This window comes from Arvicola amphibius, chromosome 8, assembly GCF_903992535.2.
Source record: "Arvicola amphibius chromosome 8, mArvAmp1.2, whole genome shotgun sequence".
In the NCBI taxonomy this organism is placed as follows: domain Eukaryota; kingdom Metazoa; phylum Chordata; class Mammalia; order Rodentia; family Cricetidae; genus Arvicola; species Arvicola amphibius.
Genome location: NC_052054.1, coordinates 105456229 through 105574812, shown reverse-complemented (window position 1 = coordinate 105574812; position 118584 = coordinate 105456229). Strand labels below are relative to the sequence as shown.

The 118584-nt window shown below is 46.0% G+C and overlaps 4 protein-coding genes and 1 non-coding gene across 6 annotated transcripts; 3 read left to right on the top strand and 2 right to left on the bottom strand.

Moving 5' to 3' along the window:
• The first annotated feature begins 9381 nt into the window (after positions 1 to 9381).
• On the top strand, positions 9382 to 13389 carry Ptma (prothymosin alpha). Its single transcript, XM_038339593.2, has 5 exons — positions 9382 to 9623; positions 11762 to 11833; positions 12060 to 12153; positions 12431 to 12504; positions 12649 to 13389. Exons 1-5 carry the CDS (start codon positions 9579 to 9581, stop codon positions 12694 to 12696), a joined length of 333 nt encoding a protein of 110 aa, XP_038195521.1. The 5' UTR covers positions 9382 to 9578; the 3' UTR covers positions 12697 to 13389.
• A 14520-nt stretch (positions 13390 to 27909) lies between these two features.
• On the bottom strand, positions 27910 to 77916 carry Pde6d (phosphodiesterase 6D). The gene is made up of 5 exons (XM_038339360.1): positions 77679 to 77916; positions 33541 to 33629; positions 32670 to 32795; positions 31701 to 31806; positions 27910 to 28456 (listed from the first exon to the last, which is right to left on the bottom strand). The coding sequence occupies exons 1-5, from the start codon at positions 77726 to 77728 to the stop codon at positions 28375 to 28377; spliced, it is 453 nt and encodes a 150-aa protein (XP_038195288.1). The 5' UTR covers positions 77729 to 77916; the 3' UTR covers positions 27910 to 28374.
• On the top strand, positions 40558 to 41134 carry LOC119820768 (ubiquitin-like protein 5). 2 transcript variants are annotated; one of them, XM_038339362.1, is made up of 2 exons: positions 40558 to 40798; positions 40969 to 41134. In XM_038339362.1, the coding sequence occupies exons 1-2, from the start codon at positions 40641 to 40643 to the stop codon at positions 41027 to 41029; spliced, it is 219 nt and encodes a 72-aa protein (XP_038195290.1). In that variant the 5' UTR covers positions 40558 to 40640; the 3' UTR covers positions 41030 to 41134. The 2 variants fall into 2 exon arrangements, with proteins under 2 accessions (XP_038195290.1, XP_038195289.1); XM_038339361.1 differs by having other exon boundaries at positions 40558 to 40780; positions 40971 to 41115.
• A 168-nt stretch (positions 77917 to 78084) lies between the features above and the next one.
• On the top strand, positions 78085 to 102859 carry Cops7b (COP9 signalosome subunit 7B). The gene is given in 9 exon segments (XM_042055549.1): positions 78085 to 78473; positions 82063 to 82293; positions 82296 to 82312; positions 84771 to 84948; positions 88000 to 88075; positions 92496 to 92584; positions 95297 to 95499; positions 97767 to 97872; positions 101183 to 102859. Coding segments are annotated over 9 exon segments (1119 nt in total). The 5' UTR covers positions 78085 to 78413; the 3' UTR covers positions 101342 to 102859.
• A 10687-nt stretch (positions 102860 to 113546) lies between these two features.
• Positions 113547 to 113676, bottom strand: LOC119822075. The gene has a single exon (XR_005286681.1). It is a non-coding gene; the product is annotated as a small nucleolar RNA SNORA44 (small nucleolar RNA).
• Between the last annotated feature and the right edge of the window lie 4908 nt (positions 113677 to 118584).

Here is a 118584-nt window from a genome sequence, read left to right as displayed (position 1 = left end):
GCTGGTCTAGCACTGGCTATGTAGCCTAGGCTAGCTTTGAACTTGTGATCCTATGCCCTCTATCTCCTGAGAGATGACATGATATGTATGTGCCAGCATTCCTGGATATTAGACTGTTTCTGGTATGCTTCTGGTGACAATTACAAAGCACCCTTACCTTGTATATCACTTAGTTCCTCTTTGAGAATCTTCCCTCTCAGGTGGAGTCTTCTTACCCTTCATCTCTCTCCTGAGGGTAATATTTTGGTTTGTGAGAACAAAACTTACCAAGCAATGGACAAAACCAGGAGATCCCATCTTTGGTAGGCAGGAGGAATAGGAACGAGGGCACTTCCTTGATCTTGGCAGGGCTGCTTGTGATAGAGGAACTCCCTTGCTGTAAGAGTCGAGGGCTGAGTCAGGCGTGCGCCTTTAATCCCAGCGCTTGGGAGACAGAGGCAGGCAGGTCTCTGTGAGCTCAAGAACAGCTGGTCCACAGAGTAAATTTCAGGACTGCCAGGGCTACACAGAGAAACCCTGTCTTAAACAAACAAATAAACAAACAAAAACCACAAGAGTTAAGGGCTGTGTCTGCATCTCCAGGTAACACAAAGCTCTGGAGCCAGGCTGCCAAGGATTCAAACCCCAGCTCTGCCACGTACTGACCAGACGGCTTTGGGCAATACCTGTGCCTTGGTTTCCCTCTCCTAAGGTGAAAATTGAAAAGGATAAATGTCTGATGAGATGGCTCAGCAGATGGGAAGGGCTGAGTTTTCTACCTGGGACCCACATAGTGGAAAGAGAATTGAAAATGTTTTCTGACTTTTTCTATTTTTAAATTGTTGTTTTCCAAGACTCTTTTTTAAAATTTTATTTATTATCTATATAATGTTCTGGGTACCAGATCTCATTATAGATGGGTGTGAGCCATCATGTGGTTGCTGGGAATTGAACTCAGGACCTCCAGAACAGCAGTCAGTTCTATTAAACTCTGAGCCATTTTTCTCCAGCCCAACTTTTTTCATGTCCTTTCCTCTCTCTCTCTCTCTCTCTCTCTCTCTCTCTCTCTCTCTCTCTCTCTCTCTCTCACACACACACACACACACACACAGACACACACACTCCCTCTCTCCCTCTCCCCCTCCCCCCTTTCTCTCTCTCTCTCTCTCTCTCTCACACACACACACACACACACACACACACACACACACACACACACACACAGAGACTCACAAATAACTCAGTGGAGAGCTGGGAAGAACCCATTGCCCCAGTGCCCCAGTAACCTTTTCTCTTTTACTGTTTTGTTTTTGAGACAGGATTCTCTGTGTAGCCCTGGCTGTCCTGAAACTCACTCTGTAGACCAGGCTGGCCTTGAACTCACAGAAATTTACCTGCCTCTGCATCCCGAGTGCTGGGATTAAAGGCATGAGCCACCACCGTCTGGCTTAAGAAAAAAAATTTAAACGTGTGGGGAGTTCAGCTGGACACTTGCCCCAGGTATCAGGACTACCAAGGGTCGGGGGAAAAGCCATCCTCCCACAGTTGACCCATTTTCCATGCCTTTGACAGGACACAGCTAGACCCTGTAGCACCATGGAAAGACATGTGGATATCTCCAGGGCTGCCCGACCCTCCTCTTGCTCTCTCCCTTCACATGATGCCCTCTGCCTTCAGGTTTGGTTAAGCCTTTTGCCGTGTGTACCAAGGAAGTACTCTTGGTCACTCAGGCCTGCTCTGTTCTCTTGTGTTTTCAGAGCTGGTGTCAACCACAGTCCCAGTCATTTAGAAGACAGTGTGGGGGACATGGTGACCTGCAATCAGGGCACCAGGCTCTGTTTCTTGCTCTTCTATTCCCTCCCCGCACCCAGCTCTTCCTCTCTCCTGCCCTCCCCTTGTTGCTGTGTTGCCCAGGCTGGCCTTGAACTTGTGGCGACCCTCGTTCTGTTTCCACAGTGCTAAGATTATAGATGGTGTGACATCACACTTATTAGGCCCCCATTCTCTGCCCAGACACTCTTTCCCATGCACCCCGATATAGAGACTCACTGCAGAATCGTAGGGTAGGGTTTTTCTAATTTTCCCTTTCATCTTATTTATTGTGTGTTCAAACAACGCACGTGTGATCAGAGGACACTTCGCAGGCATCAGTTCTCCTTCTACCATACGGGGCCGAGGGACCAGACTTAACTCGTTTGGTTTGGTGACAAGAGCCTTATCTGCTAAGCCATCTTAAAGGCCACAATATTTTCCTCTTATGGTTTTTCTCTTTTCTTACACTGCTTCGTAACACAGTCTCAGTGCCCTGGGAAAGGGTCTTACTGGAATCTCAAGCCAACTCATTTTTTATTAGTTTTATTCAGAGCACTATAACTATCCCCTCCTCCCTTTTTGAAACAGTCCCATCCTATAGCCCAGGCTGTCCTGGAATTTTAGAATTTACTTTGTAGTTCATGCTGGCATAGAAATATTGGTAATCCTCCCACCAGAGCCTCTTGAGTGCTAGAAATATAGGCATGAGCTACAGTGCTGGGCTAGAGGTTCTTATGCTGAGGGCAGCCCTAGGTATTTAACCCAGGCTCTATGCATGCCAGAGAGATGTTCTTTTTTTTTTTTTTTTTTTTTTTTTTTTTTTTTTTTTTTTTTTTTTTTGGTTTTTCGAGACAGGGTCTCTCTGTGGCTTTGGAGCCTGTCCTGGAACTAGCTCTTGTAGACCGGGCTGGTCTCGAACTCACAGAGATCCGCCTGCCTCTGCCTCCCGAGTGCTGGGATTAAAGGCGTGCGCCACCGCCGCCCAGCTCAGAGAGATGTTCTTACCATGGAGCTAAACTTTAAGTATGAACAACCACATCCTTTGTTTTTTGGGGTGTGTTCACAGGTGTATAAGTGCACAGGTGGGTATGGAGGCCAGAGGTCGTTATCCACTGTAGGAGGGAGGTAGGGTCTCTGGCTGGTCTAGCTAGCAGCTTGCTTCAGGCATCCCATCTCTGCCTCTCTAGAGCTGGGACTTCAGGCAGGCAGCCACCCCCACCCCACGTTTGCATGAGTGATGGAAATCTAACTCTGGTCCTCTGGGTTTGTCCAAACATTTTATATACGGAACCCAATCCCCCAACCTCCAATCCCCTGACCACAAAATGATTGTTTCTTATTGAAACTTAGCTGGAGTATGGGACAAAGTATCACACCAGGTGGGAAACACAAACAGACCGGTTCTCTGTCTCTGCCTCTGCCCAGGGAACTATGCCTACAGGTTGCTTAAGTGACTTCCGGTGCCCGGAGTCCCCTTTCTTTTCAGCAGGGAACCAGGTGGCAAAGAGCAGAGAGCTGCTTGGAGTCTTGGTCAATCAAGCCTGGAAAGGAGTCCTCCAGTCCCCCTGCTGGCCCAGTATGGAGGCACAAGAAGGAGGCTGAGTTTTCCAAGGAATGGAAAGCATTAAGTAACCTAAACTAGGGTTCTAAGATGAACCCCTACCCATCGCTCTCTGTGGTGTATTGTGCGTTTGTATACGTGCAAATGTATATGCACGGAGGCCCGAAGTCGACACTGGTGTCTTCTCTGATATTTATGAGATAGGGTCTTTCGCTGAATTTGGAACTCACTGATTAGGCCAGGCTGGCTGGCCAGTGAGCCCAAGGATCTGCCCATCTCTGTCTGGTACTGCCTTGCCCAGCTTCTGTGGGTGCTGGGCATCTGAATCTCGACTCCCTCTGCCTGCCGAGTGATGGCGTGCTGGGATTAAAAGCGTGCACCACCACCATGCAGCCAGGTTTTTCCTTTTTTTTTTTCTTCTTGAGACAAGGTTTCTCTGCAGTTTTGAGGCCTGTCCTAGAACTAGCGCTTGAAGACCAGGCTGCTAGTTTTTTCTTTTTAAAACCAGGATCTCACTATGTATTTCTGGATGACCTGCCACTTGTTAAGCAGTTCAGGCTGGCTTCAAACTCACAGAGATCCTCCTGCCTGTCCTGAGTGCTGAGATTAAAGGTGTGCACCACCATGCCTGGCTCATCCTTAAAATTTTAAATGAGGAGGTTGATTTTTAATACTTTGGGGATCTCAAAAAAATGTCTTGGTCAAAGATTTTGTGCCTCTGAGCAGAGGGGCTCCGTGAGCAGCCATCAGTCAGGACACCATGCTGTTCTCTCCCTAGGAAGTAGGTCATATTCTTCTGTGTAGCCAAGTATGGATTATGAGAATTTTCCAGAAGCCATGTGCATGGGAAGTATCTGTCAGTGTTTTTGAGGTAACCGTATATGTCACCTTAACAGAGTACCAAAACCAAAGTGAAAGCGGATGCAAGGGGCCAGCAAATGGTCACATTTCAGGGCCTAGTCACCCCAGCTTCTGAGAGCGCTTGAAGTAGCTGGGAGATGGCAGGGCAACCTGATTCAGATGTGAGAATAGCTCTTATCTTTTATTTTTCATGCATGTCACACACACTTCTATATAAAGGCGCCCACCAGGCCTTGCCCTCCCTGGCCAGGTTTAAGTTCGGTGAGGCCTGTCTGGTTTTGAGATGTTCCTAGAGAGATATTTACCTGACTCTTTTTCTCCCTGTGAAAATCACAGACCATGCCTGGATAGTCTGTTCTGGAAAGCAGCCTGAGCCATTCCCATGCTGGGACCTGCTCAGAGGCCCTGGCTGTTGCAGAAGCGTCTCATCTCCATGGCCCTAGCTCTTCTGTGTGACTTCAATAGGTCTCGTCTTGAGGCTTCTGCAGTGCTCCCAAGTTGGGTGGTGTAGCAGGAAGGCAGAGTGTGGAGAGTCTCCATTGAATTCAAGGTCCCACAGGGACCTCCTTTCTTGTCAGATGCAGTGGCTCACAGGCCTTCGAAGGTGGTTACCCAGGTGTGTGCCAGCTCATGCTCCTGCAGCCAGCATCTTCCTGTGCCATCCTGAGGTGAGGCTGGGCCCACCTACTCACCAACGTAACCAGAGTTTAAGAAAAAAAAACCACCCACAAGCTCAGCTATGCAAATAGTATACTAGGCGCTGCCGCTGCGATCCAGGGAAGGTGGCCAGGAAAAGGCACAGGCAGGCACAGCATTCCTGGAGTCTCTGCAGGGGGCACGTGCAGAGGAAGTCGGGCAGGACAGCACTCTCGTTCCTAGGGGCCATGACTACTGCTCTGCAGTCACCTCTTCCAGCCTCCTTACTTCACTTGGCTCCCGCCGGCAGGCACCCAGGCTCTGGCACTGGTTTTGAAAGCGGGTCTCAAATGTCAAAAGATTCCCCACCCTGTCCCTGCTGGTTAGGAGCCTCCCAGGGTGGCCAGACCTGTGAGTACCAGGAGTGGGGCCTCTAGCCCAGCTCCCCAGGGAGGACAGTGAGGGCGGGCAAGCCCAGGCCTGCTAGAGAGAGCAGCCATGGGGAGGGGGGGTGCTCTTACACAATCCTGCCGCTGGCAAGGCGGGAGAGTTGAAAGGCAGCTGGCAGCTCCCCAGGCCCTGACGCCTGAGCAAGGAAACCACAGCCTGAAACTCCAGGGGTTCTGAAGGGCGGGAAGGCGGGAGTTTTTGAGGCCTGTTCCACTGTGGCTACCTCCCAGACTCCATCATTCCTCGGAGGCCAAAGGCACTGCCAACCATGTTGGGCACTGAATGACAGGATTTAAAAACCCAGTGAAGACATCGTCCTCATTTGCCACTGAACACGAGAAAAATCTGCTGAGAATGTTGTTCCTTTTGCCAGAGTCCTGCAAACACCCTTAAACCAACACACTTACATGGACAGATGGGAGGCGGCATCCCGAGAGCATGTTTCCCTGAATGTGCTGGACACTTCTCAGCTTTTTGAATATCGAGTTATTCAGGTCCCAATGGAAACTGTTATGCCATGTCTAGAGGTGAGGAGGTGGTTCACCTGATTTTACACAACCAGCAAACAGCAAGACTGGGGCTGAATCCAAGCAGTTTTAATCCAAATATACATTTTGTTTTGTTTTGTTTTGTAGACAAGGTTTCTCTAGCTTTGGAGCCTGTTCTGGAATTAGCTCTGTAGACCAGGCTGGTCTCGAACTCACAGAGATCTGTCAGCCTCTGTCTCCTGAGTGCTGGGATTAAAGGCGTGTGCCACCACTGCCTAGCTCTAAATACATTTTAGTTTAAATAAATTACATGTATATAACTGGACATGGTGGCACACTCCTTTAATCCCAGTAGGATGAGGCAGAGGCATGTGGATCTCTGAATTCAAGGCTAGCCTGATCTACAGGGACAGGGCTGCAAGAGAAACCTTGTCTTGAAAAATCAAACCAACCAAACAAAAACTCCCATATATCTATTTATGTGAGGCGGGGAGCACACACGTGGAGATCAGTGGACATCTCATGGGAGCTAGTTCTCTCCTCCTCCTAAGTGGACCCTAGAGACTGAGCGAAAGTCCTTAGGCTTGGTAACATCTTTATCCTGGGTACCATTTTGGCAGTCCCAATTCTGAGTCAGCTTCGAAATATGTACTTTATGTCATTTTCTGGGTATCAGGCAGAATTTCGAGATAATCAATAAGGAATGCATATGGTGGAAATGGCTTTGGAGAAAGCCTAGGCTGCAGGCTATGCACCTCTAGGGCTAAATCGGTGGAAAATGAGTCAGGCCTGCTGGGGGAATGTATAAAGCAATGAGAGGTGTGCCCAGGAAAATTCCCTAAAAGAGGCGATCTGGGCCACCTACACAGACAGCTTTAAAGCAGGTCTGGAGCACCCCAGGTCTGTTTGAACTGACCTAGAGAAAGAAAGGTGGCATGCTAGAGCTCCCTAGCTTGTTTTGAGAGCTTTGGGCAACACCACGGCCATGCCTTACCTCCTCTGGAGCAGCCAAAGGCCCAAGATGCATGGATGAGTGGAAGTGTAGAGGAGAGAGGAAGAAAAGCTGGAGAGGTGGAACAGCAGTGACAGGAAAGGAAAAGGCTTTATAGCCTCTGTAAGGGCAGCAGCTCTGGCCCAGAGGTGACTTCTGTTCCGGGTCTTCTCAAGCACACTAGGACAGCCGGAGCTCTGACCATGTTCTCTTGGTGACTCTAAGTCCCTTTCTAGAACCTCTGGGTGTTTTTCTGATTGCATGAGTCCAACACTCACTGTCATGAATACAGAGTGGCTTCTGGAATCTGATGCTTGAGCCTCCCTCTCTCCCTTCTAGTAAGGTCTGGGGCACAAGACCAGACAAAGCAGTTCTTGGAGGGAAATTCATACTCCTCCAGCTTCTCACTGATTACCACCCCACCTCCCTCTGCTCCCCCAATCCAGAACCTGGTCTGCTCTTCAGCTGTGAACTCAGAAGCCACAACTGCTAAACCGTGGCAAAGGCCAAGCCCTTTGTGCCTCTGGGGTTGTAGATGGAACAATACCCTGGAGAGTAACAGGAGCATAATGGATAAGGCCCAGGCGGAAGGCGCTCTCCATTCTCTGTTTACCGTGAAGCACAATCTCTCCATATTTCCTTCAAAAGAGAGGACTTTGGCAGCTGCGGCTCAGAGGCCAGCTCTCAGTTTATGGAGCGTGGTTTCAAGTGCTCGCCACAGTAAAGGCAGCTGCCGGGCGGGGGTGGGGTAGAGTTCGGACTCGGGCTCAGCCTGTGGAACCTGGGGAGCTCAGGCAACCAACTTGGGGAGATGCCCATCTTCAGCCATCAGTGTGCTCCCAGAAGAGCGAGACCCTGCGAGCCTACACCACTCTGTGGCCGAGAGGCCCCCGGGACAGGAGCGACCGCTGGACAACGGGAGCGGGCCCAAGGGCGGCGGCGAGGCATTCTCCTTAAAGGAAAAGTCGCTCGCTCGCCGAGGCCCAAAAGGCTAGTGCGACTGGCACGTGGGCGCGGGGATGCGGGCCGGCCACGTGCGGCTGGTGGGGAGATCCCGGGTCCAACTGCGGCAGTTCCTCGACCCTGCACATTCCTCCGCTTTCCCGGAGCTCAGCTCGGTAAAGGGGCCTCCGGGTAGGGATAGGCCGAAGCGCCCGAGGGAACCGACAAGGGCAATTCAGTCTCCTCGCCTCGACCTCAAAGCTCTACGGAACTTGGCATCCCTCCGTCCTCCCGATTCCAAACTCCAGGTTTTCCTCACGCCCACTTCCTCGGTCTCCCCGGGAGAAAGACGGCAGGACCGGCCAATGGCAGGACGCAAAGCGTCAACTTTGTGTTCGCCCGCCACTCTCAGCCAGTGGGCGCCGGTTTCTCCCAAGTCCCGCCTTCCGTGTCGGGCGCCCCCTACTGGCCACACACAGTTGGACGCCGTCTGCCGCCATCTTGTGTGTGGCAAAGGTCGCGTCTCGGAACCCGTTTACAACTCCAGACTTTCTTCTCTCAGAACAAACTTCTTAGTTCGACAGTCAACTGCGATGGCGATTAAAACGGAGCAACCCAGAGTTCTAAAGTTGTTCGTGTGAGCTGGGTCGCCACGTCACGCCACGCTTGCCGTGTCCATCGCCATCTTGAGTGTGGCATACTTTTGGGTTTTCTTTGCTCCAAGCCCCGCGTGGTTCCTCGAGTGGCTCAAGTTTGAAGGAACCCCGCCAGGACTGTCCCCAATGGCCTAAGAGACTAGTTTCCCGCAGTCGCGACGTGTGCACATGCCTAAGGGAGCCCCTAAAGTGTGAGGGAAGGGGAACACTCGATGGTCAGAGGCCGTAGCGACAGCAGATGCGGGCCAGCGTCCCGAGGCGCAGACGCCGCTCTGCGCGTGAGGCCGACGGCCTGTCCCGCTCGAGGGCACAAAGTCGCACCGGACATCCAATCCCGCCACACATGAGTGCCTAAGTGTGTGCTTGGCGCGAGGCCCGCGCACCAGCCGGCCCTGGACGGCATCGAGCGAGGAGTCGGGAAAGGAGGACGGGGTGGGAAGCACGGGAGTCCCTGCGCCCGCCGCGCATCCACGCCCACTCGCACCGAAACAACTCTTGGTCGAAGGTGCGGGCCGCTCGTGGGCGCGGGAACCACGCGGGGCACCGCCCGGGGCAAGCGCCGCCCAGCACTCGCCTTCCCCTCCCCCTCGCGGGCAGCCCTCCTGCGCCCCCCCTCCTCTTCCCTCCCCCTCCTTCCCGAGCAGTCGTGAGGGAGGGGGAGGCGGGGGCTGGGCGGGAGGCTTTGCCGCGCTTTGGTCGTCTGCGTCAGAAGCCTTAGCAAAACAGCCGCGGGAGCGCGCGGCCGGGAGCGCGCGGGCACGAGTTCCCCCCCTTAACCCCCCCACTCCGCGGCCTCGCAGAGACCTAACAAATTCTAGACTCTGAATGACGGTGCGGCGGGGGACTGCGCAGCGCGCGCCGCGCGGAGGCACTGCCGCTTTAAGCTCACTTGCCCATTGTTCGGAATCGGGCCAATGAGAAAACGCCCGCTCCCTGTCGGCAGCCAATGGCGTGGGACCTAGGGTGGTGGAGCACCGCCCACTAATCTATATTAAAGCTCCTGGCGCCGCGTGAGTCCCCCACTGGCTGCTCTGAAAAGCCATCTTTGCATTGTTCCCGGTGCTGCTCCGCTCTTGCTGCAGCCGCCTTCGCCGCCCGCCTCCTCCTCCTCCTCCGCGGCGGACTCCGGCAGCTCTCTCGCCAGAGTCCTCGAACTCGATTCGTCTCGCCCTCGCTGCAGCGGATCACCGGCGTGCCCCACCATGTCAGACGCGGCCGTGGACACCAGCTCCGAGATCACCACCAAGGTGAGGCTGGACGCCGCCCGCCCCCTCGGGGTCCGCGCGCCGTCGCTCGTGCCGGGCTGGGCGCGTGGCGGCCGGCTCGAGCCGAGCCCGCCGTGACGGCTTCCCGGGGGCAATCTCGCCGCCCTGCAGGCGCGCGGTGGCCCCGGACACCCACTCTTTGTGTGCGGGGGAGGGGGCGCGACGCGGCGCGGGCATTCGTGCCGCCGTCGGTCGGGAGCGGGCCGATGGCTCGCGGGTCGACGCGGAACTGGGGGGGTGGGTTAGGCTGCCTGCCCTCGAAACTTGGCGCCGCGCTGCAGCGGCGGCGGGGAGGAGCGGGGCCGGGCTGGGGGTCGCGAAGCCGTGGCCCACGGGAAGAACTTTGAAACTCCGGCGCGTCGGAAGTGCGGGGGGCGCGTGTGCGGCGGCCGCGTTCCGCGCCGCTCTTTGTTCGGCGCCCGGGTTCGCGCCCTGCAGCGGGCGGCCCGGCGGCGGCTTATCCGGGGCGACCCGGGATGACGCGGCTGGGGCGGCGGCGCCGCCGGAGTCTTGGCCCTCGGCCCCGGGTGGTCGTGGGGTGGCCGTGGAGGGGGTTTGCTCTGGCGGGCGGAGACTCCGCGCCGGTGGCGGCCACCCCGCCGGCTGGGTGAGTGCGGGCTCGGGCGGCGTGCCCACGCGCCCGAGGGGGAGGAAACGGAAAGTGAAGCGGCCGCACGGCGGAGCGGCTGGGGGCGCCCTCCGCCGTTACCCTGCAGCGGCGGCCGGGAGCCCGCGCACACTCGCGCCCCTGGCCACGCTCGCCCAGGCGGGTGTCTCCGCCCTCGGGACGAGCCTGGCGTTCAAAATACTTGGGTGTTCGCGTCCGGCAGCGGCGGCCCGGCGCCGGTCACCTTGGTGTCACTTGAAAGTGCCGCCCCCCCATCTTGGTCTCAGCGGGCGACCCTGTACCGAGGGGACCCGGAGCGCTCTCTGCAGCGGTGCCCGGTGGCCCCTGCAGACTGACCTTCCAGCCGGGCTGCTGCCCTCCCCCAGACGGGCTCGGAGTTTTTCTGTGGTGAATTCCCTCGAGGCTCGACGTGTCGCCAGGGGTAGTGCGCCCCCGACGGGCTCGAGGCTCGGAGCTGAGAAGCTCCCAGTGCCCGCTGGCCTCCCGCGGGATTTTGCGCGCCAAAACTACAGGCGGAAGCCGCGTGTCGCCCCTCGCTCGCGGCAGCGCTCACAGGTGGCGTCACGTACGGGCGCTCCTGCGTGGAGCCCGCGCTCGCCCGGACCGCGGGTCTCCAGAGCCCGGGGCGCACTCGCTGCCCCGGGCCACGTGCTCTTTGCGCGCGGTGCGTGCCGAGGCTCGCGCGCGTAGTTCGCGGGGTGAGAGTTGTGCGCCTGCGCGCCGCTGCCACCCCGCCCCCACTCCCCCGGGCTTCTGCCGCCAGGGGGCGGGAGTGGGCGCCCTGGGGTCCTAGGCAGGCTTCTGGTGGGCGCGAACCCGCCGGCGCCCACAGGTGACCCACGCCGCGGTGCGGTCTAGCGGCGCCCTGTTCCTACGACCCGGGTGGGAGTTGGGTTCAGCCACGCGATTGGAAAAAGTTAGCGGCGTGGGCTCTCGGCTGCAGTTTGCAGAGCCTGTTCATGACTTCCCGTGCCCATGGAGGCCGGGACGTCTGCCGTGCAGAGCACGGGCTGCTGTGACTTGACGCTTGGCCAGGGCTTGGCCTGCAGCAGGCCCAGGCGCCTCCCGGTCCCCATCCGGATTCCCGTCCATCCCCGAGCGAGCGCTCAGCCATCAACAGGCTCCTCCCTCCACTACCTTATTTATTTATGGCACGGCACCCGGCCACCTCCTTCCAAGGAGGGTTTCTGAGGGGTGGAGCTCCCTCTAGCTGGAACGGGCGGCGAAGGGCGTGCAGGTTAGGGCGGCAGTTCCAGCTTGTCTGCCCGGCCTGTCAGGTTTGTGGCTGTGCCATATGGTGGCCGAGACGCAGTCGGTGCTTGAGTTTAGGAGATGGACCACATTTGATTATCTGCTGTGACTATCCTGACATTTCCCAAGGGGAGCCAGTGACTCCCAGCGGTAGTCATGATCAGCCTTGCCCAGTTATCAGCAGCACCTTAGCTGGCGTCGATTATTCTAAAGTCTAACGGGTTTCCTCTTCCTTCTGAAGGACTTGAAGGAGAAGAAGGAAGTTGTGGAGGAGGCAGAGAATGGAAGAGACGCACCTGCCAATGGCAATGCTGTGAGTGTACCCCCGGCTGGGGCTTCTGTTTCCAGTTTCTGCTCTTCGTTTTCAGCCTAGTTCAGGATGTGAATGGTGTTGGAGGATCAGGCAGGTTAAACCTTGTCAAACCGCCCAAAGTTTGGGAGGTGTGTGGTTAGCTGTACGGTGGGCATTCATCTTCTTGGTGAGGGGCGAGGTGCACTAGACTTGAGGTGGCTCATGTTAGGTATTTTCTGTCAAGCAGAATGAGGAAAATGGGGAGCAGGAGGCCGACAATGAGGTAGATGAAGAAGAGGAAGAAGGTGGGGAGGAAGAGGAGGAGGAGGAAGAAGGTGACGGTGAGTAGTCTTGTTTTCTTAGGTTCTTTCCTTGGCCTTTGCGAGAAGGGAGAGGTTGGTTCTGGGCAAGTGGACCACATCCAGCTATGGTGTGCCTACCCGTGCATTCGGCCTGTTGTACCTAGTGCTCCACCCTCTGCTGTTGGGCAGTTCTCTCATTAAGAGACTTGATCTGTTTTCTGGCCTGTCCACCTCGGCAGGTCTCAGACATCAGGGCCAATGATGGCTGTAATATGAGGACAATGGTTTTATGTGGTCCTTAATCCATTCTCTCCAGGTGAGGAAGAGGATGGAGATGAAGATGAGGAAGCTGAGGCTCCTACGGGCAAGCGGGTAGCTGAAGACGATGAGGTAGGCCTTGGTTTGGGATGTTGAGGGTGGTTGGTTCTAGCTTTGTAGATGCTGAGAGGGACTTCCTGTAAGGTGGGGAGGGGTCTGGGGTCTTGCTGTCTGTAGCCGACCTTCAGTGAAGGGCTGATGTCTCCTGTGCTGCAGGATGATGATGTTGACACCAAGAAGCAGAAGACTGACGAGGATGACTAGACAGCAAAGGAAAAGCTAAACTAAGGCCTCCGTGACCTGTTCACCCTCCACTTCCCGTCTCAGAATTTAAACGTGGTCACCTTCGAGTAGAGGAGCAGGCCCCGCCCGCCCACAGCGGGCAGTGCCACCCACAGATGACATGCGCTCTTTATCAACCCACCAAAACCACAACATGAATTTGCAACAGGGGAGGAAAAAACCAAAACTTCCAAGGCCCTGCTTTTTTTCTTAAAAATACTTTAAAAGGAAAATTTGTTTGTATTTTTTATTTACATTTTATATTTTTGTACATATTGTTAGGGGTCAGCCATTTTTGATGATGACGGGTGACCAGACCAGCCTTCAGAGCGTTCTCTGTCCTACTTCTGACCTTACTTGTGGTGTGACCATGTTCATTATAATCTCAAAGGAGAAAAAAACCTTGTAAAAAAAAAACACAAAAAACGATAACAAAAAAAAACAATCTTATTCCGAGCATTCCAGTAACTTTTTTTGTGTATGTACCTAGTTGTACTATAAGTAGTTGGTTTGTATGAGATGGTTAAAAAGGCCAAAGATAAAAGGTTTCGTTTTTTTTTTCCTTCCTTTTTTTGTCTATGAAGTTGCTGTTTATTTTTTTTTTGGCCTGTTTGATGTATGTGTGAAACAATGTCCAACAATAAACCGGAATTTTATTTTGCTGAGTTGTTCTAACAACGGTGTCTCAAGTCTCGTTTATTGTGTGTGCGCCTAGTTCTTTGAGTCGTATTTCCTGTCCCGTGAACCTCATATACCTGCACCTGAGTTGTGTGCTGCACGCAGTTTACCGCCTGTTTTCTGGGTGTAGGGTATAGTGTTGAGGTGAGGGACTGGAGTAGGACAGGTTAGATGTGGGAGGCCTTGATAAAGCTGCGGTTAAGAGCATATTGAAGTTCTTGGGTCAGTCCTTTCCTGCTGGGATGGTCACTGGGTGCCAGATGTGAGCTGGAAAAATGGTCTGGATGTGGAGCCGTTAGTGGCACAGGCCAAGTAAACCTGTGCTAAGTTCTTTCTGGGCTGCTGTCCTTGTAATACACTGCTTAGTGGTTCCCCCTAGTGGTGGCTCATGGTACTTGCTAAGCCTTTAGGTTCTTAAGCATCTTATGGAACTATAACTGGTGGATTTCACCTTGCCCTTGAGCATGTAGAGGAGACCTGGCAATTTGTTTTTTAGACTTGGATGAGAAGGACATCTTGTTAGGGAGGGCTATGCCAGGTTGTGCTTCAACCCAGAGTTGGGATATTGCTGTGTACTTGGAATATGGAACGCCTTAGCTCATAACTTCAAGGTGGGTAAAGGTTGGGCTGTACTTGATATGGGAGAACTTTCCAGTTGTGCAGTGGGGACTGGGGTGGGCACTGAATCCACTCTCAGGGACCTCAGGTGGTAGCTAGTTGAGAAAAGTCTGGACTCAAACCTCTGTTCCCCAAAGATAACACTTCAACTCGGGTATCCAGCTTCCAATGGGGGTTGTACCTTAAATATCCTCACCTGCACTTGCTCTTCAGGGATCCTCTCCATTTGCTCTAAGGAATCACCTGGTCAGGAAAAAAGCATTCAGAGGAGCAAAATAGTCAGGGCATTTAAAATTCCAGGCTGGGTGTGGTGGTTCACAACTTGGAGGCCAGCCTGGGTGTCCAAAAGCAAGTTCCAGGACAGCCAGGGCTGTTAGAACAGAAAAATCCTGTCTCAACCAAAGTTTTTAGTGTCGTGGATCCTGAACCCCAATAAGGACAGAGGAAACCGAGTCAGGGAGATAGGAAAATCTGGAGGTGAGAAAGCATTGCCCAGGAAGGGGAAAGAGTGGGAAGGTTGATCGGGTGATGCAGGGAGAGATGGGTAGACAAGCCAGCAAGAGAGACCAAACTCGAATCTAATCCTGTAGTAGATACTACTACAGTCTCCCCTTCCATCCTGATCTGGCTCATCTCTCCTTGGGCCCTGAGAACTTTGCTGTAGCCGTGGTTCTTCCTGCTCAGCATCATTCAGCCCTGATGTTGGGACCGTTTGGAGTCCTGGCCTCCAGCTGCTCTCCCCTGCTAGTGACCTTTATTTGGCCTGATTTGAGCTACTGAAAGCTGTGTTGCCTTGTCCTTGACTGAGGATCAGGGAGGTTTTCACCTGCTGGCCCACCGGTGTGTGTCTCTGTGCTCCAGATGCCACAATACAGGAGTAGTAACATCACGTAGTACAGGCGGACACTACACCCAAATATATATATCCCAGATCAGAGACTGGGGCTTTGGTAAAACCCTGTGTACCCAGTCTTCATTTCCGTGCTGGTTCCTCCAGGGAAGAAACCCAACCTCATCCCAGAACAGTTGGGTCACTCTTGGGATTTCACTAGACGCCAATCCAGGTAGGGGAGGCCTCTAAAGCAGGTGAAGGGCTATGTGTGCCACATGTTAGCAGCTGTGCGTTGAGCTGGGAGCTGCTGAACCTGTTCCTTGAGGCCTTAGCCAACACGTAGAACATATTGACCTGAGGGGAGCTATTGAGTGAGTCTTGCTGGCGGGGGTCAATCTTCTGGAAAATAGGGACAGTAATGTGAGGCTTGAACCAAGGCCCACTCCCTGTTGACTTCCTAGTTCTCTGATATACCCAGATGTACACTGAGCCTGCATCCCATTCCAGCAGGTAAGTTCTCATTTCTCTAGAGATTAGTCCTGGGAACTGCCGCCCTTCCATATATATATATACTTTCCCCTGGTCCCAAGTATAGCGCGCGTGCACAGACACACACAAGCCTGGGACCTTTCCAAATGGTTCAGGGTCACCAAGATACAGCTGCTGACCTCGCTTAGGAAAGTACTGGAAGATTCATGAACAACGGGCGCCCTCTGGTGGGCACATGGCTGCAGGGGCTCAAATGGTGTGTGAGGTCATGCCTAGCTAGGGGAAGAGCAGAAAGGGATTAAGCCCATCTGGCCCACTGCACTCGTAGACTGGGTGAATGGCCTGTAAGTGCAATGCTTGGAGAAAATGCTGTCAGCTGGTACTTGGTGGTGTGGATTCCATGATGTTCTTAGCATGGGCAAGGGACTCAGCTTGGGGCATACATGCCCAGAGCCTCTCCATCAAAGCTGCTCCCATAGTAACAAGTACCAGCTGGTCACTCGAGACTCTTGTATCCTCTAGTCTTGGTGATAACCGCCTGAAAGAGAGTGTTTCCTTTTCCTCCTGGAGAATATTCCTCATATAATTGTCAGGCCAGTCTGAGGTAGAACTTGCTGGTCCTGGCTGCACTGAGTGGCACATGACGCAAGATACCCAATCAGAGGGAGCCCTAGATTTTTTTTTTATAATTTAATTTATTTATTATGTATATGGCGTTCTGCCTGCATGTATTCCTGCAGGCCAGAAGAGGGCACCAAATCTCATTGCAGGTGGTTGTGAGCCACCATGTGGTTGTTGGGAATTGAACTCAGGACCTTTGGGAGAACAAGCAAAGCTCTTAGCCACTGAGCCATCTTTCCAGCCCCTAGATTTTTTTTTAATTTAAAAGTTTTTACATTATAGCTGGGCAGTGGTGGCACACGTCTTTAAACCCAGCACTTAGGAGACAGAGGTAGACGGAACTCTGAATTCAAGGCCAACCTGATCTACATATGGAGTTACAGGGCAGCCGGAGTTACACGGAGAAACTCTGTCCTAAAACAAAACAAAACAAATTACATTCTATCTATTTATTTACTTATTTTTATTTTTCAAGACAAGGTTTCTCTGTGTAGCCCTGGCTGTCCTGGAACTAGCTCTGTAGAACAGGTTAGCCTTGAACTCATAGAGCTGTGCCTGCCTCTGCCTCTGGTGTGAGTACTGGGATTAAAAGAATGAACCATCATCACCTGGACATCATATTTTTTAAATTAAAATATTATTTTTATATTAACGGGTGCATCATATTTTTAAATTTTTATTTTAAAATATTTAAAATATTATTTTATTATTTTTACATTAATAGGTGTTTTACCTACATATATGTACATGCACTATGTGTGTAGTACCCACAGAGGCTAGAAGAGGGCATCAGACACCCCAGAGCTGGAGTCACTGATGGTTGTGTGGGTGCTGGGCAAATCCTACCCTGCCCTCTGGAAGAGCAACCAGTGCTCTAGACCCCTGAGGCATCTCTCCAGACCCAATTTATTTATTTTTAAACAATTATTTTTTTCTTCTTTTAAAATATCTATTTTTACCTGGGTGGTGGTGGCACACACCTTTAATCCCAACACTCGGGAGGCAGAGGCAGGCAGATCTCTGTGAGTTCGAGGCCAGCCTGGTCTACAAGAACTAGCTCCAGGACAGGCTCCAAAACTACAGAGAAACCCTGTCTCGAAAAACCAAACAATACCTCAACCATAAAGGTGGGAGGGTGGTGCAGTGGTGAGGTGGTTCAATGGGTCATGGTGCCTGGTGCCAAGCCTGACAGTCTAAGTCTGACCTAAAGGGCCCTTGTAGTGGAGAGAGAAAACTGATTTCTGCAAGTTGTCCTTTGACTTCCTCGTGAACATGATGGCAGATAAGTGCCCATACCCATGCATGCACACATTAAACAAATAAGCAAATGTAATTGAAGAAGTAAAACAAGGGCGTGGAAAGATGGTTCAGTTATTTTTTTTTTAAATATATTTGTTTATTTATTATGTATACAATATTCTGTCTGTGTGTATGCCTGCTGGCCAGAAGAGGGCACCAGACCTCATTACAGATGGTTGTGAGCCACCATGTGGTTGCCGGGAATTGAACTCAGAACCTTTGGAAGAACAGGCAATGCTCTTAACCACTGAGACATCTCTCCAGCCCCCAAGATGGTTCAGTTATTAAAGTACAAGTACTTCCTGCTCTTCCACAGGACCCCAGTTTGATTCCCATGCACCCATATTAGGTGACTCATAACTGCCTAAAACTCTGATTTTAAACCAGGTTGATCTCGAACTCGCAGAGTTCCGCCTGCCTCTGCCTCCCCGGGTGGTGGAATTAAAGGCATGTGTCACCACCACCTGGCTCCCTCCTACCTTTTTGAGACAGAGTCTCACTAGCCCTTGCTGCCCTAGTACTCATTATGTAGACAAGACTGGGCCTGAACTCAGAAATCTGCCTGCTGATGCCTTCTGAGTGCTGGAATTGAAGGTATGTGCCACCACAGCCAGTGCATTCTATTTACTTATTTAGTTGGAAATTGTGTGCGGGGCCCTCATGTGCCATGGCATACACACACACACACACACACACACACACACACACACGAGGACAGCTTGTGAGTCAGTTCTTTCCTTCTGCCAAGAGAGTACCGAGGATCAAAACCAGGTTGGCAAGCTTAGCAGCTAGTGCCTTTGCCTGCTGAGCCGTTTTGCCAGCTTTTTTGTTTGTTGTTTTGTTTTCTGAAGCAGGGTTTCTCCACGTGAACAGCCTTGGCTATCCTGGAACTCCCGTGTGGACCAGGCTGGCCTGGAACTCACAGGGATCCACCTGCCTCTGCTTCCTGAGCCATCACTGCCTGACTAGCATGGATGTTTTGTATGTATGTATGTACACGTGCTATGTGTGTGCCTGGTGCCCACAAAGGCCAGAAGAGGGTGTTGAAACCCCTGAAACTGGAGTTATAGATAATTATGAGCCACCATACGAGTCGGTCTTGGGAACTGAACCCAGGTGCTCAGCAAGAACAACAGTTGCCTTAACCACCGAGCCATCGCTCTGAAGGCCAGCCTTAACGGGATCCTAATTTCCAGTCTTTTTCGACCGATGGGGTGTGGCCCAAGGCCGTCTGACTGGCTCGCCTCGCAGCCTCTGCCCAAAGCTTTTTTCCCTTTCTTCAGCCTCTGGTGTGTTCGGACTTCGCAGCTTTACTATTCTTGCTTTGTGTGTGTGTGTGGGGGGGGGGGGGGGGAGGGGCTGTCCTCACCCCTCAGCTAACTCAGTTGCTCGGACAGGCTCCAGATAAGGAGGAAGCCTCCCGCTCCTCCTGCCCCACCATGATCAGGCGGCTTGAAGTCAGCCAGAAGAAGGCATGCCTGAGAAGGGAGGGGAGAGCCATCTGTTTGTTGAAATGATAGGAAAAGGTTTTTTCCTTTGTCCTTGCAAAGGGCCCACTGGGCCTTTGGTGCACCCAAGAGTGCTGAGTCTCCCAGAAGGTTTACCGTGTAGTTCTCTAGATTTATTTGACCTGGATTTTTTTCAATAGAGCCTATTAACATACTGAAGGACACTGGCGTCTCAAAAAAGCTGATCTTGCAAAACACAGACTCTTGTCAGGGCTCAGGGAGTGTGTGCTGAACAAGTCAGGAGGTGGAATCCTCTGGGAATTGGTCCTCAGTCTAGCTTAGAACCCTCCTTAGGCTGCTTCTTTCTGGGGTCGCAGGCAGTCTGGGGTTGCGCTTGGCACTGAGAGGAGCCTGTGTGCCCTTGACCAAGGGATGTAACTGGTACAGGCGGGTTGAGGGGACAGCAGTGTTGAAACTGGTAGAGGCCTGTCTGGGAAGCATTCCCACTCTCTTAGGGTCTGAAAAAACACCCTGTGCATGATGTGTCATGACTGCAATCCACATTCAGGAGGTTGAAGCAGGAGGATTACTAGGAGTTTCAAACCATTCTGGGCCATTTGGTAATACCTAGTCTCAAAATAAAATAACAACAAAAGAGAAAAGACACACATAAAACAGCACACATTCTAAAATGTATTTTATGTATTTGTGTGTGGGCATGGATTCGGGTGCACACATGGAGGAATGCGTGCCAGGAATGCATGTGCAGTCAGAAGTTGGGTCTATGGACTGACTTTAGATCGTTGACTTGGCAGCAAGCACCTTTATCTACTAAGCCATCCTACGAGCCCCACATACGTACTCTTTACCAAGAAATTGCACTACCAGGAAACCATCTTAGGGACAGCAGAACTGTTGTGGCAGGTGCTAGACTCAAAGAGTCACCAGTTAAAAAAGGGCCGAATGCTGAACTGTCCATCAGGTGGAAGAGTATGAGAGATTGCTTTTTTTTTTTTTTTTTGCTTTGTATGACCTCAATCTTGGCTCAGTCCAGAAATAACATGGGAACTGGGTTGATTTGTTGGTTGGTTTTTTCCCCCCTCTCATTTCTTTTTCTCTTTTGTGAGACAGGGTTTCTCTGTATAAAGTCCTGCTGTCTTGGAACTCACTTTTGTAGATCAGGCTGGCCTCAAACCCACAGAGATTCACCTGCCTCTGCCTCCCGAGTGCTGGGATTAAAGGTGTGCGCCACCACTGCAAGACCACTGTATGCTTTATGTGGCTTTTCATGCTTTTATTCTTTTTTTTTCTTTTAAGTGTACAAATGTTTTTCTTGCCATGGATGTCTGGGTACCATGTGCGTGTAATACCCTCAGGGGCTGGAAGAGGGAGTTGGATCCTCTGGAACTGGGAGTTAGAGAAGATTGTGTAGGTGCTGAGAATCAAGCCTGAGCCCTCTGGAAGAGCAGCCAGTGTTCTTAGCCACGGAGCTACCTTTTCAGACTTGGTTGATTTGTTTTTTGAGACAGTGTTTCTTGTGTTCCAGGCTGGATTTGAACTGGATTCCCCTGCCTTCATCTCCTGGGTGCTGGGATTATAGGCGTGAGACATCATCCACCTGACAAGAAACTGTCAATGTGAGACATGTGCCCACCTTTCTTTTTTCTTTTCTTTTCTTTCTTTCCCCCAGAGACAGGGCTTTCTTGTGTAGCCTTGGCTGTCCTGGAATTCCCTCTGTAGAACAGGTTGGCCTCAAACTCACAGAGATCTACATGCCTTTACTACAAGATTGAGTGCTGGGATTAAAGGTGTGTGCCACCACTGTCAGCCAAGCAGAGTACCCTTCTTTCTAGTACTACACATAAGTTTGTTTGGTTTTGAAAAGTTTTTAGATTTATTTTATTTATGTGTGTGCTTTTGCCTGAATGTGTGTTTGTGTAGCACATGCAGGCCTGGTACCTGCAGAGACCAGAAGAAGGTATCATATCCCCTGGAACTTGAGTTAGGGACAGTTGTGAGTCCCCACGTAGGTGATGGGAACTGAACCCAAGTCCTCTGTAAGAGCAAGTGCTCTTAACTACTGAGCCCTCTCTCCAGCCCCAGTACAAATAGTTTTGAACAAGGCAGGGGGAAGCTCATTTTAACATATGAAGAGAAATGGTGGAATGGTGCACACCTTTAACCCCAGCACTCAGGAGACCAGAGGCAGGCGGAGCTCTGTGAGTTTGCGGCCAGCCTGGTCTACACGGTGAGTTTCTGAACAGCCAGGGCTACATAGAGAAATCCTGTCTCAAAAATAAATAAATAAAATTAAATAAAAAAGTCAAGAGAAAAGTTGATACAAAATTGTGTATGTAATATAATCCAGCTGGAGAGATGGCTCAGAGGTTAAGAGCATTGGTTGCTTTTCTAGAGGTCCTGAGCTCAATTCCCAGCAACTACATGGTGGCTCACAGTCATCTATAGTGAGATCTGGTGCCCTCTTCTGGCCTGCTGGAGTACATACAAGCAGAACACTGTATACATAATAAAAAGTCTTTAAAATTTTGTATATTATTAATAATATAATCCGATAAAATAAGACCTGGTGGGTTGGGGGTATAGTTCAGTAGTACATTGCTTGTATAGATATGCAAGGGCCTGGGTCTGAACCCCAGCACCACAGAGCTAAAGGAAACACAGAAGCAAAGGGGCTGAAGAGGCGGCTCAGTGGTTAAGGCATCTGTACTCGCTGCTCTTACAGAGGTCTAGGGTTCAGTGCCCAGTGCCCATGTGGTGACTACCAACCATCCATACTCCTTTAGTAGATCCACCAACAGCTTCTGACCCCTGTGGGCACCAGGCATGCATGCCGTGCACATATGTCTACGTAGGCAAAACACTCATACATATAAAACAAAAGAAGGAAATAGCTAAAGCTAAAGAATTTTTCTTTACAGTGAGAATATGAACTTTTTCATTGAAAAGAAAGGGAGAATGCTATTGAGTGATCAATTGGAGCGGGGGAGAGGAAGGGAAAGAGAAACAGATGAAATAAAAGGCAAGGTGGTAAGTTCATAGATCCACGAGGACCCCCAGTCTTGTGTCTCTGCCTCCTTGGTGTAGGTCCAGCAGCTCACCCGGACTCCAGCTCAGCCTGGAGGGCGGCCAGGGTAACTAAAGGTTTTGTGTGGCGACTGAGCAATTAGCGAGGGGACAGAGGGCAAGGTAAGGGTGCTTTGTGTGTAACAGATGTGCTGGTGGCGCCAGCGCTGGGCACTGACTGTGTTTGGGGGTGCTTGACTCCTATGCCTTGCTGTTGTGTCCAGCAGGGTGCAAATGACGAAGATATTTGCTGAGGTTTCTCTTTCTTGTAAAAATAGTTAACGTTTATTCTTTTCTGAAAAAAATCTGGGAGGACTGGAGAGATGGCTCAGTGGTTAAGAGCGCTGGCTGCTCTTCCAGAGGTCCTGAGTTCAATTCCCAGCAACCACATTGTGGCTCACAACTATCTGTAATGAGATCTGGCGCCCTCTTCTGGCCTGAAGGCACACATGGAGGAAGAATGTTGTATACGTAATAAATAAATAAATCTTAAAAAAAAAAAAAAAACACTGGGCTGGAGAGATGGCTCAGAGGTTAAGAGCATTGCCTGCTCTTCCAAAGGTCCTGAGTTCAGTTCCCAGCAACCACATGGTGGCTCACAACCATCTGTAATGGGGTCTGGTGCCCCCTTCTGGCCTACAGGCATACACACATATACAGAATATTGTATACATAATAAATAAATAAATATTTATAAAGAAAAACACTGGAGGAAGTTTTAAAAAAAATCTGGGGGCTGGCGAGAGAGGTTGGCTCGGGGTTAGAAGTTCTTGCTGCTCTAGCATAGCAGGACTGGAGTTTATTTCCAGTACTCAAGTTAGGTGGCTTACAGCCAGGAAATCCAACATCCTCTGCTGGCCTCTGCAGGCACTCACAAATCACACCCGCCCCTCTCCATGCATGCTCTCTCTCTCTCTCACACACACACATACAAATTGTAATTTTTTTTTTTTTTGAGACAGGGTCACATACTCTGTAGCTCTGGCTGGCCTGGAACTTGTTATGTAGACTGTAGACTAGGATAGCCTCAGATTCAGAGATAACTTGCCTCTGCATCCCTAGTGCTGGGATTAAAGGTGTGTATCATGTCCCCCAGAAAAGAACATTTTTGAGACAAGAGTCTCACTTAGGTAGCCTAGGCAGGTTTTCCTGCCTCAGACTCCATGTTATCCCACCGCACCTGACTCTGTGTTTTGAGAACTTTGAACAGCCACTAGGTCGCTAGCAAGCGCTTCCAGGCTAAGGCCACAGGAAGGTGTCCTAGAAGGGACTGGTGATCACTTTCTGCATCTAGGATATTCCTTCTGGCTATCACCTGCAGAGTAAACGGGAACAGGAAGGACCAGCCGGTGCCTGGTCCCCAGTTGGCTAGGGGGGACCAAAGGAAGGGCTCAGGGGATGTTTATAGAGCAAAGTCAATGCCCTTGAGTCTACTGGAAACAGCTGCTCTCGAAGCCCCACCCCATCCACGGAGAGGTGTCCGTCCATCCTCCCATCTGAGTCTGTGCGAAGGCAAAGCCCTTTCAGGACGTCCTCTGCCAACTGCCTCCTTTTCCCTTCGGCCTGGTTGCGGCTGCTCTATACCACAACCAAGCTCTCCCTGGTCCAGAGGCAAGTGGGTAGAGACACTCTTGCTGCTGCTTACCACAGCAAAGGAAATGGAGGAAAAGCTGGCTTTCCCGTCTGTTGGCTGCTGGGGACCCATCAATCCTACGGGTGTGGTCTGCCGCTGCTACAGCGTTCCGTTTCCTAAGTGTGTGACTCAGAACTCCAAGTGACATCTTGGCTTCCTGTCTCTCCCACCCTGGCATCTACCGGGAGGTGAGGGGCTCACTTCTTCCAGCAAGGCAGTGCCACAGTTCTGTGCCTGCTGCCTGAAGATGTGAGATGTGCTCGCAGCTGACAGGAGTCAAAGTTTAGGGTTTAATGAATTGGCACACAGTATGTTCTGGATCCACAATAGTTTAAAACAGGACAGCTTGGTCAAGGGAACAGCAAGAAAATGGAAAACTGCGTGTGTGTATGTTCGCACATTCGAGTGCATGTGTGTATGAGATTGTCAAAGAATTAACTCACTGAAGGAAAAAAATATTGTCAAGGAGCAAGGAGCAGTGTGCCTAGACAGGGATTCTTGAAACATAAAAGATTGTCAAGGGAGGCAAAGGGTCTGGTGCAGTCTAGAAGTAAGAAGTCTGGGAGGAGCCACTAGGGGGAGACAGAGGGGAGGCAGTGGCTTTGGAGTAAGGAGGGCAAGGAGGGGTGAGTAAGAACTTCCAGAAGAAAGTCTGAAATATAGCGGAGGGGCAGGAGTGGAGTAATGCAAAGCTTAAAGGCTCCCTCCCTCCCTCCCTCCCTCCCTCCCTCCCTCCCTCCCTCCCTCCCTCCCTCCCTCCCTCCTTCCCTCCCTCTTTCTCTTCTTTAGAAAAAAAATCTCCATATGAGTATCTTGCTTGCATGTTTGCATGAGCTCTACGTGTGGTCTGGTACTTGTGGAAGCTGGAAGTGGAGGTCTCATTCCCTGGAATTGGAATTAGAGACGGTTGCGAGCTGCCCTACGGATGATGCGAACTGAATCTTAACGTCTGAGCCATCACTCCAGCCACATCTTTTCTTTATTTTTAGACTGATTTGTTCTAATATGTATGAATGCTTGCCTGTATATGTGTACGTGTCCCATGTCCTTGCCTGGTGCTTGTGGAGGTCAGAAGAAGGTGTGGGATCCCCTGGAACGTGTTGATGCTGGGAACCAAACTGGGGTCCTTTGCAAGAGCAAAAACAAAACCAACCAACCAACAGCTGACCAATATGGTAGGCTGAGTGAAAGGCTTCCTGGATCTGTTTGTCCTCAGGGACATCTCTTTCTACAAGTCCCCATCTTATGAAAACCGTTTGTCATATCTCTTCCTACTGATGGATTTAGTCAGCACAAGCCTGCACAGAACACAGCCTCTTACTGATATTAACAAGGGTCTCCGAGTGTGGCCCAAGTGTGGCATTCCCCACACAGAGCCCTCAAAGGCGCTTGCTGCCAAGTATAACAACGTTAAGTTCAATCCCTAGAACCCACAGGGTGGAAGGAGCTACCCAGCTCACTCAAGCCATCTTCTGACCTCCATGCTTGGAATGCGCGCGTGCGTGCACACACACACACACAATAAATATTCAAAACCTAAAAAGAACACTGTTCAGCTGGTGTGGTGGCCACACCTATAATTCCAGTAGGAGAAAGGCAGAGTTAGGAGAATGGTGAGTTTGAGGCCAGCCTGGTCTACACATTAAGACTCCAAGACACTGCTGTACAAACAAAACACAAAAACAATACCCCTGAAATTTAAAGGGCTCAAAATATTGGCAAGTAACTTAACAGGGAGAAAGGCGAGAGGGCTTATTGCATGGCACATAGCAAAGCTGTGCCAATTTCCTCTGACGAGATCTGTTCTCCCACTCACATTTGCCCAAGGCTGTGTGGTCTGAGATGGCTAATCCTTCCCCTCAGTTTGCACAGGACAGAAGTGGGTATGCCTCTGGCCTCTGGCCAGGAGTACACTGCAGAGACCTGAGCCAGCCTGGGGGCTGTCCTCATGTACTGTGTGTCTCCATCAGTTCGATGGCTGTACTAGCGTGTCCCACAGTAGTCTATGGCTCCCACACCAGTCACCAGTGTCTTTCTTTCTCCTGCAGTGCTGGGCATCGAACCCTTGACCTCCACCACTAACCACAGCTCCAGCCTGTGGGTGTTTCTGTGTGCAAGGCAATCAGGCTCTCTGCAGACCTGAGAAAGTACCTACCAGTTTTTGAAAACCAGTGGCCACATTCTGTGCCAGGCTCTGTCCACATGTTACTTCCAACAAAGCTCCAGAGGTTTCAGAGGATCCAGAAAAAACTCAGGCCTTCAGGCAACTGGGTATCAATTCCAACCTCAGTCTTCACTTACCCTACAAAAGCTAACCTGGGAGCCGGGCAGTGGTGGCGCACGCCTTTAATCCCAGCACTCCGGAGGCAGAGGCAGGTGGATCTTTTTGAGTTTGAAGCCAGTCTGGGCTACAAGAGCTAGTTCCAGGACAGGCTCCAAAGCTACAGAGAAACCCTGTCTCAAAAAACCAAACCAAAACAAAAAAAGCTGACCTGAGGGCTGGTGAAGAGGCTTCCTGGGTTAAGAATTCTGTTAAACCGGTGGTGGTGGCGCACATCTTTAATCTCAGCCCTTGGAAGGCAGAGGCAGGTAGATCTCTGTGAGTTCGAGGCCAGTCTGGGCTACAGAGCCAGTTCCAGGACAGGCTTCGAAGCTACAGAGAAACCCAGTCTTGAAAAACAAAAACAAACAAACAAACAACAAACAAACAAAAACCCAGGTTCTGTTGTAGAGATCTGGGTTCCATTCCCAGTGTCCATATCAGGCCAGTAATTCTAGCTCTAGGGGGATCTAGCACTTCTGGTCTGCCTGTCCTGTGTTAACCCCTTCCTCTCCTCCAAGCCCTCAGCATCCTGCTGTCCTGTTGGCTCAAACCTCATGGCATGGCTGTGTTCCCCATTGCTGTTTCAGGATACTGTTTCTTGAACATATGCCGTCTACCCTAGAGAGACAGGTGGCTTCAAAGGATAACTAGGATGTAATTCTTTTTCTGTTTTTTCTCAGAGAAGCTAGCAAAGAATTCAATCTGAATGTTTGGCTGGATGAGAGAAGGGAGAGGCGTCTCTTTTGACTCAGGGTCTCATGTGGACCATAGCCTCCGATTTGCTATGTAACTGAGCATGATCTTGACCCGATCTCTGCCTTCCCCTCCCATGTGCTAGGTGAGCTATCATGCCAGCCCTGGGGATGCACCAGCCAGGTATGACTCTCTCCATGGCCATGTGTCCAGCACTGGTAAACGTTCCTTGGGGGAATTCTGGGGAGCACATATGGATCAGGAAAACAGAAGAGATGGGGTTTCAGGAAGACAAAAGGAAGCCTTCATTCAGTTTCACCTGTTTCCACCGTGCGTGTGTGTGCGTGTATGTGTGTATGTGTGTGTGGTAGGGGGCAGGTCTCACATACCTGGGCAGTTTTAAACACTCTGTGGCTATAGCTGGCCTTGAACACCTGTTCTTCCTGCCCCCCTCCCTTCCCCTTTTGGAGTGCTGGAATTACAGGTATGTCCACCACACCCAGCTACATCCCTAGCCCCTCACCTTGTTTTTTTTTCTAATTTAGTTTTGGATATTAAAAAGATAGTTCTTGGGGCTGGAAAGATGGTTCAGCAGTTGGGGGCGCTGACTGCTTTCCCAAAGGACCCAGGTTCAAATCCTAGCACCCACATGACAGCTCATAACTGTCTAAGATCTGACACTCTCAGACAGACTTACCTGCAGGCAGAACACGAAGGCATATAAAATAAAATAAGCTTTAAAGAAGTTGGCACAGTGCTTGTTTAGTATGCACAAAGCCTGGATTCGAACCCCAGCAGCTCTGAAACTGTGCGTGCTGTCACTGTAATCCAGCACAGAGAAGGTAGTCCAAGGTCATCCTTGAAGCTATAGTCAGCTTGAGGCCAGCATGGTGCTACTTGGGACCTTGCTTAAAAAAAAAAAAAAGCAAAAAACAAAAAACAAGCTTTCCAAGATAATACGAGAAAAGAAGGCTGGTGCTGGCTTGCTCGGAATGTATGGTTCTCCTCCTCACCCAGAGACACAGGCTGGGAAGGAAGGTGGGAGCCAAAGGGCCAGGTAGTACCCTCTGGTCTCAGGTCTACCATTCTGGTTGCCAGATGACTTGAAATTGTTGATATTTTGTAAAGGACAGTGAGTGCTACTGTAGCTCGGAGCGGAGTCCCTATCAAAGAACTCCTTTTGATTTTTTTATGTCAGACCCCAGAGCACTGCAGGAGGGATTATGTTCCTCCTACGCTGGCTTCCTCTGATGTCATCTTAAGCCTCTCAGCCTTGCCCCAGCCCCGTGTTTCCCCATCATTGTCTTCTGATGTCCACTTTTAGAAGCAGCAGTGGAGGCATTTGGGAATGAGAGCTAACCATCTATTTCTGGAGCGAAAGAGTTTGTAATCCTACAATGTGATAAATCTCTGTTTTCCTTCATGAAGACAGATTCACAGTCCAGAAAAGAAGAGAAACAAGCAGCGCCATGCTAAAGACTGTAGGAATATCTGAATGCTTTAATTACATCATGTAATAATAATATCATAGTCTATTTTACAAGTTAAAGGTATGAGACTGTATGAAATAGAAGTGGTAAGGGAGAAAAACCTAAATGGGTCAGGAAGGTAAATTTTTTCAAAACCAGAGGCCAAGGAAGTGGGGCAGGGACAGACGCAGTGTGGTTCCCGGTATGGGTTTGCTCCCATGCTTGCACCAGGAAAGAGTTGAGGCTTGTCCCCTGCCCTTGGTTGGGGTTGGGAGTTTAGTCTTGTCAGTGAAGATGGAGGTTTTGGGAGAAGAGGCCAACTGGCTACCTATACAGAGCTGGTTTCCTGGTGCCACAGGTGGGTCTGCGTTGGAGGAATCAGCTGGAGTATCAAAAATCAAACATGTGGAGGAGCAAAGCAAAGCTTCCTCCTGCCCCGTTCCAAATTCTTGGAGCGCACACACGTTCTTCTCTCAGACGTAGAAAAGCCTCACTCTGGACGTGCTGACAAGAAGGTCGTCATCAAAGAACTTTGTCTCTATGATGACATTGCCCCTGTGGGAGAATCGAGAGGGCAAAGACAGTGAGTGCCACAGGCCACGGCACCACTTCCACAGATGGTGTCCATTTGGGTTCTCCAGGCCGGGTACATGTACCACCTAGAGCCTTAGTTTGAGCATCACAATCCTTGTTCAGAGTCAGGTGTGGTGGTGCATACCTGTAATTCCAGTACCCACAGGGCTGAGACAGGAGGAGGAGTTCAAGGTTAGTCTGGCCCATCTAGTGAGATTCTCTCTCAGAATGAGAACAAAGCCAGGCATGGTGGTGCACACCTTTAATACCAGCACTAGAGAGGAAAAGGCAGGGGGATCTCTGTGAGTTCCAGGTCAACCTGGTCTATACGGTAAGTTCTAGGCCAGCCAGGGTTGCAAAGTGAGACCTTGTCTCAAAACAAAAACAAAGCAAAGCAAGCTAGGAGATGGTGGCTCAAGCCTTTAATTCCAGCACTCGAGAGGTAGAGGCAGGGGGATCTCTGTGAGTTCAAGGCCAGCTTGGTTTACAAGAGCTAGTTCCAGGACAGGCTCCAAAGCTACAGAGAAACCCTGTCTTGAAAAAACCAAAAGACCAAAGCCAAAACAAACAAACAAAAAACCAAAAAACAAAGCAAAGCAAACAAAATTAAAAAATGTTGTCTGCATGGGTTAGATTCTTACAGGGTGTTTAACTTATGTGACGAGAGTTTGTTCCAGTCAAGTGCAGAAGTCGGAACTCAGAGTATGCCTTTCGTCTTGGCACACTGATGTCTTCGCTGAGTGCTCTGCACCCAGATCTCACCGACACCTCTGGCTGGATTACTCCGGCTGCAGATCCTGGCCAACCTCAGGGAGGCACTTTTCCTATAATACTAACTAAAGCGGACAGCTAGGGTTCCGTGCCCTGCAGTTCTCTCCTGACTTTGGGTAGTAGCACCCTGCTCTTCCTTTGTGGACAATCTGCTCTTCTAGTCTCTGGGTCAGCTGAGTGACCCCTCTCTCACCTTGCAAAGGGGGTCACAGCATTCTGTTCATGCCAGTCAGATTCCTTCGCCTGAGTAGCCCTTCCTCAGCTACCTCTTAGGAAGACAGCACAGCTTCTGGCCCTTGTCTCTTCTCAGCTGCGAGGGCTCTGCTTGGTCTAACTCAGGTCTATTAGCCAGGGTTTGTTTCTGTGGTTTGTGACCAAAGAACGTTAAACGAGGTACTGGACTATGAGGATGAGGTCAGATGGCCATCCCAGTGGCCCATTCTGTTTGCGTCTTCTTTTCCTGGCTGGACCAGAGAGTGATCCTAGAGTCTTGTGCATGCCAGGAAAGAACATTCCCACTGAGTCACAAATGGCAGTGCTCCTATTTATAAAATGGAATATTACTGCCATACCAAATTACCTTTGAGTTTTTTTTTAATATTTTATTTTTAAAAATTGTTATTTTAAGACTGCGTGTGGTAGCACATGCCCTTAATCCAGAACTCAGAAGGCAGAGTAGGGAGATCTCTGTGAGTTCGAGGCCAACCTGGTCTACATAGCAAGTTCCAGGGCAGCCAGAGCTAAATAGAGAGACCTTGTTTCAAAGAAAAACATTTTTATTTTATGTGCATGGATGTTTTGCTTGCATGTAAATCTGTGTAACATACATGTGCCTGGTGCCTGTGGAGACTATATGAGGGTATCAGACCACATGGAATTGGAGCTACAGAGAACTAAGAGTTGTCAAGTGGCTGCCTGGACTCAAGCTTGGGTCCTATGGAGACAGCTAGTACTCTGAACTGCTAAGCCATCTCTTTAGCGCCTCTGTATCTCTTCTACATTTGGTGTGGCTTTCATGAAGGATCTCCTGGCAGAGGATCTAGGGTTACACAATCATTCGTGGGTCTAAACTTAGACAACACTACCACTGACACTCCTTTCTGGTGGTGCCAGGCGTAGAACTCCCTTATGTTAAACAAATTCTCTATCACTGAGATGCATCCCCAGGCCTACTGAGATATTTGAAAGAATCTCCTCCCACGAGAAAATTATAAGTGGGCAGTTACTGACAGTGTTTTTACATCTTTATTTTATTATTACTGTGTATCTGTGTATGATCTGTGTGTCGCTGCAGGAGCAAGTGGTGTACACGTTACACTTGTACCATAGCACAACACATGTCAAAGGACAACTTTCAGAGACCTTTCTCTTCTAGCCTGGGCTCCAGGGACCAAACTCAGACCACTGGGTCTGTAGCGCTAAGCACTTTTACCAGCTGAGGCATCTTGCTGGCCATGGACAGTGTTTTTTTTTTTTTTTTAAAGATTTATTTATTTATTACATATACAGTGTTTTGGTTGCATGTATACTTGCAGGCCAGGGCAGGGCACCAGATCTCATTACAGATGGTTGTGAGCCACCATGTGGTTGCTGGGAATTGAACTCAGGACCTCTGAAAGAGCGGTCAGTGCTCTTAACCTCTGAGCCATCTCTCCAGCCCTGGACAGTGGTTTTTGACAATACAAATGAACTGTTCTTTGATCAGGAAGTAATTACTGAATTCTAGGCCAGTCTCTGGAAGCCTCGGCCCAAATGTTACCCTCTACGATGGAGCCCTCTGGAGGATGTGTTAGGGGATCCAGAGAGCATACAGAGACACAATGAGAGAGTGAACCGCTGGATTTGACATCAAATTTGTGCTGCTTTCTTTCAACGCTGTCTCAGTTTTCACCCTCACTGTGTCTGTGAAAGCAAAACTCAGCAAGATTGGACATTACTCAGTAGGGCGATGGTAGCACATGCCTTTAATCCCAACACGCAGGGGGCAGAGGCAGGGGAGCTCTCTGAGTTTGAGGCCAGCCTGTTTTGCAAAGCGAGTTTCAGAACAGTCAGGGCTACACAGAGAAACTCTGTCTCAAACAACAACAACAACAACAAAACCCAAAAAACAAAACACATTATCACCCAAAGATAAGTTGTCAGGGTGAACTGGAAATTTAAAATGTGGTCTAAAGATTTTGTCCTGTTATTTTTCACAGCACAAAAGTCAGTTATCTTGATACAGCCCTGGGTACTCTTCTGAGTGAGTAACCTTGACACAGCCCTGGGTACTCTTCTGAGTGAATAACCTTGATACAGCCCTGGGTACTCTTCTGAGTGAGTAACCTTGACACAGCCCTGGGTGCTCTTCTGCTCTTGTCTCTCTAGATCTCTGCCTGTGAACAGGACCAGGAGTCCCAATTGCCTCGAAGCCTGTTTTGAGACACACTTTGAAATTCCCTGAAACCTCACTCACGTTAGGACGCTGGCGGGCATCATCTGGGACTCGGGTGCTGCTTCTATCAAGGACTGCCAGGTATTTGTGGAGTTAGGGATCACAAAGCCAAACTCGAAGAACCACTCTGAAGGAAGAAGGAAAAGCCAGTGAGCAGGTGCTATCTGTGGGTATGGGGAACTATAGGCTATTTGTCCCTCTTCTTTAGAGTGGACTCTTCCTACCCAGAACCATGAAAGGAACCTATCAGATATCTCCTACACCAGAGGCACATGAAAGGAACCTATCAGATATCTCCTACACCAGAGGCACATGAAAGGAACCTATCAGATATCTCCTACACCAGAGGCACATGAAAGGAACCTATCGAGGCACACGAAAGGAACCTATCGGATACCTCCTACACCAGAGGCACTCAAAGGACACAGAGCCTGCGCACTTTTTTTTCATTTGTGTCACAGACGACTTCTTTTTTTTCTCTTCAAGACAGGGTTTCTCTGTGTGTGTAGCCCTGGATATTCAGGAACTCGCTCTGTAGACCAGGCTGGCCTCAAACTCAGAGATCCACCTGCCTCTGCCTCCTGAGTACTGGGATTCAAGGCGTGCATCAGCACAGCCCAGCTAAGCAGTATTTTCTTAGGAGTAGGAAGATGTGCACTAAAATAAAGGTAGAAAGGCCTTTGGAATTTTAGTTTTACGGTGCCTACATGTTTTCTTACGTTTTGCCAGCTCATTCAGGGAGTCCCTACTAGTTATAGCTTATGATGTGTAGGTACAGTCCTATACTATCATAGCCGCTTCTTCTAAGACCACACCCAGGCACAGGCACCAGGCTTCCAGGGTGTGTCTAGCCTTGTTTTGTCTCCACTCGGGTCCTCAGTGCAGGATGTCGGATTCCACTGGTTATAAAACTAGTATTTTCAAAGCACTGCTATGCTTTTTGCCCTGTCCTCCCACACCCTAGCTCCAGGCACACAGACAGCAGAATACCTTCTAGGCATTGCCCTTTGAAGTAAACTTTTTGCTCCAGGCGGAATTTTTCCATTTGCTCTGCAGAAGAAAAGTTCAGTTCTCGAGACACTGCCTTGCACTTGAGGATTTTCTTGGGCACACGGGCTGATGAGAGAGAGAGAGAGGTTGGTACCCTTCTAAATGAGAGCCACAGGACTATGATGCTATAGGTTCCCGTGAGTTCCTTTGGCTGCCTTAGAGAACACGTTATGCTTATTAAATTTCATTAAGTGCCTTGGTAGCTGTATTTCATTCCAGCTGAAGGCAGAGATCTAATGGGTCAACACATGTGACATGTTACCAAGGAACACAAGACCTGGTGTCTCCATAGGCCTCACCTAGCTGCTCTTGGCAGGCTCAGGCTGGGAACGTCCTTCCTCTATGCAGGCTGCATGGTACCTTCTCTATATTCTGATTCTTTGAAATGCTTCACCTTTTCTCTTTTCCTCCAGAGAGATAAAAATGAAAATTTTGTTTTGGAAAAAGTTGAAACCTGAGCTTATAGCTTTTTTTTTTTTTTTTTTTTTTTGAGACAGGGTCACAAGTGGTTCAAGATTGGCTTTGAATTAACTATATAGCTGAGGCTGGCCCTGAACTCTTGATCTTCCTGCCTCAATCTGCAAAGTTCTGGGATTACAGGTATGAGCCATCACATCCTAGATCTAGGTATGGTCCGATGCTAAAGTGGATCTGGGGAAGTGAGAGAAAGAAATGTAAAAGTGGAACAAGACATGTTCTGTTTGTCGGCAGGGCTCACCTGTCTACTGGCTGTGTGTTTACTTAGCTCCCTGGTGCCAGGGTCTGTGCTGGCACTGGGCATAGCTTGTGCATTCAAGGGTCTGCAAAGTACCTTCATGCTCCACACCAGGGACAGACAGGTCTTCTGTTCCTTGCCAGAGTATCTTTCCTGTCTCGGCATCCCGAAGATTCATCCAATTTCTGATTAAACATGATTAAGGAAAAGTAAGGTCCCCAGAGTGACTCCTACCGTGCAGTGGAGGGTCTCACTTTGCCATCCCATCTACTCTGTTAGTTTGTGTCAAGTCTGCCAAACTTCCCATGAAAGCAGGTGAGTATATGTAGGAGAGTCCAAAAGATACCTAAAGGAAGAGGCGGAGACCACCAGAGAGATTTTTATCTACATCATCTTACATAAGAATTCAGAGACAAAGTCTGTGATGTAGCTCAGTGGTAGAGAACTTGTTTAGCATTTTCAGGGTCCTGGTTCAATCCCCAGTATTGGGAAGAAAAAAAAACAACTCAAAGATAGCAACTTCTATATGCTGTGAATATGCTTTATTACCAATGGTTAATGAAAAGGCTGATTTGGCCAACTGTCAGGAAGAATAGAGCCAGACAGGAAATCCAAGCAAAGATACATGGAAAAAGAAGGCAGAGTCTGGTAGATGTCAGCAGTCGCTGAAGGAGTAAGATGCCAGAGCATTGCCAATAAGTCACAGGGCACATGGCGACACACAGATGATCAGAAATGGGTTAATTTACATGTAGAGCTAGTCAGTTAGAAGCCTGAGCCATTGGTCAAATAGTTGTAATTAATATTAAGCCTCAGAGTGGTTATTCGGGAACTGGCAGGCAGGAGAGAGAAACCTCCAGTTATAAAAATTGTAAGCGAGGGCTAGAAAAATGAATAGTGAAAAAAAATCTAAATGTGTCAAAGGAATCTTATCAGCCAAAACAGTAAAAGACACAGGAGGTCAGGTATCCGGGGTACTGCCAAGGCACTGAGTCACACAGACAATCCCATCATGGGGATCACATCCTGTAAGCCTCGTTCACTAGCATGGAGCTACCAAATAGCCTTTAGTGTCCTGCTTTTAAATGTGAGTAGACAGCCAAGGAATGGCAAAATGGTTCAGCGGGTACAAGCGCTTGTTTCACAAGCCTGACAACTTGAGTTTGATCTCTGGATTTCATGGTGGAAGTGCATAACAGATTCCCAAAATTTGTTCTCTGACCTCTCCAAAAGTGTTGTGGTATACATGCATGCATGCATGCATGCACGTGAAAACACACACAAACACACACATGTGCAAACACATGTATCAGTCAAGAATCACCAGAAATCAAGAAGATATTTACTATGAAAGACAACCCCAAACAAAAGAAAAAGGGGATTACAGATGAAGATACAAACTTAAAAAAAATTACAAAAATAATAGACAGCACTAGACAATGGCTCAGGGTTAAGAGTGGCTGTTACTTAGGGCTGGAGAGACAGCTCAGCACTGGCTGCTCTTACAGAGGACCCGGGTTCAACTCCCAGCACCCATATGGAAGCTCACAACTGCCTGTAATTCCAGTTTCAGGGACCTGAAATTTGCCATGGTAAAACACTAATGCACATTAAGAGAGAGAGAGAGAGAGAGAGAGAGAGAGAGCGCTACTTTAAAAATTTTTTTGCTTGCTTATTCTCTCTCCCCTTCCCCACCCCTCAAGACAGGGATTCTTTGGGTAGCCCTGGCAATCCTGGAACTTACTCTGTAGACCAGGCTGGCCTTAAAGTCACAGAGATTTGCCTGCTTTTGCCTTCTGAGTGCTGGGATTAACGGCTCGAGATTTTGTGTTTCTGCCCCCATCTTCAGGTGATGAGGATTGAACCTAGGGCTTTGCGTTTCCAGGCAAGTGCTCTACCACTGAGAGAAACCCTAATCTGCTTGCTACTTGTTGCAGAGGATCAGAGTTCAGTTTCCGGAACCCACATGGTATGGCTCACAATCGCCAGTAACTCCAGCTCCAGGGGATCTAATGCTCTCTTCTGGCCTCCTTGGGTGCCAAAGTTATACACAGATACCCACAGGTGCACACAAAATATACATAAGCAATCTTTAAAAATGAAAGACATGGGGGCAGGGCGGTGGTGACGCACGCCTTTAATCCCAGCACTCGGGAGGCAGAGGCAGGCGGATCTCTGAGTTCGAGGTTAGCCTGGTCTGCAAGTGCTAGTTCCAGGACAGGCTCTAGAAACTACAGGGAAACCCTGTCTCGAAAAACCAAAAAAAAAAAAAAAAAAAAAGACATGATATAACCCCAACGACCAATGTTTTATATTACAGGTATCTACTTTAGGTGATGTTCTGTGGTTCATAGCTGCTACAATTCATAGGCTAGTTAACTAATAATCTCCTTAGCCAAAAATATCTTAATATCTAATTTAAGTATCTACGTTCTGTGTTTGATACAATAAGTGAGGTCGTAATAACACATCTGGAGAACAACAGCAGCAACAAAAAGACCACTAGAAAAACAGGTTTTGGTGCCAGAGTCAAGAATACTAATGTCTAAAGGTTGGAAGAAAAACTGAAGAAAACTATTAAGGAAAATTAAAAAAAAATAAAATAGGTGAATAAGAACAGAAAAAGGGGTCTGGTGAGATGGCTCAGTGGGTAAAGGTGCTTGCAAGCCTAATAACCTAGCTTCAGTCCCTAGGACACAGGGTAGACTCCTGACTGCCCCACCTGTGCAGCGGCACCAGCGCATTCCCCACCCCCACACAGACACAATGTGTAAATAAATGGAATTAAAAGAGACGGGAGAAGTAGAGACTCATCTAAGAGGTCTACTATCTAATGACAAGAATGACAGAACAGAGGCCAGACATGGTGGGACCGTGCTTATGAGGGAAGTCAGAGGTCCAAGATCATCCTTGTGACCTTGTGTGAGGACAGCTACACTGTGAGCTGGAGGCCGGTCTTTTATCTTTCTCAAACAAAACAAAACGCAAACAAAAATATGAAAACTCACTGAAAATCTTTTTTCTTTTAAAAGTAGTGAACAGGGCTGGAGAGATGACTCAGTGGTTAAGAGCCTGTTCTTCCAAAGATCCTGAGTTCAATTCCCAGCAACCACATGGTGGCTCACAACCATCTGTAATGAGATCTGGTGCCCTCTTTTGGCCTGCAGGCATACATGTAGGCAGAACACTGTATACATAATAAATAAATAAATCTTAAAAAAAAAGTATTCGCGATAATCATCAGCGTGATAGTGGGGCAAGGACAGTTCAGGTACTCTCTCCTCTGCTGTCCAAAGACCTAGCTGGGGACATCCCCATGGACACCTGGGATCCCCTCTAGAGCCAAGTCTCTTGCCAACCCTAAAATGGATCCCTTAATGTAGGTATCTTCTTCCCTGCTCTTATATCTGCCCTTCCTCCATCTCCACCCTCCCACTCCCCCAAGCTGTTGCCAGTCCTTCCCTTCTCCCTTCCCTCTCCAACTCTCCCCTTTCCCCCAACCTCACTCCCACCCCTGCCCCCACTCCCATGTTCACAAAATCACCATAGAATCTTCGTCCCGAGGGATGGAGACAGAGATAGAGACCCTCATCAGAGGAACGGACTGAGCTCCCAAGGTCCAGTTGAAAGACAGAAGGAGGGAGAAGACGAGCAAAGAAGTCAGGACCGCAAGGGTTTGGTCCACCAACTGAGGCAGTGTACCTGTTCTAATGGGAGCTCACCAAATCCAGCTGGACCGGGTCTGAATGAGCATGTGATCATACTGGACTCTCTGATTGTGGCTGACAATGGGGGCTGAAGGAGACGCCATTGATAAAGGCACTTGTTTTTACAGGCGTGTTCTGGCTTTTTGGGACCTTAGTCTATATGGATGCACAGCTCCCTAGACCTGGATGTAGGGGGGAGGGCCTTGGACTTCCCACAGGGCTGGGTTCCCTGCCCTCTCTCAGGGTGGGAGAGGGAGGAGGGGGTGTGGGGGAGCGGGAGGGGACTGGGAGGAGGGAAGGAAGTGTAAATAATTGAATGGAAAAAAAAAAGTAGTAGACAAAGAAAATTTAGTGCTGCTGTTACCAAGCAAAGAAACGGAGCCTGTAAGGCTGTCAGGAGCACTGGAGAGGGCTGAGCAGCTGAGGGAGTTTACATGTGCTTTTTTTCTGTTAGCAAGGACACCATGCCACCACCCTCCTCTGGGAGGCAGGGGCTGTGCTGAGCCTCAGCAGCTAGCAGATGCAGCTTTTCTTTTCCCAGGCCTTGGACAGCTGGGGCAAGCACACGGCCGAAGCTCGGACACTGGAGACCTCAGTTCAGAGGTCCTGAAAATGGCACTGGACAAGAATCTGAGAATACTCTGTGTGGGCCTGCATGGACAAACCGACTGTCTCTTTCCTGCTGTGGGGCCTTCTGGTGCAGGACCCGCTACCTCCCCGCCCCGCAGATCTTTGCTGCACTCTCCCCTTGTCTGACTAGCTGTCACCTGAGAGCCCTGCACAGAAGAGCCGCTGTGCATCACAGGGGTGGTATGCATGTACCTGCAGAAGGCCTATGTTTTGCTCTGATACAGAGACACACAGCTTGGGTAGTCCAGAAGCCCAGGGTTACTGAGTAATTAGGCCAGGAGCCAGGGTAATGTATGCCTTCTTCTTTGGTGTGTTCTCCCAAGTGCTTCTGGCCACTGAGCTCTTCTTTACCTACTGGGTTCACTTCCTCTGCTCCACATTTCAAATGAGTTAACTAATCTATTGTGCTGGAGATGGAATCCAGGGCTTTCCACATGCTAAGCGAACACTCTGCAGTTAAGTTAAACTCTTACTCTTTAAGTAACTGAATTTAAATGAACCTTCAGAGTATATATATATATATATATATATATATATATATATATATATATGTCTACTCAAGTCATAGCTTACAATTTTAAGTACTAAAAACCTGCCTGCCTATCCCTGCATCTGTAGAGAAAGGTTCTCCATTCTAAGACGGAAACAACTGGAACTGTCACCCTGTCCCGCCATTCTGTGCTCGGATTTGGCCCACACACCTTAAGCCCCAGGTTTTCAGAAGACGCTGTCTTTACTTGACTTGCTCTGCAGAGGCCACAGAAGTGTTCTATATGCCCACTACACTAAATGCACATCAGACCATCTGGAAATTAAAAAACAACCTCAAACACAAATAGCAGTTATCACCAAAATTTTTGGTTCACAGGCAGAAAAGATATTCTTAGCAAAAAGCTACAGCCGGAAAAGCCTTAAAGAATTGATCTCAGTTCAAGTTGCATCTGATGAGAAAATGCCCCTGTTCCATGTCAGCAAGAAAAAGATTTATTTCTATTATTTAGAGATTGTGTGTGTGTGTGTATGTGTGTGTGTGTATAAGATTAAGAAAAAAAGAGGTAGCCGGGCGGTGGTGGCGCACGCCTTTAATCCCAGCACTCGGGAGGCAGAGGCAGGCGGATCTCTGTGAGTTCGAGACCAGCCTGGTCTACAAGAGCTAGCTCCAGGACAGGCTCTAAAGCTGCAGAGAAACCCTGTCTCGAAAAACCAAAAAAAAAAAAAAAAAAAAAAAAAAAAAAAAAAAAAAAAAAAGAAAAAAAGAGGTGTACTTCAGAGGCAGAGGCAGGTGAATCTCTGTGCGTTCAAGGCCAGCTTGGTCTACAGAGCAAGTTCCAGGACAGGACAGCCAGGGCTGTTACACAGAAAAACCCTGTCTCAGCACCCCCGACCCCCCAAACAAAAAAGAAAAAAGAAAAAAAAAAGAAAAGAAAAAGAGGCCATGCATTTGAAAGAGAGCAAGCAGGAAGGTATATGGCAGGGTTTGGAGGAAAGTGAAGGGGAACATGATATAATTATATTATAATGTCAAAAAATAAAGTCATGTGTCTGTGTATCTGTATGGGCATCCATACAGGCCAGCGGTATCCCCCCTGGGGTCAGAGGTAAAGGTGGTTGTGATCTTCCTGACGTGATGCTAGGAACTGAACTCAGGTCATCTGGAGGATGCAGCCTGTGCTCTTAATGGCTGAGTTAATTCTCCTACACCTGATTTTAATTAGGTATTTGTATATGTGCTTCTGTGTGGGTTTGTGTACACAAGTGCAGGTGTCCAGACAGGCCAGAAGGCACTGGCTCTCTTAAAACTGGAGTTACAGGTGGCTCACAACTGCCTGTACTCCAGTTCCAGGGAATCTGGCACTCTTTTCTGGCCTCCAGAGGCACTGCACACATATTGTACACATACATACATACATGCAGGCAAACACTCAAGCACATAAAAAAAGTTTCTTGGTTAACTCAACAATTTTTATTACTTTCATGTACCCTAATCTGAAAACTGCTAATGTCTAGATCAAGTGCTTCATTCCACAGGCATATAAACTTGTTAGACTGTGTCTACTATAAACAATATGAAACTAGAGAATCACAAAAGAGAGTTTTATCCAAAGTGGGTGGAGTGAAAGTAACTAAGGCTCCTCCAAGTTCTATGGCTTTAGGAATGAAAAGGAAGGCTGATCCTCTGGTGGGCTAGCTTCTCAGGGTCCTGGGTTCCTTGGGCTCATTCTCAGAATTGAGGGACACACACACACACACACACACACACACACACACACAGACAGGAACAGAATACCCAACAAGCAAACAAACTGATCCACAGGCTTATAATCTTAGTATGCAGGAGGCTAAAGCAGGATTGCGTATGAGAGAGGCTTTGTCTCAAACAAGCTAAAATAAACACCAACCAAATAAAAATTTCCCAAACAATGAGAACAGCTGACTTTCAAAAGTGAAAACAAATCTGATGCCTGATCATCTGGCTGGAAACCTTTTGCTCTGGGGCTGGAGAGATGCTGGGCAGTTAGGAGCACCTGCAGTTCTTCCACAGTTCTCAGGTTTAATTCCCAACACCCATATGGCAGTTCAAAACTGTCTCTAATTCCAGCTCCAGGGATCCAATGCCCTCTTCTGACTTCAGTGAGTTCTGCATTTAAGTGCTATGCAGACATACATGTGTACAAAACACCCATACATATAAAATTTTAAAATAAAAATAAAACATTTTTGCTTCAACAAAAGTTTGTTAAGCAGAATTTTCAGAGAAAAAATGTTCCAAGTTTCTAGCCTTAAATCGGGCCAGAGCTCGGCGTTTGAGCTAGGAGTTGTGTCGTCGATAAATTCGAGGGGTTTAGAGGTCCAGCCACAATGATTGAGGTGGTTTGCAACGACCGTCTAGGAAAGAAAGTTCGTGTCAAGTGCAACACCGATGACACCATCGGGCACTTGAAGAAACTGATAGCGGCCCAAACTGGCACCCGCTGGAATAAGATCGTTCTTAAAAAGTGGTACACGAGTGCCGGGCGGTGGTGGCGCACGCCTTTAATCCCAGCCCTCGGGAGGCAGAGGCAGGCGGATCTCTGTGAGTTCGAGGCCAGCCTGGTCTACAAGAGCTAGTTCCAGGACAGGCTCTAAAAAAGCTACAGAGAAACCCTGTTTCGAAAAACCAAAAAAAGAAAAAAGAAAAAAAAAAAAGTGGTACACGATTTTTAAGGACCATGTGTCTCTGGGAGATTATGAAATCCATGATGGGATGAACCTGGAGCTTTATTACCAATAGACGGGAATTCCTTCTCCTTGCCTACCCTGCCTTCCTCTCCCACCCTCATTTGACACTGGTATAGATGCCCATTTTTTAACAATTCACATGAATAAAAACTTCAGTGCTGCTTTGTTGCTGTCAAAAAAACAAACAAAACAAACAAAAAAAAGTCCCAAGTTTTAAGGCTCAAAGGTCAAGTCACTTCCAATTTAGAGAGAGGATTAGGGAGACAGGCTTTACAGGAGAGGGTGCTGGGCACTATTTATAAACACCATCCTCTGGGTCAGCCAGGTCACCTCTTTTAAAGGCTCCCTGGGGTTCCTAAGGAGGATGAGCAGAGGAACATTTCTCTGCTACTGGAAGCCTCCCCTTAGGGGAGAACATGTCTTGGTACTAGGACTCCCTTATTTAGAACCAGGCCAAATACAATGTTCTCACATGTAAAAGCACCAACAGCTTTAGAGTTAAGTTTCAGGGCTGGTGAAGGTGCTCTCCACCAGGCCTGAGCCCCTGAGTGCAATCACTGGGTACCCACACGGTGGAAGGAGAGAAGCCATGCCCATCACATGTAAGTTGTGGCATTCACATGCACACATATACATATACACATAAATAAAAACATAAAAAATTAATTTAAGTTTTAGAGTAAATGATAAATTTCAGAGTAAAATCAAAGCTTGCAAAGTATTGAGCGTCTGGAAAGATAAGAAAGCAAACAGCATCAAAGACTGGGAGGCTTTTAGCTTAAAGGGAAAGTTTTTTTTTTTGTGTGTGTGTGTGTTAAGGAATCTATGTGGGGGCTGGGCAGGTAGCTCTGTGGTTAGGTAAGAGAGCTTCCTGCTCTTGCTGGGGGCTCAGGCTCACAAACAAAGTCAGTTCCAGATGACCCAAGGCACTCTTCTGGCTCCATAGGCACTGGACACATGCAGTACACATACACACATGCGGGAACAACACTCATGCATAAAACAAAAAAGAATTTAGATGAGCTAGCACAGGAGTTGGAGCCAGAAGCGAAATGTGGAAGGCAGTGACAGAGGAAGGTGGCGGAGTGGAAGGTGAGAGCCTGGGGACTGGGAGAACCAGAGAAACCAGGCGGAGGACTGGAGGACCAGGGCCATTTCTTAGAGAGATGAGAATGAAGAAATGAGCTAAAATACCATGTAGCAACCACTTAGAGGCATTGGGGATAAACACATTGGTTCTAGGAGTCTTAGTTTTAAACGGAAATGGTCAATATCAATTTCTCAATATAAACAGATTGATTGTATATGGCAGAACCTCACTGGCCAGTTGAAGAAGGAAGAGTGAGAAATTAGGAAGAGGGAAGAGAGTAGAGAGAAAGTAGAGAATCAGAGAAGGAAAAGAGAAAAGAGGCACACTACACACAAGGGAGCAAGAACGATGTAATGGAAGGGGGAGCGGGGTGTGAGGGTTGGAAGATGCATGTAGATAGCCTGTCTATAACTCAGATGGAGAGACAGGGCCAGGACAGAAGACAAAAAAACGGAAGTCTTGGGAAGTCTGAGACGAGATTCTATATTTCTTGTTTATTTTTATGCTAGTTAAGTATTATATGATTGTCTTGGTAGATAAGATTCTTGGAATGGGCAGAGGAGGACTGTAAAACTCCCCAGAAAACCTTAACTGGCAGATATTCACAATTTCATGTAATTTATCAGTAAATTGTGCCACTTTTTATTTTATCCTTGCTAGGTACACCAGGCTGGCCTCAAACTTAACAATGATCCTCCTACCTGTCTCCAGGGTGCTGGGATTATAGGTATGGATAACACCCAGCTATAATTTCAATTGTAAGCAATCTCCTTAAAAGCATTTGAAATAGCCAGACGGTGGTGGTGCAAGCCTTCATCCCTAGCACTTGGGAGGCAGAGACAAGTGGATCTCTGTGAGTTTAAGGCCAGCCTGGCTTACAGAGTGAGTTCCCAGACAGTGAGAGCTTCACAGAGAAACCAAAACAAACAAGAAAAGTATTTGAAACAGTAGGGAGGAGATATGGCTCAGAGGGAACACTGGTTGTTCTTCCAGAACTGGGGTTCAATTCCAAGCACCCACTTGGTTGCCACATTTCTCTATAACTCCAGTTCCAGGGGATTGAATACCTTTTTCTGGCCTCTGTGGGCATCTGGCATGCAAAACAGTACACAGACATACATGTAGTCAAAACACCTATACATGTATAATTAAAAACAAAAAGAGGAACTATCTATATAAAGAGTCTCAGGCCTGTATTTGGGTTGGGAAGGGACAGATGGAGACCACAGGACACACTTCTGCAGTCACAGGGGAAAGCCAAGACTGAAATACAAGTGCACTAGAGCAGAACACCTGCCACACAGCAGCGATGGGATCTCCAACTCGGCCTAGTTTTGTGTACTTACCAAACACTGAATTTCAAACACACTATCTTAGTGCATTTTGTATTTAGTTGTAAATTAAGCAACAGATAAAACTAGGGTCTTAAGGTTGGGACGAGAGTACATGAAATGCTTAAAAAAGCATTTATATATTATAGAACATGATGCGAGTGTGAGATACTATAATTATTTAGAATTAAAAACTCCCCAAAGAAGTCACCAAGCATGACAGGCCTTGTCTTTAGTCCCAGCAGAAGTAGATGGATCTCTGTGAGTTAGGCTAGCCTGGTCTACATAACAAGTTCTAGGATAACCAGAGTTATGTAAGAGGAGACTCTCTCAAGTCTGTCTGTGTTATCAGCTCCAGGCGGTCTAACAGGCAGTGGGACTAGAGTGCGTGCGTGCGCACACACAAACTAAAAACAAGCAAACTCAACCAACCAACCAAACCCCAAGAGGGTAACATCAATTATCGTCAAATTCTCTAAATATCATACATTATCTTATTCTGTCTTCCTGGTTTTTAATTTATTGGGAGCAAAGGGAGTAGAGAATGACAGACACTTGCTCTGCAGTCCTGATTAGCACAGAATAAGGTAGGCCAGGCTAGCCTTGAACTTGTGACAACTGTCCTGACTCTGCCTCATGAGTGCTGAGGTAATAAGTCTGTACCAACATACCTGCTTTTTCTCTAGCTTTAATAAAAGTAACTGAAAAGTGATTTTAGTTTTTGGTTTTAAGCACTTAGTCCCTTGCAATTCCCAGAAAACCTACTGTGGTCCTCTATGTTGCTCATCTATCAGTTTTCATCCTGCCTCTCGTTCTCATCTACTGAAGAGTACAGATAAGAACTAATTCTACGCCAGGCAGTAGTGGTGCACGTCTTTAATTCCAGTACTAGGGAGGCAGAGGTGGGTGGATCTCTGTCACTTCAAGGCCAGTCTGATCTACAGAACTAGTTTCCAGGACAGGCTCCAAAGCTCCACAGAGAAACTCTATCCTGAAAAAACAAACAAACAAACAAACAAACAAAAACAAAAAACAAACAACAACAATAAAACAAAAAAAGAATCCCAGATGTTGGAATTATTTACACTGTTGGAGTTGGGTTTGCTTTGTTCAAATTGTGACTGTGCCCTGGTTCTTCTCTCTTGGAATAGGAAAGTATTTAACTTATTTTTGATTTTATAGGAGCCCACAGTTGAGAGATTTTGAACTTTTAGAGAGACTTTATCTTTAGAGAGATTTTTGAATATTTTAAAGAGACTTTGGACTTTTAAGTGTTTGAATTTTTAAAAAGCTGAAATGTTTTCTATTGTGATGTTGACATCAGTAGATCCTGGGGACAGGAAAAGGAAAGAGTGTGTCTTAATAAGTGGTGTGTTTATGTGCTAAGCTAGTTTTTATGTCAACTTGACTGAAGCTAGAGGTATCTGAGAGGAGGAACTTTAGTTGAGAAATGCCCCCATAAGATAGGCTGTAGGCAAGCTGGAGGCATGTTCTTTGTTTTTATGTGTACAAGTGTTTTGCCTGGATGTATGTATGTGTATTATATGTGTGTCTAGTACCACAGAGGTCAAAAGAAGGTATCAGATTTCCTGGACCAGATGGTTGTGAAGCACCGTATTTGTGCTGGGAATTGAACCAGGGCCCTCTGCAAAAGCAACAAGTGCTCTCAACCTTTGAACCACTGAGCCAATTCTAGTCCTGTAGGGCATTTTCTTAATTAGTGATTGATTTGGGAGGGGCCCTCCCACTGTGGGTGGGTACACTCTTGGGCAGGTGGTCCTGGGTTCTATAAGGAAGCAGGTTGGGCAAGCCATGAGGAGCAAGCCACTCCTTCCTGGCCTCTCTGCATTAGGTTCTGCCTCCAGGTCTGCTCAAGTTCCTGCCTGCCTTCCTTCAATGATGAACTGTGACCCAAAGTGTAGGTCAAATAAATCCTTTCCTCCCCAAATCCCCAAATGGCTTTTGGTCCTTTTTTTTTTCTTTCTTCAAGACAGGGTTCCTCTGTGTAGCCTTGGCTGTCCTGGAACTCTCTTTGTAGACTAGGTTGGTCTCAAATTTAGAGATCCACCTGCCACTGCCTCCCAATTGCACTGGGCTCCTCAGCCCAAATGACCTCCTCAAAGGTACGCACTTCTTTTGCGGGGGTGGTGTTTCAAGACAAGGTTTCTCTGTGCAGCACAGGCTGTCCTGGAACTCTCTCTGTAGACCAGATTGTCCTTGAACTCAGAGAACTGCCTGTCTCTGCCTCCCGAGTGCTGGGATTAAAGGTGTGTGCCACCACCACCTAGTCTTTTCATTCCACACTTATTTATTTTTCCTTATCTGATCTCTTCAACAAATAGCATTTTCCCTGTTTAAAGCAACAGAATCTAAATTTTATCATGGCTTACAGAGTGACTTTTATGATAAACATAATGCTACTCTCAGTACCTCCTCATGCAGCAAGGAAAAGCTATCTTTATCTCAAACTCCTTCCAGGATAACACCATCCTTATGACCAAAAGAACCCACAGTTCTATGGTAACTTAATGATGTGGCCTCTGTCAATTTGTCGCCATTATTTTCCTCTGCCCTGAGTCAGAGCCACAGGGGATGGCTACGGAGCTGGTTGCTTTTGATTGGTAACAACAGCAGAGGCTGTGGATTCCCTCCCCTGCTCGTCCCCTGGAAACAGCAAGGCAAATAGCAGAGTAACCCAAGCAATCCGATACGCCCTGAAACTGGTGGTTGCTACTTGGCAAACATGGAAGTATCATTAAGAGAAAGGGAAGAAGGAAACTCTGTAGATTTGACTTTGGCAGGGAAGTCTACAGAGTTCCTTTCACATTATCTTTGTTCAACTTCTATTTCCCTCTCTCCTCACTTAATACTCCTTCACTTAGAAGATCTTATGGAAGCCAGGTCTGAGTCTTCAAGTCTGTGACCTTCAGTCACCCAATGCACTTGTGGGACAATTAGAGGGCACATATTATCCTGGTAAAACAGTAGTTATTTATTTTTCCTTTAAGCTAGGCATGGTTGGAGCACGCTTTTAATTCCAGCACTTGGGAGGCAAAGGCAGGTTGATTTCTGAGTTTGAGGCCAGTTCGGTCTACAGATCAAATTTCAGGGCAGTCAGGGCTATACAGGGAAATCCTGTATGGGGGGGGGGAGTCTCCTCTCTCTCTCTCTCTCTCTCTCTCTCTCTCTCTCTCTCTCTCTCTCTCTCTCTCTCTCTCTCTCTCTCTCTTTCTCTCTCTCTCTGTGTGTGTGTGTTGCTGGATGTTGTAACATATAACCTTTAAGTCTCAGCTCTGGAGAGTATAAGGCAGAAGTAGGACATGTTCTAGACCAGCCTATGTTACATAAGGAGATTATGTCTCAAAATATACCAAAACCTGGCATCTGAGAGTACAGGAAGTTTACGGCAAGAGTAGTGATGATCATTTAGACTGTTGTCAAGGTGCCCAGTCTGCTAAATCAGAGTAAAATTATTTTGGTGCCTAACCTGCTCTTTGTAACTGTCTCTCTGACTGTGGCATGTCCTCCCTGTGGTTTTCCTTCCTAGACAGTATCCCAGGTCCTGATATTTCTTTTCTTTTTCTTTTTGGAGACAGGGTTTCTCTGTAGCTTTGGTGCCTGTCCAGGAACTCGCTATATAGACCAGGCTAGGTTTGAACTCACAGAGAGATCCACCTGTCTCTGCCTCCTCAGTGCTGGGATTAAAGGCATCACTCCTGGGTTTTTCCAAGAACTTCCTAACTGCCTTTGTTCCTTCACTCTTTCCCTCTATAATTCAACTCAGTGCCACCATAATATTTTTTTCTTTGAAACAGGGTTTCTTGGTGTTGCCCTGTCTGTCCTGGAACTCTCTCTGTAGACCAAGATGGCCTCGAACTCACAGAGATCTACCTGCCTTTGCTGGGATTAAAGGCATGATGAGCCAGCATCGCCCACTCAGAATAGCCTTCCTTAATTATCACCTGTCTAGTTGGGCGGTGGTAGCGCATGCCTTTAATCCCAGCATTTGGGAGGCAGAGGTGGTCTACGGAGCGAGTTTCAGAACTTTTGAAAAACAAAACAAAAGAAAAAACCCATCTGTCTAATGCCAGTTGCTGTTCAGAACCTTCCAGTGCGTCCCTGCCCTTCTCTAGATCAGGTCCAGATTCCACAGGTCAATGACCTTACCTCAGCTCAAAAACCATCTGCTCTAGCCAGAGGGCTAATCACTGACCAATCTCTCTCCATGTGAGCTCCCTAGTCCTTTTTATACTTTCCTAGTGGTGATTTCTCACTCTTTCTGTTCTCTTTTTCTATTCCATTCCAGCATCCTTTCACGTCCAGCTCTACTTCTTCTCTTCCATCAGATAGAGCAAAATGTGGAGTCTTAGCTTTGGGTACAATCATGGCTCTGTCATTTAAGAGACTTTTGTTTTTTTTTTAAATTAAAAGTATTACTGTGTGTGAGTTTATTGTATGTATCTGGGGACCAGAGGACAACTTCACAGAGTTCTCTCTGTCCACCTGTGTGAGGGTTATAGTGACAGAACTCTGGTTGTCAGACTTTTTTTTTTTTTTTCATTTTTAGAGACAGGGTTTCTCTGTAGCTTTTGGAGCCTGTCCTAGAACTCTCTGTAGAGCTGCAGACCAGGTTGGCCTCGAACTAACAGAGAGCCAGCTGTCTCTGCCTCCCAAGTGCTGGGATTAAAGGCGTGTGCCACCACTGCCCGGTTTGTTGTCTTTATGCACTGGGTATCTCGCCAGCTCCACGGTTTAACTTATTTAACTTTTTTTATAAAGATTTTATGTGCATGAGTGTTCTACATGCATGTGTCTTTGTACCACACATGTGCCTGGTGAGAAGAATGTATGGGATCTCCTGGAACTGGAGTTAGGGATGGTTGCTGAGCTACCCCGTGAGTGCTGAGACAAGAGCAACACATGCACCTAGCCACACTTAACCACTGAGCCAGCCCCTGACTTTTTGATACTTAGTTTTCCTAAACTCTAAAATGTAATAAATACTTACACGACTTCTGTAAAAATTAAACAAGATTCAATAAAAGCACCAGGTCGTGGTTGCGCATGTCTTTAATCCCAGCACTCGGGAGGTAGAGACAGGCAGATCTCTGTGAGTTTGAGGCCAGCCTGGTCTACGAGAGCTAGTTTCAGGATAGGCTCCAAAGCTACGGAGAAACCTTGTCTTGAAACAAACAAACAAACAAACAAAAACCCAAACAAACAAAAACAACAACAACAATGAAAAACCAAACTAATGAAAGTCTGGGGATGTAGCTAAGTGATAGAGAACTTGCTCAGTCTACGCAAGTTCCTGAGTCCCAGCCCCAGAACTGCACTATACAAACCAAAAACTGAGTAACTGGAGCACAGGAAGCACTCGCTCACACTGTACTGACACAAAGCCTGCCTGATTAGCTTGTACAGTTACTTTCCTCTAATACTTAAATCTTAACATCTATATTCTAGATCTTGTTTCATATGTTACCCTTTATCTCTTTAACAGATGCTGTCCCAAAACCTACATTAGATGAATTACAAAAATCTTTTAGGTTTTATTAGCTTTAGTTTTAATTTTTGAACAAGAAAATTAAGTTTTGGAGATATAAAAACTTTAGTTACCACTAAAAGTCTAGTGAGAGAAGATGAAGGTGATACTTTGGGTTGGTTTGTTTTTAAGGTTGAAAGTGTCTTAGGATTTCTATGAATTAGTATCAGGTAACCCTCATGGGCCAGTTCCCTTCCAAGATTTCCCCACGGAGAGCTGAGCACCGTCACCAGCTCTGGCTCCAACATTACTCCCCAGACAGCCAGAACCAGGTTTCCCTCCAGGGAGTGCCACTAGCCTCTGACTTTCAGAAAGACAGCATCCTGGAAGCCCTGCGTTTTGTTCTGAGAAAGATCAGTTCAGGGTCAGAAATGCCACTGGGCAACAAGGATGAAACCCAAGTTTCTATCAGCAAAGAGTCCTCTTTATCCTTTCAGTTTTTTGAGGCAAAAGGGGTAAGCTCTTGCTAGAGCCAAGCCTCCTGAGGACAGACGAGACCAGCGTTCCCCAAAGTAACATTTAAAAGAACAAACCTCCAGAATCGGGAGGCAAACCTTAAAGGGCACGGGAAGGGCAGTCTTCACTCTAGTCTTGATCTCAGCTGGTACAGATGTAACTACATGTACCTAATTTTTTTTTCTGAAATGGAAGGAACATGAAACTAAACTGTTAGATAATTTATCTATGTTCATAAACTGATTTCCAACCAGAAATCAATATACAGGACATATAGATCCTCTCTCTCTCTCTGTCTATATCTACCTACTTCTCTACCTTAGCCAGGTCTTACCATGTAACTCTGGCTGGGAACTCGTTATGTACAACAGCAGGCTGGCCTTGAATGTACAGAGATCTGCCTGCCTCTGCCTCTTCAGTGTTGGGATGATACACACACACCATCACACCCAATTTAGATGCTTGTAAATTTCCAAGCTTTGAGAAAAGTTTGGAAAACCATGGTTTCTGAGCTAAAGCAATTAAGAATTTAAAGTCTGAAGAACCAAGAGAAAACAGTCAACCAAGACAAAACCAACCACCATAAGACAAAACAGCAATACAAAAGTAAATTTCTCCTACTGAGGAAAACAGAATGTTTCAGTGTTATCAGACAACAGGTTCAAGTACTTGGGAATTAAATAAACCTGGCTTTGATGTCCTGTGTTTCTTTTCTTTCAGTTTATTTGAGACAAGGTCTTTCTACAAAGCCCTGACTGTCCTAGAACTCACAGAGATCCACCTGCCTCTGCCTCGGGAGTGGTAGGATTAAAGATGGGCCACCATCGCCCAGCAATACCTGTTTAAAAGAAAACCCAAACAACAAGCAGGGTGTGTGCTGTACATCTTTAATCCCAGCACTTGGGAGGCAGAGACAGACAGAACTCTGAGTTTGAGGCCAGCCTGGTCTACAGAGGAGTTCCAGGACAGCCATGGCTACACAGAGAAACCCTGTCCCAATAAACAGAATCTCAAAGTTTTAACAGAATTTTAAAGTTCATAAATTTCTTCCATTTTTTCTCTTGAACTTCTGAATACTTGCCTACTTTACAGTTGTTAAGCCCTTACTGTTATAAAATAATAATTGGTAAAAAAAAAGGTAGTATTACTCCTGATCTGAAACTGACCAAGCCACATCGTTAAAGGTTATGGGGCATTTCATTCACCTAGTATTCACTAAACAATGATGGATGTTGTGCTCAGGGTGAAGACAGACCATAATCATTAAGGAATGATCTGCTATGGAGTCCCCTTAAGGTAGAGAAGAAACCACCAGGGAAGAGAATAAGGACAAAGTGACGTGAGAAGCCTGCTCTATAAAAGAGGCTTCAACAAAGTACCATCTTTGGCTTGCTGTGAGGAGGCTTTGTGAGATAAGATAACCATCAGTGTCTAAAACACGCCTCTGAGACTCAGGCTCCTCTCACTAGCTCCTATCGCCTTTCAGGCCTGTGCCCTACCCAGCTGTCCCCTCTCTTCCCAATTTGCATACCCAGACAAGATAATCAAGCTGATAGGGCTACAGTTTCAGGTAAAGACAAACTCAGCCCAAACACTGTTTAAGCTCACACCTTGCCCATGTGTATGCAACAGGTACAGCTCCAGAAGTCTTTGCACTGAAATGTATAATCTCTCTTAAAGAAAAAAACCAGGCATGGCGGGTCATGTCTGTAATTCCAGCACTTGGGAGGCCGGGGCAAAAGGACTGTAGTGAATATTGTGGTTTTTTTTTTCCCCTCTCAAAACAGGGTTTCTCTGTGTAATGGCTCTGGCTGTCTCCTATAACTCGTCCTGTAGACTAGTCCACCTGCCTCTGCCTCCTGAGTGCTGGGATTAAAGGCGTGCACCACCACTGCCTGGGGAGGACTGTTGGAATTTAAGGCCAGTTTGGATAATGAGATCTGGGCCAGTCTGGGCTACACAGTGGGAACATGTTCAAACGCACTTTTACCCTTCCCCCAACCCCTGAATAAGTGAAGGTGGACCATACACTCAGGAGGCCAATGCAGGAGGATCATAAATGTTTTGCAGGGGAGTTGGTGAGACAGATCAGCGGGTGAAGATGACTGCTGCCTAAGTCTGATGACCTCAGTTTGATTCCAAGAACCCATGTGAAAAGACATGAGAACTGACTGTCGCAAGTGTGCTGTGGCATGTCCCTACAAGACATATAATGCACACTTAAGAACACACTAAAATGAATTTTCTAGAACTGTTCATTTCTATTTTTTAAAGATCTATTTATTCTGCATACAGTGTTCTACCTGCATATACGCCTGCACTCCAGAAAAGGGCACCAGATCTCATTCCCAACATGTGGTTGCTGGGAATTGAACTCAGAACCTCTCCAGCCTAGAACTATGCATTTCCGAGAAGTGTAGAACCAGGGCCTTAGATATACTCTACCACTGAGCTACATGCTCATCTCAGAATCACCTTATAAATAGATCACTGTTTCCTTTCTTTCTATTTTGGCTTTTCAATACAAGGTTTCTCTGCGTAGCCCCCAATGTCCTAGAACTTGATTTTTAGATCAGACTAGCCTCAAATTCAGAGATCTGCCTCCCTCTGCCTTCTGAGTGCTGGGATCAAAGGTGTGTGTCACCACACTTGGCAGTAAGTAGATCAATGTTTTTAAAGTTGACACTTATTTCCAAAGGGTGGCCAAAGAGGATATCCTTAATTCTTTTTTTTTCAGTGCCAGAGCCCTCTGCAAGCTGGGCAAGCACTCTATCACTGAACTGCTTTGATGTTTGAGGATAACCACACAGTTCAGCCAACCACAAACTGTCAAGGTTTTCAAGATGTTTAGCTTGGAATTTTCTAGCTTTCTATGTTAGAACTAAATTGTGAAATATTTCTGGTCTTGAACACAATTCCAACTAAACTAAGGACCTGGAAGGGAAAATTAGAAACATAATCCTCCCTAATGACACACAGGTGAAAATCTAAAGGTCACTAACAACACATGGGCTGGGGATATAGCTCATGGGTATAGCTGTACTTGTCTAGGGCATGTGAAGCACCAAGTTCAATCCCTAGTACTACAAACAGCAACAAAATGAAAGAAAACCTTCCAAACTAAACACCATTGTTGGACGAATAGCGAGTTTATAATCCCAGCAATTGAGGCCGAAATCTGGAGTACAAGAACGTCCCTGGCTACACAGCAAGTCTGAGGCCAGCCTGGGTCACGAGACTTGTTTAAAAATTTTGATGAATATCCATGGTTCAACCCTTGGCTGCTTGTTACAACCAGAACTTTCAAACTCCCACTCAAACCAAACAAATTACAATCTCTGGAGGCAGAACTCAGGCATCAGTGGTTTTCAAGATTTGCCGTGTAGAGGTTGGAGATTCAGCTCAGTGGCTGAGTACTTACTGTTCTTGCAGAGGACCTTGGTTGATGCCTCTATTGACCTCAACAGGTTCTTGCACTTACGTGGTGTATGTGTACACATCTTCAGGCACATACACATACAATAAAAAACAAGGATTAGCTGGGTGGTAGTGTACACATGCCTTTAACCCCAGCACTGGAGTCACAGGTAGGCAGATCCCTGAGTTCAAGGCCAGCCTGGTCTACAGAATGAGTTCAGTATAGCCAGGGCTACACAGAGAAACCCTATCTCAAAACCCAAAGCCATATCTCTATCTATAGATATAGATATGATTCCCCATGCGATTCCAATGGAAGCCAGGTGGGGAACTATTAGTTGACAGGATTTTTTCTCTCTCTGAGCAAAGGTGATTTCCAATAAGGCTGTACTGGGGACTGAGCTTAGGGTCTCCAGTATGCTTGGCAGGCATTCTACCATTACCCATTCTTTATCCTTAACCATACTTTATTTTGAGACAGGGATCTCCCTAAGTTGTTCAGGAAGGCTTGAACTTGTTATTCTCCGGCCTCAGCCTTCTCAGCAGCAGCAGGTGTGTTACTGGGCTCAGCTAGGGCTGGCTTTCTTAAATTCTCATGCTCATGCAAATCACCAGTTTCAGTGGGTCTGAATTAGGAACTGTGATCCTGTAGTTCTAACCAGCTCCCAAGTGAGGCTAAAGCTAATAGCTCAGAAGCTAAATTCTGAGTAGCTGTGTGATTCTGAAAGAAAAATTATCGTAAAGAACAGAAAGAAAGCCAGGTGGTGGTGGTGCACACCTTTAATCCCAGCACTCAGGAGGCAGAGACAGGTAGAACTGTGAGTTCAAGGCCAGCTTGGTCTTTAGAGTTCCAGAACAGGCTCCAAAGCTACATAGAAAACCCTGTCTCAAACAAACAAACAGAACAGAAAGAAAAAATATTACAGTCACTGAAATCCATACCACCAGTCAGGGAGGGAGGTCAAGGTGGATGAACAGAGTGGGGCTATGGAATAAAAGATGTTTCTAGGAAGGAAGATTTTAAGGGATCAGAAAAATATCCATATTGTCACTGTGGGTTTTGCATTTATGTGTATAAAGGGCACGCTGGCATGTGGAAGAAGAGAGATGGGCGGTGAGGAAAAATGATTAAACATCTAAAAATAAAGAAAAAAGCAAGCCCTTGGCTATAAAGTTGGCAAGGTACAGAGGAATACTAGTAGGAGGACTGCAGGACCCTATTCCCTGTCATAAATGTATCTGGAAGCCAGTCAAGTTAGTTAATGATCTGAGGAAAGGCTAGACTAACAGCCATCTTCATCACTCCCTCCTGAGGACACAGAGACCCAGGAGTATAAATCTCCCCTGTCAGTGCTTTGGGAACCAACAACAAACTGAACTACTTCTTTTTCATGTGCAGAGAGAACACCCAGAAGTTAAAAAGTGGGGTGCCTTGGCGGCTTCCAGGCAACACTCTTCTGTGTTTCTAAACACAGAATTTCTAAACTTCTAGATATACTTCACCAGATTATATCAAACTAAAAGAAAAATGCTCATTCCTTAGGCTTTTCCATGGAAATCAGAAATGCTTAGCATAAAGAATAATAGTATAAAAATGCTCACAAATACCAGAAGGTATTTATTCCTTTAATTTCTTCTCCTTTTTTCTTTTTCCCGAGACAGGGTTTCTATGTGTAGCCCTGGCTGTCCTGAACTCACTCTGTATACCACCAGGCTGGCCTCAAATTCAGAGCCACCTGTCTTTGTCTCCAAGTGCTGGAATTAAAGACGTGTGCCACCACTGCCCGGTTTCCTCTAATTTCTAAAACAATTAAGAAAGCTTTCCTGAAAAAATATCCAGAGAAATTACATGACATAATTAGCACATTATTAAATAGTCCTGATCAAATGGGCCACATTTGAGTAAATTTCTGGGTTTTTTGTTTGTTTTGTTTTTTGTTTTCTCAAGACAGGATTTCTCTGTGTAGCTTTGGAGCCTATCCTGGAACTAGCTCTTGTAGACCAGGCTGGTCTTGAACTCACAGAGATCCGCCTGCCTCTGCCTCCTGAGTGCTAGTAGTAAAGGCATGTGCCACCATCGCCCAGTTTGTTTTTGTTTCTGGAGACAGGGTTTCTCTGTGTAACTGCCCTGGCTGTCCTGGAACTCCATGTGTAGATTAGGCTGTTCTCAAACTCGCCTGTCTCTGCCTCCCGAGTGCTGGGAGTAGAGATGTGCACCACCACTGTGCAATGCAAATTTCTGTCTTAATGAACAGAAAAAACCGAAAAAGAGAAGGAATTCTGCTATCAGGTGATCCATCCTTGGCAGAAACAGACATCTTTCAAATTTCTATTCACTATATAATGATGGCTAACAGGCACTTTCTCTGTGCCAGCTAAAATGCTACACGCTTTATCTATCTTTATAAGAATCCTCCCAATCCTATGAAATAGGCATTATTATTGTGATCAACTATTTTTTGATCTATTTTTATGACCAACTTTGGGATTCAGGATGAAAGTTCAAAGGTTTCAACACTGGTAAGTGGTAAAGTTTTACTTAATTATTCTTTGGTGACAGAGTCTTATGAATCTTAAGCTGGCTTTGAATTTCTGGTCCTATTGCCTCTACCTCCTAAGTGCTTAGATTATAGGCATTAACCACTCCCCCCAGTTTTATGTGGTGCTGGTAACTGGCCCAGGGCTTCATTCATGCTAGGTAAACACTCTATTAAGTAGCTTATTAGGTGCTTAGCTCTAAAGCTGGCTTTTCACTGCCTGATTCCAATGGCTATGCATTTAGCATTTACAACATTACCAGCCATTTGTCCCAGAGAGAAACTAGAGTACAGAATCTACTGCAGCTGAAAAACAGCACAGGGGGCACTTAGACAAACAAGTCTGTCCACACTGAGTACCCCAGAGAAGAAAGTGCAGCTGCAGGGTCCTGGGTCCCTTGGTGAAGACAGACCACCACAGCCAGAAAAACTGATGAAGGTGAGAAATGCAAGCAGACCCCTACATATACTGTGGGAACGGTCCTTTGATCCTTCCTAAGGTCATTCTCTTAGGACATGCTTAGCAGAGAATAATATGAAATTACTGAAGCTGTACAGACTTACACAGGTAACAAAATTCTACTCATGGCAACAAAAATTTTCTTTTTATAAGCTGTACTTAAATATTTGAGTTTAAATATTTCAAAATAATGACCCCCCGAGTACTACTGTTTGATGTTTAAAGAGTAGTTTTCTCGCTGTTCTAACACTGAATAAGACCATGAATTTATCGCATTTTAAGGGATACAAGAGCTTACAATTTCATTTTTAAACTCAAGTTTTAGTGTTGTAAAGCAACCTGAAATTACTTTAGTTGACATAGAGATTTGCTTGTAACAAAGATTTTGGTAAAAAAGACCTCCTACTCTGTTAGGATAATGCTATGAGAAGATAGAGATCAGAAAATGTCAGAAGGAAAGCACCTGGCAGAATGGTTCATCTTACACATGGAGAGGTGTACTGGCTCTAAGAGGGGTCAATACCTGAAGCCAAGCCTGGACAACCATCGGTCTGCTCTGGAGAGCTAGTTCAGAAAAGCAAGTAGGCTCTTTCCGCACTCGCAGTACTGCAAAACCAAAATTATTTCTCAGGAACCCATAAAGGGATAGACTTATGTATCTGTCTCGCTAGGAGAGTCAAAGGATGATGTTAAGAGTGACGCGAAGGGGCTGCAGAGATGGCTCAGAGGTTAAGAACACTGGCTGCTCTTCCAGAGGTCCTGAGTTCAAATACCAGCAATTACATGGTGGCTCCAACCATCTATAATGAGATCTGGTGCCCTCTTCTAGCCTGCAGGCAGACACACAGACAGAATACTGTATGAAGAATAAACACATCTTAAAAAGAATGACGAGAAAGTTTCCCGTGGGACAGCAGTCTGCAGCCTTTACCTTCTCAATCACTTCCCTCCGAGTCCACATTTTCCATTGTTCTACTGATCTACAGTAGATGTACTGTGATCAGATAGTGATGTTACTGTGTACGAGGTGCAAACTGTCTATTCCATAGCTGTACATCAGAATGTAGTTGGTAGACTGTCCTGGTCTGTGAATTCATTTGCCACAAATTTATGATGTGTTGATTTTTAGTTTTTTTTTGGATTTAGAGTCTCATTATGTGTACCTAGTAGGCATGAAATCTGCTGTCGACCAGTCTGACCTTGAATTCACTACAATCCTCTGCTGTTGCATCTTGAGTGCTAGGATTACAGACAAGGCAAATATTTAAAATTTTTACTGGAGGAGCTAGAGATGGCTCAGCGCTTAAGAGCACAAGCTGCTCTTGCAGAGCAACCAAATTTGGTTCCCCAGTACTCACATCAAGTGGCTTAAAATTATCTGTAACTCCAGCTCCAGGGGATCCAATGTACTCTTCAAGCCTCCACAGTTACCACACACATGCGCATAGACCCACACTCAGACACACATGTACATATAACTGAAAATAAAAATATATCTTTAAAAAAATTTAAAAACTGGGTGTTGGAGAAATGGTTTAATGGTTAAGAGCATAGGCTTCTTTTCTAGAAGATTCCTAACACCCACAGGGTGGCTTACAATCATCTGTATCTCCATGAAGTTAAACAAGTTCTCAGGGTCAATGGAATACTGGAACAGGCAGTAATTTGGATGGAGTAGATGACAGAGCCTGGGCTCAGTGGCTTTCTCCAGAAGGCTCACTCCATTATCCAGAGTGCTGTTTGTTCCAGTGCTCTGCTAACCCTGGCCATTTATTTGTTCTTACTGCATTCTAACTCTTTGGGATCTGATGTCTTCTGGCCTCTGTAGGTATCAGGCATGTGCACGGTTCAGACACACATGCAGGCAAAAACCCATACACATAAAAATAGTAATTTCAAAAATTAATGGAGCAGGGCGGTAGTGGCACACGCCCTTAATCCTAGTATTAGAGAGGCAGAGGCAGGAGGATCTCTGTGAGTTGGAGGCCAGGCTGGTTTACAGAGGGAGTTCCAGGACAGCCAAGGTTACACAGAAAAACCCCTGTCTTGAAAAACCAAGAAAAACAATTAATGGAGACTTTGCAGATTGATTGGAAATTCTAAAAACTCTTTCACCTTTATTTTGTATGTTACCTTTCTAATAATTTATTTGACAAAAACATCAGCTTGTGAAGGATAAGAAATAAAAAAATCAGATTCTTCTCTAGAAATATAGTTTAAATAGCACTGTTCTAGGCAATAGAAAAAACAAGACTTTTCTGCTTTTGACAAGGTCAGTCTAGTCTATGTCAATATCTAAGGAACACACAGAGTTCAGGCTTTGTAAGCAGGTTGAGAGTATTAATTAAAAACATTTATTTGTGTGTGTATGTGGATATATGTGGAGATTAGAGGGAAATCTACAAAACTCAGTTCTCTCCCTTCACTGTGCAGGTTCCAGGGACTGAACTTAGGTTGTCAGACTTGGTAGCAGTTACTTTTACCTGCTGACAACCATGCTGGCCATAAAAGAGATTTTATTTCTTTGAAACAAGTTTCTCTATGCAGCCTTGGCTGTCCTGGAACTTACTATGTAGACTAGGCTAAAAAAGAGGACAGTTTGGCAGTTTGGTGTGGAAGAGAAAACCACAGGCAACAGGAGGGTAGCAGGTTAACAAGCTGCTCTATGCCAGGGGTGGAGAAGTCAAGGTAGAAAATGAAGGCTTACTGGAGAAAACCAGAGAGCCCGGCTCTGCCGTACATTCCATTCTCCAGAGTGCTGTCTGTTCCATTGATCTGCTGACCCTGCCAATTGTTTTACTGCACTGTAGTAAGTTTCAATGTGTTGTGTATACCCAAGTTTATAAATCATATTGCACCTAGGTTTATTGATCATCTTCTCAGTACTCAACACAATATCACTCAAATATGGGCTGAGCCACACATGAACATCAGAGAGCAAGTAAGAGGGTTGATGGGAATTCTCCTTCAGGTTAACAACCAGAAAGCAAGGCTTACTAGGAGTGTCTAAGAAGCAGACTGGGGGCGGGGCAGTGGGCTCCCTCAGTGAAAAGCAAGTTATAGAAGGGGAAAATAAGACTAGTGTGTCACAAAAAACTAACTGAGGAGGGGTGGGAGAGACGATTTAGCAGTTAATAGTGCATACTGTTTAGCCGGGCAGTGGTGGCTCACACCTTTAATCCCAGTACTTGGGAGGCAGAGTCACGTAGATCTCTGTGAGTCTGAGGTCTACAAAGTTAGTCCCAAGACAGCCAGGGCCACACGGAGAAACCCTATCTTGAAAAAGAGTGCATACTGCTTTGTAGAAGAGAGTTCATTTGCAATCACCTACATCAGGAGGCTGACAACTGCCTGTGACTCTAGTTCTAAGGAGCCCTTGACCTTTGTGAGTACCTGCACACACATGTGCACGCACATACAAACACACATATACACAATTGAAAAAAACCCAAAAAACCATAAGCACTCTAAATAAGTCAGCTGAATTGTAGGTAACACATCAGAACTTAAAAGCCTTTTCTGCATTAGGCCTGAATTCATGACTTGGCAGAGTACTTGTAAATTATATATGGGCATGTGGTTCTGAGTAATTTCAAGGTAAGTAGATTTTTTTCCCAGGCAAAATGGCTGACTAAGCATATAATGATATATGCTAATGCCTACCACTGCAGACCAAAGCAGTATGAGGCAAATCTTCCATACCAAGGTCACTGGCATGAAGAAAACATTTCTGCTTTTCCTTGGGGTGGAAGCAGCTGCAGTGCCTGGCAGTGAATAAAGAGGCTTCTATGCGGCAGCATCCTGAGCATTTTCATTACAGGAATGCTTTTCCTAGCTCTGGTGGTGATGTTTTCTCCACCCGAACTTTGTTTTCAAACTTACTGTCAGCGCCCTCTTACTGCTTCTGCCCTAGGGTTGCTACATAGGGCAGGCCCTTTAGTAAATCCTTTTAGGATTTTTTATTTATTTATTTTTCTCATGGTTTATTTTTTTTTATATTTAAAAATTTCCATCTCCTTCCCTCCTCCTTCCCCCCTTTTAGGATTTTTTAAAATTATTATTTTATTCTATGTTAGTGGTATTTAATTGCATGTATGTCTAAGCACCATATGCATGCCTGGTGTGACGCCTAAGGAAGACGGAAAATGGGTCAGATGATCTGGAACTGGAGGTACAGATATAGTGGCAAAGCCACCATGTGGAAACTGGGAATTGAACCTGGGTCCTCTAGCAGAGCAGCCATTACTCTTAACCACTCAGCCATCTCTCTAGGCCTCAGCCCCGCTTCCCCAAAAATTTAAAAGTTATATATTCATTCATTTATTTATTGTGTGCACACATGCATGCATGCACACAACATATATGAAGTTGCAGGACAACTGCGGGTCCCGGGGACCAGTCAGATGATTAGGCTTGGTAACAATGCTTTAAACTATGAGCTATCTTGCTGGTCACCTTCCATTTAGTACATACATTCTTAAAAAATCAATTCTAATTGACATATTTATTTAGATCTTTTGAGACAGGGTTTCTTTGTGTAGCAGCCCTGGCTGTCCTAGAATCCGATTTGTAGAACAAGCTGGCCTGGAACTCACAGGAATCCACCTGCCTCTGCCTTCCAAGTGCTGGGAGTAAAGGTGTGCGCCACTGCCACCATACCCAGCTAATTGACACATATCTAAACCAATTTTTCTAAATAATTTTTCAGCAGTGTTCCCATTTATAGGAGACATGGTGAGAAAGTATAAACACATCCCTGAGAAACCAGGCTTCAGCATCCTTGAAACTTAATATTCAGGAACAAGTGGTGATATCTCTGTGAAATAATACTCTCCCTCTGGCAACGTTTCTCTGCTTGGAAAAGAGACAATCAAAATCCACACTGGCCTGGGAAACAGTGCAGGTAAGTAATTTAGTAATGAGAAAGAGATCACTACTTGAAACATAACACAGTCTTCTCACCAGCAAAGCCAAACAAAGAAACAAGCCTTTCTTTTTCTAGAGCCCATGAATCTACTGATCTGAAGCTGGTCTCAGACAAGCCAGAAGAGACACATATGAAAGGTTTTCAGAGGCTAGCTTTGCCTTGCTTGCATCCCAGCACCTCCTGATGGAAGAGATGACAGTGGACCCCCTTTCAGGGGCATACTCCCCAGAGGCTACCATTCTTTCACCTTATTTGGAAGCATAGAAATAAGTTATTGAATTCTATCAAAATCTACATTCAGGGATTCTTGAACTTCACCTAATTTTTTTTTAAAGCTACAGTACTGAGAGGGGAATCAATTTCCTTAAATTATAACCCTTAAGATAAAAAAGATAAAAGATAAAAGGAGGGGCTGGAGAGATGGCTCAGTGGTTAAGAACATTGGCTGCTCTACCAAAGATCCAGGTTCAATTCCCAGACCCATAAGGCAGCTCACAATCATCTGTAACTCCAGTTCCAGGGGATCTGACACCAACGTACCAATAATAAACAAACAAACAAACAAACAAATAATCTTTTTGAGACAGGGTTTCCCAGTAGCTATGGAGTCAGTCCTGGAACTAGCTCTTGTAGACCAGGCTGGCCTCAAACTCACAGAGATCCACTTGCCTCTGCCTCCTGAGTGCTGGGATTATAAGCATGCACCACCGCTGCCTGGCTAATAAATCTTTAAAAAACAGATAAAAGGAGAGCTGGTGTGGCGGCTCATAATTGTAATAAACACTTGGGAGGCTGAGGCAGAAGGATGCTGTTAGGTCTAGGCCAGCCTTGTTCACCCCTCAAATAAATAAAGGAATACAGAAAAGGAAAGTGAAAGATGATTTTGTGGTTCCTGCTTCCCGAATTGATGAACAGAAGCTATCAGAAGTGTAAGAAATGTAAAAGAGAATCATTGAGTCTCTGGCTTTTTTGGCATCCTAAAACAGGAAACTTAAAAATTTGCAAAAGCAACTCTAAACTTTAAAGCAAAGTTGAATAAATGATTCACATGACAACAGTAAGCACAATACATTTGAAGCTACGGTTTTTAAAATGGGGAGACATAATTTCAAAATATTCCTGCAAGTCAAATGGAGCAAGCATAATCTGCTCGCAGATAATAAATGACGAACACACACTGGACAGCTGGGAAAGTGCTTTTCACTACTTAACTGAATCCTCTTGATCTCTTCAGCGGAGAGAATCTCTGGCTTCATGCATGCTAGTCGAGTGCTCTACCACTGAACTTCACACATATTCATCCACTAGTCATGATAGCTTTATTCAAGTTTATTATTAAACTTGGTTTCTGTCACCAGATTTCTTGAATAACATATTTTTTGCTGATTTATTTTCTCTATTATCCATCTTCTAATATTGGCAGATTAAAATCTTGTTTCTTTAGATATTACTCTTAGGATCACTACTGATGTATAAGCTGTCAGACAAATATTCACGGGATGAAATTTCCAGCACCCCAAGGACGTTTGCTTCTTATGCTCCCTTGCTCGACTCCCACTCTCCATGCCATCAGTTTGCTGCTACTCCGCAGTACCTAAAAGATTTAACACCTACTCGATCTTTCAAGATTTTACTTAATGACAACTCTGAAGCCTTCCACACGCCCAGAAGTACGCATTCTTCTGAGATTCTACTGCACTTTACTCACGCTGTTCTCTAGTTGCTATTCTTTCCACCTCCCTCACACAAGTCTTGAGGAGGTCAGAGGTTGATGTTAAGTATATTTTTCTCAATCACTTCACCTTATTTTATTTATTTATTTATTTTTTTTTTGGTTTTTCGAGACAGGGTTTCTCTGTAGCTTTGGAGCCTGTCCTGGAACTAGCTCTTGTAGACCAGGCTGGTCTCGAACTCACAGAGATCCGCCTGCCTCTGCCTCCCGAGTGCTGGGATTAAAGGCGTGCACCACCACCGCCCGGCTTTTCACCTTATTTTTTGAGATAGAATTTTTCCATGTAGCCCTGGCTGTCCTGGAATTCTCTACATAAATAAGGCTGGTATTGAACTCACAGAAATCTACCTCTGCCTCCCAAGTGCTGAGATCAAAGGAGCGTCCCACTTTGCTTAGCTAATTCGCCTCATTTTTAAAGACGGCCTCTTTCTGAACCTTCTGGAGCTCACGAACTAGCCAGACTGGCTGGCCAGTAAACCTGAGGATTCCTCCTGGTCTTTGCGTCCTCAGAGTAGGGAATACAGCTCTGTCCTGCTGCACCTGATTTTTATATGGGCACTGGGAGCTGAATTTAGGTTTTCTAACACGCTTGCAGGAAAAGCACTTTACCACTGAGCCATCTCTCTAGCCCGGAGGTAATTTTTTTTTGTTTGCTTTGTTCTGAGACAGAGTCTTAATTATGTAAAAGTTCTGGATAGCCCAGAACTTGTTATACAGACCAGGCTGGCCTCAGACTTGTGGCAACCCTTTATCTCTACCTTCAGAGTGCTGATATCACATTAAGTGCACACCACACCCAGTTAAGAAAGCCTTGGACATGAAGAATTTGTTGAGGATTCTTGCATTTCTTGGGTTTAGTGGACAACATTCCACTTACAACTGTTGTAAGCAAATGGAGCAGGAGTCAAGAAGTAGCGACCCAGAGACCTTCTCCACTGACTGTGCAGATGACAGCTCGAGAGCAATTAAGGCTTAACTCTCACGCCTAGTTCCATGGCAGCGCTCAGACTCCTTTCCCTTAACCTTTCACAGGGTAGTGACAAGAACCCACTTCCCAAACTGAATCACCTGATATCTACCACATTAAAAATACATACCTCTTTATTTTATGAGTATTTCATTTGCATGCACGTATGTGACCACACGTGTTGCCTGGTGCCTTTGGAGGTCAGAAGGTGTCAATTTCTAGGAATTGGAGTTACAGATGGTTGTGAGCCACCACGTGGGTGTTGGGAACTGAACCCAGGTCCTCTCCAAGAGCAGTTAAGTACTTTTAACCACTGAGCTAACATTCTAGTCCTTACCATATTAAAAAAATCAGATTATAGAAAAGGTAGGTGTGGTAGCACATGCTTTTAATCTCAGTACTCAAGCTGATCTCTGAATCTGAGTCCAACCTGGTCTATACAGTAAGTTCCAGGCCAGCCGGGCTACAGAGTGAGACCTTATTGCAGGGAAACAAAAGGTTATGGTCTGTTATATTCTTATCTCAATCTATACTTAAAGAATAGTTTTTGAGTTTTTTTTTTTTTTTTTTTTTTTGAGTCAGGGCTTCTCTATGCAGCCCTGGCAGTACTGGAGCTAGCTCTGTAGACCAGGCTACCCTCTAATTCAGAGATCCACTTGCCTCTGCCTCCTGAATGCTGGGTTAAGGTGTGCCACACCATGACCACACACAAGACAGTTTTTATCTGATATTTTTCACAGATATTTAAAGACAAGATTCCAGAGTGGAGTGGAGATAACTGGAACTATGTACAAGACGGTCTTCTAAATATGACCACTACACACTCATCTGTTTGTGCTGAGGTCCAGGAGATCAGGTGAGGCATTCTTCTTTCCCATTAATAAGATGGTCTGGATTGCTCATCTGTAGACTATTTCCTTGTGGGATACATTTTGTGAGTAACACTGCTGTAAACCTTAATGGCCCATAATGCTGTGCTCATTAGATGTGAGTAGCAGCCTGTGTAGGGCATCATGACCAAAGCTGCTAGCTGTATTCCTGTGAGCAGCCATTTACTGAATACAAAATGTTAAAAATGTAAAAAAAAAAAGTGAAATCAAGAATATTCCCATGCCAGGTGGTGGCTCAAGCCTTTCTTTAATCCTAGCACTTGGGAGGCAGATGCAGGAAGATCTCTGTGAGTTTGAGCCCGGCCTGGTCTACAATGTGAGTTCTAGGACAGCCAGGACTACACACAGAGGAACCCTATCCTGAAAAACCAAAGAACCAAAACCAACCAACCAAACCCCAACCCATCTGGGCCTGAAGAAATGGCTCAGTGACTAAGAGTGCTTACTGCTCTTTCAGAGAACGATGGTTCAAGTCTCAGCATTCAGATGGTAGATCACAGTTGCTTGTAATTCCAGTTCCAGGGGATCTGACATCCTCTTCTGACCTCCACAGACCCTATATTTAGGTATACTTACACATACACCCAGGCATGTATACGTGCGTGTGTGTGTGTGTGTGTGTGTGTGTGTATGTGTGTGTGTGTGTGTGTGTGTGTGCACCCTCCCACCTTCTGGGAAGTATCTTTTTTTCCCCCTTTCAGGTAACTAATTGTTAAAAAATTCTTTCTTACCCAGGCTGAACTCTGCTCACTGAATTTGGGAGCTGAGAAAAACCTAAAACCATATAGAGGACATAAGTACAACAGAAAAGAATAATTCCCAAATGAAATACGCATCTGGGGACTGGAGGCATGGCCTGGCAGTTAAGAACACTGCTGCTCTTGCAGAGGACCCAGGCTTAGTACCTAGCACCAACATCAAGTGGCTCACAACTGCCTCCAACTCCAATTCTAGGGGACTGGACATCCTCTTCTGGCCTCTGAGGTTACCTGTCTGCACATGGTGCACGTATATATACATGAGGTCACTCAAACATATACATAAAATATAAATAATCTTAAAAGACAAAAATCAAATTCTGAGGGATGGGAGATAGCTCAGTTGGTAAATTGCTTGCCAGGAAAGCATGTAAGAACCAAGTTTGGAGCTGGATGGTGGTGGCACATGCCTTTAATCCCAGCACTTGGGAAGCAGAGACAGGTGGATCTCTGTGAGTTTAAGGCAAGTCTGGTCTACAAGAGCTAGTTCCAGGATAGCCAGGGCTGTTACACAGAGAAACCCTGTTTCAAAACAAACAAACAAAAAATAAAGAAAGAAAAAAACAAGTTTGATTCTGCAATCCACACAAAAAAAAGCTGGGCATGTTGGCATAGGCTTGCAATCCAAGTGCTGGGAAGAAGGAAAACAGGTAGCTGTAGTGATATTTTGTTTGTGCTTTAACAAATAAAACTTGCCTGAAGATCAGAGTGCAGAGCTAAGCCACTACAGGCCAGGCAGTGGTGGCACACACCTTTATCCTAAGACTTGGGAGACACAGGCAGACAGATCCGTTAGTTCAAGGCCACCCTGGGCTACAGGAAACTAAAAGAGAAGCAGAGCTCACACAAAGACGATCCCAGCACTTGGGATCACACACCTTTAATCCCAGCACTAGGGAGGTGGAGACAGGATGGGATATGGCTGGGCCGTGAGAGGACTGTAAGACGGGAGGAGACAGGAACTCAGATGCAGTCTGAGGATGCAGTCTGAACAGTCAGTCTGAGGACATAGTGTGAGGATGCAGTCTGAACAGTCAGTCTGAGGATGCAGTGTGAGGATGCAGTCTGAACAGTCAGTCTGAGGATGCAGTGTGAGGATGCAGTCTGAACAGTCAGTCTGAGGATGCAGTGTGAGGATGCAGTCTGAACAGTCAGTCTGAGGATGCAGTGTGAGAATGCAGTCTGAGGAGGCAGTCTGAACAGTCAGTCTGTGTAATGTATAGTTAAGAAATATAGGTTGTTAATGGATAATCATCGATAATAGTAAAGCTTATAGTCATGTTAGTTAGATTTTCTAGATATATAGAGATATATTTCAGTTAGATAGACATTCTTCATATCTTTCAAAGACTACAGAATATTCCACTTAAATGTTTTAATAACTTAAGGCTTTTCATGACAATGAGACATGTCTGCTCCTGGCAGCACCAATCTACTTCAAGAAGATGATGGGCATCGAAGAGGATCCTTATGGAGTTTGGTAGCAATTTGGGCAAGAAACTGCTCTTGCCTGGACTGTTGCAGAAACTGGACACAAAGAACCCACAGAGAGAGGACTGCTGAACTTGCCTAAAGGTGAGATGATTCTTTGGGGTTCCTGACTCATGAAAGAGTCTGCGAGACATTCTGCAGGACACAGCAGATACTGACTGAACTGCCTTTGAAATTTCCTGCTTCATGGAAACGTCTGCTGGAAACTATGGGCCTGTAGGCCGAAGATGGATGCCCCAACGGTACAGAGGAACTTTGGGTGACTGTCCAAGCAGCGAGATGTCTCTGTGATTTCTAGAGTTTTGGAAGTAGCTTACTTCTTGTTCACCTAGGTAATATTATATCCTTCTGGAGTCTTTGATGGAGTTGAAGAATGGATATATAGTTATAGTTTTCCTTAGTTATGATAAAAGATAAAGTAGATATAAATATTGTAACTATAATTCTTGCTTGATAACTGTTTTGTTATATGTAATTTTGCTATGTTAAAGTTAAAGCCTTCTTTTTATTGTTTAAACAGAAAAAGGGGAAATGATGTGGGAGAGTCTTCTGTTTGAGTTGATTTCATTGGCTAATAAAGAAACTGCCTGGCCCATTTGATTGGCCAGTCCTTAGGTGGGTGGAGTAGACAGAACAGGAAGAAGGAAGTGAGGTAGATGGCTCAGTCAGATGCTATGCCTCTCCTAAGTTAGACAGACTGCCATGCCTCTGCTGAGAGAGAGAGACGCGATGAAGCTCCAGCCCAAGGTGGACGTACGCTAGAATCTACCTGGTAAGGCACCACTTTGTGGTGCTACACAGTTTATTAGATATGGGTTAGACAAGATGTGAGTAAGAGGCTGAAAATAATGGGCCAGGCAGTATTTAAAAGAATACAATTTGTGTGTTGTTATTTTGGGGCATAAGCTAGTCAGGAGGCTGAAAGCAGGGTGGCGGGAACCCAGCCCACAGCTCCACACTACAAGTCTGAGGATGCAGTGTGAGGAGGCAGTCTGAACAGTCAGTCTGAGGATGTAGTGTGAGGAGGCAGTCTGAGGACATAGTGTGAGGATGCAGTCTGAACAGTCAGTCTGAGGATGCAGTGTGAGGAGGCAGTCTGAGGACAGGATCGCCCCCTTTGGTCTGAGCACTGGTAGTGGATGGCCGCTCTGCTTCTCTGATCCTTCAGCTTTCACCCCCTGAGAGCTGACTCCAAGTTTTTATTATGAAGAACAATTAGAATTTGTGTTACAGGTGGCTCCTGGCCACCTAACCTAGGCCAACTGCTAAGTTCCAGATCCTGGAACTTAAACAAAATAAACAAAAGGTGGACTAAGCCCGAGAATCAGCTCCTTAGAGTGGACTCTACCTGTATTCACACACATGTGCACCTGCACACTTGAACACACATGCACAGTCTTAAGTAATACAATCAAGAGAATTACCTTCCACTCAGCATGACCAACAATTTCTCAGCGTCCATGCCTGCCTCACTAGTTTTATGTCAACTTGACACAAGCTGGAGTCATGGAGAAGGGAACAGCATAGGATCAAGCTGTAGGCAAGCCTGTGGAGCATTTAAGTGCAACTGATGTGAGGCAGGTCCAGCCCATTGTGGGTGGCGCCATCCCTGGGCTGGTGGTCCTGGTTTCTATAAGAACGCAGGCTGAGCAAGCCACGAGGAGCAAGCCTGTAAGCAGCACCCCTCTATGACCGCTGCATCAGCTCCTGCCTCCAGGTCCCGCTCCCCCCCTACCTTCTTTCAATAAGGAAGTGTGAGTGAAACAAATCTGTCCTCGCCAAATTGCTTTTGGTCACAGAGTTTCATTATAGCAGCAGAGAGTCTAATTAATACAGCGTCTGGGGAAGTAAGCTACCCTTCATAATCTAAAGAGAACCATGATAAGACAATCTGCTCAGTGCTCATTTGTTGTATGGGAGGTACGTTTTTGGTTGCTCTCCAAGAATTTGATAGGTTAAAAAAATTGTTTAAGGAAATCATGAACCTCCAATATCATCTCTAAAGCCCAGACAAGGCAATTATTATAGGCAACACTGATATGGGCAATATTAACATTAAAGAGAAATTAAATGTCCTATCTTTCTTTTCTTTTTGAGATAGGGTCTCTCCATGCAATCCTAGAATCCTGGAACTTGCCATGCAGGCCATGCTGGCCTTGAACTAACAAGATTCTCCTGCCTCTGCCTCTGAGTGCTGGAACTAAAGGTGCGCGTCACTATGCCTGGCTTTTATTTTTATTTTTTTTTTTTGTTTTTTCAAGACAGGGTTTCTCTATTGAAGGAGGATGCTTAAAAGAAATCCTGCGTCGAACTCACAGAGATCTGTCTGCCTCTGCCTCTTGAGTGCTGGGATTAAAGGCATGCGCCACCACTGCCTGGCTTATTTTTATTTTTTAGACTGTCTCACTGTAGCCCAGGCTGGCTTGAACTTGCAGCAATTCTCAGCCACATGAGTGCTAGGATATCAGGTGGGAGCTACCACACCTACCTAATAGTATACTATACTTAATAATACTAGCGAATAAATGGAAGATGCAAAGGCTATTTTTGTTTGGTGGTAGGAGTTGAACCCAGGACCTTGTTACAGACTAGGCAAATGCTTTACCACTGAGATACCCTACTCAGCCTAACACAACTGTTTTTGGCTGGACATGCAAAGTCAAAGACCAAGGTGTAGTAAGAGGCTTCAATACCAACCTCTGAGAGAAAAGCAAAGGAAACAAGTGCAAACTGCATCAGTTTTTTTAATGCCACCCGGAATGGCATTCTTAGACAACATCCATTAAATTATTTCTTCAGACTCAAAAGAGAAAGGTTATAGTTACTCACATCAAAGTATAACCACACTACCAAGACATTATTTGTATTCGTAATTATTAATAGATTCAATAACTGCAATTAATTACTTACTATATGCGTTAAATTCAAATTTCGTCCAATTCTTGTAACAATCCCCTGAGAACATGAGCTACGGAAACTGGGGCACAACGAGTGTGAGGGCAGGGCTGATGGTCACAGGGCTGAAGGTCACAGGGCTGTAGGCAGCAAGTCAAACCACAGTCTTACAGTCCGCTCTATGTGCACAGCAGTCACAGGGCTGTAGGCAGCAAGTCTAACCACAGGCTTACAGTCCGCTCTACATGCACAGCAGTCACAGGGCTGTAGGCAGCAAGTCTAACCACAGGCTTATAGTCCGCTCTACATGCACAGCAGTTACACACAGAATTTTGATAGTTATACTCTCACAGAGGCTCCACATAGTCACCTAAGAAAGCAAATTAGTGCTCCTCTCCCTCCAAAGTAGTTCAAAATGAGTTAATATTCAATAAAAAGGCAGTTTTAATAAGGTTGAATGTATCTTCATTTACTCATTGGTCTTTCCTTCTGGGAAGTATTCAATATATTTTTTCTATTTTGAGTCAAATGTTTATTTTCTTAATTCACATTCTACCTGGATATTATATTAACATATAGAGTATAAATAAATGGAGATAATTAAAGAACTTAAAACCTAGTTAGGCATGGTCTTTTAATCCCAGCACTTGGAATGTAATGGTGGGAGGCATAGGCAGGAGGCTCTCTGTTAGTTCAAGGCCAGCCTGATCTACATAGCGAGTTCCAAGACAACCAGGACTCTGTAGAAAGACCCTGTCTCAAAACAAAATCCTATATTACTTCTACACAGATTCTACCAAAGCAAATTCCCAGTGGATTAAAGAAAATGAAATCATAAACAGTAATTTTCTGACAGTTGTTTTGCTTATATTAAAAAAGTCTTTAAAAACTCTGACTTTGCAGCACTGAGCCATCTCAATGCCTCCCCTCGTATTAACTTATTAAGGAACACGTTTATGTCAATGAAAAAATTACTCAAATAGGTAAAATTATATAGAAGCCATGTGAGAAACCTAATAGTATAAGAGCACTGTAGTGAACTAGGCTGTACTCGTAAGTCATTTGGTATGCTAAGAGGGAGGGATGACTAGCCTAGACAACAAAGAGAAGGTAGTACGATCAATGTGTATCAACGAAAACAATTGAAAGTACCTATCTTTGGAAATTATGAACATGATAAACTTGAGTAACATTTCAAAACAATTCTCAAGCTGTTGTTAGTGGTTTTTTTTTTTTTTTCCTTCCTGAGACAGGGTTTCACTGTGTACCCCTAGCTGTCCTGGAACTCACTCTGTAGACCAGGCTGGCCTTGAACTCACAGAGATCTGCCTGTCTCTGCCTCCCAATTGTGTTGGATTAAAGGCATGAGCTACCATGGCCTGGTTAATTCTGTAAGTTTTATAAAAGCAAGTAACAGTAAACATTAGCCACATTAGCAAACTATACTAACTACATTAAAATATTGTAATAAAATATAACAGCAAAATAAAACAGTATTTAAAAATATTTTACTTCAGCACTAAAGGTTGAAAGCAAGTGACTATTCTTTTACTGCCCTCTTTTTATTTATTTTAAACTTTTATTTTGAGGCTAAGTTGCCCTGGAAGGCCTTGAACTTTCAATGCCTCTGTCTTAGTCTCTGAGTAGCTGGGATTACAGGCCTAAACCACCAGGCCTAGCTAGTAACATCATGTAAAGACATCCCGTCTAAACAGAAATAAAGGGGGAAATCTTTCATCCATTTTGTAGCCTTCAAATGCAGAGTACCCTGTGCATAAGAGCCTCCCAGCAGACCTTTGTTAAATGAAATAAATGGGGAATGTGGGATTCATAAATCTATTGGCTGTTTAAAATGATCAAATCCAAAATCTACATAGAAGCATCTCATTTGCCTCCCCCAAAAATTTCGTTCATAATTTTCATTTACAATTAGGAAATGTCATTCTTTTAACAAACAAAGAAATAGAAAACTCTTAATCTGTATGTACGAGCTGAAAACAGAAGGGATGGGACAGAGATGCTAAGAAAATGAAATTATGACATTTTATTTTTCAAGTAAAATAACAAATACAAAACCTTTCATGAATTCCCTTAGTTACAGCTGAGTTTTTCAATATTACTCATGTTTTCTGGATATCTATAATGGACATATGAGCAAAGCTCTGTATGAATAAACAGGACACAAATATTTATTTGGGACCTTATGACTTTATAGACACATACTCCTGTCATGACAATCCCACTGAAACTATGTTAAACCATACTATAAAACTAGGTGATTACCCCAAGCATGTACAGGCATGGGGCAAGAAATAAATCAATGAAACAATATCCTAAAAGTAAAACCATGCTTTATGAAAGTTTGTTATATGACAAAGAGCTTGTTCCTACCACACACTGTAAGTATAAATACATTTCAGGTGGGTTAAAGTGTTAAGTATAGAAAATAAGAAAACAGGCTATTTGATTAATCTTAGCATAAGAGAGATCACCAGCACAAAACAAAACAAAACAACAACAAAAAACTCTGCTTCTGTATAGTCACAAAAATTGGTTTAAGATTCAAAATTGTCCCTCTTCACAGAAATCTTTAAGAAAAGGTAAAGTATTTAATGAGCTGAACCAGTGTATAAGGGAGATCTTCCTAAGACAAAAATGCAAAAGTCCAATGGAAAGTATAGACACATTTTTATAAAACTTAAAAAGAATTCTGTTCAATCACAAAAAGGAGATAAGCCAGGCAAGGTGGCACAGGCCTGGAAACTCAGCTTTATGGGAGGCTGAGGAACAAAGATCATTAGTTCAATGCTTGCTGGGGCTACTGAGTGCGTTCAAGGCCAGTCTGGGCAACTTAATGTGACTCTCTCTAAGAAAAATCCTAAAAGATTTAGGGAGATACAATGGCTCTTGGGGAAGAAGTTATTGTCTTCAGTGATGTAGCCACCAGTGAACCAGTGGAGGGATCCACACCCACACCCACTGGACGGCCCTAGTTAAACCACTGGGAAAGTCACAGAGCAAAAACAAAAACAAAACAGAAAAACATGAAAGTGGTGTGGGGACTTGATGGGAATGGGGGGGGGGAGAAAGAGGGGATGAATGTGACTATTTTGTATTATATACATGTACGAGTTTGCCAAAGGCTATCTAGATGAGCAAGTAAGTTAAGTGAAAGGAGAGCTGGGGATATACTCAGATGACAGAGCATTTGCTCAGCATGTGATTCATGCCTAGGTTCTGTCCCTGGGGTTGTAGAAACAAAAACTTAGAGCCAGAACCACAGAAAAGGAGTTAAGCAGTATACTATGACAAAATACTTAAAACATGTATGTTAGGCAAAAGGCTAATATGCACAAAATATAAACAATATCCGGAAAGTGACAGGAAAAACAAACAATAGTAAAATGGGTAAACATTAACAAATAGTTCAGAGAAGAAAACTGAAAAATATGAGATTTTCAGCTTCATTGATAAAAACACTCCCAAGACATAAGGCTCAATGTATATCGGGTGCTTTTCCAAACACTCAGATATCAATTCATTTCACGTCACAACAGACCTACAGTAAGACAGATACTATTGTTAGTCCTGTTTTCTACCGAAGGGCACTAAGGTAAAACTGCTCAGGAACACAGGACGAGAATTCAACGGCGGGCAGTGTAGCCCCTCACTTCAGCAGAGCTTTTCTATGCTTTTTTTCTTTTTGAGAGGTGCCTATAGTTTGCTTTGTAAATCAGGAAAACTAAGCTGGCTTCAACTCAGATATCTGCCTGCCTCCGCATCCTAAGCACTGGGGTTATAGGCATGTGTCCTACCACCTAGCTAGCACAGCACTTAACCACAGTGGAACATTATTCTTCCAGAGAGCTGGAGATGTGGGAACACAAATTTTACAAGGCTAAGCTTTTCTTTTCAAATGAAACAAGATTTTCAAAAAAACAAATCAATGTGCAAAGCTGAATACTGTTGGTGGGAGAATATATGGTGCTTTTAAAAAAATAGTTAATGTGCTCATATATTTGAATCATATATTTGGTCACTTGCCAGTCTGTGGAACTATTTGGGAAGGATTAGGAGGTGTGGCCCTGTTAAAGGTGTGTTACTGGGAGTGGGCTTTGAGGTATCCAAAACCTTCAACATGCCTGGTTAGCTCTCTGCCTCACATTTGTGAATCAGATGTAAGCTCAGCACTCACCTGCCTACCCGCAGCCTCTGACCCTCTGAAACTGTAAGCTCCAACACCTTTTCTTCTCTAAGTCCCACTGGTCAGAGTGTCTCATCACAGCAAAAAGAAAGCAATTAAGACAAGTATTACTAAGCACAAAACCTTTTTCAGAAACAATCTGAAAACAGTTCAGAAAAAAATTTCCAAGTGATCAAGTTGTTTCTAACATAAAATTATCTTTTAAAAAATGTAAGTGGAAGCCTGGGTGGGGTATGGTGGTGGCAGCGGCGGTGTGTACCTTTAATCCCAGCACTCAGGAGGCAGCAGCAGGCAGATCTCTGAGTTTGAGGCCAGCCTGCTCTACAGAGAATTCCAGGACAGCCAGAGCTACATGGTGAGACCCTGTCCTGGAAAACCAAAACCAAAACAAACAAAAGAAAGCAGGTAAACCATACTGTTCCTGTTTTTTCTCTCTTTTAAAGACCTATTATTTATGTGTGCCTACATGAGTTTCTGTATGCCACGTGTGTGGAGGGCAGGAGCCCCAGGGGGTAAGAAGATGTCATACTCCCTAGGATTTGGTTATAGTAGGTTGCCAACTGTCTGGTATGAGTGCTAAGAATCAAACCCAGATCCTTTATAAAACCAATTAGCATCCTTAATTTCTTAACTGCTAGCTAGTGTCCAGCCCCATTTTCCTTCTCTTTATTTTCAGATGTACTAGAGCATGCACACTTCATCCCGCCTATGCTAACTGTTCAGCTGGAATCTCCAGCTTGCTCCCGCAGCTCTTGCCGGTCTAAGAAGACCCAATCAACCCTGCCCACTCAGAGAACCTCTAAATAAAAGGAAGCCACCAAAAAGCCCAGTTCCACATTCTTGGCCACTGCAGCTGCTCCTCCCTGGAAGTTGTCAGCAGCCTAAGAACCCCGCCCCAAGTGCGCAGCTTTTGACCAGCAGACCTGTCACCACCCCTCTCCCACAAGCTATGTAATCTCCCCACTTTAGTTCAGGAGTGTGGTTTCTCTGGCCTTGATCTCTGGGACTGGAGAATCCACTTGGGAGTTGCTTTGCTCAAATAAACCTGTTGTTCTACTTTTTCAATTCAGCTTGATCTGGCTTACTGTGCCGGCAGAGAAACCTACTATCGGGTCACAGAAAACCTATCACTAACTTCTGTGTGGCACTAACATCATTACTTAAGAGATCAATTCAAACCCCGCATTTTTTATCTTTTATTTTTGGTCTTTCAAGACAAGGTTTTTCTGCATAGCCTTGGCTGTCCTAGAACTAGCTCTGTAGATCAGGCTGGCCTTAAACTCAAAGAGCTCAGACCGTCTTTTCCTCCTGAGTGCTGGGACTAAAAGTGTGTGCCAATCACACCAAGCTTTAAGTCTTTTCTGTATTTGCCCTTTAGCCTTTTTCTCAACAGGTCATGCCAAGAGTAACGGTGACAAGGGCTAAGCTTTTCTGCTGTATTCATTTACTCCAAACACCTGTTTTTAGCGTTGCTTCTGGAATTTAGTTCCCCACAATCTATGGTTTATTATCTACAGTATACACACAGTAACAACATAAATTATTTAAAGGAAAAATAAAGGCCACGCTATAGCTTTTCTAACACTTCAGTCATCCATATCTGCTAGGGTTCCATCATAAAGAGAAACAGAAACATACATGGAGCTATAAAATGATCTGTTACTATCTAAATACATTGCCTTTATCATAAATGGCAATATGTAAGGGGATGCAGCCTTCTGTTTTTAAAAAGCACAGCAGGGGCAACTCATTTTCCAGTTCTCCCAGCCGCAGGGAGATGTTCTTTTCTTCTCAATACACTCTGCTTGTTTGCCCCTAAAATTAAACCAGCAAAACCTCTGTACATTAGTTTTCATTTTTGCACCCAGACCTTCCTGTGTTGTTTTGTTTCTCCTGGATGCTACAGAAACCCAAGACCTTGTGTATACTTCCAGTCCACTCCTCCGCCCTTTTTGAAATGTAGTGTGTTATGACTTTTTTTTTTTTTGGAGTTACAGCCCAGACTGGTCTTGAAATCATGACAATTTTCTGCTCCAGTCACCAAGTGCTAAGATTACAAGCATGATCTAACATGCCGTGCTAAGCATTCGAAATTTACTCCATCACCCCTGGCTTCTCTCTCTCTTCTCTTTCCTTTTCCTTTCCTTTCCTTTTTTCTTTTTTTTTTTTTTTTTTTGAGACAGGGTTTCTCTGCTGTTCTGTAACTTTCTCTGTAGACCAGACTGTCCTCAAACTCACAGAGATCTGCCTGCCTCTGCCTCCTGAGAGCTGGGATTAAAAGCGTAAGACACCACGGCCCAGCCCCTCGGTTACTAAAGATGACAAAGCAATTAAATATTGGAAGAGGTAAAACGAGTCCTGTGAAGATACAACAGGTTGCTCAGAGAATACTGCTTTCCTAAGCCTCCAGGGGAGGAAGAAGCCCAGTGAGTGATGGCTACATTGCACCAAGAGAGGAATTTATGAACATTCCTTGCTGTACGAAACGGATGTAAGCAAAGATTAAGGTCAGCAGAATGCAAAACTGGAATACATTTCATCTGCATCTTTAAAAAAAATCTTTATGTTCCTTTACTGGAGCAAGATTCCTGATGTATGCAGTGATGTATTTACTAATAAGAGTCCTGTGCAGAAACTGCACACTACCCATATAGACTGATTTTGTTATACTTTGCCTATTGATGGAGTAGTTCCATTTATCATTTCATCTGCACCTTATGGTGGCAAATATTCCACCAAAGCACAAAGCTTCTAGCTGGACATGCTGGCCCATACTCTGAGTCTGAGCACCCAGCACTTTGGAGACAAGGCAGGTGGATCTCTATTTGAGGCCAGCCTGGTCTACACATCAAGATCTGGGTCAGTCAGAGGTACAGAGCGTGACCCTGGCTCCAAAACAAACCAAATCCTGCAAACCTTCCTTACGATATATAGACAGTTTGCAAAAGTCACACTACAATTACGACAGGCGAAGGCAATTGTTTGTTTTCTTCCTCTGCCTCCTCACTGCCTTCCTGTAAGAGGGAGCATCCTTGAACGCTATAAGATGCTGAGGGTGACCTGAATTTCTGATCCTCCTGCTTCTATCTCCCAAGTAAAAGGGATAACAGGCATTCAACACCAAGCTCATCGAGGCAATGATTTCTTATACTGTACGGTGTCCTCAACACAATTAATCGTGAACAGCTCCACCAGAATAAAGCTTTAACCACAGCAATGCCAAGGAACAAAGGTAGTTTTGCCAGAAGTGAGTTCAAAACCAAAGTACCTCAAGGCATCTCACACACGCTCATGTTCCTCATCTTGCTGGAACTAGAGAACTTGAGAGGTTGAGGAGAAAAGTGACCATCCAGTGCTTCAAAGGCCAAGAAAGTGTTGAGGTGGGGTCGGTCTTGGATTTCTCTTCCCCCACCTCTCCACTACTCCAGCCCTAGAAGAAGCCACAAGTGAGGGAGAGAAGTTGTGGAAGCAAGACGGGGGTGGGGGCTGAGTGAGATGGGGTACCCAAGAGCATGTACAGTTATCCCACACAAGGTCACCTGCTTGGAGTCACTTTCCCCTGCTCCCTCATGGGCTTCCCGCCAAAGACGCTCCAAGGCAGACTAGGCGGCCAGTCCGTCGCACCCCCTCGGCCTCTGCACGCGGACCACAGCCCCCTCCTAGGCTCCTGGCTCCGACTAGCGCCCCAGGACACCGGTCCGATACCGACACCTCTCGCAGCCAGGTCCCGGGGCTCCTCTGCCTCCGTCCCCCAGAGGCTCCGTCAACGTCCCCTTCTTCCCTCAGGGCGCCCCTGTGCCCGCCTCCCGTTCGCAGTCCTTCCCGGGGGGCCCGGCACGCCGTTCCTTTCTTGCCCCCTCTCTCAGCCCTTCCCCCCCCTCCGGTGCCCACTAGGCACCCCCACCACAGTTCGGCTCCTCCGAGCCCCGGCCTCCTCCCAAGTCCTCCCCGGCCCCGCCCCTGCTCCCGGGCGGATACAGTTTGAAGCCTCTCAGGATATCCCTGGCCCGCTCGTCCTTGGCTGACATGATGCGGCGCCTGCCGCCTGCGGCCCTCCCACGCTGGCTCGGCGGGGTCTCGCAGACGGTACCCAGGAACTGAGGACGGAGCCGCTCCCCGGCCGGACACCTCAGGCAAGCAGCGGTAGCGGCCAGACCCGAACCGGCCTCTCCCTCCCTAAGCTCCCGCTCCTGATCCCTTCGCCTTCCCTCTAGTCGTGGAGCTCCCGCCCTGAAACCAATGGCAAGCCAGCCTTGGCGATTGACATCCCGGAGAGCCAATAGCAATGCTCAGCGGCTTCGCTCGGGGACGGAGAGCGTCAGTGGGAAAGGCCCTCTCGGAGGAGTCCCGGAGGACAGAATTTTCATTAGTGTTGTTGCCTAGAGTTTGTCCCAGCGGAGCGGTGGCTTGAAATCTTCAGAGGCTTGGGGAGTTTGCTCCCGTCGCCGGGCACACTAGCGGTCTGAGACTGTGGCAGGCTGCTCTGTGCAAGGTGGCAGAAACTACATTTCCCAGCCTTCCAGGGAGTACGCTATCCCAGCTCACCATTAGAAGCCAGGGACTACAAATCCCAGCAGAATCTGCGCTCCATCTTTCTAACTTAGGCTCCAGTGTGCCGCGCAGTGTGCGCAAATTTGGAATCCGTCTGTAGGGTTGGTTTCTGAATCCGGTTACTTGAAACCCAGCGGGAGCGTCCTCTTTCTCCCTGGAGACATGACAGCCCACCGACAGTTAACTTCTGTTTACATGGAACTCAGAAGTCTGCAAACCATGGTAAGACTGCAAACAACTAACAAAACTACGTATTAAGCCTTGAAAGATAATAGAACAAAATGACTTCCTCAAATAGTGCTGGTTTATTAGTCGGGGGTGCATTTTTACGTGTTTTGCAGGGTTTATGTTGTATTTCTGCTTCAGACTGGGAGACTAAGGATTGTATACTCAGTGTCAGTATAGGAAGACCTAAAAGAATTTAGCAACGCAATCACTTTTTATCTTTAGTTTTTAAATATGAGGAGATGAGGACTGGAGAGGCAGAGATTGCCACAGATCACAGCAAGTTCTAGAGTTAGAATTTGGCTTTAAGTCCGCTGACCTGCAGTGTGGTCTCTTTCCACTACCCTAGGGAGGTGATATTTTTAGCAGCATGACAATGTGATTGTTTTTCTCTTTAATGAGCAGTTTCCCCAACTAGGTTGAAATGCCCAGAGAATAGGTAAGCATTTATTTGGTTGGATTTCCTGAAAGAGGCTATAGTGTGATAGTGTGATTTCCTCAGTCTAAATAGGTCTTGCTATTTTGACTTGCTTTTTTTTTTGTTATTCAAGTTGACATTTAATATGATTTTTCCAAAAAGTAGGTAGAGTTGTTTTAGCCCTCTGTTTCTTTAAAGATGTCTATGTCCTTCCTTAAGCCTTCTTTCCTGTTCCTGTTCCCACTATACCCATTTGAACTCCTTTCAAGTAATTCAACAAACTTTTTTTGGCTCAGGTACTGAGTAACTGAAAGCTATGTCACCATCATTGGAAGATACATAACTGTTTAGGGAGTTAAGAAGATTCTAGATAGAGTGATAAATGACATAAAAGAAAAGATGTTAAAATGCCACAGAAGATTACTTCTTGGCTGTTTGGTTAAGATCAGGTGGAGAATGCCGTGGAGGTGCAACAGCTGGTTAAAAACTTTGTGGTAGAAGTAGCGTTTTAATTTAAAACAGCGGTTTCCAGCGTGTGGGTCACAGTCCCTTTGGCAGATCTCTATTTCCAAAAATATTTACACTATGCTTTGTAACAGTAGCAAAATCACAGTTATAAAATATCAATGAAAATAATTTTGTAGTTGGGGGTCACTATAGCATGAACTGTATTAATGGATTGAGCCATTAGGAAGGAAGGTTGAGAACCACTGACTTGATGATGAGATTTTTTTCCCCTCATGTTAAATTTTTTTTCATCTTGAGTTACCTTTGTTACTGAGATATGCCATACATTCGGTGAGAGAAGATATACACACCCATCAGTACCACTCAAATCAAGATGCAAATAATCATTATCATACCATTCCCCAGTCAGTACTGCATCCCTATGTCTGGAGGTAATCACTTTTTCCTGCTTTCATGGCTATTAGATATTTTGTCCATATTTGACTTTGTGCGTAGATTTCACTTGAATGTGATTGATTACACAGTGTGTATAGTGTATGTCTGGCGTTCTTGTTAATCAGTAGTTTTGTGTTTGTACCTTTTTTTTTCAGTTGGCAAGTTGTACGTATAAACCCCAGAGTTTATCTCCTCTAAAACAGAGGGACATCTGAGTTTGATCATTGACAGGGCTACATTCTGAAGTGAGCATTCCTGTGTGCTTCCTCTGGTGGACACGTTGCATAGATTTTTAGGGAAAAGAGTTGTTAACCTTGTAGAATATGCATGTGGTAGTAGATATCGCCAGTTTTCCAAAACGATTGAGAGCTGAGGATTTTGCTTGCTATGTAGGAAAGTTCTAGTTGGTGTTCATTCTTAAGACTGGGTGTTTGCCATAAGTCTTTTTAATTGTAGCCATTCTGGCTAAATGTGGCTTTAGTTAGAGTATGCATTCCTGGTGTTCTGATGCTGACCACCTTCTCTGCTTATTTGAGTGGGCTTTTGTCAAGTGCTAAAGCCTTTGCCCTTTTTTTGCAATTAGGCATTTGTCTTCCTACTGATTTGTAGTTCTTTATGTAGTCTTAAGGATTTCTTTTTCTGACATATACTTTGCAGATTTCTTTTCCAAGAACGTGGCATGTCTTCATTCTCTTACTAGTGTCTTGAAATATAAATGGTCTCTTTTGCGTAGTTGTTTCAGTGTTGGGATTGACCGTGCCTATGCTAGGCAAGAGCTTTACTGCTCACCTACATTCTATCCCCAGTACAGATGTTAGAAAATTGTTTTAGATTTACTTATATTTTATGTGTGGACTGGAGAGATGGCTCAGCTGTTAAAGGCTAGGCTCACAGCCAAAAATATTTATCTTGTGTGTATGAGTGTTTTGCTTGCATGTATGTGCACCATACGTATGCTTGGTCTTCTTGGATGTCTGAAGAGGGTGTCAGATCCCTTGGAACTGGACTTATGAATGGTTGTAAACTGCCGTGTGTGTGGTGGGAACTGAACCTGGGTATTCTACAAGAGTGATGAGATTTCTTAACTACTACACCATTTCTCCAGTTCCATTTTTTTTAAGAGAAAGAGAAAATTATTAAGTACATTGTAAGGGAGCAGCAGGCTGGGCAATAACTAGAGATCTGCCTATGGCCAGAAATGATTAATTTAATATAATAGAATAGTTTAAATTTTTTAAAAGACTGCTCTTTCCATTGAATTTAAGAAACATTGAGTAGATAGATAATAGAATTTTTATAGGAAAATATGAGAGAAGGACATTGTAAAAATAAAAAAAAGGAAGACTGGGAGGAGGGGCACTAGAGAGATCTGCCTGCCTCTGCCTCCTGTTTGCTGGAATTAAAGCCATGTGCCATCATGCCTGACTTCTTCCATGTTTTAACACCCCCCCCAAATCAAAACAATACCCCCCACCCAATCAAGTTTTTCTTCCCCAATCTATTTTCTGCGATTCCAGCTTTTCTCACTGCACTTACTCACCTGGATCTCTGTGAGGGCAATAACTTTGCTTTTGTCACCGTATAACGGTCTGTAATTCCTGCCAGAACGCAATAAACGCTTAACGTTGTTTATGCGTTTGCAATCTTTGCCTGCATGTATGAATGTGCACCATGTGCATGCCTGGTGCCCACAGAGACCAGAAGAGGGCATTGGATTTCTCTGGAACTAGGCTTCCTCTGGGTGGGTGTAAGCCCCCACGTGAGTGTGTGCTGCTCTGTGGGTTCTGAGAACCCAACCTAGCCCTCTGCAGCAGCAAATGCTCTTAACCGCTGAGCCGTCTCTCTCCAGTCTTCCATCTGCTTATTTGTAAACAGTTTCAGAATAGAGGTTAGGAACATAGTCTTTGGCTTCCGTGAGCCTGGATTCCAACATTGCTACTTACTGACTTCAACTGTTAGCCTTCGTTAGCATACCGGAAAATGAGAGTATTTTATAAAAGTCATAGTTTTATGAGAATCTGGCAAGATAAATATGGACATCTGTCAAATAAAAAAAAATAGTTCAATAAATGGTGTGTCAGAATGCCAAGGTAGCCGCAGTTGCCTGGGGGCTCACTTGTAAAGAAAGTTCAGCCAAAGGGGTGCTTTTTGGCCCAGGATAGCGATGATGACAGCTGCTATTTAGGCCCTACAATTACCTAGGGCACATTCCTCTGCTTGGGCCCTGTGTTTTACTTGCCTTTTATTCTACTTCTGGAGCTGCAGCTGGTCTCGGACCCTCCTCTCCCGCCGCAGTCTCACGCTAGGTGCGAAGTTGTGAAAGCCGAGCAGGAACATTGTGTAGGCGGAACTCTAGTGCAGCGGTGGGAGGCTTCCGGGGGAACAGCACCGGTGACGGGTCGGCGGAGACAGAAAAGCGCCGGACGCCCGGCCGATCATGGAAGCTTGACAACCTGCAAGCAGGCTCTGGGAGGCCGAGACATCGGCGAAGAGGACAGAGAGTCGGAGCGGACAGGTAGGGGACGGCAAGAGGGTAGATCCCGCTGGTCTTGGCTGGACCTCCTGCTTCGATCCCGCAGGCTTTCCCAAGAAACCAGATGGCCACGCCGCCCCGCCCCCGTTGCAGGACACCGGGAGGTCCTCACAGTGTGCTGCTGGCTAGGAGCAAGCCCACCAGTTCTGACGTCCACTCTAGCTTGCGACTGTCGTCTTCCACGCGGTAGCTGCCCTCGATGCGCCCCTTCCCATAGAGGCTGTTTCCTTTGACCCTTTTTGGTGCTTCAGAATAGCGTCTTCCCGAGACGGGAATTCATCTCCACTCTGTCCCTAATCTCCTCCTCGAGGAGCCTCCCACTTTAGAAGAAAAACGTCAGTCACCATTTTATTCCATCCACGCTATCCCCACAGACTTTGCTCTTGAGATTGAGATCTTTCAGAGGCACCCGAGTTTCTCCCCATCCCCAACTTTCTTCCCACCCTGCTCCTTCCACTTACAGTCTCTTGAATGAGACTCCTATCTTTTCAGTTGTGTCTTCTTGGGAGTGGGGACAACGGCCAGGTTTTGTTCCTCATTTTCTAACTTAGTCTTCTTCTCCTCACCAGTCTTCCTCCCCTTCTTCCCTTCTCCGGTTTTCCTTTTTCTTCCTCAGAACTCTTTGTTTTCTAGCACTTCATTCACCTTTTCTGTTTCTGAGAGGATCTTCTTGGGTAACCCTAAATGAGGCAACATACTTACCTTTCCTAATATCCTGAAAGGGCTCTTTTTTGACTTTTTTTTTTCTTCATTCATACCCACACACCCATGCCCCTTTTCTTTCATTTTTTTTTTTGTCACATTCTTTAATGTGTATCATTTCTGGAAAACAAATCTTATGTGGGGTTCCTTTAGAGCCCACACACACTCAGCATATACGTATATTACACAATTGATGAACTGTTCTGTACCAAATATCTTGATGATGACAGTACAATATCTGCATTGGGATTGGGAATTGGAGAGATGGTCCGGCTGTTAGGAGCACTGGCTGCCTAGGCAGTGGTGGTGGCCCACACCTTTAATCCCAACACTTGGAAGGCAGAGAAAGATGGGTCTCTGTGAGTTTGAGGCCAGTCTGGTCTACAAAGGGAGCTCCAGGACAGCCAGAGAAACCCTGTCTAGAAAAAACAAAAAAAGAGTACTGGCTGCTCTTCCAAAGGACCTGAGTTTGATTCCCAGCACCCACATGACGGCTTACAAACCATCTGTAAGTCCATTCTCTGGGGATCTGATGCCCCTTTCTGGCTTCTGTGGACACCAGGGATGAACATGGTATATTCATACATGCAGGCAAAATGCTCTCATAGATAAATTAATTAAAAAACCATATCTGCATTGTTCCTTCATTATTCAGTTATTAAGATTTTGTACAAGTTCTGGAGTCATGTTTGTTAAAATGTCCATATCAGCAGTAGGTCAAATGCAATTTTTGACTTAAACAGAATGTATTTTCTAGATTTGAATTGTCTTTTTTCCTTTCGTTCGATCATTTGTTTTTCCCTTCCTTCCTTTTTTCTTTGAGACAAGGTTTCTCTGTGTAGCCCTTGATGTCCTGGAACTAGCTCTTGTAGACTATGCTGGACTCAAACTCAGAGATCCTACTGCCTCTGCTGAGAGCTGGGATTAAAGGCAAGTGCCACCACTGCCCGGTTCGATTTGAATTATCATTGCTTAATTTTGTAATTATTTTTCCCACCTTCCTATGCTGAAATGACTTTTTTTTTTCCCATTGCTGGGCAACCCAGTGCCTTGTATAATATACTAAGCATCGATTTGGTGTGGAGCTCTAAAAATGGGGTTTTTGATTAAATGAAATGTGGCTCTGTTTTCTCTTTGTTTCTGATATGTCCCTGGCTGTAGGTGGGATTCTTCTTTTTTTAAAAAAAAATAATTAATTTTATGTGCATTGGTGTGAGGGTGTTAGATTCCCTGGAACTGAGTTACAGACAGGTATGAGCCACCTTGTGGGTGCTGGGAATTGAACCTGGTCCTCTGGAAGGCAGCCGATGCTCTTAGCCATTAAGCCATCTCTTCAGCTCCTGTACGTGTGATTCTAATGACACAAAAATTGCCTCTGTGCATGTGCAGTATTCTCTGTCTTTTAACTAGAGCCTAGAAATGAGGTAGATATAAAACATGTGTAAAGAAACTTCCCTGTGTCCTGGTCAGCTTTAAGGACTTAGAAGATGATGCTTCTGATGGAACAGGTAGGAAAGTGTCTTTTAGACGGTGTGTTTCAGAACAACTTCAGAATTGAGGGCAGAATATCTTTAACTCCAGGGTGAAGTTTGCCCATCTCACAAAGTGGTTATTGTATCTAGATTCAGGGGCTGTTTTATGGAGAGTTGTGAAACTAAAGTGTTCTGTGTCTGACCCAGCACTCAGTTCACACTTTGGAAAGGTGGTAGAATGACTGACCCGTTTTCCTTTTGGACAGATCTCAAGACCAGAGAATGGCAGGTGAACAGAAGCCCTCAAGCAACCTCCTGGAGCAGTTTATTTTATTAGCCAAGGGCACCAGTGGCTCAGCCCTCACCACTCTCATCAGCCAGGTGCTGGAGGCGCCTGGAGTCTATGTGTTTGGAGAACTGCTGGAGCTGGCCAATGTGCAGGAGGTAAGGATAGTTTTCAGACAGTCTTTCTGTCTTCTCTGTGCTATATTCTTCTCATTCTCCAGGTCTCCAGCAAATTTTAACATTGGTACCCTCTTATTTGGAATTGGTGGGGAGGAGATCAGGGATAATGTCTTAGAGCTCTTTTATTCAGTGTTCCCTTAAACTGGATAAAACTAGATTGTGTTGTTCATTGTGTGAAAGATAGTAAGACAATCCCAACGATCTAGACACAGATAGTGTTGTTTTATTGTTGCAGTCAGTTTTTGGTCATTGTACATGGTGGGCAAGCTGTTCCAGTGAGCCACATTCCCAGCCAGCCTGACTTTATTTTGTTAATTGTAAGGATTTGTTTCTTTTTTCTTTTTCAAGAGAGGGTTTCTCAGTGTAGTCTTGGTTGTCCTGGAACTCACTTTGTAGATCAGGCTGGCCTCAAACTCATAGAAATCTGCCTGCCCCTGCCTCCTGAGTGCTGGGATTAAAGGTGTGCACCACCACTGCCTGGCCTAATTTTACGTTTTTATTTAATGTAACTCTTCCTTGTAATACTTATACTAAGGTCTGTGAGGGCAGAGTGGTTTAAGCTTACCATGGCTTCCTTGGGCTAAGTACATAGCCTGACACGTAGTAGACTGAGTAAAGATTCAGTCATAGCCGGGCAGTGATGGCACATGCATTTAATCCCAGCACTTGGGAGGCACTCTATGAGTTCCTAGACCAGCCAGGTCTACAGAGCAAGTTCCAGGACAGGCTCCAAAGCTACTCAGAGAAACTCTACAAAACAAACAAACAAAAAGATTCAATCAATAATTTTTTGAGGAAGATTTGAGAGTTAGGCTTATTGTTTAGTTTAGTTTTTTGTTTTTTGTTTTTTTTTTCCGAGACAGGGTTTCCCTGTAGTTTCTAGAGCCTGTCCTGGAACTAGCTCTTGTAGACTAGGCTGGCCTCGAACTCAGAGATCCACCTGCCTCTGCCTCCCGAGTGCTGGGATTAAAGGCGTGCGCCACCACCGCCCGGCCTTAGTTTTGGTTTTTTTGAGATTGACTCTCTGTTTCCTAGGCTGGCCTTGATCCTGTTCCTCCTGCTTCCACCTACCACGTGCTGGAATTACAGGAGTGTGCCTCTGTGCTTGACTAGGCTCATTTTCCAATAGGAAAGCTGACTAGCTGTAATGTGTTTCTTCAGATTCCTGAATGAACATGCCAAGTAATTTTTTTTGTGACTGTTGAGAACTGGCTAACAAGAAATGGATGAAAAACAAGCTGGCAAGACCTTACAGACAGCCAGTCAGAGAAGTTTTGGAGTATCTGCATTAAAGATCTAGCTAACTTTGTAATTGTATGAAAAGTAGATGCTAGATTCAATGTTCTTTACTGAATCTCTTCTGCTCTGGTCCTGAGACTTGAGGATGTTCATGATAACTCGAAAGGGCAGCTTGAGGCATGTAAGGATGCTAGCATTCTCACATTGGTGCTTACTGGGGCTTACCTTAGCAAATCTCCTTTGTCTGCCTACTCTTTCTGTTGTTCCTGTTTGAGCCAGGAATAAACTAGTTGCTTGTCAGCATTCTGAAATTATGGATGCAATTATTGGAACTCTTTTAGATAGTAAAAATAGAATAATGTTGTCCCTGTTTTGCTTTATGGGGTTTGGTAAATTGGAAGAGATGGTGAGTGTGTGTGTCACTGAGGATTGAACATATAGTTTCTGCATGCTGAACAGGTACTCAGCCACTGAACTATGTGCAAGTCTTCCTTTTACTTTTATTTTGAGCCAGGGCCTTGCTGAGGCCCCCAAGCCTGTAGCTCAGCCTGATCTTGAGCTCGTCATCTCCTTTAGCTTTACAAGTGTCAGGGATTATAAGCCTGAGCTGTGTGATGCAGCTCAGCTACTCTTTGCATTTTTTTCCCATGGATATCATTTTGCCATCCCATTGTATAAGTGAAATAAATTAATGAACATTTTTATTTGGCTCAGAATGATAACTCTGTTTCAGTATAGCCTTTCTGTCACACCTTACACTGTTCTAGGATGGCCAGGGTTCACAGTTCATATTTAGTGCTGAAACTTGGAACTAGTCATGCAGTTTGTTCTAGTGGGTGCCACCATACTAAATTGGGGGCTGGCAAGATGGCTCAATGGGTAAAGGTGGTGGCATATAAGCCTGATGACCTGAGTTTGATCTCTGAGAACCTTCATAACGGTGGGAGGAGAAAATGAACTCTACAGAGTTGCTCTGTGATCATACACATGTGCACTGCATACATAACCACACATGCATGTTATACACATATCATGTACAGCAACAATAAAATACCCAGTTGGTATGTAGACAGGATCACCACACTCTTGTTTTTTCTTTTGAGACGAGCTCTCATTCGCAGGTCATCCAGGCTAACTTTGAACTCAGTAGGTAACAGGATGATGTTGAGCTCCTGATCCTGCTGCATCCCTCTGAGGAGTTACATTTATGCAGCGTGGATTGAACCTAGTTCTATGTGTATGTTAGGCAAGACTCCCAGCCTTTGGTATTTGTTTTAAGGTAGGGGAGATCCCGAGAAGATGCTCCTGGTGCATAGAGCTTTGTGGTGGAGTGGCTGGCAAAGGGGCAGAGAGAGAGGAAGAAGAAGCTACTTGAACATCTTATATGTTGTGCAAAATGTCTTCCCGAGGGAGGAAGAAGATTCCCTTTTGGACTTAAATAGTCTTGTTTAGTTTTTCTCCAAGAATCAGAAGTGGAAAGGACCTTAGGAAATACTTAATAAAATAGTACAGAAGAAATGACCATGACATCCTTGATGTTTGGTCACATGTCCTCTATAGAATATTGTAGTGAAGCTGGTTGGTGGTGGTGGCGCACACCTTTAATCCCAGCACTCAGGAGACAGAGACAGGTGGATCTCTGTGAGTTTGAGGCCAGCCTGGTCTACAGGTCAGCCAGTGCTGTTACACAGAGAAACACTGTCTTAAAAAACCAAAACCAAAAAAAAAAAAAAAAAGACTATTGTAGCGATTAGTGGAAATTTGTTTTGTGATGAACTTTCTCTTCCTCAGCTTGCAGAAGGAGCTAATGCTGCGTACTTGCAGTTGCTAAACCTGTTTGCCTACGGAACGTACCAGGATTACATAGGTGAGTTGGCTAAGACCCTGCAGAAGATCTAGAGCTCGTGGTAACTGCCAGCTGTTTGTAGGTGGTAGAGTTAGCATGTGTGGGTGTGGGCAGGGTAAGGAAGTCTAATTACTGATGTGACCGTATGTCCATCTTCTGTGCTCCGAAGGTAATTTCACAAAAGCACTTCCCTGATAACCTTTAATGTCCTAGGTGTTAAATGGGGATTGTGTGTGTGTGCATCAGTGAACAGAGGCCTTGTATGTCTCCCAGATCAGTGTCTTGAGCAGTGGTGTTTACAGGACACTCAACTAGCAAAGTAATCTGGTGTTTTCTTGAGACAGGGTCTCACTATGTAAGGTGGCATGGAACTCATTATACAGAGCAGGCTGGCCTTGAACTCAGAGATACACCTCCCTCTGTCTCCTGAGTACTGGAACTAAAGGCATACTTCATCACACCTGGCAGTTCAGTATTTTAAATGCTATCTGAAAGTTTTTGAAGGGTACTGGTGAGATAGCTCTGCAGGTAGATGCACCTGATAGGAAGCCCGGCTGATGGTTTGTGTTCAATTCCTGGGACCCACATGGTGGAAGGAGAGACCTGACCCCAGCAGGTTGTCTCTGACCTCTACAATGCACACTGTGGTATGTGCAAACACACACACACACACACACTCACACTCATACACATATACATTTTTAAGAAAAAAAATTCTTGTTTTGCTTTCTTTGTTTTGTTGAGAAAGGGTTATGTGTAGCATAGGCTGGTCTTGAATTCAAAACTTTCCTGCTCCATTCTCTTGAGTGCTGAGATTATAAGAATGAACCACAATACCCAACTTGAATGTTACCAAAATAAGATTACTATATTGAAGAAAATCTGGAAAATAAGAAAACGTTATAGACCATGAAGTTGCCATTAGCATTATGATGCTAGGTGTTTTTTTTCCTCCTTTATGCTTGTTTGGTGTTATATAGGTGTAATTAGATTGTGTGTGCAGTCTCATTCCTTGCCTTTCCAGGTCTTTGTCCAATCCATAGTTAAGATATTTAATTTTTTAAAACTTTTTATTGCTTTATAAATAATACCATTCAAAATTTCCACTTTCTCCCCTCCTCCCATTTCCCTCCCGCTCCCCCACGCACCCCCCCCCCACTTTAATTTTTTTTTTTTTTTAAGTCAGAGTCTTGCTATGTTGCTCAGGCTGACTTCAAACTCTGGGTCCTCCTGCCTCAACCTCCCAGTTTCTCATATTACAGATAGATATGTGCCGTCACGTCTACATCCATTTTTACCATTTCATAATAAACACTATACCACTGCATCCCTAGCTCATTTGAATGTTTTTATTTTAATTCACTTGTTTTTGCTAAATTTTTTCATACAATATATTTTAATCATATTCTTTCTCCCCAACTCCTCCCAGATCCTCTCCACCTCCCTATCTACCCATGCTTTCTCTCTCTCTCAAAAAGAAAAAAATAAAAATAAAAACCAAAGTAAAAATAATAAGAGAAAGTAATAAAACAAACAAAAACAAAGCAAAAAGAACTTCTTAAAAAAACAAACCCATGGAGCCCATTCTGTGTTGTTTCACTACTCCTGGGCATGGGGCCCACCCTGGGGTACGGCTGATATACTCGGTGACAGGACTGGAGAAAACTCATTTTCCCTTCCCCAGCAGGTACCAATTACAAATAGCTCCTTGGTTAGGTTTGGGACCTTGTGTCTGTCTCCCGTCAGTGAGGGTGCGGGACCTTGTGTCTGTCTCCCCTGTCAGTGTCGAGGGTGCGGGACCTTGTGTCTGTTTCTCCTCTCAGTGTCGAGGGTGCGGGACCTTGTGTCTGTCTCCCCTGTCAGTGAGGGTGCGGGACCTTAAGATGGTTCAGTAGGTGACAGCACTTGCTGTTCAAGGCTGACAACTTCTGTTCAGTTCCTGAAGCCCTAGTAAAAGGAGAGAACTGACTCTGGAAAGTTGTTTGCTGAGCTCCACATGCACACTGTAGCACGACTGTGCTCACACTCACACACACATTATACACATCCACACAGTAATAGTAAATAAAATATTAAGAAACATTAGATAGTTGGGAGTGAGCTGCTCGCAGGTTTAAATATCCCCTTTATTTCTAGGAGCTTCTTTTTGGCTTTCCTAGTTTCATTTTCCTTTCATCTTTCTCTCTTCTTCTGATAAAAGTAGCCTGGGCCTCAAGATTCCTGCTCCTGTCTCTCTCACTGGCCACTTCTCCTTATTCTGTGTTGCTGTCAGATTGAACTGTTTGTCACTCTGGTACATGACATTTCTCTGACCTGCTCTTTGTCCTGTGGAGTTTATTTTGTAACTGTCTAAGGAGGCAGCGTTGCCCAGATTCTGGAACCAGACTGCCTGCATTAGATTCTAGATCCAGTTCTAGTAGTTGTGTGTCTTTTAGCAAATTAAATCATCACGTGTGTGCCTCAGTATCCCTGTCTGTACAATGAGAGTAATTATATAAGTCTTCTTGTTTGTTTGTTTTGTTTTGTTTTATTTTTTGAGACAGAGTTTCTTTTGTAGCCCTGGCTGTCCTGGCACTCGCTCTGTAGACCAGGCTGGCCTCAAACTCACAGAGATCCTCCTGCCTCTGCCTCCCAGCAGTTTTACAAGTCTTTAGGCGAAATATTTTCAGGATTTAGAATTTGGCGAACTTAAAAAGGTAACGTGGGGCTGGGGAGGTAGCAGTGAAGAGCACATGTTGCTTCTGCAGAGGAGGTCAGTTCTCAGCACCCACATTGGGCAGCTCAGTGCTCCTTATAACTCCAGTTCTAAAGGTCCAGTGCTTCTGGCTCTAAAGGCACCTGTACACATATGCAGATACTCACATATAGACATACTCACATAATTAAAAATAATACAAATATTTTTAAAGAAAAGTAGTGTGGGCCAGGTGGTGGTGTTGCACGCCTTTAATCCCAGCATTTGGGAGTCAGAGACAGAAGGGTCTCAGTGAGTTCGAGGCCAGCCTGGTCTACAAAGTGAATTCCAGGACAGCCAGGGCTGTAACACAGAGAAACCCTGTCTTGAAAACCAGAAAAAAGGTAATGTGATATGTGTGGGGTTTTTTTTTTTTCTGTAATCTTATGGGATGTGGGTAACAAAACAGATGAATATTCACAAGTAGGATAAAAAACTATAGGTTTAAGGGAGGAATTGTTTGATGTCTTTCAACATTATGCTTAAGAAAGAAAAAATCCAGCCAGATGGTGGACGTACACTCCTTTAATCCCATCTCTTTGGGAGGCAGAGGTAGGTGGTCTGAGTCTAGTTTAGCCTGGTCTACAGAGTGAGTTACAGGATAGCCAGGACTACATGGAGAAACCCTGTCTCGAAAAACCAAAAACCAAACAAAACAAAATTTAGTGTTTTGGACTCCAGAATTATGGCCAAGGAGGTTGAGGGCATTTGAAATCTTGTCTCCTGGAGGGTTGTGAGGATGAGCTGCATGTGCTCATGTGTAAATGGATCTGGCTGTGCGCTCTGTCATGTGTAGCTGCCTCTGTGACCATTGATGTAATTACTAAAACTGTGCTCATCCCTCAAGGTTCATCTCAAACTCTTCTTCCATGAAACCTTCATTTTTGTAGTTTTGCACCTTCCAAAATGAGATTGTATTTGTTTGTTCTCTCTTTCTCCGTCCCCTTTTTCTTCTTTTCTTCCTTTATTCTCTTCTTTTGTCTTCTTTATCCTCATAGCTATCTCTTCTGGTAGTTTGTATTTTTCTTCTGGTAGTTTTACCTTTGGATTTGTAGCTACTGCAACATCCATTTATAAGACAGGCTGGACATGGTGACTTACACCTGTAATCCCAGCACTTGAGAGGCAGAGGCAAAAAAGCAGGTGGATCAGGAAATCAAGGTCATCCTTCACTACATAATGAGTGTCAGGTCAGCCTGTGTTACCTAAAATCCTGTCTCAACCCCTTTTCCCTCAAGAAATCAATAAAACAAAACAAAACAAACCTGAGGACGCACCCAGGGTTATTGAATTGTGTACTCCACATAGTTGGTGATTCTGGAGTTGTGTGGTGCAGCTCCCAACAAAGCCCAGAGTTTATTCATCCTCGACTCTCTGATTCTCCTCGTAAGACGTGTGCATTGCACACAACATGCTCTATGAAGGTTTGTTGAGCTTCACTGAGCTTCACAAGGGGCACAACACTATTCCATTAAGATAGTCACGTCATTTGTTTGTTCATGTCTGGCTTTCATACTAAATTCCTGTCTTTGCCTTCTGGAAGCACCTGGTCTTCAGAGAAGGTAGGGGCTGTGATGGAGGGTGTACGTGCACAGTCATGACAGTGATCTAGTAGTAGATTTGGTGGGGGAGTTGATGAGCTTATCATAAAAATAAATCCTAATTTTATTTTGTGTCTTGATTCTTGTGGTGGGTGGGACCGAGCAGCCAACAAGGAGAGCCTGCCAGAACTGAGCGCAGCTCAGCAGAACAAGCTGAAACATCTTACCATCGTGAGTTTGGCATCAAGAATGAAGGTACTGTCCCAAACCTTTCCTGTCTTCATCTGAACCCCAGCTCAGGTGTCTTATTGCCACCAGTGAAAGAACTTGCAGCTAGTAATATCCTAAAAGCATGAAATGTACTTGGCTGATAAAAAGAAAACAACTAAAATGTGTGGACAGTCACTCCTCATTCTGTTTTGGAAAAGCAAGCCCAGCAATGACTGATTCATCATGTCTCTCTTCTGGCATGCTATGGGGCTTCATGCAGGGGAAGCCTTTGCTAGGTTAAGAGGAGCCTGCTACCTAAATGCTCTTAAAAGGTATCTTTTTGACTGTTTTTGTTATGGTGATACCGACCCTCACTATGTGGTCTAGGCTATTGAACTCACTATGTAGCACAGGTTGACCTCACAATCATGGCAATCCTCCTGCCTCAGGTTCCCACATGCTAGGTTACGTTGTGTGTCACACCATACCTAGCCTTAGAAGGCTTCTTGCAGCAAGTTAACAGCTTCCTGATTCCCTAGTGCACTAAATTGATTGCCACTCATGCTGGAGGAAAGACTTGCTGTGTTGGGCTGAGTGGAGTTTACTGATTTGTGATACTGGGGATTGAATTTAAGGCTTGTGCATGTGAGGCAAATACTTTCTATCATGAGCCACATCCACTATTCCCAAAAAGATACATTTCATTTTGTTTCATTTGTTTTGTTTTGCTTTCCTTTCCTTTTCTCTCACCTCTATCTTTTCTTTGTCCTCCCTCCCATCCCTCCCTCCCTCCCTCCCTCCCTCCCTCCCGAACACCCTCCCTCCCTTCTTCTCCTTCCCTCCCTTCCTTTCTCTTTTTTCTTTATTTCTTTCTCTTTCTCTGTCTCTTTCTTTTTCTCTCCCTCCCTCTTTGTTTCTCTCCTTTTTTTTCCCTCCCCTCCCTTCCCCTCCCCTCCCCTCCCATCCTGTCCCCTCCCCTCCCCCCCTTCCCTTTTTATAAAGGGTTTCTCTGTATAGCCCTGGCTGTCCTGGAACTTTGATCTGTAAACTAGGCTGGCCTTGAACTCAAAGAGATCCACTTACCTCTGCCTCCTGAGTATTGGGATTAAAGGTATGCTCCTGCCTGGCAAGATGATAGATACCTGTTCTGTTTTTCTTTGGGATTTTCAGGGTTAACTGCATTAATTGAATTTTTTTTCTTATCTGCTAACTTTGTGTTTATTTAATTTTCATCTGCTAACGTTAGGACCTATCCTGTCAAATTCCACCACATCATAACTGTTGGTTTTCTGCCTCAGCCAATTTAGAGGAAGCCTTGCAGCCAGTAGCTTACAGCTTTTAACAGAGAAGGGCCAGACTCCATTAATTTATAGTTGTTTTTGGCTTACCTCCTCTTCAGCTGTGTCTTTCTGTGATAAGTTTGCTTTTCTCCTCTGTAGTTAAGAGCTGTGTGTCTGCTCCTCGTGTTTTCAGTTATCCCCTCCCAGCCTCGCACTTCAGGTGGAAAGCTCCTCTTCCCCTTCATCCTTTCCTCCCTTTCTCTTGTTCTGGAGATTAAACTCCGGGGTTGGAACTCAGTGCCTTTGCATGTTTGTCTGGTGCTCCAGCACTGTGCTATACTTGTGGCCTAGTTGGCCCTATTTTCCAGGGGAATCGGGGCACAAGGACCTTTTTCTTTTCCTAGTCATGGACCTCTTAAACACGGTAAAGAGTAGGAAGACTGTCTTCTCCTCCTCCTCCTCCTCCTCCTTTTCTTCTTGTCTTGTTTTTTTTTTTTTTCCTTTTTCCCGAGACAGGGTTTCTCTGTAGCTTTGGAGCCTATCCTGGAACTAGCTCTTGTAGACCAGGCTGGCCTCAAACCCACAGAGCTCCGCCTGCCTCTGCCTCCCGAGTGCTGGGATTGTGCGCCACCAACACTTGGCCAGGAGTAGGAAGACTATTTTCTTCTCTTGAGGCCTATCATTTTATATCCATCCATTACCCCTAGAGAGCATGCTTTAATTATAGGAAACCCCTCTAGGTGTGCTTGCTGTGTTTCTCTTCTGTATTCACCTTTTACTTGCCTGTTTCTCCTTTATTTCTAAACTAGTTCTGATATCTCAGGGTTTATAGAATACATATGTTTAGATATTCTCTTTTTTAGTATGAAGGGCTGTTATTGGAGATTTGATGTAGGTTATAAGAGTTTGAGAAACAAACACAAACTTGACGATCAACTGAACTGCCCAGCTCCACTGGCCACTGTAGGAAGTAGATGTGCTGGCCTGCGAGGCGATTGTTTTTGTTGGTGGTGCTGCTGCTGCTGCTGCTGGTGTGTGTGTGTGTTTCGTTGTTTTGTTTTGCTATGCCTCTACTGTACTGGCATCTACAGACATCTATTCAGTGTCTGGGATCTGTTTGAAGCTTGCAGCCATTCAGCATTTTATGCAAGTCTTCAAGCCTCCATAAGGTGGCAGCGTAGCGAATACTGAGTATTTCTCTTTCCTGTGGAAGGAGTGCTTAGCATCTGTCAGAGAATGCGTGTGGAAGCGGAGAGCAGAGGGACTTCCTTGGGTGCTGTGGATCTTGTTTGGGTGTCACAGATTCCACAGTTTATTTATCCATCTCCTGTTGTCTTAGATATTGATGATTACCACTGGCCTGCATTGCCTAAGCACAGAGAGACAGCTATTGCCTTGTGGGTAATACTTGAATTTTTTTGTTTCTTTGCAGTGCTTGCCAAGTGGTTTTTCTAACTGTCATGTGACCTATCCACAGTGTATCCCCTACTCTGTGCTGCTGAAGGACCTGGAGATGAGAAATCTCCGGGAACTAGAAGACCTTATTATTGAGGCTGTCTACACTGACATCATCCAGGGCAAGCTGGACCAGCGAAACCAGCTGCTAGAAGTGGATTTCTGCATTGGCCGTGACATCCGAAAGAAAGATATCAACAATATTGTCAAGACCTTGCACGAGTGGTGAGGCTGGGAAATGGAGGGGCTTCTCGTGCGCCCCTTGTGTCTCTCTTTACAAAACTGTGACTTTCAGAAGTCAGCCAAGGGTTTGTGGTAGGCTTTGGGCAGCCGGGAAGCTGAGGCCCTGGGACACGGAGACAGAGAGTGGGGCTGCATTTGTAATTGCAGCTGTGTGGCATTAGGCATCATTTCAGGCTTCCTTGTGCCTGAGTTGTAAAACTGACTTCAAATGCAGCAGGGCTGTGTAACAGTGGGCCATAAAATACTTATGTGGAGATGCAGGTAGGATCTCTGCATCCTGGCTGTGTGGCATTGAGTCTGCACCTTCCAAACATAAACTCAGTTTGGCCAAGCTCAGGAAGTAATGTTCGTCAGTAGCCCGTTAAGCTAGTTAGCTGGTGGAACATCGTGAGGGCTGTATTAAATGGGCTTTTGTGACTTGGAACACAGGCACATAGCATAGGTCACAATTTTCTGGGTGGCACACGCCTGTAATCTCAGCTCTCAGGGTGCTGAGGCAGAAGGATTATGAGTTGGAGGCCATTTGGAGACTCTAATTCCCAAACAATCTCCTGCCCCAAAAAGTAAGTGAATTTAGGAAAAGAACTGGGACTTAGGGATATAGTTTCATTTGATGTTTGCCAAAGTGATTACATGTTCTGCAAGGATTTGCTATGAGGTTGAAATGATTTGGAGCTTATAAAGCCAGAGCTTCTTAGGGAATTGTGTGGAAGTTTGGAGGGAGAGAACATTATTGGGAGTGGGGAGAGTCCCATATAGGCTCACAGCATGCTGTATGTCATTAGGCAGAGCGGACAGCTTTGTGCTGGGAGATAGGGAACCTTGCTTTGGTTTTTTTTTGTTGTTGTTGTTGGGTTTTTTTTTTTTTTGTTTTTTTTTTTTTTTTGGTTTTTCGAGACAGGGTTTCTCTGTGGCTTTGGAGCCTGTCCTGGAACTAGCTCTTGTAGACCAGGCTGGCCTCGAACTCACAAAGATCCGTCTGCCTCTGCCTCCCGAGTGCTGGGATTAAAGGCGTACGCCACCACCGCCCGGCTTTGTTTTTGTTTTTGTTTTTGTTTTGGGGACAGGGACTTGTTCTCTAATCCAGGGTTGCCTGGAACTATGTGTCCCAGGTTCAAGGGGTATGCGGTTTAGATCAAGTTTAAGATTTGCCCTAAACTCTGATTTGCCCTACTCTGCCTCCCAAGTGTAACCACACCCAGATTTTTCTTCTTTTAAGATTTATTTATTAGTGACACACCCCTTTAATCCCAGTACTCAGAAGACCAAGGCAGGCAGGTCTCTGTGAGTTGGAAGCCAGCCTGGTCTACAGAGTGAGTTCCAGAATAGCCAGTGTTACACAGAGAAATATATGCATACACCTTTTCTTTCTGTCTCAAGAAAGAATGTATTCATTTTTATTTTATAAGTGTTTTATATGTGTTTAGCTGGTGCCTGTAGATGTCATAAGGGGATATCAGAGTCCCTGAAGCTGGAATTATGGATGGATGTGAGCGTGTCCGTGGGTGCTGAGAACTGAACTTGGATCCTCTATAAGAGCAACAAGTGCACTAACCATCACTTTTGCCACTGAAAGAGACTCTCAAACTCCTACTTAGATGTTAGAGGTCAGTTAGAAACAGAGTTATTGTCCTGAGAGATAGCACAAATATGGCAAAATGTTGATCATATTGAATAGTAGTGGGCGGTATATGAATATTCATTATATTGCTTTTCCAAAACGTTCTTATTTTTGAAACAAGATCACAGTTTGTAGACCTGGCTGGTGTTGACCAATCTAACCTTGAACTCGGGCCTGCCTGCCTTTGCCTCTGCTTCCTGAGTGCTGGGATTAAAGGCTTGTGTCACTGAGCCCAGCCTGTTTTTTTAAATTTTAAATAAAAAGTAGGAAAATAAAAGTGAGAAGTTGTTGATAACTAGGAAATAACTTCAAATTCTGAGGAAAAAGGAAATCTCTAAAATAGCATGTGTTTAGAAAATGTATTTTTTACTGTTGTAGAAAGGGGTCGGTCAGGGTTACCTGTAGAGTTTGTCCCTCCATCTGTCTTAGTCTGTACCACTGTTTCTTATGGGCTGCAGAGACTTCCAGGAAACTCCCCCAGGCCACTGTATCTGTGAACTTGTCTGGAAGGAGAGAGGGACTGGTGCGGCCGTCGGCAGAGGGGTTGTTGAAGGAAGTCCCGTGAAGTGCTGGGCCTCGGGAGGGCTCCTGGGCCTCACTGGCGCTCAGGCTGGTGTTTCCATTGCAGGTGTGATGGCTGTGAGGCAGTTCTGTTGGGCATTGAGCAGCAAGTTCTGAGAGCCAACCAGTACAAAGAGAACCACCACCGGACTCAGCAGCAGGTGGAGGCAGAGGTAAAGAGACAGGGACATTTGTTCCTCTCTCAGGGAATGCCAAGATAGGAATTTGCAGTGTTTTTGTCTTTGTCATGTGCTTTCCTGTGAATGCGACAAATAGCCCTTAAACACGCCTGGGGTTTGGTGCTGGAAGGTAGGGATGTGGCCGAGAATGAGCAGGCTTAGATTATAGAACATGTAATTCTCCAGTGTACGCACACTCTGCAGCTCTTGAAGAAAAGAAATGGTGACGGTGTGTTTTAAAAATGGGTAGAAGGGAGCTGGGGAGATAGGTCAGCAGTTAGGTGCGTTCACCGCTCTTGCAGAGGAGCTGTGTTGGGCTCTCTGCACTCATGTGGTAGCTCCAGCTCCAGGGGACCCAATGCCTTCTTCTGGCCTCCATGGCTCGTCCTTGTCCATGTACACAGACGTATGCCCAGGCTCACTCACATACACATAGAAGAATAAACATTAAAACGTATTGAAATTTGAAAGAAATGTGAGGACAGGGCAAGGTCACCTCTTTCATACCAGTTAATGTGTTAATCAGTCGCTTTCTAGGACACTTAGAGCAGACTGATGTGGAGAGAGAGGGCAGAGCTCAGCACCTTGTTCATGGTCGGGTGTCAGGAGCAGGTGCTCATCCCCTGGCTGAGCTGTGCTTCAGGTGCTTACGGCATCCTCGCCTGAACGTAACACATCCATAAACAGAGGTGATCCTGTCACGGCCTCCTCGTCTCGTTACTTCCTTATGCTTGGCTCAGATTTACAATCATTTTTCTCAATCGAGTAGGTGAAATATATGTTTTTTCCATTTGTCCTTAAATTACATTGCTGTTCAGAAGGGAGAAACTTGATGTTTTCCTTTCAAATCTTAGAGCAACAACTTTCTGGTGAGTTGTGCCTTCCAGAGCCTCCATCCGAGTTCAGTCATCCCTATGATGAACTGCCTGAGAGGTTTCTCATTTTAGCCTTTTATAGAAATAACATTATTTAAATGTAGTTCGGCGTACCTGGGGGAGACGTAATCAACAGTAGCATTCCACGGCTTTGCAGTGCCCCTGAGCAGCACTCTGGAGGGAGAGGAATGTGGCTGCAGCATCACGAAGCCTCCCTTCGTTGCGTTTGCTTTCGGAATGTATTTTTCTTTATATTTGAATGTGCCTGTGTGTGGTATTCTGTGGAATATTAATATGTAGCTGTTGTTACACATTCACAAAATAGGCTGTGTTCCCCTCACGCAGGTAATAGAACAAGAGTAAGTGCAATTTTTTATTGCAGAGAAAATCCCTCAGGAGTTCAGTTGTTACAGTGTGCTAAAACCATGCCTCTTGGGTACCTCAGAGCACGATTCTCACCATCTCTCACATCTCCACAGCCTTTCCTGTGGGCTTGATTCTGTTTGCTCTTTTTGCTTTTACTTGCTCTCTAAAGTCCACCCCAGGCTGGCTTCAAGCTTTCTGTCTTCCTGCCTCGGCCTCTGGAGTCCTGGGACTATAGTTACCTATCACCACACCTGCCTGTCTCTCGCACTGCCCTGAGTTCTCCCCTGTCCCCTCCCCCTGGGGAACCCTTCCATCTCTTGCTTTTAGGGTCTCTTATCTGATAGTACCAGGCTACATTTTGTTAACAGGTGCACCCACTGGGAAGTTCCTGATGCCTATGCTTTGAAAAGTTCTGCCAACTCTAGGTTCCCTGGGTGGGGTGGGGCAGAAGCAGCCTCTAGGCCAATTCCTTAAGGAAGGAAGTCTGAAGGGCCCTCATCATATTTAGGTCAAAGAAGACACACTTGTGGGAGTACTTGTTATCAAATGGGTGTGAAAGATGGGAGTGCAGATGATTGGGTACCTTAAAGTCTTTGAGACTAAAGTAGGTTTAACTGGTAGACCTGCCTGGGAGGCCATTCTTGGGTCCTGGACGTGGGCATCTGCCTGGCATCTCTTTCTGCTACCTCCTTTCCTCCCGTTGTGTGTATATTTGTGGGTACAGGTGCACAGGCCTGTGGATGCATGAGCATAGATGCCAGCAAACACCTCAGGTGTCATTCCTGGGTCCTTTTTTTTTTTTTTTTGAAACGGAGTCTCTCATTGGCCTGGAAGTCTCCAAGTAGGTCAGGCTGACTGGTCAGTGAGGACCAGGGATCTGTCTCTGCCACCTGACCCCTGGGACTGTAAATGTCTTCTGCTATGCTTGGTATATTGTGTATGGGTTCTGGAATCAAAATCAGGTCCTGTTCTTGCAGGATATGCCCTTTGCTCACCGCGTTATCTCAACCAACTAGGTGGACGTTTTAAAGGAGTTGTAATTTTTATTAAAAGACTATTTATCTATCAATCTACTTATTTATTTTTTAGACATGGTCTCACTATGTAGTCTTGGCTAGCCTAGAACTCAGTGTGTAGACCAGTTCAGGGCTGGCCTTGAAGTTATATAGAGCTGCCTACCCCCATCTTCCCAGTGTTAGGATTAAAGGTATGTGCCACCATGTCTGGCTAAAGACATTTTAAAAAGATTTTATTTTTACTTATGTATATATTGTGTGTCTGTATGAGTGTATGCCATATGTATTTGGGTGCCTGAGGAGGCCAGAAGAGGTTGTCAGATCCCCTGTAACTATGGGATGTTATGAGTTGCCAGATGTGGGTGCTGGGAACTGAAATAAGGATCTCTTGTTGCTTCAGCAAGAGCAACAAGTGCTCTTAACTGTTGAGCCATCTCTTTAACCCCAATCTGAAGAAACTTTTGAGCATCAGTAAAACGTATCCCCAAATCTATCCATCCCCAAATCCTGAAAAACATTGAAATCTGAAACACTGCAGGTTCAAGTCATCCCACACACTGGATGCTCAGCCTGCACAGTGATACTGGTTCATCATGAAACTTGCATCCATTTGATCTGGAAAGCCCGGTCTAAGCACATCCTTCACAGTGCTCCCAGTGTGCAGAGGTAAACAAAGGCTGTTTATACCAAACACTGGTTCTTAAAGTAGAAACATGTGGGCTGGGGGGATGGTCCAGCAGGTAAGGGTGCTCGCTGCTCTTCCAGAGGACACAACTACTTGTAACTCCAGCTCCAGGGAAGCCGATGCCCTCTTCTGGCTTCTTTGGCCATCTTTCCAGCTCCTAGTTTCATGTTTTTTTTTTGCTGAACTAATTTCATTTATGAACAGCCTGTGTGTCTTCCTCTGGGTTTCTGAATATCATTTTAGATTCTGTTGCAGAGGATTTGGGCTGCGTCTTTAGGTGGTCCTTAGAGTGAGAACAGGACTTGGTGAGTTTCAGGTTTGTAGGTACAGGCAGGTCACACAAGTTCTGTTTCTCCTTCCAGGTTAGCAACATCAAGAAGACACTCAAAGCAACAGCATCCTCCTCAGCTCAGGAAATGGAACAGCAGCTGGCTGAACGGGAGTGTCCCCCTCATACTGAGCAGAGGCAGCCAACTAAGAAGATGTCCAAAGTGAAAGGTCTGGTCTCCAGCCGCCACTAGGGCCGGCTGGGGCAGCTGGCACTCACCAGGCCTGGGTCAGGTGGGGAGGGGACACCCAGGCCCTATTCCTCCCCTCTCTAGCTGCAGTGAGTTCCAGACCTGCCCACCCCTCACCAGTACCTCCCCATCCATTGGTACCATTGCGGAAAATGATTGCTCCTCCTTCGCCTCCCTTCCTAGTTGTTCCCTTCAGACTCAGGGGCTCAGCGGATGCCATCCCAACAGGGTCCGACACTGCCCAGCTTCCCTCCAGGGGTTCCTTGTCTCTGTGTATGGGCTCACCCCCCCCCCCCCCCAGTTGTTCTCTTGCTCCATGCCATCTTGTCAGGCTGGTCCTAAGCTGGAGGCAGTTTACCCAGTCCTGAGGGATGACTGTGGAGGAGGCTCCTCTCTGGGTGAAGAGGGGGCCGTGCTTCTCTAGCCCCACATACCACAATACCCACAATGGTGCAAGTGTCTCTAGTCAGGTAGCCACATTCCCCCCTCCTGCCTTACCTCTGTTGGCAGTGCCAGTTCAGGCCGTGGAGGGATGTGGTGCTGGGCTCTGTTTACTAACCCTTTGGGTTTTCAACCTCTTCAGCCCAGCCAGGATCTCTCCTCAAGTTGGGAACTCTGGGCTGACTAAGCTCTGGTGTCTGAGTGTGAGTGGAGGGTGGCAGAGGTGTTTCTCCTGCGGGTGTCCTCTGCCGGCCACTTCTCCTGCTGTCCCCGGCTGCTCAGCTACCCACTGGGATTGTCTGCCGACATTTGCTCTCCCGAGATCTTTGATGCCTCCTGGCTGTCCCTGGGGTAGGAATGATGGTGCCGAAGCCCTCAGATTGGTGAAGGACCATTGCTGCTTCTTTCTCCTTCCTTCCTGCCCTCCTTGGCTGGCAATCCAGAGCCCTCTGATGACCTACTCCTGACCAGAGAAAAGGACTTGACTAGACTTTCTGAACTTGAACAGTTTCAGGCTATATTTTAATTTTTTTTTTTTTTGTACAGACAGGTTGATTCTAATACATTTCAACATGCTTTTTTCTCCCTTTGTGTCAATATTTGTTATAGTCTAATCGCCGGGGATTTCTCACCTGGTTGGAGGGTGTGTGTGTGTGTGTGTGTGTGTGTGTGTGTGTGTATGTGTGTGTGTGTTTATTTTCTTTATTTTCCTAAGGGGAGGTAGAGGCCCTGAACTGATTTAAACTTCATTGAGAAAAAAAAGCACATTTTAGAAAAAAACAAAATAACAAAAGTGTAGATTTGACATCTGTGACTGTGGACTATGGGCTGTACAGGTGGGTTTGGAGAACAGTAGTTTGGGTGACGTAGAGACTGAAACTCTGTTTTAGTAGCATTGGTAAAACGTGGGTTGATCCAGTGTTAAAAGTATTGTTTTCCTTTTATGCTGGTCCATGTGCTCATATGACACTGTGCCCAACAGAGGGGAAGTTGGATTCCCCACGTGTGTTTGATGAATTCCCGTATTACGTCTCTGTGGAAGAGGGGTCCTGTTATTAAATAAATGTGGCGCTCCCTGCATCCCGTATCCTCACTGGAAATTGATTACTAAGGTCTTGGAGGCATCCTGGGATGAAACACATCCACACTGATTTCTCCACCAGATCCTTTGGGTATTGGTATTCTAATGGGAAACGTTTTAGGTAACTTTGGGGAAATATGTACTTCTCAAAAACCCTCAGAGATTCAGAACATCTCCCTGCTTTATAGATTTTTTCCCCCCATTACTGTTTCTAGACTCCAGACAGGGACACACTGTGAGCAAGCTACTGTTTATACTTTTTTTCCTCCACTGACAAGTCTATCAGGAAATGGGATTTGTTTATTTTTAATTTAATTAAATTTTTTTTTCAAGACCGCGTTTCTTTGTATAACCATATATATCCTTTGTATATCCTGGAACTCGCTCTATAGACCAGGCTGGCCTGAAACTTTAGAGATTTGCCTGCCCCTGGGATTAAAGGCATGCACCACCACACCCAGGCAGGAAATGGGGTTTGTGTGCCACAGGTGTCCATTTGTTTTGGCAGTCCGTCTCTCTAAGGATCATCTTCCTGGCTTGCTGCGTCCTGGAAGTGATGCTGATGACAATATACTGGTAAAGTTCTGGCCAAATGTTCCCACCTCCACTCAGTCCCTTTCCAATCTTTTGAGATCAGTGAGGGTATTATTGCTGCTACACTGGAGGAAACTCAGAGATTCAAAGGGCCCTGGTGCTAAGTGACAAAAAAGGACTCCCAGACTCTGAACTTCATGTGACCTGCCGTTATCTTGTTGTGACATTGTAGTTTACAACCTACCCCCAGCCGACCCTTGGTTTTGCCCCTCTCTTGCTTGTTACTCTGAGGACTTGTCTTTAAACTGACAACCAGCCTGAGACTCCAGAGTTTTATTTTAAAACAGGCAGCAGTTGTTTGAGTTTTACTGAAGGACTCATCATTCTACCTAAGGTATTTGCGTGTCAAGTCTAGCAGGCTTTGGGCAGTTTGGTTGCACCTTCATCTTCTGGGGGTTCTTTGTGTAGCCACAAGTGTCTGTCTGCTCCGTAAGCTTTTCACTAGGAACTTGTGCTTGTGTTTGAAATACTCCTTTATATACTTACTTAGGGCAGTAAGGAGCTTTGAAATACATGTTTATTTAGAGTGAGACATCTGCAGAGCAGATCATTCTGAGCTCATAGCACTCACTATACTGAGACCAGGCATATCCACAGACCTCAGCAACAAAACAAGACCTTCACTCATTCTGCCTTCTTTCTTTACCAAATAACCTCTCTCAGAGGTGTCTCAAGGTAGAATTTGTCTTCCCCATATTTTGTCCAGTGTATCTTTGGCAAGAGCTGATCAGGCCCGTGGCCGTCGTGATGTGACAGCCCTGTCGTCACAAAGGTTCTCCGGAAGCAGCTTCGTAACTTCTCTCACATCTTCCATCTTGTACATCATATGATCTCAAATTAACCTGCTTGATGTGTCTTACAGAATTACAATACCTTTTTCTCATACCAACCAGCCACTGGCTGGATGCAGCAACAGAGGGCCTGCCCACCATTTTTTGACCTCATTAAGTAGATATTTTTTGGAACAGGGTCTTGCTGTGTAGCTTATAACTCACATCCTCCTGCCTCAGCCTCCCTTCCAAGTGCTGGGATTGTAGGTGTGCACCGCCATGCCCAGATATATGTAAGTGGATCCTTTAAATTTGTATTTACTAAGCAGGTCATCTTTGACTGTGCAGCACTAGCACAGCTAACAGTGTTCACGATCAGATCGGCCCTTACATGAGAGGCGAGAGAATGAAGTGAGTGATGGGGGAGCGAGACGAGGGAGGCCCACCCTTGCCTTCTCTCCAGCACATCTTGCTGTGGGTCACAGCAGAGGTCGTCATCCCTCCGTTCAGTGCAGATCTGTGTTCTCCACCCTGACTGGGTCCTCAGAGCTGTCGGGCCGTCATGCAGTGCCCAAGTCAGCTGGTTCTTGTTTTCTAGGACTGTTAGGAAGTTTCACTGGGGATCCAACTCGGGTCTTCTGGAGGAGCAGCTAGTGCTTTTTTTAATCGGCGAGTTTTCTCTCCAGCCCTGTTTTCCACCTTTTTCTGACAGTGACAACGGTTTTTCCCATCACACTTATCTCGTTTCATCGAATGACAAGATTTTACTTCTTTGGAAAAGTAGAAAACATTAGCCAGGAAAGCCCAGTGTCTTCTCTTCCACCTGTAAATACAGCTATATCTTGCCTCTTTTGTTCTTACTGTAGTGGGAGATTCTGTGTGGGTTCATTTTCTCCTCTGTGCCTTTTTTTTCCCTCCACCCCATTGTTTCTTGCATCTCAGCATCTTCCAACTCCAAGTGCCTGTAATGTGATAAAGAATCCTAGAGAGATCCTTTCTGGACCCATTGTGTTGTTCTAGCCACAGCCTTTTTCTGTTTTAATAATTAGGCTTCTTAACTCTTTCTCATCTCTGCTTCCTCCTCACTGCACCTGCCTCTGCATAGCCACCTCCCCCCTCCTCACTGCACCTGCCTTTGCATAGCCACCTCCCCAATCCTCACTGCACCTGCCTCTGCACAGCCACCTCCCTCCTCACTGCACCTGCCTCTGCACAGCCACCTCCCCCATCCTCACTGCACCTGCCTCTGCACGGCCACCTCCTCCATCCTTACTGCACCTGCCTCTGCACGGCCACCTCCCCCTCCTCACTGCACCTGCCTCTGCATAGCCACCTCCCCAATCCTCACTGCACCTGCCTCTGCACGGCCACCTCCCCCTCCTCACTGCACCTGCCTCTGCACGGCCACCTCCCCCATCCTTACTGCACCTGCCTCTGCACAGCCACCTCCCCCATCCTCACTGCACCTGCCTCTGCACGGCCACCTCCATCCTTACTGCACCTGCCTCTGCACGGCCACCTCCCCCATCCTTACTGCACCTGCCTCTGCACAGCCACCTCCCTTCTCCTCACTGCACCTGCCTCTGCACGGCCACCTCCCCCTCCTCACTGCACCTGCCTCTGCACGGCCACCTCCCCCATCCTTACTGCACCTGCCTCTGCACAGCCACCTCCCTTCTCCTCACTGCACCTGCCTCTGCTCGGCCACCTCCCCCTCCTCACTGCACCTGCCTCTGCACGGCCACCTCCCCCTCCTCACTGCACCTGCCTCTGCACGGCCACCTCCCCCATCCTTACTGCACCTGCCTCTGCACAGCCACCTCCCTTCTCCTCACTGCACCTGCCTCTGCACAGCCACCTCCCCCTCCTCACTGCACCTGCCTCTGCACAGCCACCTCCCTTCTCCTCACTGCACCTGCCTCTGCACGGCCACCTCCCTTCTCCTCACTGCACCTGCCTCTGCACAGCCACCTCCCCCTCCTCACTGCACCTGCCTCCAAACAGCCACCCTCCATTTTTCCTTCCTTTTGGTCAAGGGTACCATGACCTCGAGCTTTCTGACAGTGTCAGTGTTAATCGTAAATCTTTGTGTGGCAGCTAGCATCGATGAGCTGCTTGCACTGGTGTTCTCAGCTTCCACGGCACTCATGTCCTCGGGCCTTTCCTGTGTTTCTCTGCCTACTCTGAATTTCTCCAGGAATGTGTTAGTTACTTTCTGTTGCCATGATAAAATAACCCGAGAAAATCCAGATCTTCAGCCCACGGTCCCTGGTCTCCATTGTTTTTGGGCAGTGGTGGGGTCGAGCATCATGGTGGAGCTGGATTGCTTACTTGTAGACAGCTGTGAAGAGAGAGTGAGAGCAGGGCCTGGGACAAGATGCACCGCCCTCCCCACTATCCAGGTTCCGTCTCCTGGCATCTCCGCCATCCTGGACCAGACACAAGCCTTTGAGGTGGAGAGGTCTTTATAGGTCCCAGCTCTGACAAGAAGCATTGTCTTTAGAGTCCAGTTATATGTGCTTGCTGGGAGTCCACTGCAACCTTATTTTCTTTTACATGTTCTCCATAGGCTGTGTGATTCACTCCTGTGGCTCCAGTTCTAACCCACACTCCATCCCTGGCTGTTCAGTGTGGAAAACCCAGCCAGCTGGCCACTTCCCAGATCTGTTGTCAATAAATGATGTTCACCATCCAAGTTTCTTCTGTTGCCATAACAAAAGACCTTAGGCCATGTGTCTTAAACAACAGAAGTTAATTTTCTCACAGTGTGGGGGCGGGGAGTCCAAGGTCAGGGTGTTGGCAGGATTGGTTTCTCCTGAGGCCTGCCTCCTTCATGTGCAGACACTTGTCCTCAGGTCTTCTCTGTCCTCCCGGGACCTTTACTCTGTGGATACAGATGACTCCTACCCTCAAGATCTCATGTAACCTTTACCTCCTTAGAGATCCACTTAAAATACGTTCACACCAGGGTGTCGGCCTTCAGAATGAATTTAGACACAGTGCAGACCGTCATAGTCACTACCTGATGAGAATTTGAGGTCCATCCCATTTTGTCCCTGTACCAAACCACGTTTGAGTCACATCCTGATTTGTATTCTCAGTATTAGAACTATTCCCATCTCTCTTGCCACTTCAAACATTTAAAAACTGGTTCATTAACATCCTTTTTGAGTACACATTATTTTCTGTTAGGAATGCAGCCGAAGGTCGAAATATATAAGATTACAGTCGATGGAAGCCAACTATGAAGGTTGATGCTTGTAGTCCTTGTCCTCAGAGTGAAGCAGGAGACTAGTTTAGGGAAAGCCTAGGTAGCTATAGAGTGAGCTCCAGGCCAGCATGGGTTACAAGTGTTAGACTGCCCTAAAACCACAACAGAGTGGATTGAAAGAAATTATAGATGAGTAGAGGTGATCTGTAAAGTCAAAATTATAAGGCAGAGCTTTTTCTAAAAAGAGAAAAAAATACCAAACCAATGAGCAAAGACAAATGAGCAAAGAGGACTACAAAAGCTTAAGATTAAATAGTTTATTATTAAATATATTAAAAGTTTAAATAGCAATTTAAATTAATGACAGTTTTCTGGAAGGAGATGAATGATTATGATTTATTCATGAGATAAGGAAATCAAGAAATTAAAGGTAGGGAAAGCTGCCTGCTGTCGAGCCAAACAATGAGTTCCATCCTGGGACCACATACAGTGCCAACAACTTCAAATTGTTCTCTTATCAACACATGTGCTCTGTGGCATGCAGGCCTGCACACACACACACACACACACACACACACACACACACTCTAAGTGTACTTAAAAAATAAGCCAGGCTCTATGGCTCACATACCTTTAATTACAGCACTTGGAAGGCAGGAGGAGGTGGATCTCTGGGAGTTTGAGCTTAGCCTGGTCTACAGAGTTAGTTCTAAGAGAGACCTTGTCTCAAGAAAGGAGAAACAGGAGGAAAGGATGATGAACGTTAGGGCAGGGAAGTAGCTCACTGATAGAGTGCAAGGCCCTGGTTTGATGCTCAACACTGCAAAACTAAAAAGTAATAAGTAAAAACCATGGAAGATCACACCTTCACAAAGGTTCTGGGCTCATGTTCCTGTTTGTTACTAAGGGTTTAGTGATTCCTGTCCATCCTTAGCTGAATAGGTGATTTTACAGAAAATAAAATTTAAAGTTTATAGTCGAGTCCTACTATCAAAATCTGAGAGTGTTTTTTCTCTTTTAAATAACTAGTTACGGGTCTTCAGGATGGGTCAGCAGGTAATTGCACTTACTATGTGGGCCTGGTAACTTAAATTCCATCCCTGGAACACGGGTAATGTGGAAGGAGAGAACTGACTCCACGAAATTGTTCTCTGATGTTTGTGGTGCACACACATGCACACACCTTTGACAGTAACCCCCACTTGTTCCTGAGTAAATATGAAAATATTTATATAAAGCCAGGTACACCTAAACTTAAACAAAAATGCTTCCTTGCTAAAAATCCCAGTGTATTTGAGTCCAATGTACATTGCTTTTCAGTAAAAACACTAAAGATCTTCCCACCAAAGTGGTCTTGTGCTTCTGACGTCCTGAGCCCTAGTCCCGGACAACGACTGATGCTTTTAGCATGAACTCTTCCTCTCTGAGTTGCTGTAGCCCCTGGGAGATGCTTTCCCCATCTGCGCCACTTTACTTTGGTGCACCGTGCTCAGCCTGGCTCGTCCTTTCTAGTTTAACTGGCCAGCACTCAGCCGCAAGTCCAACCTTCCTGAGATTACTCCTCCTGTGCACCTTGCTCTGCTCCTGTTACCTGCATGACCCTAGTGGTGGCCTCCAAAGAGAGTGGCACTCTTAGGAGGTGTGGCCCTGTGGAATAGGTGTCGTCTTGTTGGAGGAAGTATGTTATGGTGGGGGCCGGCTTTGAGGTCTCATATATGCTCAAGATATGGCCCAGTGTCTGAGGTCACTTCTTGTTGCCTGCAAAGATGTAGGACTCTCAGCTACTTCTCCAGCACCATGTCTGCCTGCATGCCACCGTGTCCCACCATAATGATCGTGAACTGTAAGTGAGCCACCCCAAAAAGGGGTTTGTTTTCCTTTATAAGAGTTGCCATGATCATGGTGTCTCTTCACAGCAATAGAAACCCTAACTAAGACAACCCTCTTGGGAAGTACTTGTCTGCCTGCAGAATCTGGCACTTGGAAAGCAGGACTGTGCTCTGTGTCTTATGTCCGCAGTACCCCGTGTCTAACTATGTCTGCAGGATCTTGTGAGGTGCCTGGCAAACAAGGCTTTCCTGAATCTAAGCAGTCTGAGCAGGGGTGGGTAGAAGGTGGCTTCCGTGGTTCCGTGGAGCTTTAGGGTGTAGCCTTATCTGGGATTACAATAATTGCCAGAATTACTAGCCCTTGCCATGAAACACTGACCAGGGCCTCACCTCGCAGCGAGTGGGGCCACTTAGGCTCTCTCAGGTCGGGCATCTAGCACATGAATGCACTACACAGTGAGCCGCATCTCAGCACTTGGGTGGGGAGTTAACTGTCGGCTTACTAACAAGGACACAGGCCGTGGTGCACTGTGTGCTGAAGCGGAGACTTCTACCCAGCTGGGACTTGGGCTCAGTCTGTAACCACTTTCCTGCAGGGTTTGAAGTCCTGTGCTGTGCCTCTGGGGAATGGTCAATGGGAGGGGTCAAGGCCTGGGTTTAGGCCTGGATTGCAGATGAGCTAAGGAGTTGTCAGCCAGGCTCTAATTTCTCTTCATTCTCTTAGTAGATTGTGAACACGCTTCCATGTTGTAGTTTAAAATTGAACTCAGGTTACTGGGCACTCCCAGACGCCAGTTGTCTTCCAGGTACACAGAGTTTAGGACTAGAGAGATGGCAGCTAAGAGCGTACTCTGCTCTTGGAGAGGATCCGAGTTGAGTTCCCAGCAGTCAGGTCAGATGGCTGCCACTTCCTGTGACTCTGGGGATCTGACATTGTCTATGGGCCTCCATAGGCACCGCGTTCATGTGCACAAACCCACACATAGATACACATAGTTAAACCTATAAATATAAAATCTTTTATTGCTGTGACGAAACACCATGGCCAAAAGCAGCTTGGGGAGGAAAGGGTTTATCTGGCCCACGCTTCCACATCACAGTTGATCATTGAAAGAAGGCAGGGCTGGGACCTCGGGGCAAGAATTGAAGCGGAGTTGATAGGGGTGTGTTTACAGGCTTGCTCCTCATGGCTTGCATAGCCTGCTTTCTTACAGAGTCCAGGACCACTTTTCCTCCAGAGTGGTCCCACTCACAATTGCCTGGGCCCTCCTATATCATCACTAATTAAGAAAACGGTGCTGAGGCAGCAGCTCCACCAATGGTCTATCCTGGGCTCTCATGGTGCCAAGCCTCAGCTCTTCTCCACGACCTCTTCATTCATGCCCTCAAAACCAGTTACCACCTGGGAGGCTTAAACATCACCAAGTTTTGGCTGCCAGCTCAAGGCACAACCTTGGCCACCTCTGGAGCACAGTTTCTGTGCATCAACACTGAGGAAACTTCCCAGATTTCACCTCAGCGACGCTGGTCTCTAACTTAGCTGGTAATCACTGCTAATTTCTCAGCTCCAGCTGACGGCATGGGTTGTCCCCGTAAAGCAAAGGTTTCACGTCCATGATGCTGGTCTCTTGCTAATCACATCTGCCTCTTCGGTTCCAGCTCATCAGACACCACGGATTCTTCACACAAATAGCCTGCTAGAGTGTTTGCTTCCCTCTGAAACTTCCCAAGCCAGGCCTCATTCCCTGCGTTTTTACAACTCCTGATCTCCAGGCTCCCACAGAAAGGCTCACCAAGCTTTGAGTACTCGTGGCTTTTCCAGCCCAAAGTTACAAAGTCATTCCACAATCCTCCCCAGAAAACACGGTCAGGTCTGACAGAGCAGCACCCCATTATCCTGGTAACAATTCTGTCTTAGTTAGGGTTTCCATGACTGTGAAGAAATACAGTAACTAGAAGTAGTTTGGGAAGGAAAGGGTTTATTTGGCTTACACTAACACATCCCTGTTTATCATTAGAGGAAGTCAAGACCAGAAACTCAGACAGGGCAGGAACCTACCTGGAGGCAGAGCTGATGAAGAGGCCAGAAAGGAGTGCGGTTCATGGGCTCGCTTCCCACAGCTTGCTCAGCGTTCTTTCTTGTAGCACCCAGGCCCACTAGCCCTGGGATGGCCTACCCACAATGGGCTGGACCCACCCCCTGAAGTCACTAGGGAAGAAAATACCCTATAGGCTTGCTGACGGCTAGAACTTGTGGCGGCATCTTCATAATTAAGCTTCTCTTCTCTCAAATGGTTCTAGCTGCATCAGGTTGACATAAAGACTAACTGGTACAACTACATAATAAAGATGGCCAACTTCCAAGATGGCTGGCATCTTCCTCATCCTCCTGACTTGAGACAAAAGCCTGGCAGCTTAAAACAAAGACTTTGTGGGCTCCCCATCCCCCCGGCAGGAGGGCCCCTGCTGATGGACTGGTGTGTGTGTGTGTGTGTGTGTGTGTGTGTGTGTGCCCTCACCACAAAACTAGCCTTTCTTGCTGTGTTTGAGATTTCTTCGCTGATACCTGTAGCCCTGGAGATTTTCCCTGCCTTTAATTGGCAGAGAAAGCGAACCTGATTTAAGACCCCGGACGGTAACATGTTCACCTCTGTAGGCTCAGGTGCCCACAATCACAGTTAAGATACAGAATGTTTTCATCACTGCAAGGATTCCTTATAAAAATTATTTTATGTATGTGGGCACTTTGTTGACTTGTCTGTCTGTGCACCATGTGTGTCCTTGGTGGCTGTGGAGGCCAGGAAAGGGCAGCAGATTCCCAGGGACTGGAGTTGGAGATGGTTGTGAGCCACCATGTGGGTGCTGGGAACCCAGTCTGGGTCCTCTGGAAGAGCAGCCAGTGTTCTTACTGAGCCACTCACCAGCCCTCTGATCATTTTGTTAAGGAAAATTCTCTAAGTGGAATGGTTGAGGTTTTAGAGTAGTTGTGATTTTTAAAGATCACTGGTACCTAGACATTGTCATCTGTGATGGGTATTCTTGGTGTCAGCTTGACAACATATGGAATTAACTAAAACCAAAGGGCTGTGAGGGATTTTTTTTAATATTAAATCATTCAAAGTCGGAAGAACTACTTTTAATCCATATCTTTTGAGGTGGGAGATCCACCTTTCATCTGGGCCACACCTTCTGCTGGTAGCCTATTTAAAGGACGTGGAAGAAGGAAGCTTGCTGTTCCTGCTTGCTCTGATGGCAAATCTGTTCCTTCATTGGCATTACGCCTACTTGTTCGGGATTCTGGTGTAGGCTGAAGACCAACTGAGACATCCAGCCTTGTGGACTGAGCAGCTGCTGGGTTCTTGGGCCTTCTGTTGGTAGAGAGTTATTGTTGGACTACCTGGACCACAGCCTGTGAGTTGCTCTTCATAAACCCCTTTGTATATATAGATTCATTCCATCACTTCTCTCTAAAGAACCCTGACGCATGCACCATCTGACTGAGCTTCTCTTGGAGTTTCAGTTTGAAGTTCTTGAATTTTAATGAGTATCGGCATCTTTTTTTTTTTAAACCTGAAAGCCTTTCTTGATCCAGTTACGTGTGTACATACGTTAGTCAAAAGTTTCTGCTTTCACAGCCGTCCCCTTTGCCTTCCATTTCTTTTCCATGACATTTCCCCAATCATTCATGAGACCCCTATAGTGCTATGTTTTTGTGTTTTAATAAATAAAGCTTGCCTGAAGATCAGAGGGCAGAGCAGTCATATATAGGCCAGGGAGTGGTGGCATACACCTTTAATCCTAGCGAGACAGACCAAGGCCACCCTGGGCTACACAAGATGGATCCAGAAACAGATCCAGGTGGTGTGGAGGTTCCCATCTTTAATCCCAGTGCTTGAGAGTCACACAGTTTTAATCCCAGCACCAAGAAGGTGGAGACAGGAGTGATATATATGGCTGGGCGGATAGGAATATAAAGGGGAAGAGACAGGAACTCAGTGGACTGTGGAGTCTGAGGATTTGTGGAGACATGATCTCGCCCTTTCAGTCTGAAGATTTGGTAGCAGTAAAAGGTCTCTCTAGTGGTTGGCTGCTTTGCTTTTCTGATCTTTATCTTGAACCCCGATATCTGTCTCTGGGTTTTTCTTATTCGTGCTGCAGGCCCTTTCACTAGTGACATAGCTCTAATGAGCAGAGACAGAAGCTTAGGGGCAACCTGCAGAACGAGAGCTTGGTGGGCAGAGTGTGTGACTCAGATGAAGGCTCCTAGCCCCAGTCCTGATATATGCTGAGGAAGGGCAAGTGGCAACTGTAGGCACTGCGCTGACCTGGGGTGTCAAAGTTTCTCCGGTTGCTCTGGCATGCAGATGGAGATTCATGGCCACAACCAGGAGTATTAACTTTAAAAAATATATATATATATATATATATATATACACATACATATATACATATATATACATATACATATATATGTACACACACACACACACACACACACACACACACACACACACACACACATATATATATTACCCCATTGCATTTCTTCTTGTTGACTTGTTCTCTTACTCATTTTGCCATTAGGGTTATTTTTAAAATGCTGTCTGAAGTACTACAAATGGCCAGCAGAGGACAGCAGCGCACCATAATGGCATGGGCTGGAATCTGAGGTTTAGCAGTATATTCTGGGCAAATCTTGGGTTTGGATTTAGAAATCCAGAGTAAGTGCTTAAATTCACTGAATTGGAGCCTATGCTGTGGTTTAGGGCCACAGTGATGATTTTGAAAGGTCAAGGGACCAGTGAGATGCCTCAGCAGATAGAAGCACTTGCTACCAAGTCAGACAGCCTTAGTTTGATCCTCAGCCCCACAGGGTAGAAAGAGAGAACCAACTCCTGCACATAGTCCTCTGATCTCCATATGTATACAGTGGCGCGCGCGCACACACACACATTTGAAAAAAGAAAGGTCAAGCCTGTGAATGCCAGAGAGATAAATGAATTCTGTCCATAGAGATCCCTTAGCTGGAAGTCACTTCTCACGTCACCATGGTCCTGCCCAAGTCCCAGGATGATGCAGAGCATCTTCTAGACTTGAGTGACTCCTGACACATGCCCGTTTACTTCCTAGCAGCCCGGCCAGAGCTTTGGGCAAAGGACTTGTTATGACTTGGTGTACCATGGCTGGCCTAGTGACCTTCTAGGCTCTGGTGATACCAAGAAATTCTAAGTGCTAAGTGACTTCCCTGGACTCCTTTGCTGAGACGAACTACCATGACCAAAGAAACTTGGGGAGGAGGGGGCTTGTTCATCTTACACTTCCACAGTACTGTTCACCATTGGAGGAAACCAGGACAGGAACTCAACCAGGACAGGAACCTGGAGGCAGGAGCTAATGCAGAGGCCAGGGAGGGGTGCTGCTTGCTGGCTTGCTTCCCCTGGTTTGTTCAGCCTGCTTTTTTATAGAACCCAGGACCACCAGCCCAGGGATGGCCCCTCCCACAATGGCCTGGGTCCTCCCTCATTAATCACTAAGAAAATGTCCTACAGCTGGATCTTATGGAGGCATTTTCTCAGTTGAGGTTTCCTCTCACCCCGTAAATTTCCCAAAATAAGTCCTGGTGTTGTCATTTTGGGTCATTAGAATATTCTGCATAGGCCGGGCGGTGGTGGCGCACACCTTTAATCCCAGCACTTGGGAGGCAGAGGCAGGCGGATTTCTGTGAGTTCGAGACCATCCTGGTCTACAAGAGCTAGCTCCAGGACAGGCTCTAAAGCTGCAGAGAAACCCTGTCTCGAAAAACCAAAAAAAAAAAAAGAATATTCTGTATATCATATTCGTACCAGTTGTTAATCTCTTATATATAATTCCAAATCTGTTGTTTTATTTTTTAAAAAAATCATTTGCCTGCAGGGCCTGATATTCAACTCTGTCAGTAGAGGGCGCTGTAGGAACACCGGAATAGAAAAGCGGACTTTTGATTCATCCTGCTTTGCTATCTAAGTAAGGCTTCTGCCAGTAACTCCCCTTTGCTGGTACCTGGTGAGCTGCTGCCCTTAGCACCTTCCCCCAGGAGGCATAAAAACCTCAGGCAACTTCACCATCTGATGAGTTGTGGCCTGAGTCGGCTTTGAGGTCTTAATCTTAGAGCACAGAGACTGTTTTACCCACTATTCTTTCTGTCATCTTCAGAGGACTCACTCTTACCAGCCATTCCCCCATCGCTCCAGTCCGCTGACGTCAGCAGTTCATTGTATTAGAGTTTCTCCCGCTTTGTGATTTCTCTTTCCTGAAAGGATCCTGAGTACTGTGTCTGTGTTCACATGTGTGTGCTGGTGCATATGGGGGCCAGAGGACAACCTCTAGTGTTGTTCCTCAGGAAACCCATCTGTTGTGGAATAATAGTGGGAGATGTGCTACCTTCGTTTATGCTGTGGGACATTTGTTTTAATGTTGCTAAAATGCATTGCATTCTTTCATGTTGCATTTGTTCAACTCTGTGAAGCTGTGTCACTTGGCATGCTAAAACACCTGATTGGTCTAATGAAGAGCTGAATGGCCAATAGCTAGGCAGGAGAAAGGATAGGTGGGACTGGGGGTGGGCAGAGAGAATAAATAGAAGGGAAATCTGGGAAGAGAAGATTGAGGAGCAAGGAAAGGAGAAGGAGAGGAGGAATCAGGGGTCAGTCACCCAGTCACACAGCAAGTCATGAATAAGAAGTAAAGAAAGGAATATAGAAAGGTAAAAGCCCAGAGGCAACAGATAGACGGGATAATTTAAGAAAAACTGGCTAGAAATAAGCCAAGTTAAGGCTGGGCATTCATCAGAAAAAAAATAAGTCTCTGTGTATTTGTTTGGGAGCTGGTGGTGGGCCTCCCAAAGAGTAAAGAGTATAAACAACCAACAACATTTTGACATTCCAGCATGAGGTTCGAATTTCCATAGGGACTGTTTAGCCCTTTATTAGGTGTTTTAGACAGGCAAAGTAACACACCTTTACAGAGTTAAACAAATGCAACATAAAAGAATGCAATACATCTTTGCACCATTAAACAAATATTCCACAGCATACACGAATATAACATATCTTCAACTAATATTCCACAAAACCTGTCCACCTTATTTTGAGACGGGTTTCTCATTGATCTGAAACTCGCCAATTAGGTTAGGATCCCAGAGAGTCCCAGGAAGCCACTTGGGTCCTCTCACCTGCTTTGGGATTAGAAGCATATGCACCACACCTGGACTTGTTTGTGCTCTTGTGCGTGAGTGCATGTACATGTGTGTGTATGTAGAGGCCAGAGGTTGACCTTAGGTGTCTTCCTCATTTGCTTTACACCTTATTTATTACTGAAATTCATGTGTGTGTGTGTGTGTGTGTGTGTGTGTGTGAGAGAGAGAGAGAGAGAGAGAGAGAGAGAGAGAGAGAGAGAGAGAGAGAGAGAGACATGGCATGGAGCACTTGTGGAGACCAGAAGGCATCTTGCAGGAGTCCGTTCTCCCCTGCCATTATTATCCAGATTCTAGGTCTCAAATTGAGGTTGCCAGCCCAGACAGTAAGAGCCCTTTACCCCCTGAGCCATCTCCACAGCCCCACACTTTAGTTTTTGAGACAGGATCGCTCACTGAACTTGAAACTCACCCATCCAGCCAAGCCCCTTGGATCCTCCTGTCTCTGCGCCTCCCCCAGCCATGTGATTACAGACTGCAGGGGACTATATGCCCTCAGCGCCCCCACCTTTGGCACAGGTTCTCACGTAGCCCAAGCTGGCCTCAAACTTGTTTCGTAGTTAGGGATAACCTTCGACTCTTGATCCTTTTGCCTCTTCACTTCCCAAGGTTTAGGACTACATGTCTATCTGGTAAGGTAAAACTTTTCTTTTTCAGTGCTTGAATTTGAATCTAGGGCCTCATGCATGCTAAGCAACTGGTCTATCACCGAGCCTTATCCCCAGCCCTGATTTTTGGTAGTACTTAAAGTGGAACTTTTAGCCTTGTACCTGCTACTCAGATCCTCTGCCACCAAGCAGAGCCTTCTTGTTCTTCCTGAGCTGAAAAAAAATTGACACTGTGATCTTTATTTTATAGACATTTTGAATGGGATTTGAATTTATGTTCCTCATTTAAAGCTGTAACAGCAGTTCTGTTGAATTTTAGAAGGAGATGTTTAGAGGGATCTTTTCTAACTTCATAGCCCTTCTCCTGCTGTCAAACAAAACAAAACACCCCATTATGACATAGTACACAGTTAGCAAAGCAGTCCAGCACTGCTGCAGGATCATAGTCAATAGAATTGCATTTCTACACATTTTTAAAGAAAAAAAGAAATTAAGAAATAGGTTATAAGAAAAATTACAATTCTCAGCGTTAGGTATGGGAGCACATGTTTTTTATTCCATCATTCTGGAGGCAGAGGCAGGCAGATCTCTTGAGTTTCAGCCTGATCTGCATAATGTGTTCCAGGCCAACCAGGGCTACATAGTGAGACTCTGTCTCAAAAACAAAATATCACATGGCTTAAAAATAAAACAGTAGGACTGGTGGGTAGTCTCAGCATTTAAAAGCACTGGCTGTGCTCCCAGGAACCTAGGTTTACTTCCCAGTGCCCACATGGAGGCTCACTCCACCTGAAACTCCAGTTCCAGGGGATCTAATGCCACCTTCTGGCTTCCATGGGCACTGCATGTACATGGTACACAAACACGCAGGCAAGACACCATAAAATAAAAATAAGAAGGACAACTTAAAAAAAATAAAGAATGTGGATCGTACCATCTATAAACTAATGCCAAGTTTTAAAGATGTGAATGGGTAGAAATGCTTCTTCTGGTCAGTGATGCAACAACCTGCTGTTTCTACGGTAACAGTGACTCCCAAACTGTTGATTTCACATCCTGCCAGAAGCCTGGCTGCCTTTTCTGCAGACATTGATAGGCTGACCCTGAAGTTCATATGGAAACCCAAAGAGCCTATTACAGCCAAAATACTCTTGGAAATAAGAAGACAGTTGGAAGACTTCTCCTTCCTGACTCGAAAACCCTGGAAGGCAATGCTAAGCGAGTCTGTGTGACAATGGTGTAAGACTGATGTCATAGTTGCTGTCCTCATGATGGTGGCAAAAATAACTGACAAAAACTAGGAAGGAGTTTGTTTTGCTCATGGTTTCAGAGGTTGCGGCTTCTGGTCCTCGGCTCCTTTGGTTCTGAGCCTGTGGTGAGGCAGAACAGGATACGGAAGGAGAGGCTGTTTGCTCATGGCAGACAGGAAGCAGAGCAAAGGGACTAGCGACCGGGTATCACCTTCAAAGATGCCCCTACTG

What these genes read in the sequence shown, in the direction of transcription:
- Ptma (XM_038339593.2), top strand. Translation starts at nt 9,579, where the DNA reads ATGTCAGACGCGGCCGTGGACACCAGCTCCGAGATCACCACCAAG. An exon ending in GCTCCGAGATCACCACCAAG is followed by an intron (nt 9,624 to 11,761) that starts GTGAGGCTGGAC and finishes TTCCTTCTGAAG; the next exon opens with GACTTGAAGGAGAAGAAGGA. An exon ending in GGAGGAGGAAGAAGGTGACG is followed by an intron (nt 12,154 to 12,430) that starts GTGAGTAGTCTT and finishes CATTCTCTCCAG; the next exon opens with GTGAGGAAGAGGATGGAGAT.
- LOC119820768 (XM_038339361.1), top strand. Translation starts at nt 40,641, where the DNA reads ATGATTGAGGTGGTTTGCAACGACCGTCTAGGAAAGAAAGTTCGTGTC. An exon ending in AAGATCGTTCTTAAAAAGTG is followed by an intron (nt 40,781 to 40,970) that starts GTACACGAGTGC and finishes AAAAAAAAAGTG; the next exon opens with GTACACGATTTTTAAGGACC.
- Pde6d (XM_038339360.1), bottom strand. Translation starts at nt 77,728, where the DNA reads ATGTCAGCCAAGGACGAGCGGGCCAGGGATATCCTGAGAGGCTTCAAA. An exon ending in ATCCTGAGAGGCTTCAAACT is followed by an intron (nt 33,630 to 77,678) that starts GTATCCGCCCGG and finishes ATGTTTAATCAG; the next exon opens with AAATTGGATGAATCTTCGGG. An exon ending in CCCTGGTGTGGAGCATGAAG is followed by an intron (nt 32,796 to 33,540) that starts GTACTTTGCAGA and finishes CTCTCTCATCAG; the next exon opens with CCCGTGTGCCCAAGAAAATC.